This window comes from Rattus norvegicus, chromosome 15 (assembly GCF_021556685.1).
Source record: "Rattus norvegicus strain SHRSP/BbbUtx chromosome 15, alternate assembly SHRSP_T2T, whole genome shotgun sequence".
NCBI classification, from domain to species: Eukaryota; Metazoa; Chordata; class Mammalia; order Rodentia; family Muridae; genus Rattus; species Rattus norvegicus.
In genome coordinates, this window is record NC_141548.1 from 21930399 (window position 1) to 22074577 (window position 144179).

General features: G+C 43.9%; 5 protein-coding genes and 3 pseudogenes across 6 annotated transcripts; 3 read left to right on the top strand and 5 right to left on the bottom strand.

The window, feature by feature from the left end:
* The first annotated feature begins 9181 nt into the window (after positions 1–9181).
* LOC148000891 (polypeptide N-acetylgalactosaminyltransferase 12 pseudogene) lies at positions 9182–10782 on the top strand (annotated as a pseudogene).
* A 26938-nt stretch (positions 10783–37720) lies between these two features.
* On the bottom strand, positions 37721–54231 carry LOC148000892 (uncharacterized). The gene is made up of 6 exons (XM_087586746.1): positions 53959–54231; positions 44690–44768; positions 43432–43594; positions 42164–42295; positions 41531–41707; positions 37721–38596 (listed from the first exon to the last, which is right to left on the bottom strand). The coding sequence occupies exons 1-6, from the start codon at positions 54229–54231 to the stop codon at positions 38572–38574; spliced, it is 849 nt and encodes a 282-aa protein (XP_087442872.1). The 3' UTR covers positions 37721–38571.
* A 335-nt stretch (positions 54232–54566) lies between these two features.
* On the top strand, positions 54567–56164 carry LOC148000893 (polypeptide N-acetylgalactosaminyltransferase 12 pseudogene; annotated as a pseudogene).
* Positions 56165–60188: 4024 nt separating this feature from the next.
* On the bottom strand, positions 60189–67666 carry LOC148000894 (uncharacterized). Its single transcript, XM_087587199.1, has 5 exons — positions 67463–67666; positions 66563–66725; positions 65268–65399; positions 64436–64612; positions 60189–60778 (listed from the first exon to the last, which is right to left on the bottom strand). Exons 1-5 carry the CDS (start codon positions 67611–67613, stop codon positions 60694–60696), a joined length of 708 nt encoding a protein of 235 aa, XP_087443325.1. The 5' UTR covers positions 67614–67666; the 3' UTR covers positions 60189–60693.
* A 17718-nt stretch (positions 67667–85384) lies between these two features.
* Positions 85385–95600, bottom strand: Dlgap5l2 (DLG associated protein 5 like 2). Of its 2 annotated transcripts, none has more exons than XM_087586839.1 (7): positions 95242–95600; positions 92710–92815; positions 92357–92584; positions 91452–91614; positions 90163–90294; positions 89529–89705; positions 85385–85977 (listed from the first exon to the last, which is right to left on the bottom strand). In XM_087586839.1, exons 3-7 carry the CDS (start codon positions 92505–92507, stop codon positions 85893–85895), a joined length of 708 nt encoding a protein of 235 aa, XP_087442965.1. In that variant the 5' UTR covers positions 92508–92584; positions 92710–92815; positions 95242–95600; the 3' UTR covers positions 85385–85892. The 2 variants fall into 2 exon arrangements, with proteins under 2 accessions (XP_087442965.1, XP_087442964.1); XM_087586838.1 differs by having other exon boundaries at positions 92710–92788; positions 95242–95580.
* A 7009-nt stretch (positions 95601–102609) lies between these two features.
* On the top strand, positions 102610–104206 carry LOC148000895 (polypeptide N-acetylgalactosaminyltransferase 12 pseudogene; annotated as a pseudogene).
* A 6313-nt stretch (positions 104207–110519) lies between these two features.
* LOC148000896 (uncharacterized) lies at positions 110520–119018 on the bottom strand. The gene is made up of 7 exons (XM_087586843.1): positions 118944–119018; positions 117881–117959; positions 117528–117755; positions 116624–116786; positions 115347–115478; positions 114712–114888; positions 110520–111117 (listed from the first exon to the last, which is right to left on the bottom strand). Exons 3-7 carry the CDS (start codon positions 117676–117678, stop codon positions 111033–111035), a joined length of 708 nt encoding a protein of 235 aa, XP_087442969.1. The 5' UTR covers positions 117679–117755; positions 117881–117959; positions 118944–119018; the 3' UTR covers positions 110520–111032.
* An 11387-nt stretch (positions 119019–130405) lies between these two features.
* Ptgdrl1 (prostaglandin D2 receptor-like 1) lies at positions 130406–137953 on the bottom strand (the record flags this gene model as incomplete). Its single annotated transcript, NM_001135164.2, is given in 2 exon segments — positions 130406–131307; positions 136994–137953. A coding segment is annotated over 1 exon segment (843 nt), but the record flags the coding sequence as incomplete, so codon positions are not given.
* Between the last annotated feature and the right edge of the window lie 6226 nt (positions 137954–144179).

Below are 144179 nucleotides of genomic sequence, written 5' to 3' on the forward strand. Positions count from 1 at the left end.
ATCCAAAGAACAATTCACCAAAATAAGTAAAAACGAATACATTTTTCTTTCAAAAAGACATACAAAAGTATGGGCAAGTCAAACAAAACCCAAGGAAACACAAGAAATGAAATATTTCACAACAACCCAAGAGTGCAAGAAACAGCATAAAAACAATCTCTTAAACCTATAATAATTCTATACGTATTTCTTGAAATAGCAGTTGCAGTAAGCAACCAGGCTGCAATGCTCTTATAAGTTCCATAGCCTCATCAACCCTTCGTAACAATCTCCACCTATTTGATTCTTCCTTAATTACAAATATGTGTGAGTTAGAATCCTGCATCTCTCTGTGATCGAACTGTAAACTGTAGCCAATGTAACACTGGCAATCATTAACCACAATCTTTAAGTTTCCCTTATAACACCTGAGCACAGCCATAACTTTGGAAAGCAAAACTCACCCTCCACCAAACTATCTATCCTCCAAAATCCAGTCTCTCCAAAACAACAAGTCCATTCCTCATGCTATAAAGTATGACGGCCAAGCCTTGCATATGAACGAACGATGCTGCAGGCTCTAATACCCCAACAAAGAGACATTGCCCTAAATTCTTTTATAAGTCCGGTTTCCATGATAAGAGTTATATTCAAATAGTATCCCAATCTAGACCTGTTCCCCTGGGTTGGCTCATGCCACGTGTTGTCTAGAATGACTCCAGTTTTAAGCCAACTTTCTGTTACCAATGTTACAAATTTTTAACCATACCCAATAACTTAAAAGCCAGTAACCTATAGCCAAGACATGTAGAGCGTATTATACATTTAAAACCAAACAGAAAAAAATGAAGTGATTACACATATCTTTAGTATTTAGATCAAACACCATTCTTACTTTTTGTAGCTGTCATTTTTAAAAGAAGTACCTTATTACCTGTTGAATCCAGTAATCACAATCTAAGATTTTTCTAAGAGAAACAGACATCAGCTCCATTACCATAGAAGCTTTGAAGCTGCTGGCACCTTGAAGGCCAGCTAGTGTAGACATTTAGCCAGCCCCCTGGGGAGCTTCCCCAGTGGACAGACCTATGCTCCTAGCTACATTCCTCCATTGAGGCCGGATTCAGTCACAGACACGCATGACAGTTAACACCAGAGATAAACAGTTATCTAGGATGCAGGGCTCCAAACGTCAATTGAAACTGTTTTTATTTATTTGTTTCTTTCTTGAAAGGACTTAAAACTAAATCAAGGGGGGAATCAACCAGCATTTAAAGTTTTCACCATTTTTTCTCTTAAACATGAAACACAGAACATTCAAGCAACGAGAAGCAAAAACCCAGACATAAATTGACATCCGTGGACAGCTTGGTACACCAAGGACAGACAATAGACATAGAGGGAAGGAGCTAGATGGTGTCCCACCAAAAGGTCCCAGATATCGTACTTAAAGGACCCAGAACCAGAGATAAGCACTTCTCCAATAGGAGCCAGCAAGCAGCCAGGACGTCTGCCGCCCTCCTTCTGTCCCCAGGAGAGCTCCAAAAAAGCTTAAGCTCATTTTCCTTCTTTCACCAAAGCATCTGTGGAGAGTCCAGAAGGACTGTTTTTCTCTTAAACCCATTTTCTCTCTTGTCTAGGGTATAACCGGTCTCTAGTCAGGGTCCAAAGACTAAAAGAATGTATGAGCATTGACATCACTTCTTTAGGTTTTAGCATAACTCTAAAAGAACACATACACAAAAAACATCTTATCATCATTACCTTGTCGCTTTTTACAAGGTTTACTCACCACTAGCCCAAATCTTTATTTTTCGTTGCACGTGATTTCAATTCTGGTGGTCCTTCTGGATCTTGATTACTGGAGGCCTTTTGTGGCCCATTTTCCCCACTATATCCCTCCTTTTTCACCGGCCGGATTCCTGGCATGATCTCATTGAGTTGTCCTCTCCAATCCCAGTGGAACCTCCATTTGGGACTCCTGCATCATTACCACACTAGAACCGGTCGTGGGCCTGCGAGAAAGCCGTCCAGGCTTTACTGAGATTTCCTTATATACAAGAGGCAAAAGCAGTGGAAAAGTACTAGACACGTCTCAAAGTAGCAGTTGGAAGACCCCAACCAGGAACCAGGAAATAACATCCTGGAAAGTCACCACCCCAAAACAGGGGCAAGAGCAGCTGCCAAGGTCATCAACAACCTCTGGCCACAGCAGGCTGAAAGGCTCAGCCAGGGGGAAGGGAAACACCCCAAGGTAGGGCCCAACACTTGTGTTTATAGCAAGATAAAAAGAGAGTTTTTTACAGAAAACATCAACCGCAAATCGTATTCAGTAAGTTAGGGTTAGTATTTGGTTTATTTTAGTAGTGGGACACTGTGTGTCATTATTTTCTCATATGTTCACTGAAGTGTCACACCTTACACGGTAAATGTTTTAATGCTGAAAGAAAGGTAGGTTCACAGAGTGCTACACCAATCACAGTACACTAGGCAGACCATGTTCCCTTTTGTCTTTTATTGGATATTTTTTATGTGCATTTCAAATGTTATTCCCTTTCCTGGATCCCCAAACAGAAGTCCCCTATCGAATCCCCCTTCCATTCTTCTCTAAGGGTTTTCCCTACCCGTCTGCCCACCTTCCTCCCCCCATATTCCCCTACACTGGAAGGTCCAGCCTTGGCAGGACCAAGGGCTTCTCCTTCCATCGGTGCCCAACAAGGCCATCCTCTGCTACATATGCAGCTGGAGCCATGGGTCAGTCCATGTACAGTCTTTGGATAGTGGTTTAATCCCTGAAAGCTCTTGGTTGGCATTGTTGTTCTTATGGGGTTGCAAGCCCTTTCAGCTCTTTGAATCTTTTCTCTAATTCCCCAACGGGGATCCTGCTTTCAGCTCAGTGGTTTGCTGCTAGCGTTGGCCTCTGTATTTGACATGCTCTGGCTGTGCCTCTCAGGAGACAGCTACATCTGACTCCTGTCAGCATGTACTTCTTAGCTTTATCAATCTTATCTAGTTTTGGTGGTCATATATATGGGCTGTATACCAATGTGAGGCAGTCTCTGCTCCAAACTTTGCTTCCATACCCCCTCCTATGAATGCTTTTGTTCCCCCATTTAAGAAAGAGTGAAGCATGTGCACTTTGGTTGTTCTTCTTGAGATTCATTTTGTCTGTGGATTGTAGCTTGTATAATTTAAGCTTTTGGGCTAATATCCACTTATCAGTGAGTGAATACCATGTTTGTTTTCCTGGGATTGGGCTACCTCACTCAGGATGATATTTTCTAGTTCAATCCATTTGCCTATGAGTTTCATGATGTCATCGTTTTTGATAGCTGAGTAGTAGTCCATTGTGTAGATGTACCACATTTCCCTTACCTATTCCTCTGTTGAAGGGGATCTGGGTTCTTTCCAGCTTCTGGCTATTATAAATAAGGCTGCTGTGAACATAGTGGAGCACGTGTCCTTCTTGCATGTTGGAGCATCTTTTGGGAATATGCCCAGGAGTGATATAGCTGGGTCCTCAGGCACTGCAATGTCCAATTTTCTGAGGAACCTCCAAACTGATTTTCAGAATGCTTGTACCAGTTTGGAATCCCACCAACAATGGAGGGGTGGTCCTCTTTCTCCACATCCTCACCAGCATCTGTTGCCATCTGAGTTTTTGGTCTTAGCCATTCTGACTGGTGTGAGGTGGAACTCAGGGTTGTTTTGATTTGCATTTCCCTGATGACTAAAGATGTTGAGCATTTCTTTAGGTGCTTCTCAGGAATTCGATATTCCTCAGCTGGGAATTCTTTGTTTAGCTTTGTACCCCATTTTTAATAGGGTTCTTTGGCTCTCTGCAGTCTAACTAGTTGAGTTCTTTATAGATTTTGGATATGAGCCCTATATCAAATAAAGGATTGGTAAAGAATCTTTTCCTAATCTGTTGGTTGCTGTTTTGTCCTAATGACAGTGTCCTTTACCTTACAGAAGCTTTGCAGTTTTATGAGATCCCGTTTGTTGATTCTTGATCTTAGAGCATAAGTCATTGGTGTTTTGTTCAGGAAATTTTCCGCAGCGCCTATGTGATTGAGACTCTTCTTCATGGATTCTTCTAAATAGTAAGCAGAACTTACACTATGACTTCTGCAGTTGATGGTTTCTATACAAAACATTGTGTTTTTTGCTCTATAGAAATGGCCTCAGTCTGAGATATGTAAAGTTACCTGAATAGGGGAATCAGATGAGGAACGCTGTCCCGGGTACCGGCACAGAGAGGACCACACAGGCTTGCTCAGTTCATTGTATATTCTCTAGCATCTATGTTACATTAATTTGAGCAATAACAAATTATACTGCACTCTCTGAAATGTAGTAGTGATGATATGGTAAAATAATGATGTAGGGTGTAACCCTAACATCGCTCATCAAACCCTGTTGTTCTCTGGGAGGAAGTTTGTGGAGTTTGCCAAGGGGCCAAGGTGGGTGCCTGGGAGGAGAGATAAACCTCTATGAGTGTCCTGGTGGGGAGTGGGAGCTCCAGTTGATGTCTCCCTAAACTCCCCTGGGCTGGTCTTCCTCTGCTGGTTCACACCCCTCACCCCCTCACTGGTAAAGCTGCTCTGGCCCTCCCCTCCCCCTCCATCTCTCATGCTGCATGGGCTGAGCTCCCAGTGTTGGCCTCCTTTTCATCCTGCTGATGCTGGCTGCAGTCCTGTGTCCTGTTCCCCATTGGTACACTCTCTCCTGCCTGCTGCAGGAGACGAAACATTTGTTAAAGGCTCAGAAAATTTCTCTTCTTTTTAGTATTGTTTTCATTGGTGTGTGTGTGTGTGTGTGTGTGTGTGTGTGTGTGTGTGTGTGTGTGTGTGCATGCACACAGGTGCACTCGTGTGCAGGAGAGAGGACAACCTTGAGTGTCACGTTAGGGATGCCATCTACATGGTCTCCTGCTGGCTTAGAATTTACTTGCCACATAGTCTAGACTGCTGGCCAGAAAGTCCTCGGGAACTCACTGCCTCTCTTGGTTTTGTCTTTTTGTTTTTGATTTTGTTTTTTGTTGTTTTCAACATGAGTTCTGCGAATCCACCTCCGGTCCTAATGCTAGCAAAGCACATTCTTTATTGGTTGACCCATCTCCTCAGTCCTATAGATTATGTATGTATGTATGTATGTATGTATTTATTTATTTTTGAGGCAGGGTCTCAGTGGGTAGCCCTAGCTTTCTTGGAATCTGCAGTGTAGACTGGGCTATCCTCAGACCCACAGAGATCCACCTGCTTTTGTCTCCTGAGTGCCAGGATTAAAGTTGCTTAACACCTGGCCTGTCCACTTACAAGACTTTTTTCTTTTTTTTATCATATCCAGATTATTTTCAAATTCTGTCTGCACATATAAGTTCTAGCCTTTTATCCTTTGCTTAACTCTGTGTCATAACTCACAGAGCCAGCAGTGAGCCTGCAATGCAGCAGATGTGTGAGCCTCCTTTCTCTGAGGTGACTTGTGGGCCAGCCGGATGCTGCAGGGTTCATTAGCTTGGAAAGGGATTGCATGACTACGGTGAGTGGTTACACACACTTTGCAGTAACATTTCTTTCATGATCCTATGGATGAAAATGTTTGGAGACATATAGAAGTTCTATGATTGGAACCAAATCATCTGTCTGTAAAGCCTCAAAAATGTTTTGTACACTCTCCCTCCAGATTAGAGACTTAGAGGCCTCCTATGGGCAGGGCTACTTTGTTGGGAGGGTTAAAAGGACGACAGTTTATGTTATGGAACTGGTTACATAGATTAACTGAACTTGACTTAACTTTGTACATGGTATCTGTGTATAATTTCACATTTTTTCTAGATTTCCCAGTTCTGGTGAGTCATGATTTTTTAATTTCCTCATTTTCTGTTGGTATTTTTCCCCTTTCATTACAGATTGTGTTACTTTGGATACAATCGCTGTGACTTTGAATTAGTTTGTCTAAAGGTTTCTCTATCTTACTGAGGTTTTCAAAGAACCGGTTCTTGGTTTTCTTGATTCTTTGTATCTTTCTCTGTGTTTCTATTTCTTTTTCTTAATCTTTAGTACTGCATAACATTTTCTTTTAAAATACAGTCTCTTCTGAGGCAGACAGACCATAACTACAGAGCATCATCAGACAGGAGATAAACAGGATGTACAAGATACGGCAAAATGAGGTAGAAATGTGTTACAACTGAGAGAGGATCCCAAACCAATGTTAGCAGAGGGAATGGAGGGCCAGTGTGCCCTCCCCTGTGCTCTATCCCTGGATTCTTTGCTATGACCCCAACATTGCTAGGGCTCAACCTGCCCTGCCATTCTGCCCTGCCATCCTGCCCCATGCTCGTGGGGTAGGTGCTGCCGCTGGGGACTATCTTCTTGTGAAAAGCTTCCAAACCTGGAAACAGAAAGAGCCCAGCAAAGCAAGTGTGGGGACCTTAGGTACTGGTCCATTATCTCTTACCTAGCCCCTTGTGATGCTGCTGCTTGAAAGGACAGCTGGGTTCCCAACCTCACTTCCCTGCCCTGGTATCCCCACCCCCACCCCGAGATCTTAGAGATTCCCCTACTCTGTGCCCCATGGAGGGTCATCTGCAGCATCACTCAAGGCTACTTTGAGGTATCCAGTCCTGCACTTGGTTGGCTGGCTCCAAGGAGCGGCTTGCAGAGAACAAACATGAAGGGGACACAGCAACTCCCCTGTTCACCCTCCTCTGCTCACATCTGCCCTCAGCACTCTGCCCCTGCCATGTCTCTCATGGCAGCCTCAGCATCCAGATAGTGACAGATAGGAGCTGTAGGGGCAAAGCAAGGAGGTTAAGGTGGGACAAAGATGGGGGGAGGGGGTCCTTTCTTGCACCAAAGATTGTGAAATGGCCTGAGGGTCCAAGGAGGTGAAGCCTTGTCAAGAGAAGGAGCAGGAGGGATGTGGTTTGCAGTGAAGGGCTCTGGACCAGAATCATAGGAAAACACCCAGTTCCCTCCAGGCCCTCCAGGTCTAGCCAGAACCAGCACTCCACAGGGACAAGTAGACATCCCCACACAGAGACACAGAAACCTTTCCAGGGCACTGCTCTGCCTTGTCACAGGTGGCCTGGGTCCTAGTAATCAATAGTTTGCCCAGCCAGACTTGTGGCCAGACCACATTCATGCCTGAGGAAATCCTCTTAGCTTTTTATTGAGCATCTCTGACAGAACCTACTTTCAGTCACATAGCCTGAGAATCTTCTGCCTGGGTCATCTCTAAGGCAGGAAATGGACAAGAGTACCCCAACTCTCTGGAAGGTTTGCAGACCACTGGAAGCTGAGGACTGGGGCCCAAGGTGGAGAATGGCAAGAAAGCAGCAAGCCCCTTCCTCTGGGGCCTCTAACCCATCCTCACCTCTTGCTTGCAAGCTAGTCCTGGGGAGGAAGCTCTTAGATACATTGTTTCTATCACTGGAACAGCAGTATGGGGCTCATGTCTGGTCTTCCTCATTAGCCCAAACCTCTCTGGTCTGGGAGAATCTACTCCCCAGGGACGGGGCTTGTGGTAATAGGAGAGCAGCCAAACTCAAACACTCTTTCTGAGGTCAGTTTCTTCCTGAATTGTCAAAATAAAACAAAACACATCAAATACAAAATAAATATTACAAAAATAAGAGACCTAAATTATTAAGCAACCTGCATTTCTGGGACTTCCCCTCAAAAAAAAAATGAACAAACCAAAGAGCAAAACAAAGCCTTCTTTGGGTAGTTTTTATCCTTGTCCCACCCCTAAGACCCCAAGATATCAGGTGGGTAGGGTACAGAGGAGGCCTGGGGCACCTGGTCCACCTTTCTCAGCCTCCAGGCCAAAAGAACTTCTGCCAAGAGTCTCTGCAGTGTTAATCAGAACAATGAGGGAGGGTGGGTTAAAGCACAGCGTCAGGGAGACACAGGGTGAGGCAGAGACAGAAGCAGAGGGTGATAGATGGGGGTGGGAAGGAGGAGCTGAAAAGGAAGGGGTAAGTGACAAAACCCTGAGGAGGAAACTAGGCCAGTACTGAGAAAGTAGAATGGGAAAGGAGGGTGTGGCCCAGAGGACAAGAGACAGAGGTTAAGGAGAGAGAGTAAGAGTTCCTTAGGCCCCGATGCCAACTCACGTCAGGTGTGTCTGGTCTGCCCAGCAGAGATGGCGAACCTCCCGTCCACAATAAATAGGAAAAACTTGAGTCCACCGGCGCTTACGGCATCAATCTGCAGGCAATTTCCTTCCCATTTAAAAAAAAAATCCGTCCCCAGCTCCGAAAAAAAAAAAAAAAAAAAAGAAAAAAGAAAAAAAAAATCCACCAGGAGAGCCTTTCTTCTCCCACCCCACATTCATCACTCCTTTGGCCAAAGACATCTCCACCTCAGTCCCCCCACGCCCCAGGCAGAGTTGACTTCCTCTGCCACCCTCAGTGTCAGGACCCATACAGTTTGTCCCACTCAAATAATGAATACAGCTCCTTGGGAGGAGCCCGAGGGCCCACCTTGGCTAGAGCAGCCTCCATGTCTTTGTAGGAGAGGGACCTGTGCACTCTGGAGAGGCTGGCCTGGGCTGCTGCCTGCTGACACAACTGCCCCAGCTCACCCCAAAGAAGCCCTGGGTGCCCTGCACTAAGAGGCCAGCTCCAGCTCCCTCAGAGCACAGCAAAGGCTGCCTGCAGGAGGTGCACACCCTTGACAGGGCAGGAGGCCGCCAGGCCTTTTCCCATAGGCTCAGCAGCGTGGCACCAAGCTGGGTGGCAAGGCAGTGCCCCAGCAGCGCCTTGCATCAGCCACGGGACCTGAAGAACAGCACCACCCGCGGAGGGCGCCCTGACCCGCCATGTCTAACCAATGCACCAGGCGCCCACAGTCCACCATCCCGCCACTCACCAGCTCCAGCGCCCTGGGTCCACTCCTTTGGCAGGCTCCCCTGACAGCTCCGGGAAGCCTCTGTGCCTGGCAGGAACATGCTCTGCAAACTTGTCACAGGGCTCCAGCTGCGGGTTGTAGGCAGGGGAGCCAGGGACCTTGAGAGCACCCCTGCTGCCATCCTCTGTCGCCCCGGGTGGCTTAGCTTTCTCCCAACACTGGACATCTTCTGAGGTGGGCTACTACCCTTACTTGCGGTAGCGGGTCTCCGCGCCCTCGTCCACCCCCTTGTGCTTCAGCAAAACTCCATGGGCTGGAAGCCGTAGGGCGTGGACTGGGGTGTCATGGGCAGAGGCAGGGGCCTGGGCCTTGCCCAGAGGGTAAGTAGGGTGTGAGCAGCAAGGCAGGTGGTGCGAGTGCGCATCTTAGCTGGGCTAAGCAGCATAGCCGGCCACCAGGTAGTTAGTTGTAGAGTGGCGCTGAGGGCCCATAGCTGGTTGGCGCCACTGGAGGTAGGAGTGCAGCCCTGAGCCCTGTGCTTGTCTGAGCACCTTACCAGGACGCCAGGTTCCCGCTTCCGTGGCCTGCGGGTATGATTATGATAACCTGCCCAAGACATCCGTTGTCATAGCATTTTATAATGAAGCCTGGTCCACACTCCTTCAGACAGTTTACAGTGTTCTCGAGACTTCCCCTGATATCCTGCTGGAGGAGGTCATTCTGGTAGATGACTACAGTGACAGAGATCACCTGAAGGAGCCCCTGGCCAAGAGCTGTCACAGCTGCCCTAGGTGCACCTGATCCCTGCTAGCAAGAGAGGGCCTAGTGCAAGCCGGCTACTGGGAGCCTTTGCGGCCAGGGACGAAGTGCTGAGGTTTCTGGACTGTCACTGTGACTGTCATGAGGGGTGGCTGGAGTCCCTGCTGCAGAGGATCCACGAGAAGGAGTCGGCCGTGGTGTGCCCGGTTATCGATGTCATTGACTGGAACACCTCTGAGTACCTGGGCAACTCCAGAGAGCCCCAGATTGGTGGCTTTGACTGGCGCCTAGTATTCACGTGGCACGTGGTCCCTTGGCGGGAGCGGAAGTTGATGCGGACTCCTATTGACATTATCAGGTCTCCAACTATGGCTGGGGGACTGTTTGTTGTGAGTAAGAGATATTTTGAATACCTGGGGTCTTATGATACCGGAATGGAAGTCTGGGGAGGAGAAAACCTTGAATTCTCCTTTAGGATCTGGCAGTGTGGTGACTCAGGAAACACACCCTTACTCCCACGTGGGCCATTTCTTCCCTAAGCAAGCTCCCTATTCACGCAGCAAGGCTCTAGCCAACAGTGTCCGAGCTGCAGAAGTGTGGACGGATGAACTTAAAGAACTCTACCACCCCCGAAATCCCCACCCCGCCTGGAACCCTCTGGGGAGCTGACAGAGAGAAAGAAGCTTCAGCCCAAGCTCCAGTGTGAAGACTTAAAGCGGTTCCTGGCTACAATGTACCCAGAACTGCATGTGCCAGAGGACAGGCCTGGTTTCTTCGGGAAGCTTGAGAACAGAGGACTACGGGGGTACTGCCTGGACTATAATCCTCCCAGTGAAAACAATGTGGAAGGCCACCAGGTCCTTTTGTACCTCTGCCACGGGATGGGTCAGAACCAGTTTTTCGAGTGTACATCCCGGCAAGAAATACGGTATAACACCCGCCAGCCCCAGGTCTGCATAGCAGTGGAGGAAGGGAAGGATCCTTATCACGGGTCTGTGGAAAGATACCATTCCAGAGAATCAAGAGTTCATCCTACAGGAGGACGGACCGCACATTAGTCTACAAGCAGAGCGGGAAATGTGTGGAGGCCACAGAGGAGGAGTTCAACTCTGCCTTTGCTCCGAACTTGCGAGACTGTAGCAACTCAGACAGCCAGAGGTGGTTCTGCCAGGAGCTCATGTCATAGTGCAGGGCCTTGTCAGGGAAGCAGCCCACCGCGGCCGGGGGCTGTGTGCCCAGTGAGAGGGACAAAGTACGTGGTTGTCATCTGTGAATGTGTTGGACTCCACAACAATGTGAATTATATTTGTACAGATTTGGAAAACTTTAAAAATGTCTTCCAGTATCCCGTTTTCTAAGGGCCGTCCTAAGATGCTGCCTTTGGTATTTGGGAAGCTTAATGCACGATGTGCATTTTACCCATGATGCCTTTTATTCTCTTTAGCAGAAAGGGTAAATATTTTACTTTGTTACTTACGAAGCTTCCCGGGTGTTTAGTATACATGACACAAACTGATAATACCTCAAATGTGGACTGGTAATACCTCAATGTCATCAAGTTAGAGTTCTCTCAGGGGGATGAGATGGACACTAGAAATACTGTCTTGATTTCGTTTGGTGTGAGTGGGTGGGACAGTCTAGATTTATACAAGAAAGAATGCTTTTTGCTTATGTGCTGATGCCACAGTCAAACCTCCATCATAACGCTCAGACTGACCCAAAAAGGCTCACCATCTCTGAAAGCTCAAAGAAAGAATATGGTTTGCCAAGGTCCTACAAACTTGCGAGTGTACATTTCCAGCAATGTCTATGGGAGGATGTCTAGTGACTTAGGAGGACTTAACGACTGTGACTGGAAAAAGCATTCATATCACTTCTAGTTTTTAATCAAAGGACAGTTCCAGGGAGAAACGTAATGTTCTACATGAAACTCAACTTTAAAGTTTTTCCCTAAATACTATTTGATTGTTTAATATATTATCTATAATAGTATTTGGTAATAGATATAATTATTAAAATAGTATCTGATTATTGAGAGTTTGTCATGAGGCAGCTGCTGTGGCCATGATGGATAATCCTGATGTCTCAGTGGCTCTAGATCAGCTACAGTGACCTGAGGATGTGGGTCCCTGGCTAGAGTGCCTGCCTACCACGTATGGAGCCCTGGGTTAAGTTCCCAGAACCCCATTTACAGAAATCACCTTGTCTGCACACCCCTAATCCCTGCACTTGGGAAGTGGAGGCAGGAGAATCAGAAGGTTAGGGTTATCACTGGCCACACAGAGAGTTTGAGGTGAGGCTGCGCTACATGAGACCCTGTCTCAGGAAAACATCAGTCAGAAGGTAGATTGTGGACCTTATTTTTGTCCCGGTCAATTGCGAAAACACAAGTGAGATTGATTAAAAGCATCACTGCATTTCTCCAAAAAAAAAAAAAATCTTGGCATAACTCGAACCGAAGAAGTGAAAAACCATATGGCAAGAAATAGAAGTCTCTTAGGAATGAAGTGAAAGAGGACCTCAGAGGATGGGAGGTTTCCTGTGTTCATGGATCATCGTGAAGGAGCATGGTTAAAAAAAGGTCAAATAAAAAAGAGCAATCTCCAGATTAAAAAATCTCCATCAAAATGCAACTCAATTCTTCACAAAAAAAAAAAGAAAAAGAAAGAAAGAATGGCCCAAACAATTCTCAATAATATAAGAACTTCGGCGCGAATCTCCATTCCGGCATGAAGATGTACTGCAGAGAAACAGTGAGGAAAAAGCTTAGTGGTGATGGTAACACAGACAGGTGGAGGAGTGAACTAGAATTGAAGACCCTTAAATAAACACACACCTATGATCACTTGATCTTTGACGATGATTCCAAAACAATGAATGGAAAACAGAAAGCATTTTAAGAAATGACGCTACCTTCAGTGGTGGTCTGCATGTAGCAGAGTGCAAATTGATCCATTTCCATTTCTTTCTACAAATTTCAAGTCCAAGTGGATCAAGGACATTAACATAAACCCAGATATGCAGAAGCTAATAGAAGGGAAACTGTTGGACAGTGCCTAGAACACATTTGCACATTTATAATATATTTATGTTTTCAACAGAGATTTTGACATATGTCTCCATAAGGACCGGATCTACATTATCTGTTACATAGATTAACTGAAGATTAAACTCCATAATTTTTGTGACTGATTTTATTGAAATTTCACATAGATGAACCCAATCGATATTTTATCTTCTGTCCTTGCACCCATAATAAATCTTTAGTTACCTCGATAAAAATTTTGAAAAAATAATTTGTATTTTTACTCCATTAGGCTTCAATTCAATGCCTCAAATGACCCTCAGTATCAGCTGTCCCTCTCTATGTTCCCTCCATTGCCACCCTCTCCCTGTCTCTTCACATTCAACATTCCTGTCCTGACACTGTCCCTCAGCATCCATGAGTGAACTTGTACTTCCCTAAATGGGGACAGTCTGGCCCACGTCCCTAGACCCTCACACAAAACTGATCACACAGTTACACAGGTGGAAGAGTTAACATTCAGATTAAAGTGAATACGGATCCCATTTGTCCTCATTGATCTGGATCACGACATCCAGGATGATTTTACAAGATCCATTCATTGTGCTGAAAATTACATGCTTTCCTTTTTCCTTTTGTAGTTATGGATCAGCGATCCAGTCTGGACATGCACCATGCTTTCTTTATGCACTCATCTCGTAAGGGACCACTTGAATATTTCCAAATTCTGAATATTATAAGAGAGCGTCACTGAACATGGTGGAGAAAGGGTGTCTATACTAGGATGAGTCAACATTAGGATATAGGCCTTGGTGTTGTATCTTGAGGTTTACCCATTACCACCTTCCTGAAGAAACTGCATTCTGATTCCAAAGTTGCTACAGAAATTTGCATTGCAAATCTACAGGAGACTCTCAATGTTCCCCTTGCTCCATACCCAGTAGGAGGGAATTCTCTTATGTGTTACTGAACTAAGTTATGAAAGGTATGAAAATATATCTCAGAATAATTTTGATTGGCATTTCTGTAGTGTCCAAGGATGATAAATATTTAATATGAGTTTCTAGGTCATTTAAGTTTCTTCATCTGTGAGTATTATGCTTATATATATAGCCCATTTGAATTATGTTTTTTTAAATATAGTGTTTTAGTTTTTCAAATATGTTTTATATAAGCCCATTAGTGAATGTGCACAGGGAAATAATGTTTAGCATTTCTGTAAATGGTCATTTAAAAAGTCATTAATGACAAATTAGAAAATCCTCTCTCAATGAACTCACAGAATTGGCAGACAAGTTGTAAATAATAGAATTCATTGCAAAAGTCCAGGACAGGGACTGGAGACATGGCCAATCTGTTTGAGAATTTGAATCCCAGAGGACCTAAGGGGCAATTAACAATTCTCTGTCACATCACATCCCAGTGAAATCCACTGCCCTCTGCTGGCCGCTGGCAGAATTGCATACAAAGGAATATGGGGAGGTGGAGGCAGAGGACAGGCAGGTGGGGTAGCACCCACATGGAGGTGGGCGTTCTGGGGAGAGAATAGGGGTTTTCTGGGATGAAACTGGAAAGGGGAATAATGTTTGAAATATAGATAAAATATCCACTACAAATTGCAAAAAAGAAATAATTCAAAACTGTAAGACCTCCGCCCAAAAGAAGCTATGATATATATCAAAATGAACTCAGCAAAGCATCATTATCAATAACAACAAACAAACCAACAACAAAAATAGTAAAAATGTTCATTCCTCTACAATTGGTGGAATTCATGAAATGTGCAGTCATAGCTGATGCTATATTTCAAGGAATCCACAGGCATCAAACTCTGTGTGCCCTGAACACTTTATATTCCCATAATCAATGTTTGTATGTCCTCTAATGTATTAGATAAATACTTCTGTGTGTCTCCTTTGTTTGTCATTATGAAGGAAGCTAAATTTGTGAGCACAAGGATAAAGCAAGGATATATTTCATCATGAAGGGGGTTCCACAGACATGACACACTGTCTACATCAAGAGCACAGTTTCCTGTGCAGCTCTGGCTGGCTGTGAACTGATGATGAAGCCTACGCTGCATGAGACTTGCAGAAAACCACTGTTGCCTTATACTTGTGCTGTTACAGGAGGAGGAACCACACACGACTCAGGACGGTCTTGTGAGTGAAGGGTTAAAGGTCACATTTTTATTTATAGACAAACATTAATTTATTCAAGAACATTTTAAATTGGGGAGTCAATGAGTTCAATGTATACAGCCTTAGGAATATGGCATATTAATTAAAAAAACTAAAGTTAAAAAATGAAAAACAAAACGTCAAACTTAAACAAATAAAAGCAAATGCATAAAACAACCAAACTTCAAACTAATAATCAAATATAACAAGTAAATTAGTCAGCATCCAATTCCTGCTGATTTTTTAACATGTAACTCCAGCCTGTTGCTGGCCTTGCAAACACAGCAGAACGGCGGGTAAGATGGTAAAATCTCTTCAAGAGGAATGTAGACGCCTCATTTGGGGTGGTTGGTTGTTGATGGACAAGTCGTCAAAAGGTTAAACGTGAGGCATGTTCCATGCCACATCTCAAGGTCTTTCAAATTCAGCCCAAGATTGGAACGGTGACAAGGACTGAGATTTGGGAGGTGGTGTCAATCTTTGCACCCTCAGTGCTCCTGGTGGACAGGTCTGTCTCTGAGAGCTGTAGTCCTGGCATGGGCCCTGGGCAAGCGTCTGCTGGAGTGTTCAGACCTAGGGGTGGAAAAGGCCTGGTGAGGACCTGCCATGTCAATTATCCCATACACAGCGCACAATTCAGCAGGATAATCCAGGACGATATTTCATCTGAGGTCATTTTCTCATGCCCAAGAGAGAAGAGTAAGGGATCCCACAGGCCTGCATATTTTCCCAGCTTTTAAAACTGCTAAAAATTGAACACTGAACAGCAGTTAATTCCAATCATCCATATATATTATAATGAATAACAATGGTTAAGAGCGCCACAACCCAACACAGGGTGAGTGCTGTGGACTATTCCGAGCCTAAGTTTCTGTCTGAGGCAAAGATGTGATTCCACCTCAGCATAACTCCTGGACATCTTCTGCCTGCAGATTCAACTCTAAGCAAATTAATCTTTAAATTAACAAATTGCAGAGCAAACTCCAAAGCCAAGGTATATTCAACCAAGTTTAGGCGATTCTGGAGAGAACGTGGTGGCAGGTAACGATTAGCATAACCAGGATGTTGAGAAGACACAACAAGCACGTGACCTTCCAGTGTTACTATACACCGAGAGCAAAGGAGGCAGAAGAGCCCTGAGTCAGCAGTTTCCACACTCAGGTACATGGATTTCACACAGCAGCCTCTCCTCACATCCCTGTACCCCATTCCTGAGATTTCTCCAAGTAATGTCAATGTTGATGAATAGTTTTCCCACTGTAATAATTTCAATAGTAATCAAAACCCCATTAAGAACAGTTTAAAACTATTTGGAAAAGTTGTGTTTCCTCTTCTCTCTCTCTCTCTCTCTCTCTCTCTCTTCATATATATGTATATATATATGTACTTTTACATGTTTCTATATGTGTACATATAGACTAATACAATATATATAAATATATGTGTCTGTGTTCAGAAACTTGATGAGTTCACACACACACAGACACACACACACACACACACACACACATAGGCATGAACAAACATATACACACTTCTATATGTAAGCACCCATACCGCAAACACTTAAAACAAGCAACTCCCAACGTAAAATATACACCTTAGACATAACCATGTTCACACATCGGTGCCCACAGACAAACACACACACACACACACACACACACACACACACACAGACACACACACACAGAGTCAGAGAGAAATGGAGAGGGGGAGGGAGGGAAGGAGGGAGGGGGAGAGAGAGAGAGAGAGAGAGAGAGAGTGAGAGAGAGAGAGAGAGAGAGAGAAGAGAGAGGACAGAAATCACAAGTGAGAAGCAGAAAAGAATGAGGAGGCCATCCTTCTGGAAGCACAGTTGTTGAATACAGATTAGGCAAAGGAAATGTGTCAAGTGAGAGCGTAGACACTGCTATCCATCCCTTATAGAGTAAACCTGTGTGGGGAATGTACTTCTTGGGCACACGAGGTTGAGAGAGTTGGAGAAAAATTTCCCTCTAACCCTCACATATCTCACACAAACCCTCACCCTGAGAGAAGCCTTTCTTACATCCCTGTTCATCCAGTCAGCTCCAGGACAGAAGCCCCAGGAAAGAACACTAAAACACTGACATAGAACAGGACTGACACACTGCTTCTCAACCTCCGTCACTATGAACCACAATTTGAACAGGCAGTAGGGACCATTTTCAATGTACGGGGAAAAGGAGAGAAAGTCCACAAGCCCCATCATAATTGACAGTGAGAGCCATTCTTTTAGCAACTGAACTGGACTCTAATCAGTTCTGTGCACTACAAAGACGGCTACCACATGGCATCCCTCTAGCATAATGGCATGTAAGTGTGCAATGTGTGATCAACAGATCCCCCTTAAGGAAATGCATTTTCTAGTTGAGCAGCAGGATTTGGTTGTCAATCCTCCAGTTTCTTCCGTGAAGCTAACATCACAGAAAGTTTTGTAAATGGTAAAAGAAATGAACAAATGGATGAGTCCTAGGAGAGTGTCTGGATAAGTTGGAGAAGGTTAAATTGGTTTGACTTGGTTTATGCTTAGATATCAGGAAAACCTGCCCTTGATGCTTCATTCATCCTACCTGAGGCTGCTTGGTACACGGATTTTCATACTGGCTTCCCCACAGAACCTTGTTGTTTCCTTAATGGACTCTTCCAGTGCAATCTGATCCCATAGAAGCTCCCTGTTCTCATTCCTTGCTCTCTGGGCATTGTTCTTCAGCTCAAAAAACTCAGGAGGGTGCAGAAGCTGTGGCTGAGACACAAAGAAAAAATGATAAATCCCAGCCAGTCTCCAACTTCCTCCCACTTCTCCAAGTCCATTCCTGCTTCTAGGGTCCTGATTAGAAGAGAGTCCCAGATTATAGTCCAAGTCCACAGTAGCCATGGAGCATAACCTAGAGACAGGTCAAATGGAGAAAAGAGCAACATTCCAGAAGACTCAGGGCATTTCTCAAAAACCTGACACCATCGATTCAAGTTTTTCCCAGAAGAGGACTTAATCGTTATGTGTGCTTATATGTCCATTTTATTAGAATGTCCCTTGGAGGCCAATCTTTCTGTGTCCTGTATGTCCTAGAGCCTTCCTTAGAGACAGGCTTCCTGGTATGCTTCAAACACTATAAAGCCTGATCCTCACTTTACTTCAAAGATAAGAATGAGCTGACACATGCTGTGCCTAGTGCTGGGGTCACAACCTTGTAAGTTACTCACCAGTACCAGTCATTTTCCAGTGTAAGGTTTTTACATTTGACCAAAGCATAATTGATCTGCTCGCTCATTTTCTTCATGTCGGTCATCACTTCCTCGTGCTGCTTCATGAGCATCTCGGACTCAAAGTTGTTCCTGTAGTAGGGCATGGTCCAAGGATCAAATAACATTATGAATGAAGGATTCAAGAATTACATGAATTCAGACTGAATCCTGAACTACCCCAGCCTAGGACATGCCACGCCCTTGCTCCTTGGTACTGGGTCCATTTGGTATTTATTAAGTTTATTATTATGGACACGGACCAGCAGTGCCAGGAAACAAAAGGAAGGAGCTGATTTGCTTGAGCTCCCTGACAGGGTTTGAAGGAATGGACTAGCTTGAAAAGAACATTCGAGGACCCTCTGCCATGATCCAGGCTCCAACTTTAACCCATGAAGACTATTCTCCTCTTCTTAGGTAACAATTCTCAATCATAGAATCTATTGCTACATGAAAACCCAAAGGAACATGAACAGTATTTACAGGGAAAAGAGTTTATAACACACACCAGTAGATTCCCATGTGCGTCCTCCTGAGCAGATGTGAAATGTTCTACTGCTCAAAGTGAGGCTCTCAGCCACATCATTATCATGCCATGGAAATTGACACAGAATAATTCTCAGGCCAAATCAGAAGAGAGAATACCCAGATCTTTAGTGATACACACAAAAACATTCACACATGCATACACACACACACAAACTCACACAAAACTCTCTCTCTCTCTTTCTCTCTCTCTCTCTCTCTCTCTCTCTCTCTCTCTCTCTCAAATACAATTAGAATGCGAAATAAATAAAAGGATGTGCCATTATCTGAAAATACAATGAATAAAATCAGAGAACACCAATGATCCCCTGTTGTCAGTCCAGTCACACACTGTGAGGCAGCAAGAGGGATTAGGCCCCTGCAACTCTTCACAGGACCTATTGAACCCAAAGCACCTCCATGTCCATTACAACAATGATTGGTCATAATCAGAGCACCTAGAAATTCCCACAACCCAACATCTGTCCAGGCTACTTCAACCACACAATGAGAGCTCACACACTACTACCCTCATTCCCAGACTGTGGTTCAGGCCACAGGCTATGATTTACGTTTGTAGGAATCAAAATAGCCTGTGCCACCATCTCATTCCCATCTTAACTTCACATTCTGATACAATCAGGAAATTGATTTTGACCATGAGGACACCCTGGAGTTGTAGCCTACTGTGATGTGAGGAAATGTGGATTTAACAGAACTTGCATTGTGACTACCTGTCATTTAAATTCTTTCCCGGGTAATCAGCCAGGATTCTCCTGAGTTCATCTCTCTCCTTTTGCATCTTGTGGAGATCAGTTTTGAGGTTCTCCAAACGCTTCATTCTCTCCTCCTCAACAGGTGTCCTGGAGCGTTGGGATGATGCCTTCTATTCAAACTCTGTAGGTGGATAAACACCAGTGAACAGGCATATATGTGGACATAGTGTCAAGAAAAACTATGCTTACTCTAAAACAGAAGTCTGAGGATGAACAGTTCTACAGATACAGTGAATCCCTGACAGAGCAAGAAAGCTATCTTTAAGCTGAACTCAGCTAGGTCCCTGTTCCCCACCATCATAGCCATAGGATGACATATGCCATCATACATATAGACCACACCTCCTACAGCCATTCCTCTGCCACTGAAATTCTAAAGCTGGCCTAAACAAGAAGAATTGGAGGACCTTCTCGAGGACCTTCTCAGCTAATGTCTGATGTGAGGCAGGTAAGTCCTTGAGTCCCAAATGCTTAACATCTTGAATCCCTAATCACGTGTGTCCAAGTACAAAGTGACTGAGACCTTGATATATGACCAGGAGAGTATCCCTCTTGGCATCAATGACCCATATAATCTACAGGACACTGCTGAGAGGAAATGCTTCCACAGCCTATCCTGAGAGAGACACTTTGTTATTCTTACAGACACTCATCCTGGTATTCTTTGACACTGCCCATGACTCTAAAGAGATCCAAGGAAAACCCTTGACATATAACAGTTCTTGGTTCTCTGTCAAACTAATGATGAGAAATTGTTGAGTCTGGGTAGCCATTTAGGAAGACTAAGGCTCTAAATCATACGTCCTACTCCTGGAAGGACCAGCTCAAGCCAACCTCCTCCAGGAAGCTCCCCTTTCCCTGCCCAGTACTCACTTGACCTCCTCAAGGACCTTTCCATTCGTCTTGTTCTCCAACGTGATAGAAGGCTGGCCTCCCTCTGCCTTGGTCTGGTCTCTGCATGGATATGATTGTCCCTCCGAAAGTGTCCCTCCGAAAGAGACTGAGGATCCTGGAGAACATGCCTCCTCGGGAACCCATTAGGAAATGAAGGGAAATCGCTCAGGCAGTTGATGTCACCACAACACTGCTGACATCACAGAACATTCTAGTGTTTCCTGGATACAAGAGAATTTCCAGGGAAGACACCACCGGTGATGTCACTGAGAAATGCCATAGCTTACTTGCTAACTACCTCCACCCAGACTGACCAGGTTATGCAGTGGCTTTTCCAGAGACTCACTTTTGAGCGAGGGAACACCCATTCGCACACTCTCCTTCCAGAGCTTCAGAGTTCTCACTGCTTCATTACAACTCAGTTGCTGAGGAGAGGGAGAGTTGGTTAAAGCCTTGATATGGATAGAACATCTTTGTTAACAGCCGAAAATCTAAAGACTCTTGGTGAGGGAGACTCTTCTCTCTGAAATGTATAAATCCAGGGTCTATGCATGTGACATATAGTCTAATCCCACAGTTTTTACTCTTCCCCTGAGGCCCATACTTTTTTTCCTACACCTTTAAATGTATGCAAGTTGGAGTCCATTGTTTCACGGAGTGTGCCTTGGGAGGGGGCATGGTTTCAATATATTCACCCATGTTTTTTCCTGAAATCTCTGTCTTACAATCCCATTTTGTGCAATGAAAACTCCCTTTTCCGTGGAACATAGGTGCTCAGGTATAGGGCAAACATCAAATTGTAAACTTTCTGTCCATTCTTAAAAGTTAACATCCCCAAAAGTGAGGGAAGTGAGAGCCATGGAGGGGCAGAATGCAGAGGTGCTGCTGGCCAAGGAAGAGCAGGAGGAAGCAGAGAAACTGTAGCACATCATGGTGCACAGGAGCTAGACCTGGAGTTCGACCTGGGCAACCTGCTGGCTTCTGACAGCAACCCCTCGGTGGTGCTGTGCCAGGCCAGGGCCTTGCTGGAGGCCGAGCTGCGTGCCCTGGAGTGGGAAAACCCAGAACATCTCAACAACCAGCTGTGGAAGCTACTGACCAAGGCATGGAGGAGGCGGTGGTAGTGTGCTTGCAGGAGCCTGTCACAGGCCTTCCCCGCAGGAAGCCACTGCCTGGCCAAGGGCTCTCACTTGCTGGTAGCAGTTGTGAGCAGAGCTTTAAGGGCATCCATCCCAAGAAGAGGAACAACCTCATGTGGGACGAGGTGAATGGCCAGTAGTGATCCCCTTGTGGCTACAAGCCCTGGATGACACTGACTCTGGTTTGCCTGAAGCCTCAGAGATAGTATTAACTTAACGTTTGTATGTATGTATGTATGTATGTATGTATGTATGTATGTATGTATGCATGTATGCATGTATGTATGTATGTTTGAATGTATGTATGTATGTATGTATGTATGTATGTATGTATGTACGTAAATATGGCAAAACTCAAAAAGCCAAACTAGGAATGAAGGAAAAATAAATTGAGAGTATGACACAGTTGAAAAAAGTTCTTGGTTTTGGTTTAACTTGTGTCTCTATGTTTAATGTAAAGACGAATCTTTCTTCTTGTCTGAGTAGGTGTACCTTTTGTGTCCTACTGTCAGAAGGTGTGCTATGGTATTTGCTAGAGAATTTAATAAAGTGCCAGATGAATCCATAAATGTAATTTTGTAAGGTTTTCAAAGAATGATGTTTTTTATGTAAAAGAAAAGCATCTGATATTATTTCTATGAGCAAATAATTGGCATCAATATTTCAATCTCTAGCTATGCAAGTGTAGATTTTCCAAAGTAGGTCTTAATATTACCTAAACAAAATTCCCTAGGCTTATCCAAGAGCTTAGAGTTCCTGTTTGTTTTACATGAAATGCTGACAAACTGCTCTGATGATAGTCATGTCCAGTTACAGCCCACTGGGCAGGGATCCTCACTGGTTGATCAGTAAAGTATTAAATCCCTGTCACAGACCTCATGAACAGCAGTTGGCTGGGTGAACATTGCTCCTTGTCCACTAGACTCAATGGTTGTAATGCAAATGGAGATTCTCAGTAGCAATGGGCTCCTGCAGTGCTAAGATGTCCCCAACAGAGCAAACCTGTCTGAAGAACTTCTCAGGGAGCAGGTGTTTCCTTAAAGCACTGAGAATGGCTACACAGGACAACTGAAAACTGACAGGACATTCAAAGACAGTGCACAGAAGAAGGAACACAGACCATGGAGAAATGTAGAAAACCATGCAGCCTAATCACAGAAATACAGACGCTGAATTAAAAGATGGACGGCCAAGCAAAACTCTGTGAGTTACAGGGAGGTTATTGAGATGTAAATATTCATGATCCTCTAGGAAGTTTGTCAATTTCTACATCCTTCCTTGATAACAGCCTTGCTACAGATACACTAAGAGCCTAAGAAGTCCTAGGGTGCCAGCATCTCCAACCTGAAATTCCATCCCAAAAGAAGAACTAGAGATGTTGTCAAAATTACATTTTAAAAAATTGTAGCCCTATGTTAAATAGAAGAGAAGAAAGAAATGAAAGATACTACCAGAATAAGGACTAAACAAACAAATTCAAACACACATTTATATACAAACTACTTACAGATGGGAATAATAAATATGTCTACAGAGATAATGTCTTGCAAAAAGAAATCAAAAGCATGAATCACAGTTGCTCTTGTCCATAATTCTTTATGTTTTCCAAGGTTTGAGAGAATAAGTATTCCTTTTACATGAAAGTTCATTTGAAAAAGTGTCTAGAACTAAACTGAGAAAATAGGAGGAAAAGGTAACCAGGGTGAGCTTTGGGTCTGAGGCATCAGAATGTGCAGAGGCAGGCAGGCATGAAGGAGGGCAGCAGGCTTAGGAGCTTCATCATCCCAAGTGTGGATTCATGACCCAAACCTCACAGAGAAGGCAATGCAAGAGTGGCAGTTTTCACACTGGGGAGTAATGGGTGGGTCAGCAGTAGGAGCTAGAGTACTGGCAGGCCCTGCCTTTTTATAACTGGGGGCTTTGAAATGAGGGCGGTTTGATAGATGGAGTTGGGGGCTCACCCTAGGATGTGGACTCTGACCAGGGAGGGCAGGGGAAACAGGGAGCATGAGAGCATGTGTCACACCTGATACAGTGCTGCAGTCTTTGTACTGGACAAGGTAAGGAAGTAATGAATCTGTAAAGAGCCTGGCCCTGGTTTTTCATGCCTTGAAACCAACCGAATCAGAGGGAGGGGTATTTTATGATTTATGTACTTGCAAGGGGACATAGAGACTCTATGTGCAGGGGCAGAGAGGCCTAGTTGAAAGACTCCCCTCAAAGATAAAAAGGAGTCAAAGGCTTTGTCCTCTGAATGTGAACAAAAACTAGTGTTAGGCACAGCAGAATTCAAATCACTAAGGTTAATGATTGAATTCAACTATGTGGCTATAGGATAGCAGAGGAGTAAATCCATCACAGCTGGTGGTTTTTGAGCAAGCACCATGGCCATCAGAATACAAAGGGAAAGGCACAGAATCATGGGAAATCAAAGTGGTAATACCATGACACATGGCAGAAAGATTCAGGCAAGATGGAGCTGGATTCAGGCAGCAGGGAAAAAGGAGATAAGTACACAGTGGCTTAGGAAGCAGAGCTAATGGGATCTACCATGTGACTCATGGGAACCACCATGTGACTCATGGGATCTACCATGTGACTCATGGGATCTACCATGTGACTCATGGGATCCACCATGTCATTGGGGTCTGTTTCCTTTCAGTTCCATTGCAGTTGACCACTTTCTGTCTCTTCAGTGTCTGTATTCCCATAAAATGCTTGTGAATGGAGAAGCACTGTGAAAGAGTGTGTCTTCCTCCTAAATTTCCAGTTTTCCTGGAAAATAGGTTATGACTCCTGGCTGAGATTCCTGTGGATTTTCAGGAGCTTAAGTGACAGTTGATTGGCTTTGTCACTTCTCTGTTGCTGGGATTAAATATGTGTACAATAGCAACAGCTAAGGGAGAGAAGTTTACTTTGTTTTATACTTGCAAGATGCACCACAGTGGAAAGTCAAGCCAGCAGGAGCCTGAGAGCTGTTGTACTGACTGCAGGCAGAGAGCAGAGGAAGATGCTGGTCTTCAGATCACTTCATCCCTCTTATCCAGTCCACTGTCCCAGTCAACCACAGAGGGTGTGTCTTCATACTTCAATCAGTCTAATCAGAAGAGTTCTGCACAGCATGTCCCGAGGCTAACCTACATCTAGTAATGCCTTATATAATAGAGCTAATAATCAAATGAGCTTCCACTTGGGTGCCTAGAGCTGTGTCTCCAGGGAGATTCCAAGTGCTGTCAAGTTCACGATCAACAAACACTAAACACCATTCAAACTATGAAGACGAGTTCTTCATTTAGACTCAAGCCTTCTTGCCATGTACTCCTAGAAGTTCAGGAAAGTAGAAATTCCATAAATATCAAAACCTGAACAACCTCCTCACGTACCAGTCAGGCATGCTAGACCAACACTTCTGAAACTGTGACCTGGACAAGCACCAGTAGCTTCATTACCTGGGAATTATCAGAAATGCAAATTTTAAGTCTACTCAACCTATTCTCTGGATGAAGCCAATCACCTCCTCTCATTGGACGGCCTGGAATGGATGCTTTCTTTTCCCAGAATGGCCTCCAGGTGCAGCAAAGCTAAGTTCACAGCTAATTGCACTTGGGTGTTTGGGGCTTCCTTTTCCTGCCCTTCACAATTACCTGACTTAGTAAAAAGAATCAGCCGGCCCCATCTGTTATTGACAAGGTGACCAACCCAGTCTTGAGAAAAGCAAGATTTAGAAATCACTTTAGTCTTGAAAATCAGTACTATGCAGGTAGCTAGGTCTTACCATGCCCTGCAAAGAATCTACAAAATTCAGAAAGCTTGGTTTTTGTTGTTATTCCTATTACCAGAATGCTAAAACTGAGAAGGACTCAACAGGTGACCCAGGTGACATATAGAACAACATATTTAAATGGGGACTTTCAATTTCAGAGTTTTAGAGCAAGAAGATGTGGGATGAACAGCTGAGAGTTCCAGTGTTGATGAAGAAGTAGAAGAAACAAATGCTACCTGGGAATGGTGGGGGCCTTTGACGCCTCAAAATCCACTCCCACTAACTCACCTCCATCTTGCCTCCAGACCTTAAAGCTCTGGTGGTCTGGGAGTCCCCTGGAGCTGGAAAGGATGTAAAGGTCAAGAACTCCGATTGTTGTACAACCTGAGACGTTCCAGAGACTCATGAATTCCCTTTGATGGTTTGCTGCCCAACACTTCTGAAGAATCTGACACCTCCACTCCACAAAAGGAACAAAATTGAAAGTTGCCTGGTTTGTCACTCTAGAGTTAAGTCTGGTGAAGGCACCTTCTGTTTAGGGGACCAATGTGATGCAGGAGGTGAGGATGTATGACTGAGGTCCTTATGGTCTCTTCAGGTGCATGAATGTATGTTGGGACCCTGATAATCTTCTCTATGTATTTATCTCTCTGTATATTTCTGTCACTTCTACTGATTCGAGTCAAAGATCTAAAAAAGAAGGGAAGTGAGCCCTCCTGGGACAACAGCTACTGGTGCCCCTGGGATGATACACAACTTCCCATAGGCTCACTGATCATGCTGGCCCATTCATGCTGTACCCCTCTTCTGGCATCAACTGTGGCTGCAGGTCGGTGCTACTGTTGCTATGGTGATGCAGGCTGTAAGGACTCCTGAGTAGTATTGTGGGTGATGGACACAGGCCCAGAAGGAGTTTTGTGCAGTAGGATGGCTATGATGGAGTCTCCGGCACTGTGACCCTGGAGGAGGCTAGTGGCCTCTCTACCCAAAAGACTTGATCCTGTTAGGCCTCCTTTTTTGTGAGCAGTTGGGGCTACAACCACAATAATAAACACATTGACTTTGTGCCAGGAACTGTTATTAACTTACATCTCCATCATTGTAATGGACCTCCTGAGGGGAACTGCAGTAAGTGGATGCATAACATTGAAATAACCCATTATGAGGCAGGTCTTCTGGGCCAGACCTATATCTGACTTAATAAAATGATAGCCGTCAGCCCAGCCAGCCCACTACCAGATGATAACCCAAAGGAGCCACTCCAAGACAGCAGCCAAATTCAGGTCATCAGACTCCCCCGAACAGAGGAGGGACATAGCCGTGGATGTGGATAGGACCCTACCAACCCTCTTAAGGGGAAATGTACTCCAGGAACTGCCCAGGCTCTGGCTCCTCCAGTTCTGATCAACAGGAGCTCAAAGCTCAGATCCTGCAGGCAGGGTCTGGCAATACAGAAACACCCACAGCTGTGGTAGAAGGTGGATGTGAGCAGCTTCATCTCCAGTCTTAAGCAGGAACCCAGCCCTGATTGCTGCTACCTCTGCAGTTGTGGCTGCTGCATCCTGCCCTGCTCTGGGGCTGGCTGGAAGCCTCTGGCTTCCACTCTGGGCTCCACTGCAGCTGCACTCTGCCCTTCCTAAAAGTGACTGATGCAGTCCAATGTCACACATGGAGAGGTTTATATGGAGCAGTTTTCTTCAACATGGAATCAGGTACACTAGGTTGCAGTGGTCACCTACCCAGGATGGTACAGGCCCAGTCCCTCAGCCAATGGACTTCAGCACAAAGGGCTGACCTTCTGGCCTCATCCCATTCATTTTACTGGGAGAAGGGCAAAGACATGCACACTATGAACAGTTGACATGCATTTGCCAATGCCAGTGTCCTTGGGCCCTCTTTAGAGAGAGGGGACCACTCACCTTCAAAGAAGAACACAGGAAGAAATGAAGTGACAAAAAGAAACAGGAGGCAAATGGATGGCAGTTCTTGTTGAACAAAAGACCCATACTCTGCTGTTCTCAGAAGACAAACAATTCTGTATATGGGTTGCCTCTACCTCTGAATTTTGAAAACGCCCTCACCTTCATGACCAAAGTTTCCCCTAAATCTGGCAAAGGCCCTAAATGTTCATCTAAAATTACGTTGTGCATAGAGGCTGCAAAACTCATGAACGGTAAAATAAATGTGTCCATGAGACCAATGAAAATTAGGCTAACCTCCTACCTTTTGCCCTCCTAAGGGTCAGATGCCCCCCATATTGAGATGTTCACTATGTAAAAGTTACTAGCCGTTCCCCCATCACATTCTTGGAGACCCTGCAACAGACCCAGAGGACTATTCACAAGGCTGAACCCTTGCTCATGTCTGAGCTTGACCAAATGTTCCAGACTGGAAACCTTATGTGGACAGAGAGGATCCTGACACAGAGCTTGGAACCAACAGTGAAAGCCCATATATTGCAGTCCTCAGCACCCACTGTCACCACACCCAGCTAAACGGGGCTACAGAATATAGGTCACCCCCAGAGTCTCTAACACACTAAAGACAAAACAGACACAGTTCTTATAATGATAGTTTTCTTATTTTCTTTAGATTTATCTGTTTCACTAATCATTTAATTAATCCATACATGCTTGAACACATAAAACATTTTAAAATAATATTTGTACGATTATAAAACTTTCCAAGCTTAAAACTATAAAATCGTATGTTAAGTTACCAAATATTTTCTATTTCTTCATCTCTCTTGTCTTGATCACTCAGCAAACTTGGTTTAGCACAAATTACCACATGAATGCTAGAGCCCAGTTTTATATGCCATTCACAGAATGGTGCCTTGGCAATGATGCCAGCCAGAGTGGGCTTCCAACCTCAATAAACTGTCATTTTCTTATGTTGTCTTTGTTTGTAGGAAAGACATGAAACCCTGATAATCCAAAAGATCAGAAGCAGGGAGCTCATAGCCAATCTAAGCTCTACCTCCAATTCTATCAGCTAGAAATGGGACCAATCTAAGGTCACCCTGGGGAATCTCCAGGGAAAGGGTACATGTTTAATGTCACCAAGATACTGGCTAGTAGTTCCTGGGTGCAGATGCTTTTAGCCATGCACAGCAGATTAAGTCCAAGAATGACAGTCAAATGTTTTTCTAGGCCCAGAGACTGCATAGCCTGCTCACTCTAACAACTTAACCAAGGGTTAAGGAGCCAAATCTGGACCATTAGTAGCTGGTTTCCTCAAGAATTGGAGGACTGAGGGGGATCCACAGCACTTATGGCTGCGGACTCACCCTGCGGACTCAACCTGCAGCCAGTGTGGCTCTGCTTCCTGCATCTTGAAATGCAGGATTTGGGTCTGAGAAGGCAGATCCTGTAAGACAGTGTACACAGGCCTGTGACTTCAGGATCACAGAGGATGGGCACACCTAGTTTTATTGGCATAAAAATGTTTTCCAACTTACACCACATCCCAGGATTTTGGGTGCTTCCTATCAGTCTGCATCCTCAGTAACACTTCTATTATTGGACGTTTCTGTTTATCTATTCTGGACTTGCTATCTCACTTAAAAAAACCTCTTTTTAGACAAACTCTAAGCTGGCTTTGAACTGACTATGTATCCTGGCTGACCCAAACTCACAGGGATCCTCCTGCTTCATATTCCCATGTGCCGGATTACACACATGTGCCAACATGCCTAGAATGTCTCTCCTTGAAATTTGGGTGTGTTTTACTTGTTAATGTTGGTGTTGTATATACAGTATGCTTAAGGTCTGCAATTTGGAGATTTTCTTGTTTATGAAGCTTCCTCTGGACCCTTTCCCTACTTTTAACATGCTTGCCTTTTCACACTGATTTTTACATGTCCTACCACATGAGTTCCTTCTCCATTACTAAAACACATGCCGGAGAATCAACTTAATGAAGGGGTGTATGATGGCCAACAATTGAGGCCACAGTCCACCACGACAGGTTGAGCAGCTGTCTCTATTGTATCCACCCTGAGAACACAGAGAGCAATGAATGCTTATGCTCCACACCCTTTCTCTTTGTATTCAGTCAAGGCCTATGGATTGATCAGTGCTGTTCACTCTTTTTTTTTTTTTTTTTTTCGGAGCTGGGGACCGAACCCAGGGCCTTGCGCTCACTAGGCAAGCGCTCTACCGCTGAGCTAAGATTTATTGTGCAACAAGCCTGACCGTAGTAATCCCTCAGGGTATCCAGAAGGTTATATAATCAAGGTGTGGTCCATTTCCTCAGGCTCTTTTGTTTTTTTTTTTTTTAGTTGTGTGTGTGTGTGTGTGTGTGTGTGTGTGTGTGTGTGTGTGTGTGTATGTGTGTGTTTGTTTTGAGACAGGGTCTCACTGTGGGATGAAGGTGGTCTTCACCATGACAGATTCTCTGTCTCCAGGGTGTTAGAATTACAGGGTCTAACCACCACATTTGTCTGGAAATCTCCACAGACCTAAATCTATTTGTTTCTTGGGATCAAAAAGAGACTCTGACAATGGTCAGGTTAGGCCAATGTCTTTGCTCCCTTCCTGCTGCCTGCTGATTAAAATGTAGAAGTCTCAGCTGTCTCTCTAGTACCATGACTTCCTGTGTGCCCCTCATCATGACAATAATAGACTGGACCCCTGAAAATGTTAAGCCAGTCCCAATTTAAAGTTTTCCTTCATAAGAGTTGTCATGGTCATGGTGTCTCTTCATAGCAATAGAACATTGACTACGACACTGGTACTATGTCTGATCTTAAACAACTGTAACTCAACCAGGCATGATGTTAGTAGAACATCCAGGTGAGATGATGTTGGGGCTAGAAGCTCACAGAGAACCCCAACCAACAGGTACCTGTAAGGTTCATGGGCAGGGCTCTGTTTTCTTTAGTGTCCTCTTTCTGTCTATCTTACTGATTTTTATTCTCCCCATGAAGAGGGTGTAAAAATACTTTACTTCTAAGTCATCCTTAGCCTTCCCTTTAAGGCCTGAGTTTATGGGACAAGGTTTCTTACTAGAACCTTCACCTTTGGTACATTTCTAATCTCTGGACTCTTGGGCCCTGAAGAACAAAATAAGAAACAGGTTCTCAGAAACTCTCAAAGAGAAGAAATGAAGTCCATGAACTCAGTGAAAAATTTTACTAACCCAAAGTCAAACTGGTTGGAATCAACCCTAGTCCAGTAAATTATCAGAGCATCCTCAAGAGAGAAGCTCCCAGTACTAGGGAGAAATGTTGAAATTTGAGCTTTGAATCTCATTTCAGATGAAAGCGATGTGGACTGGGAGGCAGAGGCAGGAGGGCTCTAGGTTGTGTTAAGCCTGGGCTGTGCATTGAGAGCCTTTCTCAAGAGAACAGCCACAAGGAAGGGACATGGAAACAAGCTGTCATCTCAGGGGATGTCACTTTATATGATTTGGTGATTTAATCCTGTGAAAAGAAACTCAGATGTGGGGTGACAGTCTAATGGCAGAAGCTTGTCTAGCACAGACAAATAGAAGGACAGGAAGGAGGGAGGAAGAAGGGCCAAAGGTGAGCAATGCTGCAGGCATTCAAAGGTTAAGAATGCTCTCCCTAAGGACTGGAGGAAAGCTAGGTGTCCCACACTGGAGCAAGGCTCACAGCTGACTGCAGTTCAGAAACTGGAGATGATTGTCCCTGTGTTGCTGTACAGAAAGGACTAGAAGAGTAGCAAGGACACTGGCTGTGCCCATTTCATGGGTGCTTTAGAGCATGACACCTTCCGGAGAGGTTTCCAACTAAAAATGTTCAAATGTTACCTCTCAGCTTTAAAATTTTATAGCTTAGTTAAAATCAGATTTTAATTGTTATTTCCAAATGAAGTTTTGAAGGTTATCAAGTCGTTCCTCTAGAGGGAGCACCAGGACTTGAATATTCTGACAGTGAACCTCCCCAGGCATCTCCCCAGGGGTCAAGGTTTAATATGGGAACAGTTAGTGATTTTTACACAACTCCTTTTGTTTGGGTGAGTGAGCTGTCCCTTGTGGACAACAGCTCTTTGTTTTCCTCAATGAGGAGTGTTGCTCATTTGTGAGCCATCATTAACTCAAAGTGAAATGGTTAAAAATATTTATCCTGTTAGAATAGGCTGCATCTTTTAAAAAGCTCACTAAAAAACAGCAAAGAAAACAAAACTCTGGCTTTTGAGAAGACTTATATTATGTCACATTTTTTTACCTAGCTGTAGTGCTATATGAACACTATTTCAAAGGAAAAATAAACTTAGTTTACATTGAAAAAAAAAAAGGTTTCAGAGCTGCAGAGGAACAGCCTTGAAGGATGCTACTGACATGGAGACTCCAGGCTCAGCCTCAGCCCATGAAGAAGAGAACAGAACACAGAAATCTTCCTGTTCCTGCTAGCGCTGTGGCAGCCCACACCTGCCCTCCTGATGCTTGGGGAACTGAGACAGCAGAGCCTGGAGTCTGAGGCTACAAAGGGAGGCCCTGTCCTTCCTCATTACCAAGCCTAGTACAGCACAACACAGCACAACTGTGAAATCGGTCTCTCCTGCTCTTGCAGTTGCAAAGGGAAATGGGATGCAGCTTTGCACAGTTCTCAAGTTCCACCTGAGTCTCCCCTCTCCAGCTCTGAGCCCAGTCTCGCCAGTTTGTTGGATGTGAATTCTAGGATCCCAAATTCATGTGCAAAATCTTTTTCCTATAATCCAGCTTTTCCCTAAAGACACCAAGAACCAGAAGCTAAACAAAAAGCCACAGCTTCTCAAGAACTTTTTACTTCTTTCATTTTCAAGGGCCCAGGCCAACATCAAGGAGACTAAAGCTGGGGTGGGAAGAGCATGAGAAAGTCTCAGAGGTATTGGGCCTGTACTGGGAAGATCTTTTCAGATCACCCTGGAATGCTCTGAACTCACAGATGGGATTTAGAGGTGGGACTCTTTATCCTGGTATCTAGATGTGGAAATGACACTTCAACTCCTATTTGGGGATGGCTTACCCAGGGAGCTTGACTCAGTGGTTGAGAGCATTGGACTTTTTTTCAGAGAATCCAAGTTCTATTCTAGCAAGAACCTGTCAACTCAAAACTGACAGGATCTGATGCCCTCTTTGGCTTTCTAGAGCATCAGGCATGTGAAGAGCAATGGGGCAGGGGAAGAAAAGGGGAATGGGTCAGGGAAAGCAAAGGGGTTAGAGTCAGGGAACATGAGAGGCTAAAGAGTCTCTTTTATAGCAAGCCAGGCCTACTTGGCTGTTGCTAGGTAACTGCTGGGTGGAGTGTAGAATGAATGCCAACATTAACAATAATTCTGGTACAAATGCAAATGTCTGCATCGAGTTCTCAAAAAATCCTTTGATGGTCCATTTGTTCGGACACAGCCTGGTTCCCAACCGTTTTTGCCTCAGGACCCACCTTCTTAGAAACTTGCTTGCTTGCTGAAGACTTGGCCTACTGCTCCTGCTGAATGTGGCCTGCTTCTCCCTTCTGTTCTGCAACACTGATTGGATGCTAAGATTCATTCTAAGGCATTGTGACGTTCGAACCTTTACAAAATATATTATTTTTATTCTCCTCTCTCTCTCTCTCTCTCTCTCTCTCTCTCTCTGTGTGTGTGTGTGTGTGTGTGTGTGTGTGTGCACTTGTGTACATGATTGCCACTGTGTACTATGTAGCAAAGTGTAACTTTTGGGAGGAGTTCTCTCCTTTGGACCTGATTCCAGGGATCACACTCAAGTCACCAGGCTTGGTGGCAATCTCCTTTCCTGATGAGCTTGTTGGTCCAGTCTGAGCTTTCACTGATCCCTTAGCCCCTCCCTCACCACCAACCACAAGAAAGCAATCTCTGCAGTGTTACTTTTGGTCCTATGTGACTTTCTTATGTCCCAACAACTAAACATTTTAATTAGAATTCAACATAGTAACTAAATTGCTGAATTTAATAGGAATTACAGAATGTGGGCTTTTCTGATTCTGTCTTGCTTTCCATATTCTTAATTAACAGTCTTCTATACATAGAACAGTCATCATTTGGACCTTTTTGGTTTCCTTAAGATACATTTTTAAAAAGCTTCGATGTTTAATTTGCTCCTCAAATACCAATTTTCAAACTAGGAAGTGAGTGTTCTATGAACTTCAAATGAGAACCCACTCAATAGATTTTTTAAAAACGCTTTGGAGTCATTCAAAAGCTGTTTCTACCTCCTTCTTTGCAGGCCTCAGAATTCCTGGGAGGCCTTTTGTTTATTAATGAGAAAGCAGACTATGGTGGAGCAGTGGATGCACTGACACTGTCTCTCCTCTTGCTGTGCCATCCATGCAGATGCCTGAAGCCTTGGAGGAGCTGAATGGTAGAGTTTCCTGTGTCTTCCAGAGGAGAAGGAAACACCATCCAGAATCCAGCTTGCATGTGTGGGGGCCGGAGGACAACCTTGGTTGTTACTCTACAGGTGCCGTCCACCATTTTTATAAACCGGGAGTTTTCATTGCCTCGGAATAGGACAGGTCAGCTGGGCTGGCTGGCTAGGGAGGACATGGAGTCTCTGTCTCCCCAGCAAAGGTGTGTGCCACCAAACCAGGTTTCTTTATTGTTGTTGTTTTAATTGGCTTCTTTTGTTTGGACTGAAGTTTATCGTCTGGGTTTCTGGCTCCATGGTTTCCATGTGAGCAGGAGAGGCCATAAAATGTCTGACTGACTGTGTGTTGTGTATGATTGTCCTTGAGTCTGGTATAAAAGTGAACCAGAATGTTGCTTTCTGGCTTAGTCTTCCTTGGTCACACTCAAGGCTTAAGAGGAACTTCTTGAAGGTTTAGTCACACAACAAACGTTGTATAATTCTCTAAGTCCCTGACTCTGACATCTGAGATGACTAAGAATTTACTTCCTTTCATTTTCCCCGATTTAGGTACAGTCTGGATTAGGTAGATGAAATGTGGAATAAATTACTAATACTAAAATGATTGTGTCCTTAAATTTATTAGGGCCAAACTATTGGAAAAGGCTGGATCTGGTGCAAATATTGAGACTTTTCCTTGCCTGTGATAGCCCAAAATTAGGCAGCCAATCCACAGAGGGCAGCATTTCTCCGGCTATTGAGGGCCACAGGTCCCTCTGTCTGCTGAGCCATTCTCTAGGGATTAGGGGTGACACTATTTTACTGTACTGTAGAGAAATGCCGTGAGGCAACTGTTCCTAGTTTTCCAGAGGCAGGGCACCCTAGGATGGTTCGCTCACTCTCACCACACTGAGATACAGAGGAGGTGAACGTCCTCAAGCAGAGGATCCTGGTGCTCTGTCTGCCAAGGAAGCTGCAAACCTGAGGACGTGGACTTCATGGTCATTTTCTCACGAGAAAGTAACTTTCTTTATAGCTTAATTAGACAGAAGCACCTCTAACACGTCTAAGAGTTGGATAGCTGACATGTTTCTCATTCTGCAAGGTGGTTTGGGTCACTAAGATCCAAGATATGCTATGGCTAGGGAAACAGCTTCTGGAGAGACTAGAAACAGTGGGAAACTTTTATCCTGCTTTGTCTTTAACAGAAATGAAACTGAATAAACTGTGCCTTGGCTGACTGGGCGGTGTACCCCGTGTCCAGGTTAATATGACCCTCACCTGGTACCTCAATGTACCAGACTGTAGCAGTGAATTAATTAAACAGCTTTGGCTCCTTAGTGCAGTCATGGCACCTGCCCAAGAGTTCTCTGATTTTGAGAATGAAACACACACACACACAGGCACACACACAATCAATGTCTGGACATTTCTAATCCTCCTGACAGCTACCATACACCTCCCTTCCACCCAGCATCCCAGGATTAATACCTTTTATATCTATGTTTTATCTTTGCTGCCTGTTACCTTCTGGGAAACACCCCACTCCCCCAATAGGGTCCTATTCCCTTCCACCTACATTGTAGGCTGCTTTCTCTTCTGTAGCTCTTAAATCTGACCCTTCTAACTCTGGATCATGGTGATTCTCTTCATCCTCCACTCCCTCCCAATCCCTTGCCCTGTCCTTATGTCTTTCTGTCCAAACATTGGCAATGGCAACTTGAAGCCCTCAGGGACCCTCAGGTCTGGAAGTACAACTTTTTGGGAGCCAAAATAAGACAATATGAACACTGGATATTGATACCTTACACATACATTCTTGATATTGTATAAATCAACTATCTTTAAGAATATGGAAATTTGATCCTCCATACTACGGAGGGTAAACATCATGAAGACAATGGCAGACATTTTGCCCATGGACTCCGTTCATATGTTTCTGGACAAAACTTAGTCACATGCAAACTCTTGGTTTGAGAGGCACCTAGGAAATATAATTCATAGTTGTCAACTCTGTGCTCTATTGAAGATGTAGGAAATGGGAAGGGAAGCTAGAAAATAACAGTACAGACTCTCTCAAAATTCTATGAGGCCTGTGGGTTTGTATTTCCAGGGACCCTGGAGGCCTGCTGAAACCAGAGACCCAGGAGGCACACCCTAAACAGAGATAGTACTACCTGACTCCCAGGAGATCAGCTGTTGCCCAGCTCATAGAGCTCTACATTCCTCCAATGAGGCTGGATCCAGTCAGAGACACTCATGACAGTTAACATCAGAGATAACCATTTGGGGAGAGGCAAACCATAAACAACAGAACCCAATGCAAAATCTGCTGCTCACTCAGAGGACCTATAGGGCTCTTAACAATCATCTATAACAGGATATCTCGTGCCATCCTCTAGCCACTGAGAGAACTGCATGCAGAGGGACCACAGACAAAAGTCAGCCAAAGAACAATTCACCAATATAAATAAAAATGAATACATTTCTCTTTCAGAAAGGCATACGACCGTATGATCAAGGCAAACAACACCGAAAATGGGGACAGTGTGGCCCACGTCCCTTGACCCTTACACTAAACTGATCATACAGTTATACAGGTCGAACAATTAACATTCAGATTACAGTGAATATGTATCCCATTTGTCCTCATTGATCTGGATCACCCCATCCAGGATGATTTTACAAGTTCCATTCATTGTCCTGAAAATTGCATGCTTTCCTTTTTCCTTTTGTAGTTATTGATCAGCAATCCAGTCTGGAAATGCACCATGCTTTCTTTATGCACTCATCTCGTAAGGGACCACTTGAATATTTCCAAATTCTGAATATTATAAGAGAGCTGCACTGAACATGGTGGAGAAAGGGTGTCTATACTAGGATGAGTCAACATTAGGATATGTGCCTTGGTGTTGTGTCTTGAGGTTTACCCATTACCACCTTCCTGAAGAAACTGCATTCTGATTTCCAAAGTTGCTACAGAAATTTGCATTGCAAATCTACAGGAGAATCTCAATGTTCCCCTTGCTCCATACCCAGTAGGAGGGAATTCTCTTATGTGTTACTAAACTAAGTTATGAAAGGTATGAAAAAATATCTCAGAATAATTTTGATTGGCATTTCTGTAGTGTCCAAGTAGGATAAATATTTAATATGAGTTTCTAAGTCATTTAAGTTTCTTCATCTGTGAGTATTATGCTTATATATATAGCCCATTTGATTTACGTTTTTTTAAATATAGTGTTTTAGTTTTTAAAATATGTTTTATATAATCCCATTAGTGAATGTGCACAAGGAAATAATGTTTACCATTTCTGTAAATGGTCATTTAAAAAATTATTAATGACAAATTAGATAATGCTCTCTCAATGAACCCCAGAATTGGCAGACAAGTTGTAAATAATAGAATTCATTACAAAAGTCCAGGACAGGGACTGGAGACATGGCTCATCTGTTTGAGAATTTGAATCCCAGAGGACCTAAGGGGCAATTAACAATTCTCTTGTCACATCGGGTCTGAGTGACATCCACTGCCCTCTGCTGGCTGCTGTCAGAATTGCATGCAAACGAATATGGGGAGGTGGAGGGAGAGGACAGGCACTTGGGGTAGCACCCACATGGAGGTGGGCGTTCTGGGGAGAGAATAGGGGTTTTCTGGGATGAAACTGGAAAGGGGATAATATTTGAAATATAGATAAAAATATCACTACAAATTACAAAAAGAAATAATTCAAAACTGTAAGATCTCCGCCCAAAAGAGGCTATGATATATATCAAAATGAACTCAGCAAAATATCATTATCAATAACAACAAACAAACCAACAACAAAAATAGTAAAAATGTTCATTCCTCTAAAATTGGTGGAATTCATTAAATGTGCAGTCATAGCTGATGCTGTATTTCAAGGAATCCACAGGCATCAAACTCTGTGTGTCCTGAACATTTTATATTCCCATAATGAATGTTTGTATGTCCTCTAATGTATTAGAGAAATACTTCTGTGTTTGTCATTATAAAGGAAGCTAAATTTTCTGTGACCACAGGGATAAAGCAAGGATATTTTTCATCATGAAGGGGGTTCCACAGAGCATGACACACTGTCTACATCGAGAGCACAGTTTCCTGTGCAGCTCTGGCTGGCTGTGAACTGATGGTGAAGCCTACGCTTCATGAGACTTGCAGAAAACCACTGTTGCCTTACACTTGTGCTGTTACAGGAGGAAGAACCACACACGACTCAGGACCGCCTTGTGAGTGAAGGGTTAAAGGTCACATTTTTATTTATAGACAAACATTAATTTATTCAAGAACATTTTAAATTGGGGAGTCAATGAGTTCAATGTATATAGCCTTAGGAATATTAATTAATTAATATTAATTACATACACTAAAGTTAACAAATGAATAACAAAACTTCAAAAAAAAACAAATAAAACCAAATGCATAAAACAACCAAACTTCAAACTAAAAACCAAATATAACAAGTAAATTAGTCAGCATTCAATTAATGCTGATTTTTCAACATGTAACTCCAGCCTGTTGCTGGCCTTGCAAACACAGCAGAACGGCAGGGAAGATGGTAAAAATCTCTTCAAGAGGAATGTCGACCTGCCTCATACGGGGTGGTTGGTTGTTGATGGACAAGTCGTCAAAAGGTTAAACGTGAGGCGTGTTCCATGCCACATCTCAAGGTCTTTCAAATTCAGCCCAAGATTGGAACGGTTACAAGGACTGAGATGCGGGAGGAGTTGTCAATCTTTGCACCCTCAGTGCTCCTGGTGGACAGGTCTGTCTCTGAGAGCTGTAGGCCTGGTCTGGGCCACGGGAAAGCGTCTGCTGGAGTGTTTCATACCTAGGGGTGGAAAAGGCCTGGTGAGGACCTGCCATGTCACTTCTCCCATACACAGCGCACAATTCAGCAGGATAATCCAGGATGATCTTTCATCTGAGGTCATTTTCTCATGCCCAAGACAGAAGGGTAAGAGATCCCACAGGCCTGCATATTTTCCCAGCTTTTAAAACTGCTAAAAATTGAACACTGAACAGCAGATAACTCCAACCGTCCACATACATTTTAATATCATGTAGCAATGTCTCAATGTCAGATGAGGAGAGATGTGAACAACCTAGAAAACAATAGGAAGGCCTTGGGGGCCTGGCCATCACTGAAATGAAGACTATCATTATTCCTCCAGTGCAGGAATATGCCTGGGGTCCACCTGACAACCTTAATATCTGCAAAGACCCAGAGAAACAATATCTCAAGAAGTACATGCACACTGAAGTGATATTATATATGGGAAGAATATACTGCATGGAAATCTTGCCAAGAGAAGGCATTGAACTCTAAAGGAGATACTCATGCAGAAAATAAACTATACCACTCTTTTGTTTATGGGTATCATAAACTATTTGTGGGGAGACTTTAAGGCACTGGGCTCAGATAATACAAGAGAGCTCAGACTGGAGGGATCAGTACACAATAGCCAGAATCTCTATGGATCACATACACTTCATGGATGGAATTTCTTTTAAAATGGACAGGAATAATATTCTGAGCTGCTCCTAGCTGACAGATGCTGAGAACTATGTAGAAAGTCACACATGCAATAAGACAGTTTATAAGTACAGGGAATCTACTTGGGTCCTCTCATCCTGTGCTTTCAAATCATCTCAGTGACACCGAAATGATGCTGCATCTTCTCAGCCACTAAAGTGTATTCCCCTGAAAATCAGGAATTAGAAATGTGACATCTAGGCCTGTTACCCAAGCCTGCTTAGCAAGTTCACAAGGCTGTGCACAGGAGGCAGATTTCAGGCAACAGAGCACTGGGTGGGGGCAGGTGAGCCTCTTCTGTCCTCTGCTCACTGTTTCCCAGTGCATGCAAAGTGAGCTGCATTTTTCAATATGAGGTCCCTTTAGGATACAGTACCTGACAGGGCAGCCAAACTACCAGTACAAAGAGCTAGGAAATCTCCACAACCACAATCCAAGGTAAAACGTGTAATGGGATGCTATCAGATATAATTCGAGTGAGATAAGGCTGACTGATTCAAAGTCAAATGCTGGCAGGTATAATCAAACTCAGCCACAGTCCATGGAAATGCTGGACAACATTGTACCTTTTCACTTTCTGACTGGTGGACTTCTGGATAGTTTTGCTTCATGGCTGCTCTGAGGTGAACCACTACAACACTAATGTGCCACAGTTTCTCTGCTGACACCTACTTCTTGTTCTGGAATCGCTGTGTCAAAGGTTGAACTTTCACAAGAGTTGTGCATGGCTTCTCACAGGGCTACCCATTTGACACCTCCAGCAATGTCTGAGGGTCATCACTTTCTAAACCCTCCTTACAGATGGTTTTCACTCAGATCAAATGATTTTGAATAACAATGGTTAAGAGTGCCACAACCCAACACAGGGTGAGTGCTGTGGACTATTTTGAGCCTAAGTTTCTGTCTGAAGCAAAATGTGATTACACCTCAGCATATCTCCTGGACATCTTCTGCTTGCAGATTCAACTCTAAGCAAATTAATCTTTCAATTAACAAATTGCAGAGCAAACTCCAAAGCCAAGGTATATTCAACCAAGTTTAGGCCAATCTGGGAAGAAAGTGGTGGCAGGTAAAGATTAACATAACCAGGATGTTGAGAAGACACAACAAGCACATGACCTTCCAGTGTTACTGCACACCAAGAGCAAAGAAGGCAGAAGAGCCCTGAGTCAGCAGTTTCCACACTCAGGTACATGGATTTCACACAGCAGCCTCTCCTCACATCCCTGTACCCTATTCCTGAGATTTCTCCAAGTAATGTCAATGTTGATGAATAGTTTTCCCACTGTAATAATTTCAATAGTAATCAAAACCCCATTAAGAACAGTTTAAAACTAATTGGAAACATTGCGTTTCCTCTTCTTCTCTCTTTTACATTTCTATATGTGTACATATAGACTAATACAATATATATAAATATGTCTGTGTTCAGAAACTTGTTGTGTTCACACACACACACATATGCACAAACACACATATACACACACTTCTATATGTAAGCACCCATACCGCAAACACTTAAAACAAGCAACTCCCAATGTAACATATGTACCATAGCCATAACCATGTTCACACATCTGTGCCCAACGACACAAACACACACACACACATACACACACACACAGAGTCAGAGAGAAATGGAGAGGGGGAGGGAGGGAAGGAGGGAGAGAGAGAGAGAGAGAGAGAGAGAGAGAGAGAGAGAGAGAGAACAGAAATCATAAGTGAGAAGCAGAAAATAATGAGGAGGCCATCCTTCTGGAAGCACAGTTGTTGAATACAGATTAGGCAAAGGAAATGTGTCAAGTGAGAGCGTAGACACTGCTGTCCATCCCTTATAGAGTAAACCTGTATGGGGAATGCACTTATTGGGCACACTAGGTTGAGAGAGCTGGAGAAAAATTTCCCTCTAATCCTCACGTATCTCACACAAACCCTCACCCTGAGAGAAGCCTTTCTTACATCCCTGTTCATCCAGTCAGCTCCAGGACATAAGCCACAGGAAAGAACACTAAACCACTGACATAGAACAGGACTGACACACTACTTCTCAAGCTCTGTCACTATGAACCACCATTTGGAAAGGCAGAAGGGACCATTTTCAATGTACAGGGAAAAGAAGAGAAAGTCCACAAGCCCATCATAATTGACAATGAGAGCCATTCTTTTGGCAATTGAACTGAACTCTAATCAGTTCTGTGCACTACAAAGACGGCTACCACATGGCATCCCTCTAGCATAATGGCATGTAAGTGTGCAATGTGTGATCAACAGATCCTCCTTAAGGAAATGCATTTTCTAGTTGAGCAGGAGGATTTGGTTGTCAATCCTCCAGTTTCTTGCATGAAGCTAGAATCACAGAAAGTTTTGTAAATGGGCAAAGAAATGAACAACTGGATGAGACATAGGAGAGTGTCTGGATAAGTTAGAGAATGGTTAAATTGGTTTGACTTGGTTTATGCTGAGATATCAGGAAAACCTGCCCTTGATGTTTCATTCATCCTACCTGAGGCTGCTTGTTACATGGATTTTCATACTGGCTTCCCCACAGAACCTTGTTGTTTCCTTAATGGATTCTTCCAGTGCAATCTGATCCCTTAGAAGCCCTTTGTACTCATTCCATGCTCTCTGGGCCTTGTTCTTCAGCTCAAAACACTCAGTTAGGAGGGGGCAGAAGCTGCGGCTGAGACACAAAGAAAAAATGGTGAATCCCAGCCAGTCTCCAACTTCCTCCCACTTCTCCAAGTCCATTCCTCATCTAGGATCCTGATCAGAAGAGAGCCCCAGATTATAGTCCACATCCACAGTAGCCATGGAGCATAACATAGAGACAGGTCAAATGGAGAAAAGAGCAACATTCCAGAAGACTCAGGGCACTTCTCAAAAACCTGACACCATTGATTCAAGTTTTTCCCAGAAGAGGACTTAATCGTTATGTGTGCTTATATGTCCTTTTTATTAGAATGTCCCTTGGAGGCCAATATTTCTGTGTCCTGTGTGTCCTAGAGCCTTCCTTAGAGACAAGCTTCCTGGTCTGCTTCAAACACTATAAAGCCTGATCCTCACTTTATTTCAAAGATAAGAATGGGCTGACATATGCTTGCCTAGTGCTGGGGTCACAACCTTGTAAGTTACTCACCAGTACCAATCATTTTCCAGTGTAAGGTTTTTACATTTGACCAAAGCGGTATTGATCTGCTCGCTCATTTTCTTCATGTCGTTCATCACTTCCTCGTGCTGCATCATGAGCATCTCGGACTCAAACTTGTTCCTGTGGCAGGGCGTGGTCCAAGGATCAAATAACATTATGAATGAAGGATACAAGAATTACATGAATTTAGACTGAATCCTGAACTACCCCAGCCTAGGACATGCCACACCCTTGCTCCTTGGTACTGGGTCCATTTGGTATTTATTAAGTTTATTATTATGGCCTCGGGGACAGCAGTGCCAGGAAACAAAAGCAGGGAGCTGATTTGATTGAGCTCCCTGACAGGGTTTGAAGGAATAGACTAGCTTGCCAAGAACATTCGAGGGTCCTGTGCCACCATCCAGGCTCCAACTTAAACCCATGAAGCCTATTCTCCTGTTCTTAAGTAACAATTCTCAATCATAGAATCTATTGCTACATGAAAACCCAAAGGAACATGGACAGTATTTACAGGGAAAAGAATTTATAACACACACCAGGAGATTCCCATGTGTGTCCACCTGAGCAGATGTGAAATGTTGTACTGTTCAAAGTGAGGCTCCCAGCCACATCATTATCATGTCCTGGAAATTGACACAGGATAATTCTCAGGCCAAATCAGAACACAGAATACCCAGATCTTAAGTTATACACACAAACGCACTCACACATGCATACACACACACAAACTCACACAAAACTCTCTCTCTCTCTCTCTCTCTCTCTCTCATACAATTAGAATGCCAAATAAATACAAGAATGTGGCATTATCTCAAAATACAATCAATAAAATCTGAGAAAAGCAATCATCCCCTGTTGACAGTGCAGTCAGACATGTGAGGCAGCAAGAGGGATTAGGTCCCTCCAGCTCTTCACAGGACCTATTGAACCCAAAGCACCTCCACGTCAATTACAACAATGACTGCTCATAACCAGAGCACCTAGAAATTCCCACAACCCAACAACTGTCCAGGCTACTTAAACCACACACTGAGAGCTCACACACTACTACCCTCATTCCCAGTATGTAATTGAGGCCACAGGCTATGATTTACGTTTGTAGGAATCAAAATAGCCTGTGCCACCCTCTCATTCCCATCTGATCTTCACATTCTGATGCAATCAGGAAAGTGATTTTGACCATGAGGACACCCTGGAGTTGTAGCCTACTGTGATGTGAGGAAATGTGGATTTAACAGAACTTGCACTGTGACTACCTGTCATTTAAATTCTTTCCTGGGTAATCCGCCAGGATTCTCCTGAGTTCATCTCTCTCCTTTTGCATCTTGTGGAGGGCAATTTTGAGGTTCTCCAAACGCTTCATTCTCTCCTCCTCAACAGGTGTCGTGGAGGGTTGGGATGATGCCTTCTGATCAGACTCTGTAGGTAGATAAACACCAGTAAACAGGCATATATGTGGACATAGTGTTAAGAAAAACTATGCTTACTCTAAAACAGAAGTCTGAGGATGAACAGTTCTACAGATAGAGTGAATCCCTGATGGAGCAAGAAAGCTATCTTTAAGCTGAACTCAGCTCAGTCCCTGTTCCCCACCATCATAGCCATATGGTGACATATGCCATCATAGATATAGACCACACCTACTATAGCCATTCTTCTGCACTGAAATTCTAAAGCTGGCCTAAAGAAGAAGAATTCGAGGACCTTCTAAGCTAATGTATGATGTGAGGCAGGTAAGTCCTTGAGTCCAAACTGTTTAACATCTTGAATCCCTAGTCACGTGTGTTCAAGTACAAAGTAACTGAGACCATGATATATGACCAGGAGAGTATCCCTCTTGGCATCAATTACCCACGTAGTCTACAGGACACAGCTGAGAATGAAGTGCTTCAACAGCCTATCCTGAGAGAGACACTTTGTTATTCTTACAGACACTCATCCTGGTATTCTTTGACACTGCCCATGACACTAAAGAGATCCAAGGAAAGCCCCTTGACATATAACAGTTCTTGGTTCTCTGTCAAACTAATGATCAGAAATTGTTGTGTCTGGGTCTGCCATTTAGGAAAACTGAGGCTCAAAATCATACATCCTACTCCTGGAAGGACCAGCTCAAGCCAACCTCCTCCAGGAAGCTCCCCTTGCCCTGCCCAGTACTCACGTGACCTCCTCAAGGACCTTTCCATTCGTCTTGTTCTCCAACGTGATAGAAGGCTGGCCTCCCTCTGCCTTGGTCTGGTCTCTGCATGGATATGATTGTCCCTCCAAAAGAGACTGAGGATCCTGGAGAACATGCCTCCTTGGGAACCCATTAGGAAATGAAGGGAAATCGCTCAGGCAGTTGGTGTCACCACAACACTGCTGACATCACAGAAGATTCTAGTGTCTCCTGGATACAAGAGAATTTCCAGGGAAGACACTAGCGGTGATGTTACTGGGAAATGCCATAGCTTACTTGCTAACTACCTCTACCCAGACTGACCAGTTTCTGCAGTGGCTTTTCCAGAGACTCACTTTTGAGCGAGGGAACACCCATTCGCACACTCTCCTTCCAGAGCTTCAGAGTTCTCACTGCTTCATTACAGCTCTGTTGCTGAGGAGAGGGAGAGTTGTATCAGGCCTTGAAATGATAGAACATATTTGTTAATAGCCAAAGATCTAAAGACCTTGGATGATGAATATTCTTCTTCCTGAAATGTATAAACCCAGGGTCCAGGGTCCATGTGTGTGACATATAATCCAATTCCCACAGTTTATACTGTTCCCTAGAGGCCAATATTTCTTTTCCTATACCTTTAAATGTATGCAAGTTGGAGAATGTTGTTTCATGGAGTGTGCCTTGGGAGGAGGAATGGTTTCAATATATTCACCCATGTTTTTTCCTGAAATCTCTGTCTTACAATCCCATTTTGTGCAATGGAACCTCACTTTTCCTGGCAACATAGGTGCTCATATCTAGGGCAAACATCAAATTGTAAACTTTCTCTCCATTCTTAAAAGTTAAAATCCCCAAAAGTGAGGGATCTGAGACCCAAGCGAGAGCCATGGAGGGGCAGAATGCAGAGGTGCTGCTGGCCAAGGAAGAGCAGGAGGAAGCAGAGAAGCTGTAGCACATCATGGTGCACAGGAGCTAGAACTGGAGTTTGACCTGGGCAACCTGCTGGCTTCACTCAGAGGACCTACAGGGTGCTTAACCATCATTTATAACTTGGTATCTGGTGCCCTCATCTGGCCCCCTAGGGAACTGCATTCAGAGGAACCACAGACAAAAGTCATCCAAAGAACAATTCACCAAAATAAATAAAAACGAATACATTTTTCTTTCAAAAAGACATACAAATGTATGGGCAAGTCAAACAAAACCCAAGGAAACACAAGAAATGAAATATTTCACAACAACCCAAGAGTGCAAGAAACAGCATAAAAACAATCTCTTAAACCTATAATAATTCTATATGTATTTCTTGAAATAGCAGTTGCAGTAAGCAACCAGGCTGCAATGCTCTTATAAGTTCCATAGCCTCATCAACCCTTCGTAACAATCTCCACCTATTTGATTCTTCCTTAATTACAAATATGTGTGAGTTAGAATCCTGCATCTCTCTGTGATCGAACTGTAAACTGTAGCCAATGTAACACTGGCAATCATTAACCACAATCTTTAAGTTTCCCTTATAACACCTGAGCACAGCCATAACTTTGGAAAGCAAAACTCACCCTCCACCAAACTATCTATCCTCCAAAATCCAGTCTCTCCAAAACAACAAGTCCATTCCTCATGCTATAAAGTATGACGGCCAAGCCTTGCATATGAACGAACGATGCTGCAGGCTCTAATACCCCAACAAAGAGACATTGCCCTAAATTCTTTTATAAGTCCGGTTTCCATGATAAGAGTTATATTCAAATAGTATCCCAATCTAGACCTGTTCCCCTGGGTTGGCTCATGGCACTTGTTGTCTAGAATGACTCCAGTTTTAAGCCAACTTTCTGTTACCAATGTTACAAATTTTTAACCATACCCAATAACTTAAAAGCCAGTAACCTATAGCCAAGACATGTAGAGCGTATTATACATTTAAAACCAAACAGAAAAAAATGAAGTGATTACACATATCTTTAGTATTTAGATCAAACACCATTCTTACTTTTTGTTGCTTTCATTTTTAAAAGAAGTACCTTATTACCTGTTGAATCCAGTAATCACAATCTAAGATTTTTCTAAGAGAAACAGACATCAGATCCATTACCATAGAAGCTTTGAAGCTGCTGGCACCTTGAAGGCCAGCTAGTGTAGACATTTAGCCAGCCCCCTGGGGAGCTTCCCCAGTGGACAGACCTATGCTCCTAGCTACATTCCTCCATTGAGGCCGGATTCAGTCACAGACACGCATGACAGTTAACACCAGAGATAAACAGTTATCTAGGATGCAGGGCTCCAAAGGTCAATTGAAACTGTTTTTATTTATTTGTTTCTTTCTTGAAAGGACTTAAAACTAAATCAAGGGGGGAATCAACCAGCCTTTAAAGTTTTCACCATTTTTTTCTCTTAAACATGAAACACAAAACATTCAAGCAACGAGAAGCAAAAACCCAGACATAAATTGACATCCGTGGACAGCTTGGTGCACCAAGGACAGACAATAGACATAGAGGGAAGGAGCTAGATGGTGTCCCACCAAAAGATCCCAGATATCGTACTTAAAGGACCCAGAACCAGAGATAAGCACTTCTCCAATAGGAGCCAGCAAGGAGCCAGGACGTCTGCCTCCCTCCTTCTGTCCCCAGGAGAGCTCCAAAAAAGCTTAAGCTCATTTTCCTTCTTTCACCAAAGCATCTGTGGAGAGTCCAGAAGGACTGTTTTTCTCTTAAACCCATTTTCTCTCTTGTCTAGGGTATAAACGGTCTCTAGTCAGGGTCAAAAGGCTAAAAGCATCTATGAGAATTGACATCACTTCTTTAGGTTTTAGCATAACTCTAAAAGAACACATACACAAAAAATATCTTATCATCATTACCTTGTCGCTTTTTACAAGGTTTACTCACCACTAGCCCAAATCTTTATTTTTCGTTGCACGTGATTTCAATTCTGGTGGTCCTTCTGGATCTTGATTACTGAGGCCTTTTGTGGCCCATTTTCCCCACTATATCCCTCCTTTTTCACCGGCCGGATTCCTGGGATGATCTCATTGAGTTGTCCTCTCCAATCCCAGTGGAACCTCCATTTGGGACTCCTGCATCATTACCACACTAGAACCGGTCGTGGGCCTGCGAGAAAGCCGTCCAGGCTTTACCGAGATTTCCTTATATACAAGAGGCAAAAGCAGTGGAAAAGTACTAGACACGTCTCAAAGTAGCAGTTGGAAGACCCCAACCAGGAACCAGGTAATAACATCCTGGAAAGTCCCCACCCCAAAACAGGGGCAAGAGCAGCTGCCAAGGTCATCAACAACCTCTGGCCACAGCAGGCTGAAAGGCTCAGCCAGGGGGAAGGGAAACACCCCAAGGTAGGGCCCAACACTTGTGTTTATAGCAAGATAAAAAGAGAGTTTTTTACAGAAAACATCAACCGCAAATCGTATTCAGTAAGTTAGGGTTAGTATTTGGTTTATTTTAGTAGTGGGACACTGTGTGTCATTATTTTCTCATATGTTCACTGAAGTGTCACACCTTACACGGTAAATGTGTTAATGCTGAAAGAAAGGTAGGTTCACAGAGTGCTACACCAATCACAGTACACTAGGCAGGCCATGTTCCCTTTTGTCTTTTATTGGATATTTTTTATGTGCATTTCAAATGTTATTCCCTTTCCTGGATCCCCAAACAGAAGTCCCCTATCGAATCCCCCTTCCATTCTTCTCTAAGGGTTTTCCCTACCCGTCTGCCCACCTTCCTCCCCCCATATTCCCCTACACTGGAAGGTCCAGCCTTGGCAGGACCAAGGGCTTCTCCTTCCATCGGTGCCCAACAAGGCCATCCTCTGCTACATATGCAGCTGGAGCCCTGGGTCAGTCCATGTACAGTCTTTGGGTAGTGGTTTAATCCCTGAAAGCTCTTGGTTGGCATTGTTGTTCTTATGGGGTTGCAAGCCCTTTCAGCTCTTTGAATCTTTTCTCTAATTCCCCAACGGGGATCCTGCTTTCAGCTCAGTGGTTTGCTGCTAGCGTTGGCCTCTGTATTTGACATGCTCTGGCTGTGCCTCTCAGGAGACAGCTACATCTGACTCCTGTCAGCATGTACTTCTTAGCTTTATCAATCTTATCTAGTTTTGGTGGTCATATATATGGGCTGTATACCAATGTGAGGCAGTCTCTGCTCCAAACTTTGCTTCCATACCCCCTCCTATGAATGCTTTTGTTCCCCCGTTTAAGAAAGAGTGAAGCACGTGCACTTTGGTTGTCCTTTTTGAGACTCATGTTGTCTGTGGATTGTAGCTTGTATGATTTAAGCTTTTGGGCTAATATCCACTTATCAGTGAGTGAATACCATGTTTGTTTTCCTGTGATTGGGTTACCTCACTCAGGATGATATTTTCTAGTTCAATCCATTTGCCTATGAGTTTCATGAAATCATCGTTTTTGATAGCTGAGTAGTAGTCCATTGTGTAGATGTACCACATTTCCCTTATCTATTCCTCTGTTGAAGGGGATCTGGGTTCTTTCCAGCTTCTGGCTATTATAAATAAGGCTGCTGTGAACATAGTGGAGCATGTGTCCTTCTTGCATGTTGGAGCAACTTTTGGGAATGTGCCCAGGAGTGATATAGCTGGGTCCTCAGGTACTGCAATGTCCAATTTTCTGAGGAACCTCCAAACTGATTTTCAGAATGGTTGTACCAGTTTGGAATCCCACCAACAATGGAGGGGTGGTCCTCTTTCTCCACATCCTCACCAGCATCTGTTGCCATCTGAGTTTTTGGTCTTAGCCATTCTGACTGGTGTGAGGTGGAACTCAGGGTTGTTTTGATTTGCATTTCCCTGATGACTAAAGATGTTGAGCATTTCTTTAGGTGCTTCTCAGGAATTCGATATTCCTCAGCTGGGAATTCTTTGTTTAGCTTTGTACCCCATTTTTAATAGGGTTCTTTGGCTCTCTGCAGTCTAACTTGTTGAGTTCTTTATAGATTTTGGATACGAGCCCTGTATCAAATAAATTGGTAAAGAATCTTTTCCTAATGTGTTGGTTGCCATTTTGTCCTAATCACAGTGTCCTTTGCCTTACAGAAACTCTGCAGTTTTATGAGATCCCGTTTGTTGATTCTTGATCGTAGAGCATAATCCATTGGTGTTTCGTTCAGGAAATTATACCTATTGCCCATGTGATCGAAATTCTTCTTCTCGGTTTCTTCTAAATAGTAAGCAGAACTTACACTATGACTTCTGCAGTTGATGGTTTCTGCACAAAACATTGTGTTTTTTCCTATATAGAAATGGCCTCAGTCTGAGATATGTAAAGTTACCTGAAAAGGGGAATAAGATGAGGAACGCTCTCCTGGTTACTGGCACAGAGAGGGCCACACAGGCTTGCTCAGTTCATTGTATTTTCTCTAGCATCTATGATACATTAATTTGAGCAATAACAAATTATACTGCACTCTCTGAAATGTAGTAGTGATGATATGGTAAAATAATGATGTAGGGTTTAACCCTAACATCGCTCATCAAACCCTGTTGTTCTCTGGGAGGAAGTTTGTGGAGTCTGCCAAGGAGCCAAGGTGGGTGCCTGGGAGGAGAGATAAACCTCTATGAGTGTCCTGGTGGGGAGTGGGAGCTCCAGTTGATGTCTCCCTATACTCCCCTGGGTTGGTCTTCTTCTGCTGGTTCACACCCCTCACCCCCTCACTGGTAAAGCTGCTCTGGCCCTCCCCTCCCCCTCCATCTCTCATGGTGAATGGGCTGAGCTCCCAGTGTTGGCCTCCTTTTCATCCTGCTGATGCTGGCTGCAGTCCTGTGTCCTGTTCCCCATTGATACACTCTCTCCTGCCTGCTGCAGGAGACGAAACATTTTGTTAAAGGCTCAGAAAATTTCTCTTCTTTTTAGTATTGTTTTCATTGGTGTGTGTGTCTGTGTGTGTGTGTGTGTGTGTGTGTGCATGCACACAGGTGCACTCGTGTGCAGGAGAGAGGACAACCTTGAGTGTCACGTTAGGGATGCCATCTACATGGTCTCCTGCTGGCTTAGAATTTACTTGCCACATAGTCTAGACTGCTGGCCAGAAAGTCCTAGGGAACTCACTGCCTCTCTTGGTTTTGTCTTTTTGTTTTTGATTTTGTTTTTTGTTGTTTTCAACATGAGTTCTGCGAATCCACCTCCGGTCCTAATGCTAGCAAAGCACGTTCTTTACCGGTTGACCCCTTTCCTCAGTTCTATAGATTATTTATTTATTTATTTACTTATTTATTTATCTGTTTTTGAGGCAGGGTCTCAATGTGTAGCCCTAGCTTTCTTGGAATCTGCAGTGTAGACTGGGCTATCCTCAGATCCACAGAGATCCACCTGCTTTTGTCTCCTGAGTGCCGGGATTAAAGTTGTGTACCACCTGGCATGTCCACTTACAAGCCGTTTTTCTTTTTTTATCATATCCAGATTATTTTTAAATTATGTCTGCGCATATAAGTTCTAGCCTTTTATCCTTTGCTTAACTCTGTGTCATAACTCACAGAGCCAGCAGTGAGCCTGCAATGCAGCAGATGTGTGAGCCTCCTTTCTCTGAGGTGACTTGTGGGCCAGCCGGATGCTGCAGGGTTCATTAACTTGGACAGGGATTGCATGAATACAGTGAGTGGTTACACACACTTTGCAGTAACATTTCTTTCATGATCCTATGGATGAAAATGTTTGGAGACATATAGAAGTTCTATGATTGGAACCAAATCATCTGTCTGTAAAGCCTCAAAAATGTTTTGTACACTCTCCCTCCAGATTAGAGACTTAGAGGCCTCCTATGGGCAGGGCTACTTTGTTGGGAGGGTTAAAAGGACGACAGTTTATGTTATGGAACTGGTTACATAGTTTAACTGAACTTGACTTAACTTTGTACATGGTATCTGTGTATAATTTCACATTTTTTCTAGATTTCCCAGTTCTGGTGAGTCATGATTTTTTAATTTCCTCATTTTCTGTTGGTATTTTTCCCCTTTCATTACAGATTGTGTTACTTTGGATACAATCGCTGTGACTTTGAATTAGTTTGTCTAAAGGTTTCTCTATCTTACTGAGGTTTTCAAAGAACCGGTTCTTGGTTTTCTTGATTCTTTGTATCTTTCTCTGTGTTTCTATTTCTTTTTCTTAATCTTTAGTACTGCATAACATTTTCTTTTAAAATACAGTCTCTTCTGAGGCAGACAGACCATAACTACAGAGCATCATCAGACAGGAGATAAACAGGATGTACAAGATACAGCAAAATGAGGTAGAAATGTGTCACAACTGAGAGAGGATCCCAAACCAATGTTAGCAGAGGGAATGGAGGGCCAGTGTGCCCTCCCCTGTGCTCTATCCCTGGATTCTTTGCTATGACCCCAACATTGCTAGGGCTCAACCTGCCCTGCCATTCTGCCCTGCCATCCTGCCCCATGCTCGTGGGGTAGGTGCTGCCGCTGGGGACTAACTATCTTCTTGTGAAAAGCTTCCAAACCTGGAAACAGAAAGAGCCCAGCAAAGGAAGTGTGGGGACCTTAGGTACTGGTCCATTATCTCTTACCTAGCCCCTTGTGGTGCTGCTGCCTGAAAGGACAGCTGGGTTCCCAACCTCACTTCCCTGCCCTGGTATCCCCACCCCCACCCTGAGATCTTAGAGATTCCCCTATTCTGTGCCCCATGGAGGGTCATCTGCAGCATCACTCGAGGCTACTTTGAGGTATCCAGTCCTGCACTTGGTTGGCTGGCTCCAAGGAGCGGCTTGCAGAGAACAAACATGAAGGGGACACAGCAACTCCCCTGTTCACCCTCCTCTGCTCACATCTGCCCTCAGCACTCGGCCCCTGCCATGTCTCTCATGGCAGCCTCAGCATCCAGAAAATGAAGGGACCTAGGAGCTGTAGGGGCAAAGCAGGGAGGTTAAGGTGGGACAAAGATGGGGGGAGGGGTCCTTTCTTGCACCAAAGATTGTGAAATGGCCTGAGGGGCCAAGGAGGTGAAGCCTTGTCAAGAGAAGGAGCAGGAGGGATGTGGTTTGCAGAGAAGGGCTCTGGACCAGAATCATAGGAAAACACCCAGTTCCCTTCAGGCCCTCCAGGTCTAGCCAGACCCAGCACTCCACGGGGACAAGTAGACATTCCCCACACAGAGACACAGAAACCTTTCCAGGGCACTGCTCTGCCTTGTCACAGGTGGCCTGGGTCCTAGTATTCAATAGTTTGCCCAGCCAGACTTGTGGCCAGACCACATTCATGCCTGAGGAAATCCTCTTAGCTTTTTATTGAGCATCTCTGACAGAACCTACTTTCAGTCACATAGCCTGAGAACCTTCTGCCTGGGTCACCTCTAAGGCAGAAAATGGACAAGAGTACCCCAACTCTCTGGAAGGTTTGCAGACCACTGGAAGCTGAGGACTGGGGCCCAAGGTGGAGAATGGCAAGAAAGCAGCAAGCCCCTTCCTCTGGGGCCTCTGACCCATCCTCACCTCTTGCTTGCAAGCTAGTCCTGGGGAGGAAGCTCTTAGATACATTGTTTCTATCCCTGGAACAGCAGTATGGGGCTCATGTCTGGTCTTCCTCATTAGCCAAAACCTCTCTTGTCTGGGAGAATCTACTCCCCAGGGACAGGACTTGGGGTAATAGGAGAGCAGTCAAACTCAAACACTCTTTCTGAGGTCAGTTTCTTCCTGAATTGTCAAAATAAAACAAAACACATCAAATACAAAATACATATTACAAAAATAAGAGACCTAAATTATTAAGCAACCTGCATTTCTGGGACTTCCCCTCAAAAAAAAAAAATGAACAAACCAAAGAGCAAAACAAAAGCCTTCTTTGGGTAGTTTTTATCCTTGTCCCACCCCTAAGACCCCAAGATTTCAGGTGGGTAGGGTACAGAGGAGGCCTGGGGCTACCTGGTCCACCTTTCTCAGCCTCCAGGCCAAAAGAACTTCTGTCAAGAGTCTCTGCAGTGTTAGTCATAACAATGAGGGAGGGTGGGTTAAAGCACAGCATCAGGGAGACACAGGGTGAGGCAGAGACAGAAGCAGAGGGTGATAGATGGGGGTGGGAAGGAGGAGCTGAAAAGGAAGGGGTAAGTGACAACACCCTGAGGAGGAAACTAGGCCAGTACTGAGAAAGTAGAATGGGAAAGGAGGGTGTGGTCCAGAGGACAAGAGACAGAGGTTAAGGAGAGAGAGCAGGAGTTCCTTAGGCCCCGATGCCAACTCACGTCAGGTGTGTCTGGTCTGCTGAGCAGAGATGGCGAACCTCCGGTCCACAATAAATAGGAAAAACTTGAGTCCACCGACGCTTACGGCATCAATCTGCAGGCATTTTCCTTCCCATTAAAAACAAATCCACCAGGAGAGCATTTCTTCTCCCACCCCACATTCATCACTCCTTTGGCCAAAGACATCTCCACCTCAGTCCCCCCACACCCCAGGCAGACTTGACTTCCTCTGCCACCCTCAGTGTCAGGACCCATACAGTTTGTCCCACTCAAATAACGAATACAGCTCCTTGGGAGGAGCCCGAGGGCCCACCTTGGCTAGAGCAGCCTCCATGTCTTTGTAGGAGAGGGACCTGTGCACTCTGGAGAGGCTGGCCTGGGCTGCTGCCTGCTGACACAACTGCCCCAGCTCACCCCAAAGAAGCCCTGGGAGCCCTTCACTAAGAGGCCAGCTCCAGCTCCCTCGAGCACAGCAAAGGCTGCCTGCAGGAGGTGCACACCCTGACAGGGCAGGAGGCTGCCAGGCCCTTTCCCATAGGCGCAGCAGCGTGGCACCAAGCTGGGTGGCAAGGCAGTGCCCCAGCAGCGCCTTGCATCAGCCGCGGGGCCTGAAGAACAGCACCATCCGCGGAGGGCGCCCTGACCCGCCATGTCTAACCAATGCACCAGGCGCCCACAGTCCACCATCCTGCCACTCTCCAGCTCCAGCGCCCCGGGTCCACTCCTTTGGCGGGCTCCCCTGACAGCTCCAGGAAGCCTCTGTGCCTGGCAGGAACATGCTCTGCAAACTTGTCACAGGGCTCCAGCTGCGGGTTGTAGGCGGGGGAGCCCGGAACCTTGAGAGCACCCCTGCTGCCATCCTCTGTCGCCCCGGGTGGCTTAGCTTTCTCCCAACACTGGACATCTTCTGAGGTGGACTAGTACCCGTACTTGCAGAAGCGGGTCTCCGCGCCCTCGTCCACCCCCTTGTGCTTCAGCAACACTCCATGGGCTGGAAGCCGTAGGGCGTGGACTGGGGTGGCATGGGCACAGGCAGGGACGTGGGCCTTGCCCAGAGGGTAAGTAGGGCGTGAGCAGCAAGGCGGGTGGTGCGAGTGCGCGTCTTAGCTGGGCTAAGCAGCATAGCTGGCCAACAGGTAGTTAGTTGTAGAGTGGCGCTGAGGGCCCATAGCTGGTTGGCACCACTGGAGGTAGGAGTGCAGCCCGGAGCCCTGTGCTTGTCTGAGCACCTTTCCAGGATGCCAGGTTCCCGCTTCCGTGGCATGCGGGTATGATTATGATAACCTGCCCAAGACATCCGTTGTCATAGCATTTTATAATGAAGCCTGGTCCACACTCCTTCGGACAGTTTACAGTATTCTCGAGACTTCCCCTGACATCCTGCTGGAGGAGGTCATTCTGGTAGATGACTACAGCAACAGAGATCACCTGAAGGAGCCCCTGGCAAGAGCTGTCACAGCTGCCCAAGGTGTGCCTGATCCATGCTAGCAAGAGAGGGCCTAGTGCAAGCCGGCTACTGGGAGCCTCTGCGGCCAGGGGGGAAGTACTGAGGTTTCTGGACTGTCACTGTGACTGTCATGAGGGGTGGCTGGAGTCCCTGCTGCAGAGGATCCACGAGAAGGAGTCGGCCGTGGTGTGCCCCGTTATCGATGTCATTGACTGGAACACCTCTGAGTACCTGGGCAACTCCGGAGAGCCCCAGATTGGAGGCTTTGACTGGCGCCTAGTATTCACGTGGCACGTGGTCCCTTGGCGGGAGCGGAAGTTGATGCGGACTCCTATTGACATTATCAGGTCTCCAACTATGGCTGGGGGACCGTTTGTTGTGAGTAAGAGATATTTTGAATACCTGGGGTCTTATGATACCGGAATGGAAGTCTGGGGAGGAGAAAACCTTGAATTCTCCTTTAGGATCTGGTAATGTGGTGACTCTCTGGAAACACACCCTTACTCCCACGTGGGCCACGTCTTCCCTAAGCAAGCTCCCTATTCACGCAGCAAGGCTCTAGCCAACAGTGTCCGAGCTGCAGAAGTGTGGACGGATGAACTTAAAGAACTCTACCACCCCCGAAATCCCCAGCCCGCCTGGAACCCTCTGGGGAGCTGACAGAGAGAAAGAAGCTTCAGCCCAAGCTCCAGTGTGAAGACTTAAAGCGGTTCCTGGCTACACTGTACCCAGAACTGCATGTGCCAGAGGACAGGCCTGGTTTCTTCGGGAAGCTTGAGAACAGAGGACTACGGGGGTACTGCCTGGACTATAATCCTCCCAGTGAAAACAATGTGGAAGGCCACCAGGTCCTTTTGTACCTCTGCCACGGGATGGGTCAGAACCAGTTTTTCGAGTGTACATCCCGGCAAGAAATACGGTATAACACCCGCCAGCCCCAGGTCTGCATAGCAGTGGAGGAAGGGAAGGATCCTTATCCCGGATCTCTGGAAAGATACCGTTCCAGAGAATCAAGAGTTCATCCTACAGGAGGACGGCACGTTAGTCTACAGGCAGAGCGGGAAATGTGTGGAGGCCACAGAGGAGGAGTTCAACTCTGCCTTTGCTCCGAACTTGCGAGACTGTAGCAACTCAGACAGCCAGAGGTGGTTCTTCAAGGAGCGCATGTCATAGTGCACGGCCTTGTCAGGGAAGGAGCCCACCGCGGCCGGGGGCTGTGTGCCCAGTGAGAGGGACAAAGTACGTGGTTGTCATCTGTGAATGTGTTGGACTCCACAACAATGTGAATTATATTTGTACAGATTTGGAAAACTTTAAAAATGTCTTCCAGTATCCCGTTTTCTAAGGGCCGTCCTAAGATGCTGCCTTTGGTATTTGGGAAGCTTAATGCACGATGTGCATTTTACCCATGGTGCCTTTTATTCTCATTAGCAGAAAGGGGAAATATTTTACTTTGTTACTTACGAAGCTTCCCGGGTGTTTAGTATACTTGACACAAACTGGTAATACCTCAAATGTCGACTGGTAATACCTCAATGTCATCAAGTTAGAGTTCTCTCAGGGGGATGAGATGGACACTAGAAATACTGTCTTGATTTCGTTTGGTGTGAGTGGGTGGGACAGTCTAGATTTATACAAGAAAGAATGCTTTTTGCTTATGTGCTGATGCCACAGTCAAACCTCCATCATAACGCTCAGACTGACCCAAACAGGCTCACCATCTCTGAAAGCTCAAAGAAAGAATATGGTTTGCCAAGGTCCTACAAACTTGCGAGTGTACATTTCCAGCAATGTCTATGGGAGGATGTCTAGTGACTTAGGAGGACTTAACTACTGTGACTGGAAAAAGCATTTATATCATTTCTAGTTTTTAATCAACAAATGACAGTTCCAGGGAGAAACGTAATGTTCTACATGAAACTCAACTTTAAAGTTTTTCCCTAAATACTATTTGATTGTTTAATATATTATCTATAATAGTATTTGGTAATAGATATAATTATTAAAATAGTATCTGATTATTGAGAGTTTGTCATGAGGCAGCTGCTGTGGCCATGCTGGACAATCCTGATGTCTCAGTGGCTCTAGATCAGCTACAGTGACCTGAGGGTGTGGGTCTCTGGCTAGAGTGCCTGCCTACCACGTATGAAGCCCTGGGTTAAGTTCCCAGAACCCCATTTACAGAAATCAGCTTGTCTGCACACCCCTAATCCCTGCACTTGGGAAGTGGAGGCATGGGAATCAGAAGTTTAGGGTTATCACTGTCCACACAGAGAGTTTGAGGTGAGGCTGCGCTACATGAGACCCTGTCTCAGGACAACATCAGTCAGAAGGTAGACTGCGGACCTTATTTTTGTCCCGGTCAATTGCGAAAACACAAGTGTGATTGATTAAAAGTGTCACTGCATTTCTCAAAAAAAAAAAAAATCTTGGCATAACTCGAACCGAGCAAGTGAAAAACCATATGGCAAGAAATAGAAGTCTCTTAGGAATGCAATGAAAGAGGACCTCAGAGGATGGGAGGTTTCCTGTGTTCAGGGATCATCGTGAAGGAACATGGTTAAAAAAAGGTCATCTAAAAAAAAACAGTCTCCAGATTAAAAAATCTCCATCAAAATGCAACTCAATTCTTCACAAAAAAAAAAGAAAAAGAAAAAGAAAGAAAGAACAGCCCAAACAATTCTCAACAATATAAGAACTTCGGCGCAAATCGCCATTCCGGCAGGAAGATGTACTGCAGAGAAACAGTGAGAAAAAGCTTAGTGGTGATGGTAACACAGACAGGTGGAGGAGTGAACTAGAATTGAAGACCCTTAAATAAACCCACACACCTATGATCACTTGATCTTTGACGATGATTCCAAAACAACTGAATGGAAAACAGAAAGCATTTTAAGAATGACGCTACCTTCAGTGGTGGTCTGCATGTAGCAGAGTGCAAATTGATCCATTTCTATTTCTTTCTACAAATTTCAAGTCCAAGTGGATCAAGGACATTAACATAAACCCAGATCTGCAGAAGCTAATAGAAGGGAAAGTGTTGGACAGTGCCTAGAACACATTTGCACATTGATAATATATTTATGTTTTCAACAGAGATTTTGACATATGTCTCCATAAGGACCAGATATACATTGTCTGTTACTTAGATTAACTGAAGATTGAACTCCATAAGTTTTGTGACTCATTTTTATTGAAATTTCACATAGATGAACCCAATCGATATTTTATCTTCTGTCCTTGCACCCATAATAAATCTTTAGTTACCTCGATAAAAATTTTGAAAAAATAATTTGTATTTCTACTCCATTAGGCTTCAGTTCACTGCCTCAAATGACTCTCAATATCAGCTGTCCCTCTCTATGTTCCCTCCACTGCCACCCTCGCCCTGTCTCTTCACATTCAACATTCCTGTCCTGACACTGTCCCTCAGCATCCATGAGTGAATTTGTACTTCCCTAAATGGGGACAGTCTGGCCAACATCCCTAGACCCTCACACTCAACTGATCACACAGTCACACAGATTGAAGAATTAACATTCAGATTAAAGTGAATACGAATCCCATTTGTCCTCATTGATCTGGATTACCACATCCAGGATGATTTTACAATATCCATTCATTGTCCTGAAAATTACATGCTTTCCTTTTTCCTTTTTGTAGTTATTGATCAGCAATCTAGTCTGGAAATGCACCATTCTTTCTTTATGCACTCATCTCGTAAGGGACCACTTGAATATTTCCAAATTCTGAATATTATAAGAGAGCTTCACTGAACATGGTGGAGAAAGGGTGTGTATACTAGGATGAGTCAACATTAGGATATATGCCTTGGTGTTGTGTCTTGAGGTTTACCCATTACCACCTTCCTGAAGAAACTGCATTCTGATTTCCAAAGTTGCTACAGAAATTTGCATTGCAAATCTACAGGAGACTCTCAATGTTCCCCTTGCTCCATACCCAGTAGGAGGGAATTCTCTTATGTGTTACTAAACTAAGTTATGAAAGGTATGAAACAATATCTCAGAATAATTTTGATTGGCATTTCTGTAGTGTCCAAGGATAATAAATATTTAATATGAGTTTCTAAGTCATTTAAGTTTCTTCAACTGTATTATGCTTATGTATATAGCCCATTTGAATTACGTTTTTTTAAATATAGTGTTTTAGTTTTTCAAATCTGTTTCAAATATAAGCCCATTAGTGAATGTGCACAGGGAAATAATGTTTAACAATTTCTGTAAATGGTCATTAAAAAAAATCATTAATGACAAATTAGAAAATGCTCTCTCAATGAACTCACAGAATTGGCAGACAAGTTGTAAATAATAGAATTCATTACAAAAGTCCAGGACAGGGACTGGAGACATGGCTCATCTGTTTCAGAATTTGAATCCCAGAGGACCTAAGGGGCAATTAACAATTCTCTGTCACATCACATCCCAGTGAAATCCACTGCCCTCTGCTTGCCGCTGGCAGAATTGCATGAAAACGAATATGGGGAGGTGGGAGGGAGACAACAGGCATGTGGGGTAGCACCCACATAGAGGTAGGCATTCTGGGGAGAGAATAGGGATTTTATGGGATGAAACTGGAAAGGGACAGAATATTTGAAATATAGATAAAAATATCCACTACAAATTGCCTAAAAGAAATATTTCCAAACTGTAAGACCTCCGCCCAAAAGAAGCTATGATATATATCAAAATGAACTCAGCAAAACATCATTATCAATAACAACAAACAAGCCAACAACAAAAATATTAAAAATGTTCATTCTTCTACAATTGGTGGAATTCATTAAATGTGCAGTCATAGTTGATGCTATATTTCAAGGAATCCACAGGCATCAAACTCTGTGTGTCCTGAACATTTTACATTCCCATACTGAATTGTTCTATTTCCTCTAATGTATTAGAGAAATACTTCTGTGTTTCTCCTTTGTTTGTCATTATAAAGGAAGCTAAATTTGTGAGCACAAGGATAAAGCAAGGATATATTTCATCATGAAGGGGGGTTCCACAGAGCATGACACACTGTCTACATCAAGAGCACAGTTTCCTGTGCAGCTCTGGCTGGCTGTGAACTGATGATGAAGCCTACGCTGCATGAGACTTGCAGAAAACCACTGTTGCCTTACACTTGGGCTGTTACAGGAGGAAGAACAACACACGACTCAGGACGGTCTTGTGAGTGAAGGGTTAAAGGTCACATTTTTATTTATAGACAAACATTAATTTATTCAAGAACATTTTAAATTGGGGAGTCAATGAGTTCAATGTATATAGCCTTAGGAATATTAATTAATTAATATTAATTAAGTACACTAAAGTTAACAAATGAATAACAAAACTTCAAACTTAAACAAATAAAACCAAATGCATAAAACAACCAAACTTCAAACTAAAAACCAAATAGAACAAGTAAATTAGTCAGCATTCAATTCCTGCTGATTTTTCAACATATAACTCCAGCCTGTTGCTGGCCTTGCAAACACAGCAGAACGGCAGGTAAGATGGTAAAATCTCTTCAAGAGGAATGTAGACGCCTCATTCAGGGTGGTTGGTTGTTGATGGACAAGTCGTCAAAGGGTTAAACGTGAGGCGTGTTCCATGCCACATCTCAAGGTCTTTCAAATTCAGCCCAAGATTGGAACGGTTACAAGGACTGAGATGCGGGAGGTGTTATCAATCTTTGCACCCTCAGTGCTCCTGGTGGACAGGTCTGTCTCTGAGAGCTGTAGTCCTGCTCTGGGCCATGGACAAGCGTCTGCTGCAGTGTTCAGACCTAGGGGTGGAAAAGGCCTGGTGAGGACCTGCCATGTCACTTCTCCCATACATAGCGCACAATTCAGCAGGATAATCCAGGATGATCTTTGATCTGAGGTCATTTTCTCATGCCCAAGAGAGAAGGGTAAGAGACCCCACAGGCCTGCATATTTTCCCAGCTTTTAAAACTGCTAAAAATTGAACAGTGAACAGCAGATAATTCCAATCGTCCATATATATTATATTTTAAAATCATGTAGCAGCGTCTCAATGTCAGATGAGGAGACATGTGAACAACCTAGAAAACAATAGGAAGGCCTTGGAGGCCTGGCCATCACTGAAATGAAGACTATCATTATTCCTCCAGTGCAGGAATATGCCTGGGGTCCACTCACAACCTCAATATCTGCAAAGACCCACAGAAACAATATCTCAAGAAGTACATGCACCCTGAAGTGATATTATATTTGGCAAGAATATGCTGCATGGAAATCTTGCCAAGGGTAGGCATTGAACTCTAACGGAAATACTCATACAGAAAATAAACTATACCACTCCTTTGTTTATGGTTATCAAAAAACTCTTTGTGGGGAGACTTAAAGGCACTGGGCTCAGATAATACAAGAGAGCTCAGACTGGAGGGATCAGTACACCATAGCCAGAATCTCTATGGATCACATACACTTCATGGATGGAATTTCTTTTAAAATGGACAGGAATAATATTCTGAGCTGCTCCTAGCTGACAGATGCTGATAACTATGATGAAAGTCACACACCCAATAAGACAGTTCATAAGTACAGGGAATCTACTTGGGTCCTCTCATCCTGTGCTTTCAAATCATCTCAGTGACACCGAAATGATGCCGCATCTTCTCAGCCAAGGCCTTTTGCTCAGTGAACAGTTTGTTCTGATTCAGGGCGTCCTACAGACTTTCCTACATTCTCTCCTCATCCTGGTCATTAGAAGATTATATTGTCCATGGATACAGGCATGTATACAGAGACAGACAGACAGACAGACATACACACCTTTGAACTCACCCAAATATATTTGTTCACACATACAAGCAGAGTATTTTGCAGAATGTGCTTAGTTTCCCAGTTAATGGTAATAGAAGAGATCACCCAGTCTACTATTGTGGCATAAAAAAAAAAAACCTGGAATGGGGTAAGTACACAGTGAGCATAGGCTAAAGACAGCTCAGCCAATAAAGTGTATTCCCCTGAAAATCAGAAATTAGAAATGTGACATCTAGGCCTGTTAGCCAAGACTGCTTAGCAAGGGCACAAGGCTGTGCACAGGAGGCTGATTTCAGGCAACAGAGCACTGGGTGGGGGCAGGTGAGCCTCTTCTGTCCTCTGCTCACTGTTTCCCAGTGCATGCAAAGTGAGCTGCATTTTTCAATATGAGGTCCCTTTAGGATACAGTACCTGACAGGGGAAACAAACTACCAGCACAAACAGCTAGGAAATCTCCACAACCACAATCCAAGGTAAAACTTGTAATGGGATGCTATCAGATATAATTCGAGTGAGATAAGGCTGACTGATTCAAAGTCAAATGCTGGCAGGTATAATCAAACTCAGCCACAGTCCATGGAAGGGCTGGACAACATTGTACCTTTTCACTTTCTGACTGATGGACATCTGGATAGTTTTGCTTCATGGCTGCTCTGAGGTGAACCACTACAACACTAATGTGCCACAGTTTCTCTGCTGACACCTACTTCTTGTTCTGGAATCGCTGTGTCAAAGGTTGAACTTTCACAAGAGTTGTACATGGCTTCTCACAGGGCTACCCATTTGACACCTCCAGCAATGTCTGAGGGTCATCACTTTTCTAAACCCTCCTTACAGATGATTTTCACTCAGAACAAATGATTTTGAATAACAATAGTTAAGAGTGCTACAGACCCAACACAGGGTGAGTGCTGTGGACTATTTTGAGCCTAAGGTTCTGTCTGAGGCAAAGATGTGATTCCACCTCAGCATAACTCCTGGACATCTTCTGCTTGCAGATTCAACTCTAAGCAAATTAATCTTTCAATTAACAATTTCCAGAGCAAACTCCAAAGCCAATGTATATTCAATCAAGTTTAGGCCGATCTAGAAAGAAAGTGGTGGCAGGTAACGATTAACATAACCAGGATGTTGAGAAGACACAACAAGCACGTGACCTTCCAGTGTTACTGCACACCGAGAGCAAAGGAGGCAGAAGAGCCCTGAGTCAGCACTTTCCACACTCAGGTACATGGATTTCACACAGCAGCCTCTCCTCAAATCCCTGTACCCTATTCCTGAGATTTCTCCAAGTAATGTCAATGTTGATGAATAGTTTTCCCACTGTAATAATTTCAATAGTAATCAAAACCCCATTAAGAACAGTTTAAAAAAACTAATTGGAAAAATTGTGTTTCCTCTTCCTCTCTCTCTCTCTCTCTCTCTCTCTCTCTCTCTCTCTCCCTTTCTCTCTCTTTCTCTCTCTCTCTTTATATATATATATGTATATATATGTATATATATATATACTTTTACATGCTTCTATATGTGTACATATAGACTAATACAATATATATAAATATGTGTCTGTGTTCAGAAACTTGATGAGTTCACACACACACACACATATGCACGAACACACATATACACACACTTCTATATGTAAGCACCCATAGCGCAAACACTTAAAACAAGCAACTCCCAATGTAACATGTGTACCATAGCCATAACCATGTTCACACATCTGTGCCCAACGACACAAACACACACACACACATACACACACACACAGAGTCAGAGAGAAATGGAGAGGGGGAGGTAGGGAAGGAGGGAGGGGAGAGAGAGAGAAAGACAGAGAGAGAGAGAGAGAGAGAGAGAGAGAGAGAGAGAGAGAAATCACAAGTGAGAAGCAGAAAAGAATGAGGAGGCCATCCTTCTGGAAGCACAGTTGTTGCATACAGATTAGGCAAAGGAAATGTGTCAGTGAGAGCGTAGACACTGCTCTCCATCCCTTATAGAGTAAACCTGTGTGGGGAATGCACTTCTTGGGCACACGAGGTTGAGAGAGTTGGAGAAAAATTTCCCTCTAACCCTCACATATCTCACACAAACCCTCAACCTGAGAGAAGTCTTTCTTACATCCCTGTTCATCCAGTCAGCTCCAGGACATAAGCCACAGGAAAGAACACTAAAACACTGACATAGAACAGGACTGACACACTGCTTCTCAAGCTCTGTCACTATGAACCACCATTTGGAAAGGCAGAAGGGACCATTTTCAATGTACAGGGAAAAGGAGAGAAAGACCACAAGCCCCATCATAATTGACAATGATAACCATTCTTTTAGCAAGTGAACTGAACTCTAATCAGTTCTGGGCACTACAAAGACGGCTACCACATGGCATCCCTCTAGCATGTAAGTGTGCAATGTGTGATCAACAGATCCCACTTAAGGAAATGCATTTTCTAGTTGAGCAGGAGGATTTGGTTGTCAATCCTCCAGTTTCTTGCATGAAGCTAGAATCACAGAAAGTTTTGTAAATGGGCAAAAAAATGAACAACTGGATGAGACCTAGGAGAGTGTCTGGATAAGTTGGAGAAGGTTAAATTGGTTTGACTTGGTTTCTGCTTAGATATCAGGAAAACCTGCCCTTGATGCTTCATTCATCCTACCTGAGGCTGCTTGTTACACGGATTTTCATACTGGCTTCCCCACAGAACCTTGTTGTTTCCTTAATGGATTCTTCCAGTGCAATCTGATCCCTTAGAAGCCCTTTGTACTCATTCCATGCTCTCTGGGCATTGTTCTTCAGCTCAAAACACTCAGTTAGGAGGGGGCAGAAGCTGCGGCTGAGACACAAAGAAAAAATGGTGAATCCCAGCCAGGCTCCAACTTCCTCCACTTCTCCAAGTCCATTCCTCCTTCTAGGGTCCTGATCAAAAGAGAGCCCCAGATTATAGTCCAAGTCCACAGTAGCCATGGAGCATAACCTAGAGACAGGTCAAATGGAGAAAAGAGCAACATTCCAGAAGACTCAGGGCACTTCTCAAAAACCTGACACCATTGATTCAAGTTTTTCCTAGAAGTGGACTTAATCGTTATGTGTGCTTATATGTCCATTTTATTAGAATGTCCCTTGGAGGCCAATCTTTCTATGTGTCGTGTGTGTGTGTGTGTGTGTGTGTGTGTGTGTGTGTGTGTGTGTGTGTGTGTCCTGTCAGAGCCCCAGAGCATCAGGATTGATTGATGACTCCATCATTGTGCACACATTTTCTATGTACAGGATCCCTATTTGGGAAGGACAATGACTGATGAATCTCACAGTCTCTTTCCATTTGTTCAAACTATCTACAAGCGGTAAAAATCCTAGAGCCTTCCTTAGAGACAGGCTTCCTGGTCTGCTTCAAACACTATAAAGCCTGATCCTCACTTTACTTCAAAGATAAGAATGGGCTGACACATGCTGTGCCTAGTGCTGGGGTCACAACCTTGTAAGTTACTCACCAGTACCAGTCATTTTCCAGTGTAAGGTTTTTACATTTGACCAAAGCGGTATTGATCTGCTCGCTCATTTTCTTCATGTCGGTCATCACTTCCTCGTGCTGCATCATGAGCATCTCGGACTCAAACTTGTTCCTGTGACAGGGCGTGGTCCAAGGATCAAATAACATTATGAATGAAGGATTCAAGAATTACATGAATTCAGACTGAATCCTGAACTAATCCAGCCTAGGACATGCCACGCCCTTACTCCTTGGTACTGGGTGCATTTGGTATTTATTCAGTTTATTATTATGAACACAGGGACAGCAGTGCCAGGAAACAAAAGCAGGGAGCTGATTTGCTTGAGCTCCCTGAGACGGTTTGAAGGAATAGACTAGCTTGCCAAGAACTTTCGAGCGTCCTGTGCCACCATCCAGGCTCCAACTTAAACCCATGAAGACTATTCTCCTGTTCTTAGGTAACAATTCTCAATCATAGAATCTATTGCTACATGAAAACCCAAAGGAACATGAACAGTATTTACAGGGAAAAGAATTTATAGCACACACCAGGAGATTCCCATGTGTGTCCACCTGAGCAGATGTGAAATGTTGTACTGTTCAAAGTGAGGCTCTCACCCACATCATTATCATGCCATGGAAATTGACACAGGATAATTCTCAGGCCAAATCAGAACACAGAATACCCAGATCTTAAGTTATACACACAAACGCACTCACACATGCATACACACACACAAACTCACACAAAACACTCTCTCTCTCTTTCTCTCTCTCTCTCTCTCTCTCTCTCTCTCTCTCTCTTTCATACAATTAGAATGCCAAATAAATACAAGAATGTGGCATTATCTCAAAATACAATGAATAAAATCAGAGAACAACAATGATACCCTGTTGACAGTCCAGTCACACACTGTGAGGCAGCAAGAGGGATTAGGCCCCTCCAGCTCTTCACAGGACCTATTGAACCCAAAGCTCCTCCACATCAATTGCAACAATGATTGCTCATAATCAGAGCACCTAGAAATTCCCACAACCCAACACCTGTCCAGGCTACCTAAACCACACAATGAGAGCTCACACACTACTACCCTCAATCCCAGACTGTAATTCAGGCCACAGGCTATGATTTACGTTTGTAGCAATCAAAATAGCCTGTGCCACCATCTCATTCCCATCTGATCTTCACATTCTGATGCAATCAGGAAAGTGATTTTGACCATGAGGACACCCTGGAGTTGTAGCCTACTGTGATGTGAGGAAATGTGGATTTAACAGAACTTGCACTGTGACTACCTGTCATTTAAATTCTTTCCAGGGTAATCGGCCAGGATTCTCCTGAGTTCATCTCTCTCCTTCTGCACCTTGTGGAGAGCAAATTTGAGGTTCTCCAAACGCTTCATTCTCTCCTCCTCAACAGGTGTCGTGGAGGGTTGGGATGATGCTTTCTGATCAGACTCTGTAGGTAGATAAACACCAGTAAACAGGCATATATGTGGACATAGTGTCAAGAAAAACTATGCTTACTCTAAAACAGAAGTCTGAGGATGAACAGTCTACAGATACAGTGACTCCCTGTCAGAGCAAGAAAGCTATCTTTAAACTGAACTCAGCTCAGTCCCTGTTCCCCACCATCATAGACATATGGTGACATATGCCATCATAGATATAGACCACACCTCCTACAGCCATTCTTCTGCACTCAAATTCTAAAGCTGGCCTAAACAAGAAGAATTGGAGGACCTTCTCAGCTAATGTCTGATGTGAGGCAGGTAAGTCCTTGAGTCCAAACTGCTTAACATCTTGAATCCCTAGTCACGTGTGTTCAAGGACAAAGTAACTGAGACCTTGATATATGACCAGGAGAGTATCCCTCTTGGCATCAATGACCCACATAATCTACAGGACACTGCTGAGAGGAAGTGCTTCCACAGCCTATCCTGAGAGACACTTTGTTATTCTTACAGAGGCTCATCCTGGTATTCTTTGACACTGCCTATGACACTAAAGAGATCCAAGGAAAGCCCTTGACATATAACAGGTCTTGGTTCTCTGTCAAACTAATGATCAGAAATTGTTGAGTCTGGGTCAGCCATTTAGGAAGACTGAGGCTCTAAATCATATGTCCTACTCCTGGAAGGACCAGCTCAAGCAAACCTCCTCCAGGAAGCTCCCCTTGCCCTGCCCAGTACTCACTTGACCTCCTCAAGGACCTTTCCATTCGTCTTGTTCTCCAACGTGATAGAAGGCTGGCCTCCCTCTGCCTTGGTCTTGTCTCTGCATAGATATGATTGTCCCTCCGAAAGAGACTGAGGATCCTGGAGAACATGCCTCCTCGGGAACCCATTAGGAAATGAAGGGAAATCGCTCAGGCAGTTGGTGTCACCACAACACTGGTGACATCACAGAACATTCTAGTGTCTCCTGGATACAAGAGAATTTCGAGGGAAGACACCACCGGTGATATCACTGGGAAATGCCATAGCTTACTTGCTAACTACCTCTACCCAGACTGACCAGGTTCTGCAGTGGCTTTTCCAAGGACTCACTTTTGAGCTAGGGAACACCCATTCGCACACTCTCCTTCCACAACTTCAAAGTTCTCACTGCTTCATTACAGCTCAGTTCTGAGGACAGGGAGAGTTGGTTAAAGCCTTGATTTGGATAGAACATCTTTGTTAACAGCCAAAAATCTAAAGACCCTGGGTGAGGGAGATTCTTCTCCCTGAAATGTATACCCCAGGGTCCATGGATGTCACATATAGTCCAATTTCCACAGTTTTTACTGTTCCCAGGAGGCCAATATTTTTTCCTACACCTTCAATGTATGCAAGTTGGAGTACATTGTTTCATGGACTGTGCCTTGGGAGGGGGCATGGTTTCAATGTATTCACCCATGTTTTTTCCTGAAATCCCTGTCTTACAATCCCATTTTGTGCAATGAAAACTCCTGTTTCCTGAAAACATAGGTGCTCAGGTATAGGGCAAACATCAAACTGTAAACTTTCTGTCCATTCTTAAAAGTTAAAATCCCCAAAAATGAGGGAACTGAAACGCAAGCGAGAGCCATGGAGGGGCAGAATGCAGAGGTGCTGCTGGCCAAGAAAGAGCAGGAAGAAGCAGAGAAGCTCTAGCACATCATGGTGTACAGGGAGCTAGAACTGGAGTTCCACCTGGGCAACCTGCTGGCTTCTGACAGCAACCCCTCGATGGTGCTGTGCCAGACCAGGGCCTTGCTGGAGGCCGAGCTGTGTGCCCTGGAGTGGGAAAACCCAGAACATCTCATCAACCAGCTGTGGAAGCTGCTGACCAAGGCATGGAGGAGGCGGTGGTAGTGTGCTTGCAGGAGCCTGTCACAGGCCTTCCCCGCAGGAAGCCACTGCCTGGCCAAGAGCTCTCCCTTGCTGGTAGCAGTAGTGAGCAGAGCTTTAAGGGCATCCATCCCAAAAAGAGGACCAACCTCATTTGGGATCAGGTAATGGTCAGTAGTGATCCCTTGTGGCTACAAGCCCTCCCTGGATGACACTGACTCTGGTTTGCCTGAAGCCTCAGAGATAGTATTAACTTAACGTATGTATGTATGTATGTATGTATGTATGTATGTATGTATGTATGTATGTGGGTGTGTGTATGTATTCATGTATGTGTGTATGTATGTATGTATGTATGTATGTATGTATGTACGTAAATATGGCAAAACTCAAAAAGCCAAACTAGGAATGAAGGAAAAATAAATTGAGAGTATGACACAGTTGAAAAAAGTTCTTGGTTTTGGTTTAACTTGTGTTTCTATGTTTAATGTAAAGAAGAATCTTTCTTCTTGTCTGAGTAGGTGTACCTTTTGTGTCCTACTGTCAGAAGGTGTGCTATGGTATTTGCTAGAGAATTTAATAAAGCGCCAGATGAATCCATAAATGTAATTTTATAAGGTTTTCAAAGAATGATGTTTTTTATGTAAAAGAAAAGCATCTGATATTGTTTCTATGAGCAAATAATTGGCATCAATATTTCAATCTCTAGCTATGCGAGTGTAGATTTTCCAATGTAGGTCTTAATATTACCTAAACAAAATTTCCTAGGCTTATCCAAGAGCTTAGAGTTCCTGTTTGTTTTACATGAAATGCTGATAAACTGCTCTGACGATAGCCATGTCCAGTTACAGTCCACTGGGCAGGGATCCTCACTGGTTGATCAGTAAAGTATTAAATCCCTGTCACAGACCTCATGCACAGCAGTTGGCTGGGTGCACTTTGCTCCTTGTCCACTAGAGGGAGACAAGCCTGAATGGTTTAATGTAAATGGAGACTCTCAGTAGCAATGGGCTCCTGCAGTGCTAAGATGTCCCCAGCAGAGCAAACCTGTCTGAAGAACTTCTCAGGGAGCAAGTGTTTCCTTAAAGCACTGAAAGGGGGTGCACAGGACACCTGAAAACTGACAGCACGTTCAAAGACAGTGCACAGAAGAAGGAACACATATCCTTGAGAAATGTAGAAAACCATGCAGCCTAATCACAGAAATACAGACGCTGAATTAAATGATGGACGGCCAAGCAAAACTCTGTGACTTACAGGGAGGTTATTGAGATGTAAATATTCACGATCCTCTGGGAAGTTTGTCAATTTCTACATCCTTCCTGGATAGTAGCCTTGCTACAGATACACTAAGAGCCTAAAAAGTCCTAGGGTGCCAGCATTTCCAACCTGAAATTCCATCCCAAAAGAAGAACTAGAGATGTTGTCAAAATTACATTTTAAATAATGGTAGCCTTACATTAAGTAGAAGAAAAGTAAGAAATGAAAGATAGTACCAGGATAAGGACTAAACAAACAAATTCAAACACACATTTATATACAAACTACTTACAGATGGGAATAATAAATATGTCTACAAAGATAATGTCTTGCAAAAATAAATCAAAAGCATGAATCACAGTTGCTCTTGTCCATAATTCTTTATGTTTTCCAAGATTTGAGAGAATAAGTATTCCTTTTACAAGAAAGTTCATTTGAAAAAGTGTCTAGAAGTAAACTGAGAAAATAGGAGGAAAAGGCAACCAGGGTGAGCTTTGGGTCTGAGGCATCAGAATGTGCAGAGGCAGGCAGACATGAATGAGGACAGCAGGCTTAGGAGCTTCATCTTGTCCCAAGTGTGGATTCATGACCCAAACCTCACAGAGAAGGTGCTGCAAGAGTGGCAGTTTTCACACTGGGGAGTAATGGGTGGGTCAGCAATAGGAGCTAGAGTACTGGCAGGCCCTGCCTTTTTATAACTGGGGGCTTTTAAATGAGGGCGGTTTGATAGATGGAGTTGGGGGCTCACACTGGGATGTGGACTCTGACCAGGGAGGGCAGGGGCAACAGGGTGCATGAGAGCATGTGTTACACCTGATACAGTGCTGCAGTCTTTGTACTGGACAAGGTCAGGAAGTATTGAATCTGTAAACAGCCTGGCCCTGGTTTTTCATGCCTTGAAACCAACCGAATCGGAGGGAGGGTTATTTTATGATTTATGTACTTGCAAGGGGACATAGAGACTCTATGTGCAGGGGCAGAGAAGCTTAGTTGAAAGACTCCCCTCAAAGATAAAAAGGAGTCAAAGGCTCTGTCCTCTAAATGTGAACAAAAACTAGTGTTAGGCTCAGCAGAATTCAAACCACTAAGGGTAATGATTGAATTCAACTATGTGGCTATAGGATAGTACCAGGAGTAAATCCATCACAGCTGGTGGTTTTTGAACAAGCACCATGGCCATCAGAATACAAAGGGAAGAGCACAGAATCATGGGAAATCAAAGTGGTAATACCATGACACATGGCAGAAAGATTCAGGCAAGATAGAGCTGGATTCAGGTAGCAGGGGAAAAGGAGATAAGTACACAGTGGCTTAGGAAACAGAGCTAATGGGATCTACCATCTGACTCATGGGAACCACCATGTGACTCATGGGATCTACCATGTGACTCATGGCATCTACCACGTGACTCATGGGATCCACCATGTCATTGGGGTCTGTGAACTTTAAGTTCCATTGCATTTGACCACTTTTTGTCTCTGAGTGTCTGTGTTCCCATAAAATTCTTATGAATGGAGAAGCATGGTGAAAGAGTGTCTCTTCCCCTAAATTTCCAGTTTTCCTGGACAATAGCTTATGACTCCTGGCTGAGATTCCTGTGGATGTTCAGGAGCTTAAGTGACAGTTGATTGGCTTTGTCACTTCTCTGTTGCTGTGATTAAATATGTGTACAAAAGCAAAAGTTAAGGGAGAGAAGTTTACTTTGTTTTATAGTTGCAAGATGCACCACAGTGGAAAGTCAGGACAGCAGGAGCCTGAGAGCTGTTGTACTGACTGCAGGCAGAGAGCAGAGGAAGATGCTGGTATTCAGGTCACTTCATCCCTCTTATCCAGTCCACTGTCCCAGTCAACCACAGAGGGTGGGTCTTCCCACTTCAATCAGTCTAATCAGAAGAGTTCTGCACAGGCATGTCCAGAGGCTAACCTACATCTAGTAATGCCTTATATAATAGAGCTAATAATCAAATGATCTTCCACTTGGGTGCCTAGAGCTGTGTCTCCAGGGAGATTCCAGGTGTTGTCAAGTTGACGATCAACAAACACTAACCACCATGCAAACTATGAAGACGAGTTCTTCATTTAGACTCAAGCTACTTGCCATGTATTCCTAGAAGTTTGGGAGAGTAGAATTTCCATAAATATCAAAACCTGAACAACCTCCTCACTTACCAGTCAGGCATGCTAGACCAAAACTTCTGAAACTGTGACCTGGACAAGCACCAGTAGCTTCATTACCTGGAAATTATCAGAAATGCACATTTTAGCTCTACTGAGTCTATTCTCTGGATGAGGCCAATCACCTCCTCTCATTGGACGACCTGGAATGGATGCTTTCTCTTCCCAGAATGGCCTCCAGGTGCAGCAAAGCTAAGTTCACAGCTAATTGCACTTGTGTGTTTGGGGCTTCCTTTTCCTGCCCTTCACAATTACCTGACTTAGTAAAAAGAATCAGCGGGCCCCATCTGTTATTGACAAGGTGACCAATCCAGTCTTGAGAAAAGCAAGATTTAGAAATCACTTTAGTCTTGAAAATCAGTACTATGCAGGTAGCTAGGTCTTACCATGCCCTGGCAAAGAATCTACAAAATTCAGAAAGCTTGGTTTCTGTTGTTATTCCTATTAACAGAATGCTAAAACTGAGAAGGACTAAACAGGTGACCCAGGTGACATATAGAACAACATATTTAAATGGGGACTTTCAATTTCAGAGTTTTAGAGCAAGAAGATGTGGGATGAACAGCTGAGAGTTCCAGTGTTGATGAAGAAGTAGAAGAAACAAATGCTACCTGGGAATGGTGGGCGCCTTTGACGCCTCAAAATCCACTCCCACTAACACACCTCCATCTTGCCTCCAGACCTTAAAGCTCTGGTGGTCTGGGAGTCCCCTGGAGCTGGAAAGGATGTAAAGGTCAAGACCTCTGATTGTTGTACAACCTGAGACGTTCCAGAGCCTCATGAATTCCTTTGATGGTTTGCTGCCCATGCTTCTGAAGAATCTGACACCTCCACTCCACAAAAGGAACAAAATTGAAAGTTGCCTGGTTTGTCACCTCTAGAGTTAAGTCTGGTGAAGGCACCTTCTGTTTAGGGGGCCAATGTGATGCAGGAGGTGAGGATGTATGACTGAGGTCCTTATGGTCTCTTCAGGTGCATGAATGTATGTTGGGACCCTGATAATCTTCTCTATGTATGTATCTCTCTGTATATTTCTGTCACTTCTACTGATTCGAGTCAAAGATCTAAAAAAGAAGGGAAGTGAGCCCTCCTGGGACAACAGCTACTGCTGCCCCTGGGATGATTCACAACTTCCCATAGGCTCACTGATCATGCTGGCCCATTCATGCTGTTCCCCTCTTCTGGCATCAACTGTGGCTGCAGGTCGGTGCTACTGTTGCTATGGTGATGCAGGCAGTAAGGACTCCTGAGTAGTATTGTGGGTGATGGACACAGGCCCAGAAGGAGTTTTGTGGAGTAGGATGGCTATGATGGATGTCTCCGGCACTGTGACCCTGGAGGAGGCTAGTGGCCTCTCTACCCAAAAGTCTTGATTGTGTTAGGCCTGCTTTTTTGTGAGCAGTAGGGGCTACAACCACACTAATAAATACATTGACTTTGTGACAGGAACTGTTTTTAACTTACATCTCCATCATTGTAATGGACCTCCTGAGGGGAACTGCAGTAAGTGGATGCATAACATTGAAATAACCCACTATGAGGCAGGTCTTCTGGGCCAGACCTATATCTGACTTAATAAAATGATAGCCGTCAGCCCAGCCAGCCCACTACCAGATGATAACCCAAAGGAGCCACTCCAAGACAGCAGCCAAGTTCAGGTCATCAGACTGCCCCGAACAGAGGAGGGACATAGCCGTGGATGTGGATAGGACCCTACCAACCCTCATAAGGTCAAATGTACTCCAGGAACTGCCCTGGCTCTGGCTCCTCCAGTTCTGATCAACAGGAGGTCAAAGCTCAGATCCTGCAGGCAGGGTCTGACAATACAGAAACACCCACAGCTGTGGTAGAAGGTGGATGTGAGCAGCTTCAACTCCCGTCTTAAGCAGGAACCCAGCCCTGATTGCTGCTACCTCTGCAATTGTGGCTGCTACATCCTGCTCTGCTCTGGGGCTGGCTGGAGGCTCTGGCTCCACTCTGGGCTCCACTGTAGCTGCACTCTGCCCTTCCTAAAGGTGATTGATGCAGTCCAATGTCACACATGGAGAGGTTTATATGGAGCAGTTTTCTTCAACATGGAATCAGGTACACTAGGTTGCAGGGGTCACCGACCCAGGATGGTATAGGCCCAGTCCCTCAGCCAATGGACTTAGCACAAAGGGCTGACCTTCTGGCTTCATCCCATTCATTTTACTGGGAGAAGGGCAAAGACATGCACACTATGAACAGTTGACATGCATTTGCCAATGCCAGTGTCCATGGGCCCTCTTTAGAGAGAGGGGACCCCTCACCTTCACAGAAGAACACAGGAAGAAATGAAGTGACAAAAAGAAACAGGAGGCAAATGGATCGCAGTTCTTGTTGAACAAGAGACCCATACTCTGCTGTTATCAGAAGACAAAAAATTCTGTATATGGGTTGCCTCTACCTCTGAGATTTGAAAAAGCCCTCACCTTCATGACCAAAGTTTCCCCTAAATCTGGCAAAGGCCCTAAATGTTCATCTAAAATTACGTTGTGCATAGAGGCTGCAAAACTCAGGAACGGTAAAATAAATGTGTCCATGAAACCAATGAAAATTAGGCTAACCTCCTACCTTTTGCCCTCCTAAGGGTCAGATGCTCCCCATATTGAGATGTTTACTAGGTAAACGTCACTAGCCGTTCCCCCATCACATTCTTGGAGACCCTGCAACAGACCCAGAGGACTATTCACAAGGCTGAACCCTTGCTCATGTCTGAGCTTGACCAAATGTTCCAGACTGGAAACCTTATGTGGACAGAGAGGATCCTGACACAGAGCTTGGAACCAACAGTGAAAGCCCATACATTGTGGTCCTCAGCACCCACTGTCACCACACCCAGCTAAACGGGGCTACAGAATATAGGTCACCCCCAGAGTCTCTAACCCACTGAAGACAAAACAGACACAGTTCTTATAATGAAAGTTTTCTTATTTTATTTAGATTTATGTTTCACTAATTGTTTCATTAATCCATACGTGTTTGAACACATAAAACATTTTAAAATAATATTTGTATGATTATATCAACTTTCCAAGCATAAAACTATAAAATCGTATGTTAAGTTACCAAATATTTTCTATTTCTTCATCTCGCTTGTCTTGATCACTCAGCAAACTTGTTTTGGCACAAATTACCACATGAATGCTAGAGCCCAGTTTTATATGCCATTCACAGAATGGTGCCATGGCAATGATGCCAGCCAGAGTGGGCTTCCAACCTCAATAAACTGTAGTTTTCTTATGTTGTCTTTTTTTGTAGGAAACTCATCAAACCCTGATAATCCAAAAGATCAGAAGCAGGGAGCCCATAGCCAATCTAAGCTCTACCTCCAATTCTATCAGCTAGAAATGGGACCAATCTAAGGTCAACCTGGGGAATCTCCAGGCAAAGGGTACATGTTTAATGTCACCAAGATACCGGCTAGTAGTTCCTGGGTGCAGATGCTTTTAGCCATGCACAGCAGATTAAGTCCAAGAATGAAAGTCAAATGTTTTCCAAGCCCCAGAGACTACATAGCCTGCTCGCACTAAGAACTTAACTAAGGGTTAAGGAGCCAAATCTGGACCATTAGTAGCTGATTCCCTCAAGAATTGCAGGACTGAGGGGGATCCACAGCACTTATGGCTGCGGACTCACCCTGCAGGCTCACCCTGCAGGCAGTGTGGCTGTGTTTCCTGCATCTTAAAATGCAGGTTTTGGGTCTGAGAAGGCAGATCCTCTAATGCAGTGTACACAGGCCTGTGACTTCAGGATCACAAGGAATGGGCACACCTAGTTTTATTGGTATAAAAATGTTTTCCAACTTACACCACATCCCAGGATTTTGGGTGCTTCCTGTCAGTCTGCATCCTCAGTAACACTCCTATTGTTGTAGGTTTCTGTTTATCTATTCTGGACTTGTTATCTCACTGAAAAACAACTTCTTTTTGGACAAACTCTAGGGTGGCTTTGAACTGACTATGTAGTCCTTGCTGACCCAATCTCACAGAGATCCTCCTGCCTCATCTTCCCAAGTGCTGGGATTACACACATGTGCCACCACGACTAGAATATCTCTCCTTGAAATTTGGATGTGTTTTACTTGTTAATGTTGGTGTTGTACATACAGTATACTTAAGGACTGCAATTTGGAAATTTTCTTGTTTATGAAGCTTCCTCTGGAGCCTTTCCCTACTTTTTTTTTTCCGGAGCTGAGGACCGAACCCAGGGCCTTGTGCTTGCTAGGCAAGTGCTCTACCACTGAGCTAAATCCTCAACCCCCCTTTTCCTACTTTTAACATGCCTGCCTTTTCACACTGATTTGTACATGTCTTACCACATGAGTTTCTTCTCCATTACTAAAACACATGCCGGAGAATCAACTTAATGAAGGGGTGTATGTTGGCCAACAATTGGAGGCCACAGTCCACCATGACAGGTTGAGCAGCTGTCTATATGGTATCCACCCTGAGAACTCAGAGAGCAATGAATGCTTATGCTCCACCCCTTTTCTCTTTATATTCAGTCAAGGCCTATTGATTGATCAGTGCTGTTCACTGTTAAGATTTATTGTGCAACTAGCCTGACCCCAGTAATCCCTCAGGGTATCCAGAAGGTTATATAATCAAGGTGTGATCCATTTCCTCAGGCTCTTGTTTTTTTGTTTTTCGTGTGTGTGTGTGTGTGTGTGTGTGTGTGTGTGTGTGTGTGTGTGTTTCTTTGAGACAGGGTCTCACTATGGGCTGAAGTTGGTCTTCACCATGACTGATCCTCTGTCTTCAGGGTGTTAGAATGATAGGGCCTAACCACCACATTTGCCTGAAACAGGAAAACTCCACAGATCTAAATCTATTTGTTTCTTGATGATCAAAAAGAGAAAATGACAATGGTCAAGCTAGGCCCAATGTCTTTGCTCCTTTCCTGCTGCCTGCTGACTGGACTGTAGAATTCTCAGCTGTCTCTCCAGTACCATGGCTTCCTGCGTGCCCCACCCCCCGCTCCCCATGACAATAAAAGACTGGACCCCTGAAAATGTTAAGCCAGTCCCAATTTAAAGTTTTCCTTCGTAAGAGTTGTCATGGTCATGGTGTCTCTTCATAGCAATAGAACATTGACTACGACACTGGTACTATGTCTGATAAACAACTGTAACTCAACCAGGCATGATGTTAGTAGAACATCCAGGTGAGATGATGTTGGTGCTAGAAGCTCACAGAGAACCCTAACCAACAGGTACCTGTAAGGTCTCCTGGGCAGGTCTCTGTTTTCTTTAGTGTCTTCTTTCCGTCTATCTTACTGATTTTTATTCTCCCCATGAACAGAGTGTAAAAATACGTTGTCTTTACTCCTAATTCCTTAGCCTTTCCTTTAAGCCTGAGTTTATGGGACAAGGTTTCTTTTTTTAAAGATATATTTATTTATTTTATAAATACATAAATCTTTATATATTTTTACAGTGTATATGAGTACACTGTAAATTCAGACACACCAGAAGAGGGTATCAGATCCCATTACAGATGGTTGTGAGCCACCATGTGGTTGCTGGGAATTGAACTCAGGACCTCTAGAAGAGCATTCAGTGCTCTTAACTGCTGAGCCATCTGTCCAGCCCGGGGGCAAGGTTTCTTACTAGAATCTTCACCTTTGCAATATTTCTAATCTCTGGACTCTTGGGCCCTGAAGAACAAAATAAGAACCAGGTTCTCAGAGACTCTCAAAGAGAAGAAATGAAGTCCATGAAGTCAGTGAAAATTTTTACCAACCCAAAGCCAAACTGATTCAAGTCAATGCTGGCCCACTAAATTATCAGACCGTCTTCAAGAGAGAAAGTTTCCAGTACTAGGGAGATATGTTGAAATTTGAGCTTTGAATCTCATTTAAGAAGAAAGCGATGTGGACTGGGAGCAGAGGCAGGAGGGTCTCTTGGTTGTGTTAAGCCTGGGCTGTGCATTGAGAGCCTTTCTCAAGAGAACAGTCACAAGGAAGTGACAAGGAAACAAGCTGTCATCTCAGGGGATGTCACTTTATATGATTTGGTGGTTTAATCCTGTGAAAAACTCAGATGTGGGGTGACAGTCTAATGGCAGAACCTTGTCTAGCACAGACAAATAGAAGGACAGGAAGGAGGGAGGAAGAAGGGCCAAAGGTGAGAGATGCTGCAGGCATTCAAATGTGAATAATGCTATCCCTAAGGAGTGGAGGAAAGCTAGCTGTCCCACACTGGAGCAATGCTCACAGCTGACTGCACTTCAGAAACTGGAGATGATTGTCCCTGTGTTGCTGTGCAGAAAGGACTGTAAGAGCAGCAAAGACAGTGGCTGCGCCCATTTCATGGATGCTTTAGAGCAAGACACCTTCTGGAGAGGTTTCCAACTAAAAATGTTCAAATGCTACCTCTGAGCTTTAAAATTTTATAGCTTAGGTAAAATCAGATTTTTCTTGTTATTTCCAAATGAAGTTTTGAAGGTTTTCAAGTTGTTCCTCTAGAGGGAGCCCCAGGACTTGAATATTCTGACAGTGAACCTCCCCAGGCATCTCCCCAGGGGTCAAGGTTTAATATGGGAACAGTTAGTGATTTTTACACAGCTCTTTTTGTTTGGGTGAGTGAGCTGTCCCTTGTGGACAACAGCTTTTTGTTTTCCTCAATGAGGAGTGTTGCTCATTTGTGAGCCATCATTAACTCAAAGTGAAATGGTTAAAAATATTTATCCTGTTACAATAGGCTGCATCTTTTAAAAAGCTCACTAAAAAACAGCAAAGAAAACAAAACTCTGTCTTTTGAGAAGACTTATACTATGTCACATTGTTTACCTAGCTGTAGTGCTATATGAACACTATTTCAAAGGAAAAATAAACTTGGTTTACGTTGAAAATAAAAAAAAAAAAGGTTTCAGAGCTGCAGAGGAACAGCCTTGAAGGATGCTACTGACATGGAGACTCCAGGCTCAGCCTCAGCCCATGAAGAAGAGAACAGAACACAGAAATCTTCCTGTTCCTGCTAGCACTGTGGCAGCCCACACCTGCCCTCCTGATGCTTGGGGAACTGAGACAGCAGAGGCTGGAGTCTGAGGCTACAAAGGGAGGCCCTGTGCTTTCTCATTACCAAGCCTAGTACAGCACAACTCAGCACAACTGTGAAATGGGTCTCTCCCGCTCTTGCAGTGGCAAAGGGTAATGGGATGCAGCTTTGCACAGTTCTCAAGTTCCACCTGAGTCTCCCCTCTCCAGCTCTGAGCCCAGTCTCGCCAGTTTGTTGGATGTGAATTCTAGGATCCCAAATTCATGTGCAAAATCTTTTTCCTATAATCCAGCTTTTCCTCAAAGCCACCAAGAACCAGAAGCTAAACAAAAAGCCACAGCTTCTCAAGAACTTTTTACTTCTTTCGTTTTCAAGGGCCCAGGCCAACATCAAGGAGACTAAAGCTGGGGTGGGAAGAGCATGAGAAAGTCTCAGAGGTGTTGGACCTGTACTGGGAAGATCTTTTCAGATACCCCTGGAATGCTCTGAACTCACAGATGGGATTTAGAGGTGGGACTCTTTATCCTGGTATCTAGATGTGGAAATGACACTTCAACTCCTATTTGAGGATGGCTTACCCAGGGAGCTTGACTCAGTGGTTGAGAGCATTGGACTTTTTTCAGAGAATCCAAGTTCAATTCTAGCAAGAACCTGTCAACTCACAACTGACAGGATCTGATGCCCTCTTTGGCTTTCTAGAGCATCAGGCATGTGAAGAGCAATGGAGCAGGGGAAGAAAAGGGGAAAGGGGTCAGGGAAAGCAAAGGGGTTAGAGAGTCAGGGAACATGAGAGGCTAAAGAGTCTCTTTTATAGCAAGCCAGGCCTACCTGGCTGTTGCTAGGTAACTGTTGGGTGGAGTGTAGAATGAATGTCAACATTAACAATAATTCTGGTCCAAATGCAAATGTCTGCATCGAGTTCTCAAAAAATCCTTTGATGGTCCATTTGTTGGGACACAGCCTGGTTCCCAATCGTTTTTGCCTCAGGACCCACCTTCTTAGAAACATGCTCGCTTGCTGAAGACTTGGCCTACTGCTCCTGCTGAATGGCCTGCTTCTCTCTTCTGTTCTGCAACACTGATTGGATGCTAAGATTCGTTCTTAGGCATTGTGACGTTCGAACCTTTACAAAATATATTATGTTTATTCACCTCTCTCTCTCTCTCTCTCTCTCTCTCTCTCTCTCTCTCTCTCTGTGTGTGTGTGTGTGTGTGCAATTGTGTACATGATTGCCACTGTGTACTATGTAGTAAAGTGTAACTTTTGGGAGGAGTTCTCTCCTTTGGACCTGATTCCAGGGATCACACTCAAGTCAGCAGGCTTGGTGGCAATCTCCTTTACCTGATGAGCTTGTTGGTCCAGTCTGAGCTGTCACTGATCCCTTAGCCCCTCTCTCACCACCAACCACAAGAAAGCAATCTCTGCAGTGTTACTTTTGGTCCTATGTGACTTTCTTATGTCCCAACAACTGAACATTTTAATTAGAATTCAACATAGTAACTAAATTGCTGAATTTAATAGGAATTACAGAATGTGGGCTTTTCTGATTCTGTCTTGCTTTCCATATTCTTAATTAACAGTCTTCTATACAGTAGAACAGTCATCATTTGGACCTTTTTGGTTTCCTTAAGATACATTTTTAAAAAGCTTCGATGTTTAATTTGCTCCTCAAATAACAATTTTCAAACTAGGAAGTGAGTGTTCTATGAACTTCAAATGAGAACCCACTCAATAGATTTTTTAAAAACGCTTTTGAGTCATTCGAAAGCTGTTTCTACCTCCTTCTTTGCAGGCCTCAGAATTCCTGAGAGACCTTTTGTTTACTAATGAGAAAGCAGACTATGGTGGAGCAGTGGATGCACTGACACTGTCTCTCCTCTTGCTGTGCCTTCCATGCAGATGCCTGAAGCCTTGGAGGAGCTGAATGGTAGAGTTTCCTGTGTCTTCCAGAGGAGAAGGAAACACCATCCAGAATCCAGCTTGCATGTGTGGGGGCCGGAGGACAACCTTGGGTGTTACACTTCAGGTGCCGTCCACCATTTTTATAAAACGGGAGTTTTCATTGCCTCGGAATAGGACAGGTCAGCTGGGCTGGCTGGCTAGGGAGGACATAGAGTCTCTGTCTCCCCAGCAAAGGTGTGTGCCACCACACCAGGGTTCTTTATTGTGGTTGATATTGTAATTGGCTTCTTGTGTTTGCACTGAAGTTTATCATCTCAGTTTCTGGCTCCATGGCTTCCCATGTGAGCAGGAGAGGACATAAAATGTCTGACTGACTGTGTGTTGTGTATGATTGTCCTTGAGTCTGGTATAAAAGTGAACCAGAATGTTGCTTTCTGGCTTAGTCTTGCTTGGTCACACTCAAGTCTTAAGAGGAACTTCTTGAAGGTTTAGTCACACAACAAAGGTTGTATAATTCTCTAAGTCCCTGACTCTGACATCTGAGATGACTAAGAATTTACTTCCTTTCATTTTCCCCGATTTAGGTACAGTCTGGATTAGGTAGATGAAATGTGGAATAAATTACTAATACTAAAAGTATTGTGTTCTAAAATTACTTAGGGCCAAACTATTGGAAAAGGCTGGATCTGATGCAAATATTGAGACTTTTCCCTTGCCTGTGATAGCCCAAAATTAGGCAGCCAATCCACAGAGGGCAGCATTTCTCCGGCTATTGAGGGCCACAGGTCCCTCTGTCTGCTGAGCCATTCTCTAGGGATTAGGGGTGACACTATTTTACTGTACTGTAGAGAAATGCCGTGAGGCGACTGTTCCTAGTTTTCCAGAGGCAGGGCACCCTGGGATGGTTCGGTCACTCTCACCACACTGAGATACAGAGGAGGTGAACGTCCTCAAGCAGAGGATCCTGGTGCTCTGTCTGCCAAGGAAGCTGCAAACCTGAGGACGTGGACTTCATGGTCATTTTCTCACGAGAAAGTAACTTTCTTTATAGCTTAATTAGACAGCAGCACCTCTAACACGTCTAAGAGTTGGACGGCTGACATGTTTCTCAGTCTGCAAGGAGGTTTGGGTCACTAAGATCCAAGATATGCTATGGCTAGGGAAACAGCTTCTGGAGAGAACTAGAAACAGTGGGAACTTTTATCCTGTTTTGTCTTTAACAGAAATGAAACTCAATAAACTGTGCATTGGCTGACTGGGCTGTATACCCCGAGTCCAGTTTAATATGACCCTCACCTGGTACCTCAATGTACCAGACTGTAGCAGTGAATTAATTAAACAGCTTTGGCTCCTTAGTGCAGTCATGGCATCTGCCCAAGAGTTCTCTGATTTTGAGAATGAAACACACACACACAGGCACACACACGGTCAATGTCTGGACATTTCTAATCCTCCTGACAGCTACCATACACCTCCCTTCCACCCAGCATCCCAGGATTAACACCTTTTAAATCTATGTTTTATCTTTGCTGCCTGTTACCTTCTGGGAAACATCCCACTCCCCCAATAGGGTCCTATTCCCTTCCACCTACATTGTAGGCTGCTTTCTCTCCTGTAGCTCTTACTCTGACCCTTCTAAGTCTGGATCATGGTGATTCCCTTCATCCTCCACTCCCTCCCAATCCCTTGCCCTGTCCTTCTGTCTTTCTGTCCAAACATTGGCAATGGCAACTCGGAGCCCTCAGGGACCCTCAGGTCTGGAAGTACAGCTTTTTGGGAGTCAAAATAAGACAATTATGAACACCGGATATTGATACTTTACACATACATTCTTTTTTTTTAAAGGAAAATTTGTTTGTATTGTTTATTTACATTTTGTATTTTTATACACAGTGTTAGGGGTCAGCATTTATTTTATCAGAGCTGGGGACCGAACCCAGGGCCTTGCGCTCGCTAGGCAAGCGCTCTACCGCTGAGCTAAATCCCCAACCCCACATACATTCTTGATATTGAATAAATCAACTATCTTTAAGAATATGGGAATTTGATCCTCAGTACTACGGAGGGTAAACATCATGAAGAAAATGGCAGACATTTTGCCTATGGACTCTGTTCATATGTTTCTCAACAAAACTTAGTCACATGCAAACTCTTGGTTTGAGAGGCACCTAGGAAATATAATTCATAGTTGTCAACTCTGTGCTCTATTGAAGATGTAGGAAATGGGAAGGGAAGCTAGAAAATAACAGTACAGACTCTCTCAAAATTCTATGAGGCCTGTGGGTTTGTACTTCCAGGGACCCTGGAGGCCTGCTCAAACCAGAGACCCAGGAGGCACACCCTAAACAGAGATAGTACTACCTGACTCCCAGGAGATCAGCTGTTGCCCAGCTCACAGAGCTCTATATTCCTCCAATGAGGCTGGATCCACTCAGAGACACTCATGACAGTTAACATCAGAGATAACCAGTTGGGGAGAGGCAAACCGTAAACAACAGAACCCAATGCAAAATCTGCTGCTCACTCAGAGGACCTATAGGGTGCTTAGCAATCATCTATAACAGGATATCTCCTGCCCTCTTCTGGCCACTGAGAGATGCATGCAGAGAGACCTCAGACAAAAGTCAGCCAAAGAACAATTAACCAATATAAATAAAAATGAATACATTTCTCTTTCAGAAAGGCATACAAATGTATGATCAAGGCAAACAGCACCGAAAATGGGGACAGTCTGGCCCACGTCCCTTGACCCTTACACTAAACTGATCATACAGTTACACAGGTCGAACAATTAACATTCAGATTACAGTGAATATGTATCCCATTTGTCCTCATTGATCTGGATCACCTCATGCAGGATGATTTTACAAGACCCATTCATTGTCCTGAAAATTACATGCTTTCCCTTGTCCTTTTGTAGTTATTGATCAGCAATCCTGTCTGGAAATGCACCATGCTTTCTTTATGCACTCATCTCGTAAGGGACCACTTGGATATTTCCAAATTCTGAATATTATAAGACAGCTTCACTGAACATGGTGGAGAAAGGGTGTCTATACTAGGATGAGTCAACATTAGGATATATGCCTTGGTGTTGTATCTTGAGGTTTACCCATTACCACCTTCCTGAAGAAACAGCATACTGGTTTCCAAAGTTGCTACAGAAATTTGCATTGCCACCAGGAGAATCTCAATGTTCCCCTTGCTCCATAAGCCAGTAGGAGTGAATTCTCTTATGTGTTACTAAACTAAGTTATGAAAGGTATGAAAAAATATCTCAGAATAATTTTGATTGGCATTTCTGTAGTGTTCAAGGATAATAAATATTTAATATGAGTTTCTAAGTCATTTAAGTTTCTTCAACTGTATTATGCTTATGTATATAGCCCATTTGAATTACGTTTTTTTAAATATAGTGTTTTAGTTTTTCAAATCTGTTTCAAATATAAGCCCATTAATGAATGTGCACAAGGAAATAATGTTTAACAATTTCTGTAAATGGCCATTTAAAAAAAAATCATTAATGACAAATTAGAAAATGCTCTCTCAATGAACTCACAGAATTGGCAGACAAGTTGTAAATAATAGAATTCATTACAAAAGTCCAGGACAGGGACTGGAGACATGGCTCATCTGTTTCAGAATTTGAATCCCAGAGGACCTAAGGGGCAATTAACAATTCTCTGTCACATCACATCCCAGTGAAATCCACTGCCCTCTGCTGGCCGCTGGCAGAATTGCATGAAAACGAATATGGGGAGGTGGGAGGGAGATGACAGGCATGTGGGGTAGCACCCACATAGAGGTAGGCATTCTGGGGAGAGAATAGGGATTGTATGGGATGAAACTGGAAAGGGACAGAATATTTGAAATATAGATAAAAATATCCCCTACAAATTGCAAAAAAAGAAATAATTCAAAACTGTAAGACCTCTGCCCAAAAGAAGCTATGATATATATCAAAATGAACTCAGCAAAACATCATTATCAATAATAGAAACAAACCAACAACAAAAACAGTAAAAATGTTCATTCCTCTACAATTGGTGGAATTCATTAAATGTTCAGTCATAGTTGATGCTATATTTCAAGGAATCCACAGGCATCAAACTCTGTGTGCCCTGAACATTTTATATTCCCGTACTGAATGTTTGTATGTCCTCTAATGTATTAGAGAAATACTTCTGTGTTTCCTCTTTGTTTGTCATTATGAAGGAAGCTAAATTTGTGAGCACAAGGATAAAGCAAGGATATTTTTCATCATGAAGGGGGTTCCACAGAGTATGACACACTGTCTACATCAAGAGCACAGTTTCCTGTGCAGCTCTGGCTGGCTGTGAACTGATGATGAACCCTACGCTGCATGAGACTTGCAGAAAACCACTGTTGCCTTACACTTGGGCTGTTACAGGAGGAAGAACCACACACGACTAAGGACGGTCTTGTGAGTGAAGGGTTAAAGGTCACATTTTTATTTATAGACAAACATTAATTTATTCAAGAACATTTTAAATTGGGGAGTCAATGAGTTCAATGTATGTAGCCTTAGGAATATTGATTAATTAATATTAATTAAATACACTAAAGTTAACAAATGAATAACAAAACTTCAAACTTAAACAAATAAAACCAAATGCATAAAACAACCAAACTTCAAACCAAAAACCAAATATAACAAGTAAATTAGTCAGCATTCAATTCCTGCTGATTTTTCAACATATAACTCCAGCCTGGTGCTGGCCTTGGAAACACAGCAGAACGGCAGGTAAGATGGTAAAATCTCTTCAAGAGGAATGTAGACGCCTCATTTGGGGTGGTTGGTTGTTGATGGACAAGTCATCAAAGGGTTAAACGTGAGGCATGTTCCATGCCACATCTCAAGGTCTTTCAAATGCAGCCCAAGATTGGAACGGTTACAAGGACTGAGATGCGGGAGGAGTTGTCAATCTTTGCTCCCTCAGTGCTCCTGGTGGACAGGTCTGTCTCTGAGAGCTGTAGTCCTGGTCTGGGCCATGGGCAAGCGTCTGCTGGAGTGTTCAGACCTAGGGGTGGAAAAGGCCTGGTGAGGACCTGCCATGTCACTTCTCCCATACACAGCGCACAATTCAGCAGGATAATCCAGGATGATCTTTCATCTGAGGTCATTTTCACATGCCCAAGACAGAAGGGTAAGAGATCCCACAGGCCTGCATATTTTCCCAGCTTTTAAAACTGCTAAAAATTGAACAGTAACAGCAGATAATTCCAAACGTCTATACATATTATATTTTAAAATCATTTAGCAATGTCTCAACGTCAGATGAGGAGAGATGTGACCAACCTAGAAAACAATAGGAAGGCCTTGGAGGCCTGTCCATCACTGAAATGAAGACTATCATTATTCCTCCAGTGCAGGAATATGCCTGGGGTCCAGTTAAAACCTCAATATCTGCAAAGACCCAGAGAAACAACATCTCAAGAAGTACATGCACACTGAAGTGATATTATATTTGGCAAGAATATGCTGCATGGAAATCTTGCCAAGGGTAGGCATTGAACTCTAAAGGAAATACTCATGCAGAAAATAAACCACTCCTTTGTTTATGGGTATCGTAAAACTATTTGTGGGGAGACTTAAAGTCACTGGGCTCAGATAATACAAGAGAGCTCAGACTGGAGGGATCAGTACACAATAGCCAGAGTCTCTATGGATCACATACACTTCATGGATGAAATTTCTTTTAAAATCGACAGGAATAATATTCTGAGCTGCTCCTAGCTGACAGATGCTGAGAACTATGGAGAAAGTCACACACCCAATAAGACAGTTTATAAGCACAGGGAATCTACTTGGGTCCTCTCATCCTGTGCTTTCAATCATCTCAGTGACACCAAAATGATGCTGCATCTTCTCAGACAAGGCCTTTTGCTCAGTGACCAGTTTGTTCTGATTCAGGGCGTCCTGCAGACTTTCCTCCATTCTCTCCTCATCCTGGTCATTAGATTATATTGTCCATGGAGACATGCATGTATACAGACACAGACAGACAGACACCCAGACATACACACTTTTGAACTCACCCAAATATATTTGTTCACACAGACAAGCAGAGTATTTTGAAGAATGTGGTTAGTTTCCCAGTTAATGATAATAGAAGAGATCACCCGGTCTACTATTGTGCATAAGAAAAAAAAAAAAAACCTGGAATGGGGTAAGTACACAGTGAGCATAGGCTAAAGACAGCTCAGCCAATAAAGTGTATTCCCCTGAAAATCAGAAATTAGAAATGTGACATCTAGTCCTGGTAGCCAAGCCTGCTTAGCAAGGTCACAAGGCCGAGCACAGGAGGCTGATTCAGGCAACAGAGCACTGGGTGGGGGCAGGTGAGCCTCTTCAGTCCTCTGCTCACTGTTTCCCAGTGCATGCAAAGTGAGCTGCATTTTTCAATATGAGGTCCATTTAGGATACAGTACCTGACAGGGGAGCCAAACTACCAGCACAAACAGCTAGGAAATCTCCATAACCACAATCCAAGGTAAAACTTCTAATGGGATGCTATCAGATATAATTCGAGTGAGATAAGGCTGACTGATTCAAAGTCAAATGCTGGCAGGTATAATCAAACTCAGACACAGTCCATTGAAGGGCTGGACAACATTGTACCTTTTCACTTTCTGACTGGTGGACTTCTGGATAATTTTGCTTCATGGCTGCTCTGAGGTGAACCACTACCACACTAATGTGCCACAGTTTCTCTGCTGACACCTACTTCTTGTTCTGGAATCGCTGTGTCAAAGGTTGAACTTGCACAAAAGTTGTGCATGGCTTCTCACAGGGCTACCCATTTGACACCTCCAGCAATGTCTGAGGGTCATCACTTTCTAAACCCTCCTTATAGGTGATTTTCACTCAGTCAAATGATTTTGAATAACAATAGTTAAGAGCGCCACAACCCAGCACAGGGTGAGTGCTGTGGACTATTCTGAGCCTAAGTTTCTGTCTGAGGCAAAATGTGATTACACCTCAGCATAACTCCTGGACATCTTCTGCTTGCAGATTCAACTCTAAGCAAATTAATCTTTAAATTAACAAATTCCAGACCAAACTCCAAGCCAAGGTGTATTCAACCAAGTTTAGGCGATTCTGGACAGAACGTGGTGGCAGGTAACGATTAACATAACCAGGATGTTGAGAAGACACAACAAGCACATGACCTTCCAGTGTTACTGCACACCGAGAGCAAAGGAGGCAGAAGAGCCCTGAGTCAGCAGTTTCCACACTCAGGTACATGGACATCACACAGCAGCCTCTCCTCACATCCCTGTACCCCATTCCTGAGATTTCTCCAAGTAATGTCAATGTTGATGAATAGTTTTCCCACTGTAATAATTTCAATAGTAATCAAAACCCCATTAAGAACAGTTTAAACCTAATTGGAAACATTGTGTTTCCTCTTCTTCTCTCTTTTACATTTCTATATGTGTACATATAGACTAATACAATATATATAAATATGTGTCTGTGTTCAGAAACTTGTTGTGTTCACACACACACACACACATATGCACAAACACACATATACACACACTTCTATATGTAAGCACCCATACCTCAAACACTTAAAACAAGCAACTCCCAATGTAACATATGTACCATAGCCATAACCATGTTCACACATCTGTGCCCAATGACACAAACACAACAAACACATACACACACACACAGAGTCAGAGAGAAATGGAGAGGGGGAGGGAGGGAAGGAGGGAGGGCGGGAGGGAGGGAGAGAGAGAGAGAGAGAGAGAGAGAGAGAGAGAGAGAGGACAGAAATCATAAGTAAGAAGCAGAAAAGAATGAGGAGGCCATCCTTCTGGAAGCACAGTTGTTGAATACAGATTAGGCAAAGGAAATGTGTCAAGTGAGAGCGTAGACACTGCTGTCCATCCCTTATAGAGTAAACCTGTATGGGGAATGCACTTCTTGGGCACACGAGGTTGAGAGAGTTGGAGAAAAATTTCCCTCTAACCCTCACATATCTCACACAAACCCTCACCCTGAGAGAAGTCTTTCTTACATCCCTGTTCATCCAGTCAGCTCCAGGACATGAGACACAGGAAAGAACACTAAAACACTGACATAGAACAGGACTGACACACTGCTTCTCAAGCTCTGTCACTGTAAACCATGATTTGGACAGGCAGAAGGGACCATTTTCAATGTACAGGGAAAAGGAGAGAAAGTCCACAAGCCCCATCATAATTGAAAGTGAGAGCCATTCTTTTGGCAATTGAACTGAACTCTAATCAGTTCTGTGCACTACAAAGATGGCTACCACATGGCATCCCTCTAGCATAATGGCATGTAAGTGTGCAATGTGTGATCAAGAGATCCCCCTTAAGGAAATGCATTTTCTAGTTGAGCAGGAGGATTTGGTTGTCAATCCAGTTTCTTGCATGAAGCTAGGATCACAAAAAGTTTTGTAAATGGGCAAAGAAATGAACAACTGGATGAGACCTAGGAGAGTGTCTGGATAAGTTAGAGAAAGGTTAAATTGGTTTGACTTGCTTTATGCTGAGATATCAGGAAAACCTGCCCTTGATGTTTCATTCATCCTACCTGAGGCTGCTTGTTACATGGATTTTCATACTGGCTTCCCCACAGAACCTTGTTGTTTCCTTAATGGATTCTTCCAGTGCAATCTGATCCCTTAGAAGCCCTTTGTACTCATTCCATGCTCTCTGGGCATTGTTCTTCAGCTCAAAACACTCAGTTAGGAGGGGGCAGAAGCTGCGGCTGAGACACAAAGAAAAAATGGTGAATCCCAGCCAGGCTCCAACTTCCTCCCACTTCTCCAAGTCCATTCCTCCTTCTAGGATCCTGATCCGAAGAGAGCCCCAGATTATAGTCCACGTCCACAGTAGCCATGGAGCATAACCTAGAGACAGGTCAAATGGAGAAAAGAGCAACATTCCAGAAGACTCAGGGCACTTCTCAAAAACCTGACACCATTGATTCAAGTTTTTCCCAGAAGAGGACTTAATCATTATGTGTGCTTATATGTCCTTTTTATTAGAATGTCCCTTGGAGGCCAATATTTCTGTGTCCTGTATGTCTTAGAGCCTTCCTTAGAGACAGGCTTCCTGGTCTGCTTCAAACACTATAAAGCCTGATCCTCACTTTATTTCAAAGATAAGAATGGGCTGACATATGCTTGCCTAGTGCTGGGGTCACAACCTTGTAAGTTACTCACCAGTACCAGTCATTTTCCAGTGTAAGGTTTTTACATTTGACCAAAGCGGTATTGATCTGCTCGCTCATTTTCTTCATGTTGGTCATCACTTCCTCGTGCTGCATCATGAGCATCTCGGACTCAAACTTGTTCCTGTGGCAGGGCGTGGTCCAAGGATCAAATAACATTATGAATGAAGGATACAAGAATTATATGAATTTAGACTGAATCCTGAACTACCCCAGCCTAGGACATGCCACACCCTTGCTCCTTGGTACTGGGTCCATTTGGTATTTATTAAATTTATTATTATGGCCGCGGGGACAACAGTGCCAGGAAACAAAAGCAGGGAGCTGATTTGATTGAGCTCCCTGACAGGGTTTGAAGGAATAGACTAGCTTGCCAAGAACATTCGAGGGTCCTGTGCCACCATCCAGGCTCCAACTTAAACCCATGAAGCCTATTCTCCTGTTCTTAGGTAACAATTCTCAATCATAGAATCTATTGCTACATGAAAACCCAAAGGAACATGGACAGTATTTACAGGGAAAAGAATTTATAACACACACCAGGAGATTCCCAGGTGCGTCCACCTGACCAGATGTGAAATGTTGTACTGTTCAAAGTGAGGCTCTCAGCCACATCATTATCATGCCATGGAAATTGACATAGGATAATTCTCAGGCCAAATCAGAACACAGAATACCCAGATCTTAAGTTATACACACAAACGCACTCACACATGCATACACACACACAAACTCACACAAAACTCTCTCTCTCTCTCTCTCTCTCTCTCTCTCTCTCTCTCTCTCCTCTCTCATACAATTAGAATGCCAAATAAATACAAGAATGTGGCATTATCTCAAAATACAATCAATAAAATCAGAGAAAAGCAACGATCCCCTGTTGACAGTGCAGTCAGACATGTGAGGCAGCAAGAGGGATTAGGCCCCTCCAGCTCTTCACAGGACCTATTGAACCCAAAGCACCTCCACGTCAATTACAACAATGATTGCTCATAACCAGAGCACCTAGAAATTCCCACAACCCAACAACTGTCCAGGCTACTTAAACCACACACTGAGAGCTCACACACTACTACCCTCATTCCCAGTATGTAATTGAGGCCACAGGCTATGATTTACGTTTGTAGGAATTAAAATAGCCTGTGCCACCATCTCATTCCCATCTGATCTTCACATTCTGATGCAATCAGGAAAGTGATTTTGACCATGAGCCCATCCTGGAGTTGTAGCCTACTGTGATGTGAGGAAATGTGGATTTAACAGAACTTGCACTGTGACTACCTGTCATTTAAATTCTTTCCTGGGTAATCCGCCAGGATTCTCCTGAGTTCATCTCTCTCCTTTTGCATCTTGTGGAGGGCAATTTTGAGGTTCTCCAAACGCTTCATTCTCTCCTCCTCAACAGGTGTCGTGGAGGGTTGGGATGATGCCTTCTGATCAGACTCTGTAGGTAGATAAACACCAGTAAACAGGCATATATGTGGACATAGTGTCAAGAAAAACTATGCTTAGTCTAAAACAGAAGTCTGAGGATGAACATTTCTACAGATAGAGTGAATCCCTGATGGAGCAAGAAAGCTATCTTTAAGCTGAACTCAGCTCAGTCCCTGTTCCCCACCATCATAGCCATATGGTGACATATGCCGTCATAGATATAGACCACACCTCCTACAGCCATTCTTCTGCACTGAAATTCTAAAGCTGGCCTAAAGAAGAAGAATTCGAGGACCTTCTAAGCTAATGTATGATGTGAGGCAGGTAAGTCCTTGAGTCCAAACTGTTTAACATCTTGAATCCCTAGTCACGTGTGTTCAAGTACAAAGTAACTGAGACCATGATATATGACCAGGAGAGTATCCCTCTTGGCATCAATTACCCACGTAGTCTACAGGACACAGCTGAGAATGAAGTGCTTCAACAGCCTATCCTGAGAGAGACACTTTGTTATTCTTACAGACACTCATCCTGGTATTCTTTGACACTGCCCATGACACTAAAGAGATCCAAGGAAAGCCCCTTGACATATAACAGTTCTTGGTTCTCTGTAAAACTAATGATCAGAAATTGTTGTGTCTGGGTCTGCCATTTAGGAAAACTGAGGCTCAAAATCATACATCCTACTCCTGGAAGGACCAGCTCAAGTCAACCTCCTCCAGGAAGCTCCCCTTGCCCTGCCCAGTACTCACGTGACCTCCTCAAGGACCTTTCCATTCGTCTTGTTCTCCAACGTGATAGAAGGCTGGCCTCCCTCTGCCTTGGTCTGGTCTCTGCATGGATATGATTGTCCCTCCAAAAGAGACTGAGGATCCTGGAGAACATGCCTCCTCGGGAACCCATTAGGAAATGAAGGGAAATGGCTCAGGCAGTTGGTGTCACCACAACACTGCTGACATCACAGAAGATTCTAGTGTCTCCTGGATACAAGAGAATTTCCAGAGAAGACACTACCGGTGATGTTACTGGGAAATGCCATAGGTTACTAGCTAACTACCTCCACCCAGACTGACCAGGTTCTGCAGTGACTTTCCCAGAGACTCACTTTTGAGCGAGGGAACATCCATTCGCACACTCTCCTTCCAGAGCTTCAGAGTTCTCACTGCTTCATTACAACTCAGTTGCTGAGGAGAGGGAGAGTTGTATCAGGCCTTGAAACGGATAGAACATATTTGTTAATAGCTAAAGATCTAAAGACCTTGGATGATGAATATTCTTCTTCCTGAAATGTATAAACCCAGGGTCCAGGGTCCATGTGTGTGACATATAATCCAATTCCCACAGTTTACACTGTTCCCTAGAGGCCAATATTTCTTTTCCTACACCTTTAAATGTATGCAAGTTGGAGAATGTTGTTTCATGGAGTGTGCCTTGGGAGGAGGAATGGTTTCAATATATTCACCCATGTTTTTTCCTGAAATCTCTGTCTTACAATCCCATTTTGTGCAATGGAACCTCACTTTTCCTGGCAACATAGGTGCTCACATCTAGGGCAAACATCAAATTGTAAACTTTCTCTCCATTCTTAAAAGTTAAAATCCCCAAAAGTGAGGGACCTGAGACCCAAGCGAGAGCCATGGAGGGGCAGAATGCAGAGGTGCTGCTGGCCAAGGAAGAGCAGGAGGAAGCAGAGAAGCTGTAGCACATCATGGTGCACAGGAGCTAGAACTGGAGTTTGACCTGGGCAACCTGCTGGCTTCACTCAGAGGACCTACCAGGTGCTTAACCATCATTTATAACTTGGTATCTGGTGCCCTCATCTGGCCACCGAGGGAACTGCATTCAGAGGAACCACAGACAAAAGTCATCCAAAGAACAATTCACCAAAATAAATAAAAATGAATACATTTTTCTTTCAAAAAGACATACAAATGTATGGGCAAGTCAAACAAAACCCAAGGAAACACAAGAAATGAAATATTTCACAACAACCCAAGAGTGCAAGAAACAGCATAAAATCAATCTCTTAAACCTATAATAATTCTATATGTATTTCTTGAAATAGCAGTTGCAGTAAGCAACCAGGCTGCAATGCTCTTATAAGTTCCATAGCCTCATCAACCCTTCGTAACAATCTCCACCTATTTGATTTTTCCTTAATTACAAATATGTGTGAGTTAGAATCCTGCATCTCTCTGTGATCGAACTGTAAACTGTAGCCAATGTAACACTGGCAATCATTAACCACAATCTTTAAGTTTCCCTTATAACACCTGAGCACAGCCATAACTTTGGAAAGCAAAACTCACCCTCCACCAAACCATCTATCCTCCAAAATCCAGTCTCTCCAAAACACCAAGTCCATTCCTCATGCTATAAAGTATGACGGCCAAGCCTTGCATATGAACGAACGATGCTGCAGGCTCTAATACCCCAACAAAGAGACATTGCCCTAAATTCTTTTATAAGTCCGGTTTCCATGATAAGAGTTATATTCAAATAGTATCCCAATCTAGACCTGTTCCCCTGGGTTGGCTCATGCCACGTGTTGTCTAGAATGACTCCAGTTTTAAGCCAACTTTCTGTTACCAATGTTACAAATTTTTAACCATACCCAATAACTTAAAAGCCAGTAACCTATAGCCAAGACATGTAGAGCGTATTATATATTTAAAACCAAACAGAAAAAAATGAAGTGATTACACATATCTTTAGTATTTAGATCAAACACCATTCTTACTTTTTGTAGCTGTCATTTTTAAAAGAAGCACCTTATTACCTGTTGAATCCAGTAATCACAATCTAAGATTTTTCTAAGAGAAATAGACATCAGCTCCATTACCATAGAAGCTTTGAAGCTGCTGGCACCTTGAAGGCCAGCTAGTGTAGACATTTAGCCAGCCCCCTGGGGAGCTTCCCCAGTGGACAGACCTATGCTCCTAGCTACATTCCTCCATTGAGGCCGGATTCAGTCACAGACACGCATGACAGTTAACACCAGAGATAAACAGTTATCTAGGATGCAGGGCTCCAAAGGTCAATTGAAACTGTTTTTATTTATTTGTTTCTTTCTTGAAAGGACTTAAAACTAAATCAAGGGGGGAATCAACCAGCATTTAAAGTTTTCACCATTTTTTCTCTTAAACATGAAACACAGAACATTCGAGCAATGAGAAGCAAAAACCCAGACATAAATTGACATCCGTGGACAGCTTGGTGCACCAAGGACAGACAATAGACATAGAGGGAAGGAGCTAGATGGTGTCCCACCAAAAGTTCCCAGATATCGTACTTAAAGGACCCAGAACCAGAGATAAGCACTTCTCCAATAGGAGCCAGCAAGGAGCCAGGATGTCTGCCTCCCTCCTTCTGTTCCCAGGAGAGCTCCAAAAAAGCTTAAGCTCATTTTCCTTCTTTCACCAAAGCATCTGTGGAGAGTCCAGAAGGACTGTTTTTCTCTTAAACCCATTTTCTCTCTTGTCTAGGGTATAAACGGTCTCTAGTCAGGGTCAAAAGGCTAAAAGCATCTATGAGAATTGACATCACTTCTTTAGGTTTTAGCATAACTCTAAAAGAACACATACACAAAAAACATCTTATCATCATTACCTTGTCGCTTTTTACAAGGTTTACTCACCACTAGCCCAAATCTTTATTTTTCGTTGCACGTGATTTCAATTCTGGTGGTCCTTCTGGATCTTGATTACTGAGGCCTTTTGTGGCCCATTTTCCCCACTATATCCCTCCTTTTTCACCGGCCGGATTCCTGGGATGATCTCATTGAGTTGTCCTCTCCAATCCCAGTGGAACCTCCATTTGGGACTCCTGCATCATTACCACACTAGAACCGGTCGTGGGCCTGCGAGAAAGCCGTCCAGGCTTTACCGAGATTTCCTTATATACAAGAGGCAAAAGCAATGGAAAAGTACTAGACACGTCTCAAAGTAGCAGTTGGAAGACCCCAACCAGGAACCAGGAAATAACATCCTGGAAAGTCCCCACCCCAAAACAGGGGCAAGAGCAGCTGCCAAGGTCATCAACAACCTCTGGCCACAGCAGGCTGAAAGGCTCAGCCAGGGGGAAGGGAAACACCCCAAGGTAGGGCCCAACACTTGTGTTTATAGCAAGATAAAAAGAGAGTTTTTTACAGAAAACATCAACCGCAAATCGTATTCAGTAAGTTAGGGTTAGTATTTGGTTTATTTTAGTAGTGGGACACTGTGTGTCATTATTTTCTCATATGTTCACTGAAGTGTCACACCTTACACGGTAAATGTTTTAATGCTGAAAGAAAGGTAGGTTCACAGAGTGCTACACCAATCACAGTACACTAGGCAGGCCATGTTCCCTTTTGTCTTTTATTGGATATTTTTTATGTGCATTTCAAATGTTATTCCCTTTCCTGGATCCCCAAACAGAAGTCCCCTATCGAATCCCCCTTCCATTCTTCTCTAAGGGTTTTCCCTACCCGTCTGCCCACCTTCCTCCCCCCATATTCCCCTACACTGGAAGGTCCAGCCTTGGCAGGACCAAGGGCTTCTCCTTCCATCGGTGCCCAACAAGGCCATCCTCTGCTACATATGCAGCTGGAGCCCTGGGTCAGTCCATGTACAGTCTTTGGGTAGTGGTTTAATCCCTGAAAGCTCTTGGTTGGCATTGTTGTTCTTATGGGGTTGCAAGCCCTTTCAGCTCTTTGAATCTTTTCTCTAATTCCCCAACGGGGATCCTGCTTTCAGCTCAGTGGTTTGCTGCTAGCGTTGGCCTCTGTATTTGACATGCTCTGGCTGTGCCTCTCAGGAGACAGCTACATCTGACTCCTGTCAGCATGTACTTCTTAGCTTTATCAATCTTATCTAGTTTTGGTGGTCATATATATGGGCTGTATACCAATGTGAGGCAGTCTCTGCTCCAAACTTTGCTTCCATACCCCCTCCTATGAATGCTTTTGTTCCCCCGTTTAAGAAAGAGTGAAGCACGTGCACTTTGGTTGTCCTTTTTGAGACTCATGTTGTCTGTGGATTGTAGCTTGTATGATTTAAGCTTTTGGGCTAATATCCACTTATCAGTGAGTGAATACCATGTTTGTTTTCCTGTGATTGGGTTACCTCACTCAGGATGATATTTTCTAGTTCAATCCATTTGCCTATGAGTTTCATGAAATCATCGTTTTTGATAGCTGAGTAGTAGTCCATTGTGTAGATGTACCACATTTCCCTTATCTATTCCTCTGTTGAAGGGGATCTGGGTTCTTTCCAGCTTCTGGCTATTATAAATAAGGCTGCTGTGAACATAGTGGAGCATGTGTCCTTCTTGCATGTTGGAGCAACTTTTGGGAATGTGCCCAGGAGTGATATAGCTGGGTCCTCAGGTACTGCAATGTCCAATTTTCTGAGGAACCTCCAAACTGATTTTCAGAATGGTTGTACCAGTTTGGAATCCCACCAACAATGGAGGGGTGGTCCTCTTTCTCCACATCCTCACCAGCATCTGTTGCCATCTGAGTTTTTGGTCTTAGCCATTCTGACTGGTGTGAGGTGGAACTCAGGGTTGTTTTGATTTGCATTTCCCTGATGACTAAAGATGTTGAGCATTTCTTTAGGTGCTTCTCAGGAATTCGATATTCCTCAGCTGGGAATTCTTTGTTTAGCTTTGTACCCCATTTTTAATAGGGTTCTTTGGCTCTCTGCAGTCTAACTTGTTGAGTTCTTTATAGATTTTGGATACGAGCCCTGTATCAAATAAATTGGTAAAGAATCTTTTCCTAATGTGTTGGTTGCCATTTTGTCCTAATCACAGTGTCCTTTGCCTTACAGAAACTCTGCAGTTTTATGAGATCCCGTTTGTTGATTCTTGATCGTAGAGCATAATCCATTGGTGTTTCGTTCAGGAAATTATACCTATTGCCCATGTGATCGAAATTCTTCTTCTCGGTTTCTTCTAAATAGTAAGCAGAACTTACACTATGACTTCTGCAGTTGATGGTTTCTGCACAAAACATTGTGTTTTTTCCTATATAGAAATGGCCTCAGTCTGAGATATGTAAAGTTACCTGAAAAGGGGAATAAGATGAGGAACGCTCTCCTGGTTACTGGCACAGAGAGGGCCACACAGGCTTGCTCAGTTCATTGTATTTTCTCTAGCATCTATGATACATTAATTTGAGCAATAACAAATTATACTGCACTCTCTGAAATGTAGTAGTGATGATATGGTAAAATAATGATGTAGGGTTTAACCCTAACATCGCTCATCAAACCCTGTTGTTCTCTGGGAGGAAGTTTGTGGAGTCTGCCAAGGAGCCAAGGTGGGTGCCTGGGAGGAGAGATAAACCTCTATGAGTGTCCTGGTGGGGAGTGGGAGCTCCAGTTGATGTCTCCCTATACTCCCCTGGGTTGGTCTTCTTCTGCTGGTTCACACCCCTCACCCCCTCACTGGTAAAGCTGCTCTGGCCCTCCCCTCCCCCTCCATCTCTCATGGTGAATGGGCTGAGCTCCCAGTGTTGGCCTCCTTTTCATCCTGCTGATGCTGGCTGCAGTCCTGTGTCCTGTTCCCCATTGATACACTCTCTCCTGCCTGCTGCAGGAGACGAAACATTTTGTTAAAGGCTCAGAAAATTTCTCTTCTTTTTAGTATTGTTTTCATTACTCTGTGTGTGTGTGTGTGTGTGTGTGTGTGTGTGTGTGTGTGTGTGTGTGTGTGTGTGTGTGCATGCACACAGGTGCACTCGTGTGCAGGAGAGAGGACAACCTTGAGTGTCACGTTAGGGATGCCATCTACATGGTCTCCTGCTGGCTTAGAATTTACTTGCCACATAGTCTAGACTGCTGGCCAGAAAGTCCTAGGGAACTCACTGCCTCTCTTGGTTTTGTCTTTTTGTTTTTGATTTTGTTTTTTGTTGTTTTCAACATGAGTTCTGCGAATCCACCTCCGGTCCTAATGCTAGCAAAGCACGTTCTTTACCGGTTGACCCCTTTCCTCAGTTCTATAGATTATTTATTTATTTATTTACTTATTTATTTATCTGTTTTTGAGGCAGGGTCTCAATGTGTAGCCCTAGCTTTCTTGGAATCTGCAGTGTAGACTGGGCTATCCTCAGATCCACAGAGATCCACCTGCTTTTGTCTCCTGAGTGCCGGGATTAAAGTTGTGTACCACCTGGCATGTCCACTTACAAGCCGTTTTTCTTTTTTTATCATATCCAGATTATTTTTAAATTATGTCTGCGCATATAAGTTCTAGCCTTTTATCCTTTGCTTAACTCTGTGTCATAACTCACAGAGCCAGCAGTGAGCCTGCAATGCAGCAGATGTGTGAGCCTCCTTTCTCTGAGGTGACTTGTGGGCCAGCCGGATGCTGCAGGGTTCATTAACTTGGACAGGGATTGCATGAATACAGTGAGTGGTTACACACACTTTGCAGTAACATTTCTTTCATGATCCTATGGATGAAAATGTTTGGAGACATATAGAAGTTCTATGATTGGAACCAAATCATCTGTCTGTAAAGCCTCAAAAATGTTTTGTACACTCTCCCTCCAGATTAGAGACTTAGAGGCCTCCTATGGGCAGGGCTACTTTGTTGGGAGGGTTAAAAGGACGACAGTTTATGTTATGGAACTGGTTACATAGTTTAACTGAACTTGACTTAACTTTGTACATGGTATCTGTGTATAATTTCACATTTTTTTCTAGATTTCCCAGTTCTGGTGAGTCATGATTTTTTAATTTCCTCATTTTCTGTTGGTATTTTTCCCCTTTCATTACAGATTGTGTTACTTTGGATACAATCGCTGTGACTTTGAATTAGTTTGTCTAAAGGTTTCTCTATCTTACTGAGGTTTTCAAAGAACCGGTTCTTGGTTTTCTTGATTCTTTGTATCTTTCTCTGTGTTTCTATTTCTTTTTCTTAATCTTTAGTACTGCATAACATTTTCTTTTAAAATACAGTCTCTTCTGAGGCAGACAGACCATAACTACAGAGCATCATCAGACAGGAGATAAACAGGATGTACAAGATACAGCAAAATGAGGTAGAAATGTGTCACAACTGAGAGAGGATCCCAAACCAATGTTAGCAGAGGGAATGGAGGGCCAGTGTGCCCTCCCCTGTGCTCTATCCCTGGATTCTTTGCTATGACCCCAACATTGCTAGGGCTCAACCTGCCCTGCCATTCTGCCCTGCCATCCTGCCCCATGCTCGTGGGGTAGGTGCTGCCGCTGGGGACTATCTTCTTGTGAAAAGCTTCCAAACCTGGAAACAGAAAGAGCCCAGCAAAGGAAGTGTGGGGACCTTAGGTACTGGTCCATTATCTCTTACCTAGCCCCTTGTGGTGCTGCTGCCTGAAAGGACAGCTGGGTTCCCAACCTCACTTCCCTGCCCTGGTATCCCCACCCCCACCCTGAGATCTTAGAGATTCCCCTATTCTGTGCCCCATGGAGGGTCATCTGCAGCATCACTCGAGGCTACTTTGAGGTATCCAGTCCTGCACTTGGTTGGCTGGCTCCAAGGAGCGGCTTGCAGAGAACAAACATGAAGGGGACACAGCAACTCCCCTGTTCACCCTCCTCTGCTCACATCTGCCCTCAGCACTCGGCCCCTGCCATGTCTCTCATGGCAGCCTCAGCATCCAGAAAATGAAGGGACCTAGGAGCTGTAGGGGCAAAGCAGGGAGGTTAAGGTGGGACAAAGATGGGGGGAGGGGTCCTTTCTTGCACCAAAGATTGTGAAATGGCCTGAGGGGCCAAGGAGGTGAAGCCTTGTCAAGAGAAGGAGCAGGAGGGATGTGGTTTGCAGAGAAGGGCTCTGGACCAGAATCATAGGAAAACACCCAGTTCCCTTCAGGCCCTCCAGGTCTAGCCAGACCCAGCACTCCACGGGGACAAGTAGACATTCCCCACACAGAGACACAGAAACCTTTCCAGGGCACTGCTCTGCCTTGTCACAGGTGGCCTGGGTCCTAGTATTCAATAGTTTGCCCAGCCAGACTTGTGGCCAGACCACATTCATGCCTGAGGAAATCCTCTTAGCTTTTTATTGAGCATCTCTGACAGAACCTACTTTCAGTCACATAGCCTGAGAACCTTCTGCCTGGGTCACCTCTAAGGCAGAAAATGGACAAGAGTACCCCAACTCTCTGGAAGGTTTGCAGACCACTGGAAGCTGAGGACTGGGGCCCAAGGTGGAGAATGGCAAGAAAGCAGCAAGCCCCTTCCTCTGGGGCCTCTGACCCATCCTCACCTCTTGCTTGCAAGCTAGTCCTGGGGAGGAAGCTCTTAGATACATTGTTTCTATCCCTGGAACAGCAGTATGGGGCTCATGTCTGGTCTTCCTCATTAGCCAAAACCTCTCTTGTCTGGGAGAATCTACTCCCCAGGGACAGGACTTGGGGTAATAGGAGAGCAGTCAAACTCAAACACTCTTTCTGAGGTCAGTTTCTTCCTGAATTGTCAAAATAAAACAAAACACATCAAATACAAAATACATATTACAAAAATAAGAGACCTAAATTATTAAGCAACCTGCATTTCTGGGACTTCCCCTCAAAAAAAAAAAATGAACAAACCAAAGAGCAAAACAAAAGCCTTCTTTGGGTAGTTTTTATCCTTGTCCCACCCCTAAGACCCCAAGATTTCAGGTGGGTAGGGTACAGAGGAGGCCTGGGGCTACCTGGTCCACCTTTCTCAGCCTCCAGGCCAAAAGAACTTCTGTCAAGAGTCTCTGCAGTGTTAGTCATAACAATGAGGGAGGGTGGGTTAAAGCACAGCATCAGGGAGACACAGGGTGAGGCAGAGACAGAAGCAGAGGGTGATAGATGGGGGTGGGAAGGAGGAGCTGAAAAGGAAGGGGTAAGTGACAACACCCTGAGGAGGAAACTAGGCCAGTACTGAGAAAGTAGAATGGGAAAGGAGGGTGTGGTCCAGAGGACAAGAGACAGAGGTTAAGGAGAGAGAGCAGGAGTTCCTTAGGCCCCGATGCCAACTCACGTCAGGTGTGTCTGGTCTGCTGAGCAGAGATGGCGAACCTCCGGTCCACAATAAATAGGAAAAACTTGAGTCCACCGACGCTTACGGCATCAATCTGCAGGCATTTTCCTTCCCATTAAAAACAAATCCACCAGGAGAGCATTTCTTCTCCCACCCCACATTCATCACTCCTTTGGCCAAAGACATCTCCACCTCAGTCCCCCCACACCCCAGGCAGACTTGACTTCCTCTGCCACCCTCAGTGTCAGGACCCATACAGTTTGTCCCACTCAAATAATGAATACAGCTCCTTGGGAGGAGCCCGAGGGCCCACCTTGGCTAGAGCAGCCTCCATGTCTTTGTAGGAGAGGGACCTGTGCACTCTGGAGAGGCTGGCCTGGGCTGCTGCCTGCTGACACAACTGCCCCAGCTCACCCCAAAGAAGCCCTGGGAGCCCTTCACTAAGAGGCCAGCTCCAGCTCCCTCGAGCACAGCAAAGGCTGCCTGCAGGAGGTGCACACCCTGACAGGGCAGGAGGCTGCCAGGCCCTTTCCCATAGGCGCAGCAGCGTGGCACCAAGCTGGGTGGCAAGGCAGTGCCCCAGCAGCGCCTTGCATCAGCCGCGGGGCCTGAAGAACAGCACCATCCGCGGAGGGCGCCCTGACCCGCCATGTCTAACCAATGCACCAGGCGCCCACAGTCCACCATCCTGCCACTCTCCAGCTCCAGCGCCCCGGGTCCACTCCTTTGGCGGGCTCCCCTGACAGCTCCAGGAAGCCTCTGTGCCTGGCAGGAACATGCTCTGCAAACTTGTCACAGGGCTCCAGCTGCGGGTTGTAGGCAGGGGAGCCGGGGACCTTGAGAGCACCCCTGCTGCCATCCTCTGTCGCCCCGGGTGGCTTAGCTTTCTCCCAACACTGGACATCTTCTGAGGTGGACTAGTACCCGTACTTGCAGAAGCGGGTCTCCGCGCCCTCGTCCACCCCCTTGTGCTTCAGCAACACTCCATGGGCTGGAAGCCGTAGGGCGTGGACTGGGGTGGCATGGGCACAGGCAGGGACGTGGGCCTTGCCCAGAGGGTAAGTAGGGCGTGAGCAGCAAGGCGGGTGGTGCGAGTGCGCGTCTTAGCTGGGCTAAGCAGCATAGCTGGCCACCAGGTAGTTAGTTGTAGAGTGGCGCTGAGGGCCCATAGCTGGTTGGCGCCACTGGAGGTAGGAGTGCAGCCCGGAGCCCTGTGCTTGTCTGAGCACCTTTCCAGGATGCCAGGTTCCCGCTTCCGTGGCATGCGGGTATGATTATGATAACCTGCCCAAGACATCCGTTGTCATAGCATTTTATAATGAAGCCTGGTCCACACTCCTTCGGACAGTTTACAGTATTCTCGAGACTTCCCCTGACATCCTGCTGGAGGAGGTCATTCTGGTAGATGACTACAGCAACAGAGATCACCTGAAGGAGCCCCTGGCAAGAGCTGTCACAGCTGCCCAAGGTGTGCCTGATCCATGCTAGCAAGAGAGGGCCTAGTGCAAGCCGGCTACTGGGAGCCTCTGCGGCCAGGGGGGAAGTGCTGAGGTTTCTGGACTGTCACTGTGACTGTCATGAGGTGTGGCTGGAGTCCCTGCTGCAGAGGATCCACGAGAAGGAGTCGGCCGTGGTGTGCCCCGTTATCGATGTCATTGACTGGAACACCTCTGAGTACCTGGGCAACTCCGGAGAGCCCCAGATTGGAGGCTTTGACTGGCGCCTAGTATTCACGTGGCACGTGGTCCCTTGGCGGGAGCGGAAGTTGATGCGGACTCCTATTGACATTATCAAGTCTCCAACTATGGCTGGGGGACCGTTTGTTGTGAGTAAGAGATATTTTGAATACCTGGGGTCTTATGATACCGGAATGGAAGTCTGGGGAGGAGAAAACCTTGAATTCTCCTTTAGGATCTGGTAATGTGGTGACTCTCTGGAAACACACCCTTACTCCCACGTGGGCCACTTCTTCCCTAAGCAAGCTCCCTATTCACGCAGCAAGGCTCTAGCCAACAGTGTCCGAGCTGCAGAAGTGTGGACGGATGAACTTAAAGAACTCTACCACCCCCGAAATCCCCAGCCTGCCTGGAACCCTCTGGGGAGCTGACAGAGAGAAAGAAGCTTCCGGCCAAGCTCCAGTGTAAAGACTTCAAGCGGTTCCTGGCTACAATGTACCCAGAACTGCATGTGTGAGAGGACAGGCCTGGTTTCTTCCGGAAGCTTGAGAACAGAGGACTACGGGGGTACTGCCTGGACTATAATCCTCCCAGTGAAAACAATGTGGAAGGCCACCAGGTCCTTTTGTACCTCTGCCACGGGATGGGTCAGAACCAGTTTTTCGAGTGCACATCCCGGCAAGAAATACGATATAACACCCGCCAGCCCCAGGTCTGCATAGCAGTGGAGGAAGGGAAGGATCCTTATCACGGGTCTCTGGAAAGATACCATTCCAGAGAATCAAGAGTTATCCTACAGGAGGACCGCACCTTAGTCTACAAGCAGAGCGGGAAATGTGTGGAGGCCACAGAGGAGCAGTTCAACTCTGCCTTTGCTCCGAACTTGCGAGACTGTAGCAACTCAGACAGCCAGAGGTGGTTCTTCAAGGAGCGCATGTCATAGTGCTCGGCCTTGTCAGGGAAGGAGCCCACTGCGGCCGGGGGCTGTGTGCCCAGTGAGAGGGACAAAGTACGTGGTTGTCATCTGTGAATGTGTTGGACTTCACAACAATGTGAATTATATTTGTACGAATGTGGGAAACTTTAAAAATGTCTTCCAGTATCCCGTTTTCTAAGGGCCGTCCTAAGATGCTGCCTTTGGTATTTGGGAAGCTTAATGCACGATGTGCATTTTACCCATGGTGCCTTTTATTCTCGTTAGCAGAAAGGGTAAATATTTTACTTAGTTACTTACGAAGCTTCCCGGGTGTTCAGTATACTTGACACAAACTGGTAATACCTCAAATGTCGACTGGTAATACCTCAATGTCATCAAGTTAGAGTTCTCTCAGGGGGATGAGATGGACACTAGAAATACTGTCTTAATTTCGTTTGGTGTGAGTGGGTGGGACAGTCTAGATTTATACAAGAAAGAATGCTTTTTGCTTATGTGCTGATGCCACAGTCAAACCTCCATCATAACGCTCAGACTGACCCAAACAGGCTCACCATCTCTGAAAGCTCAAAGAAAGAATATGGTTTGCCAAGGTCCTACAAACTTGCGAGTGTACATTTCCAGCAATGTCTAGTGGGAGGATGTCTAGTGACTTAGGAGGACTTAACTACTGTGACTGTAAAAAGCATTGATATCACTTCTAGTTTTTAATCAAAGGACAGTTCCAGGGAGAAACGTAATGTTCTACACGAAACTCAACTTTAAAGTTTTTCCTTAAATACTATTTGATTATTTAATAATATTATTTATAATAGTATTTGGTTATAGATATAATTATTAAAATAGTATCTGATTATTGAGAGTTTGTCATGAAGCAGCTACTGTGGCCATGATGGATAATCCTGATGTCTCAGTGGCTCTAGATCAGCTACAGTGACCTGAGGGTGTGGGTCCCTGGCTAGAGTGCCTGCCTACCACGTATGGAGCCCTGAGTTAAGTTCCCAGAACCCCATTTACAAAAATCAGCTTGTCAGCACACCCCTAATCCCTGCACTTGGGAAGTGGAGGCAGGAGAATCAGAAGTTTAGGGTTATCACTGGCCACACAGAGAGTTTGAGGTGAGGCTGCGCTACATGAGACCCTGTCTCAGGACAACATCAGTCAGAAGGTAGACTGCGGACCTTATTTTTGTCCCGGTCAATTGCAAAACACAAGTGTGATTGATTAAAAGCATCACTGCATTTCTCCAAAAAAAAAAAAAAATCTTGGCATAACTCGAACCGAACAAGTGAAAAACCATATGGCAAGAAATAGAAGTCTCTTAGGAATGAAGTGAAAGAGGACCTCAGAGGATGGGAGGGTTTCCTGTGTTCATGGATCATCGTGAAGGAGCATGGTTAAAAAAAGGTCAAATAAAAAAGAGCAATCTCCAGATTAAAAAATCTCCATCAAAATGCAACTCAATTCTTCACAAAAAAAAAAAAAAAGAAAAAGAAAGAAAGAATGGCCCAAACAATTCTCAATAATATAAGAACTTCGGCGCGAATCGCCATTCCGGCATGAAGATGTACTGCAGAGAAACAGTGAGAAAAAGCTTAATGGTGATGGTAACACGGACAGGTGGAGGAGTGAACTAGAATTGAAGACCCTTAAATAAACCCACACACCTATGATCACTTGTACTTTGACGAAGATTCCAAAACAACTGAATGGAAAACAGAAAGCATTTTAAGAAATGACGCTACCTTCAGTGGTGGTCTGCATGTAGCAGAGTGCAAATTGGTGCATTTCTATTTCTTTCTACAAATTTCAAATCCAAATGGATCAAGGACATTAACATAAACCCAGATATGCAGAATCTAATAGAAGGGAAAGTGTTGGACAGTGCCTAGAACACATTTCCACATTGATAATATATTTATGTTTTCAACAGAGATTTTGACATATGTCTCCATAAGGACCAGATATACATTATCTGTTACATAGATTAACTGAAGATTAAACTCCATAATTTTTGTGACTTATTTTATTGAAATTTCACATAGATGAACCCAATCTATATTTTATCTTCTGTCCTTGCACCCATAATAAATGTTTAGTTACCTCGATAAAAATTTTGAAAAAATAATTTGTATTTTTACTCCATTAGGCTTCAATTGAATGCCTCAAATGACCCTCAATATCAGCTGTCCCTCTCTATGTTCCCTCCATTGCCGCCCTCTCCCTGTCTCTTCAAATTCACATTCCTGTTCCTGACACTGTCCCTCAGCAATCCATAAGTGAACTTGTACTTCCCTAAATGGGGACAGTCTGGCCCACGTCCCTAGACCCTCACACTAAACTGATCACACAGTTACACAGGTGGAAGAGTTAACATTCAGATTAAAGTGAATATGTATCCCATTTGTCCTCATTGATCTGGATCACCACATCCAGGATGATTTTACAATATCCATTCATTGTCCTGAAAATCACATGCTTTCCTTTTTCCTTTGTAGTTATGGATCAGCGATCGAGACTGGAAATGCACCATGCTTTCTTTATGCACTCATCTCCTAAGGGACCACTTGAATATTTCCAAATTCTGAATATTGTAAGAGAGCGTCACTGAACATGGTGGCGAAAGGGTGTCTATACTAGGATGAGTCAACATTAGGATATATGCCTTGGTGTTGTATCTTGAGGTTTACCCATTACCACCTTCCTGAAGAAACTGCATTCTGATTTCCAAAGTTGCTACAGAAATTTGCATTGCCACCAGTTCAATGTTCCCCTTGTTCCATAATCCAGTAAAAGTAAATTCTCTTATGTGTTACTAAACTAAGTTATCCTGAAAGGTATGAAAAAATATCTCAGAATAATTTTGATTTGACACTATTTTACTGTACTGTAGAGAAATGTCATGAGGCGACTGCTCCTAGCTTGCCAGCGGCAGGGAACCCTAGGATGGTTCTCTCACTCTCACCACACTGAGATACAGAGGAGGCAACTTCCTCAAGCAGAGGATCCTGGTGCTCTGTCTGCCAAGGAAGCTGCAAACCTGAGGACGTGGACTTCATGGTCATTTTCTCACGAGAAAGTAACTTCCTTTATAGCTTAATTAGACAGCAGCACCTCTAACACGTCTAAGAGTTGGACTGCTGACATGTTTCTCAGTCTGCAAGGAGGTTTGGGTCACTAAGATCCAAGATATGCGATGGCTAGGGAAACAGCTTCTGGACAGAACTAGAAACAGTGGGAAACTTTTATCCTGCTTTGTCTTTAAAAAGAAGTTGAAACTGAATAAACTGTGCATTGGCTGACTGGGCTGTGTACCCCGTGTCCAGGTTAATATGTCCCTCACCTGGTTCCTTAATATACCAGACTGTAGCACTGAATTAATTAAACAGCTTTGGCTCCTTAGTGAAGTCATGGCACCTGCCAAAGAGTTCTCTGATTTTGAGAATGAAACACACACACACAGGCACACACACAATCAATGTCTGGACATTTCTAATCCTCCTGACAGCTACCATACACCTCCCTTCCACCCAGCAGCCCAGGTTTAACACCTTTTAAATCTATGTTTTATCTTTGCTGCCTGTTACCTTCTGGGAAACAACCCACTCCCCCAACAGGGTCCTATTCCCTTCCACCTACATTGTAGGCTGCTTTCTCTCCTGTAGCTCTAAACTCTGATCCTTCTAACTCTGGATCATGGTGATTCCCTTCATCCTCCACTCCCTCCCAATCCCTTGCCCTGTCCTTCTGTCTTTCTGTCCAAACATTGGCAATGGCAACTCGAAGCCCTCAGGGACCCTCAGGTCTGGAAGTGCAGCTTTTTGGGAGCCAAAATAAGACAATTATGAACACTGGATATTGATACCTTACACATACATTCTTCATATTGAATAAAGCAACTATCTATAAGAATATGGGAATTTGAGCCTCAGTACTACGGAGGGTAAACATCATGAAGAAAATGGCAGACATTTTGCCTATGGACTCTGTTCATATGTTTCTGAACAAAACTTAGTCACATGCAAACTCTTGGCTTGAGAGGCTCCTAGGAAATATAATTCACAGTTGTCAACTCTGTGCTCTATTGAAGATGTAGGAAATGGGAAGGGAAGCTAGGAAATAACAGTACAGACTCTCTCAAAGTTCTCTGAGGCCTGTGGGTTTGTACTTCCAGGGACCCTGGAGGCCTGATCTAACCAGAGACCCAGGAGGCCCACCCTAAACAGAGACAGTACTACCTGACTCCCAGGAGACCAGCTGTTGCCCAGCTCATAGAGCTCTATATTCCTCCAATGAGGCTGGATCCAGTCAGAGACACTCATGACAGTTAACATCAGAGATAACCAGTTGGGGAGAGGCAAACCATAAACAACAGAACCCAATGCAAAATCTGCTGCTCACTCAGAGGACCTATAGGGCTCTTAACAATCATCTATAACAGGATATCTCGTGCCCTCTTCTGGCCACTGAGAGAACTCCATGCAGAGGGACCACAGACAAAAGTCAGCCAAAGAACAATTCACCAATATAAATAAAAATGAATACATTTCTCTTTCAGAAAGGCATACAAATGTATGATCAAGGCAAACAACACCCAAAATGGGGACAGTCTGGCCCACGTCCCTTGACCCTTACACTAAACTGATCATACAATTACACAGGTCCAACAATTAACATTCAGATTACAGTGAATATGTATCCCATTTGTCCTCATTGATCTGGATCACCTCATCCAGGATGATTTTACAAGATCCATTCATTGTCCTGAAAATTACATGCTTTCCTTTTTCCTTTTGTAGTTATTGATCAGCAATCCTGTCTGGAAATGCACCATGCTTTCTTTATGCACTCATCTCGTAAGGGACCACTTGAATATTTCCAAATTCTGAATATTATAAGAGAGCTTCGCTGAACATGGTGGAGAAAGGGTGTCTATACTAGGATGAGTCAACATAAGGATATATGCCTTGGTGTTGTATCTTGAGGTTTACCCATTACCACCTTCCTGAAGACACAGCATTCTGATTTCCAAAGTTGCTACAGAAATTTGCATTGCCACCAGGAGAATCTCAATGTTCCCCTTGCTCCATAACCCAGTAGGAGGGAATTCTCTTATGTGTTACTAAACTAAGTTATGAAAGGTATGAAAAAATATCTCAGAATAATTTTGATTGGCATTTCTGTAGTGTCCAAGGATAATAAATATTTAATATGAGTTTCTAAGTCATTTAAGTTTCTTCAACTGTATTATGCTTATGAATATAGCCCATTTGAATTACGTTTTTTTAAATATAGTGTTTTAGTTTTTCAAATCTGTTTCAAATATAAGCCCATTAGTGAATGTGCACAGGGAAATAATGTTTAACAATTTCTGTAAATGGTCATTTAAAAAATCATTAATGACAAATTAGAAAATGCTCTCTCAATGAACTCACAGAATTGGCAGACAAGTTGTAAATAATAGAATTCATTACAAAAGTCCAGGACAGGGACTGGAGAAATGGCTCATCTGTTTGAGAATTTGAATCCCAGAGGACCTAAGGGGCAATTAACAATTCTCTGTCACATCACATCCCAGTGAAATCCACTGCCCTCTGCTGGCCCCTGGCAGAATTGCATGAAAACGAATATGGGGAGGTGGGAGGGAGACAACAGGCATGTGGGATAGCACCCACATAGAGGTAGGCATTCTGGGGAGAGAATAGGGATTTTATGGGATGAAACTGGAAAGGGACAGAATATTTGAAATATAGATAAAAATATTCACTACAAATTGCAAAAAAAGAAATAATTCAAAACTGTAAGACCTCCGCCCAAAAGAAGCTATGATATATATCAAAATGAATTCAGCAAAACATCATTATCAGTAACAACAAACAAACCAACAACAAAAATAGTAAAAATGTTCATTCCTCTACAATTGGTGGAATTCATTAAATGTGCAGTCATAGTTGATGCTATATTTCAAGGAATCCACAGGCATCAAACTCTGTGTGTCCTGAACATTTTACATTCCCATACTGAATTGTTTTATTTCCTCTAATGTATTAGAGAAATACTTCTGTGTTTCTCCTTTGTTTGTCATTATAAAGGAATCTAAATTTGTGAGCACAAGGATAAAGCAAGGATCTATTTCATCATGAAGGGGGGTTCCACAGAGCATGACACACTGTCTACATCAAGAGCACAGTTTCCTGCACAGCTCTGGCTGGTTGTGAACTGATGATGAAGACTACGCTGCATGAGACTTGCAGAAAACCACTGTTGCCTTACACTTGTGCTGTTACAGGAGGAAGAACCACACACGACTCAGGACGGTCTTGTGAGTGAAGGGTTAAAGGTCACATTTTTATTTATAGACAAACATTAATTTATTCAAGAACATTTTAAATTGGGGAGTCAATGAGTTCAATGTATATAGCCTTAGGAATATTAATTAATTAATATTAATTACATACACTAAAGTTAACAAATGAAACAAAACTTCAAACTTAAACAAATAAAACCAAATGCATAAAACAACCAAACTTCAAACTAAAAACCAAATATAACAAGTAAATTAGTCAGCATTCAATTCATGCTGATTTTTCAACAAGTAACTCCACCCTGTTGCTGGCCTTGCAAACACAGCAGAACGGCAGGTAAGATGGTAAAATCTCTTCAAGAGGAATGTAGACCTGCCTCATACAGGGTGGTTGGTTGTTGATGGACAAGTCGTCAAAGGGTTAAACGTGAGGCGTGTTCCATGCCACATCTCAAGGTCTTTCAAATTCAGTCCAAGATTGGAACGGTGACAAGGACTGAAATGCGGGAGGTGTTGTCAATCTTTGCACCCTCAGTGCTCCTGCTGGACAGGTCTGTCTCTGAGAGCTGTAGTCCTGGTCTGGGCCATGGGCAAGCGTCTGCTGGAGTGTTCAGACCTAGGGGTGGAAAAGGCCTGGTGAGGACCTGCCATGTCACTTATCCCATACACAGCAGTACAAGTCAGCAGGATAATCCAGGATGATCTTTCATCTGAGGTCATTTTCTCATGCCCAAGACAGAAGGGTAAGAGATCCCACAGGCCTGCATATTTTCCCAGCTTTTAAAACTGCTAAAAATTGAACAGTGAACAGCAGATAATTCCAATCGTCCATATATATTATATTTTAAAATCATGTAGCAATGTCTCAACGTCAGTTGAGGAGAGATGTGAACAACCTAGAAAACAATAGGAAGGCCTTGGAGGCCTGTCCATCACTGAAATGAAGACTATCATTATTCCTCCAGTGCAGGAATATGCCTGGGGTCCACTTACAACCTGAATATCTGCAAAGACCCAGAGAAACAACATCTCAAGAAGTACATGCACACTGAAGTGATATTATATTTGGCAAGAATATACTGCATGGAAATTTTGCCAAGGGTAGGCATTGAACTCTAAAGGAGATACTCATGCAGAAAATAAACTATAGCACTCCTTTGTTTATGGTTATCATAAAACTATTTGTGGGGAGACTTAAAGGCACTGGGCTCAGATAATACAAGAGAGCTCAGACTGAAGGGAGCAGTACACAATAGCCAGAATTTCTATGGATCACATACACTTCATGGATGGAATTTCTTTTAAAATGGACAGGAATAATATTCTGAGCTGCTCCTAGCTGACAGATGCTGATAACTATGATGAAAGTCACACACCCAATAAGACAGTTTATAAGTACAGGTAATCTACTTGGGTCCTCTCATCCTGTGCTTTCAAATCATCTCAGTGACACCGAAATGATGCCGCATCTTCTCAGCCAAGGCCTTTTGCTCAGTGAACAGTTTGTTCTGATTCAGGGCATCCTACAGACTTTCCTACATTCTCTCCTCATCCTGGTCATTAGAAGATTATATTGTCCATGGAGACAGGCATGTATACAGAGACAGACAGACAGACAGACAGACAGACAGACAGACAGACAGACAGACCTTTGAACTCACCCAAATATATTTGTTCACACACACATGCAGAGTATTTTGCAGAATGTGGTTAGTTTCCCAGTTAATGATAATAGAAGAGATCACCCAGTCTACTATTGTGGCATAAGAAAAAAAACCTGGAATGGGGTAAGTACACAGTGAGCATAGGCTAAAGACAGCTCAGCCAATAAAGTGTATTCCCCTTAAAATCAGAAATTAGAAATGTGACATCTAGGCCTGTTAGCCAAGACTGCTTGGCAAGGTCACAAGGCTGTGCACAGGAGGCTGATTTCAGGCAACAGAGCACTGGGTGGGGGCAGGTGAGCCTCTTCTGTCCTCTGCTCACTGTTTCCCAGTGCATGCAAAGTGAGCTGCATTTTTCAATATGAGGTCCCTTTAGGATACAGTACCTGACAGGGGAAACAAACTACCAGCACAAACAGCTAGGAAATCTCCATAACCACAATCCAAGGTAAAACTTGGACTGGGATGCTATCAGATATAATTCCAGTGAGATAAGGCTGACTGATTCAAAGTCAAATGCTGGCAGGTATAATCAAACTCAGCCACAGTCCATGGAAGGGCTGGACAACATTGTACCTTTTCACTTTCTGACTGGTGGACTTCTGGGTAATTTTGCTTCATGGCTGCTCTGAGGTGAACCACTACAACACTAATGTGCCACAGTTTCTCTGCTGACACCTACTTCTTGTTCTGGAATCGCTGTGTCAAAGGTTGAACTTTCACAAGAGTTGTACATGGCTTCTCACAGGGTTACCCATTTGACACCTCTAGCAATGTCTGAGGGTCATCACTGTTCTAAACCCTCCTTACAGATGAATTTCACTCAGAACAAATGATTTTGAATAACAATGGTTAAGAGTGCCACAGACCCAACACAGGGTGAGTGCTGTGGACTATTTTGAGCCTAAGGTTCTGTCTGAGGCAAAGATGTGATTCCACCTCAGCATAACTCCTGGACATCTTCTGCCTGCAGATTCAACTCTAAGCAAATTAATCTTTCAATTAGCAAATTCCAGAGCAAACTCCAAAGCCAAGGTATATTCAACCAAGTTAAGGCGATTCTGGAAAGAAAGTGGTGGCAGGTAATGATTAACATAACCAGGATGTTGAGAAGACACAACAAGCACATGACCTTCCAGTGTTACTGCACACCAAGAGCAAAGAAGGCAGAAGAGCCCTGAGTCAGCAGTTTCCACACTCAGGTACATGGATTTCACACAGCAGCCTCTCCTCACATCCCTGTACCCCATTCCTGAGATTTCTCCAAGTAATGTCAATGTTGATGAATAGTTTTCCCACTGTAATAATTTCAATAGTAATCAAAACCCCATTGAGAACAGTTTAAAACTAATTGGAAACATTGTGTTTCCTCTTCTCTCTTTTACATTTCTATATGTGTACATATACACTAATACAATATATATATAAATATGTGTCTGTGTTCAGAAACTTGTTGTGTTCACACACACACACATATGCACAAACACACATATACACACACTCCTATATGTAAGCACCCATACCTCAAACACTTAAAACAAGCAACTCCCAATGTAACATATGTACCATAGCCATAACCATGTTCGCACATCTGTGCCCAACGACACAAACACACACACACACACACACACACACACACATACACACACACACAGAGTCAGAGAGAAATGGAGAGGGGGAGGGAGGGAAGGAGGGAGGAAGAGAGAGAGAGAGAGAGAGAGAGAGAGAGAGAGAGAGAGAGAGAGAGAGAGGACAGAAATCACAAGTGAGAAGCAGAAAAGAATGAGGAGGCCATCCTTCTGGAAGCACAGTTGTTGAATACAGATTAGGCAAAGGAAATGTGTCAAGTGAGAGCGTAGACACTGCTATCCATCCCTCATAGAGTAAACCTGTATGGGGAATGCACTTCTTGGGCACACGAGGTTGAGAGAGTTGGAGAAAATTTCCCTCTAACCCTCACATATCTCACACAAACCCTCACCCTGAGAGAAGCCTTTCTTACATCCCTGTTCATCCAGTCAGCTCCAGGACAGAAGCCCCAGGAAAGAACACTAAAACACTGACATAGAACAGGACTGACACACTGCTTCTCAAGCTCCGTCACTATGAACCACCATTTGGAAAGGCAGAAGGGACCATTTTTAATGTACGGGGAAAAGGAGAGAAAGTCCACAAGCCCCATCATAATTGACAGTGAGAGCCATTCTTTTAGCAATTGAACTGAACTCTACTCAGTTCTGTGCACTACAAAGACGGCTACCACATGGCATCCCTCTAGCATAATGGCATGTAAGTGTGCAATGTGTGATCAACAGATCCCCCTAAGGAAATGCATTTTCTAGTTGAGCAGGAGGATTTGGTTGTCAATCCTCCAGACTCTTGCATGAAGCTAGAATCACAGAAAGTTTTGTAAATGGGCAAAGAAATGAACAACTGGATGAGACCTAGGAGAGTGTCTGGATAATTTGGAGAAACGTTAAATTGGTTTGACTTGGTTTATGCTGAGATATCAGGAAAACCTGCCCTTGATGTTTCATTCATCCTACCTTAGGCTGCTTGTTACATGGATTTTCATACTGGCTTCCCCACAGAACCTTGTTGTTTCCTTAATGGATTCTTCCAGTGCAATCTGATCCCTTAGAAGCCCTTTGTACTCATTCCATGCTCTCTGGGCATTGTTCTTCAGCTCAAAACACTCAGTTAGGAGGGGGCAGAAGCTGCGGCTGAGACACAAAGAAAAAATGGTGAATCCCAGCCAGTCTCCAACTTCCTCCCACTTCTCCAAGTCCATTCCTCCTTCTAGGGTCCTGATCAGAAGAGAGTCCCAGATTATAGTCCAAGTCCACAGTAGCCATGGAGCATAACCTAGAGACAGGTCAAATGGAGAAAAGAGCAACATTCCAGAAGACTCAGGGCACTTCTCAAAAACCTGACACCATTGATTCAAGTTTTTCCCAGAAGAGGACTTAATCATTATGTGTGCTTATATGTCCTTTTTATTAGAATGTCCCTTGGAGGCCAATATTTCTGTGTCCTGTGTGTCCTAGAGCCTTCCTTAGAGACAGGCTTCCTGGTCGGCTTCAAACACTATAAAGCCTGATCCTCACTTTATTTCAAAGATAAGAATGGGCTGACACATGCTGTGCCTAGTGCTGGGGTCACAACCTTGTAAGTTACTCACCAGTACCAGTCATTTTCCAGTGTAAGGTTTTTACATTTGACCAAAGCGGTATTGATCTGCTCGCTCATTTTCTTCATGTCGGTCATCACTTCCTCGTGCTGCATCATGAGCATCTCGGACTCAAATTTGTTCCTGTGGCAGGGCGTGGTCCAAGGATCAAATAATATTATGAATGAAGGATACAAGAATTACATGAATTTAGACTGAATCCTGAACTACCCCAGCATAGGACATGCCACACCCTTGCTCCTTGGTACTGGGTCCATTTGGTATTTATTAAGTTTATTATTATGGCCTCGGGGACAGCAGTGCCAGGAAACAAAAGCAGGGAGCTGATTTGATTGAGCTCCCTGACAGGGTTTGAAGGAATAGACTAGCTTGCCAAGAACATTCGAGGGTCCTGTGCCACCATCCAGGCTCCAACTTAAACCCATGAAGCCTATTCTCCTGTTCTTAAGTAACAATTCTCAATCATAGAATCTATTGCTACATGAAAACCCAAAGGAACATGGACAGTATTTACAGGGAAAAGAATTTATAACACACACCAGGAGATTCCCATGTGTGTCCACCTGACCAGATGTGAAATGTTGTACTGTTCAAAGTGAGGCTCCCAGCCACATCATTATCATGCCATGGAAATTGACACAGGATAATTCTCAGGCCAAATCAGAACACAGAATACCCAGATCTTAAGTTATACACACAAACGCACTCACACATGCATACACACACACAAACTCACACAAAACTCTCTCTCTCTCTCTCTCTCTCTCTCTCTCTCTCTCATACAATTAGAATGCCAAATAAATACAAGAATGTGGCATTATCTCAAAATACAATCAATAAAATCAGAGAACACCAATGATACCCTGTTGACAGTCCAGTCACACACTGTGAGGCAGCAAGAGGGATTAGGCCCCTCCAGCTCTTCACAGGACCTATTGAACCCAAAGCACCTCCACGTCAATTACAACAATGATTGCTCATAATCAGAGCACCTAGAAATTCCCACAACCCAACAACTGTCCAGGCTACTTAAACCACACAATGAGAGCTCACACACTACTACCCTTATTCCCAGACTGTAATTCAGGCCACAGGCTATGATTTACGTTTGTAGGAATTAAAACAGCCTGTGCCACCATCTCATTCCCATCTGAACTTCACATTCTGATGCAATCAGGAAAGTGATTTTGACCATGAGGACACCCTGGAGTTGTAGCCTACTGTGATGTGAGGAAATGTGGATTTAACAGAACTTGCATTGTGACTACCTGTCATTTAAATTCTTTCCAGGGTAATCCGCCAGGATTCTCCTGAGTTCATCTCTCTCCTTTTGCATCTTGTGGAGAGCAGTTTTGAGGTTCTCCAAACGCTTCATTCTCTCCTCCTCAACAGGTGTCGTGGAGGGTTGGGATGATGCCTTCTGATCAGACTCTGTAGGTAGATAAACACCAGTGAGCAGGCATATAAGTGGACATAGTGTCAAGAGAAATTATGCTTAGTCTAAAACAGAAGTCTGAGAATGAACAGTTCTACAGATACAGTGACTCCCTGACAGAGCAAGAAAGCTATCTTTAAGCTGAACTCAGCTCAGTCCCTGTTCCCCACCATCATAGACATATGGTGACATATGCCATCATAGATACAGACCATACCTCCTATAGCCATTCTTCTGCACTGAAATTCTAAAGCTGGCATAACAAGAAGAATTGGAGGACCTTCTCAGCTAATGTATGATGTGAGGCAGGTAAGTCCTTGAGTCCAAACTGTTTACCATCTTGAATCCCTAGTCACGTGTGTTCAAGTACAAAGTAACTGAGACCATGATATATGACCAGGAGAGTATCCCTCTTGGCATCAATTACCCACGTAGTCTACAGGACACAGCTGAGAATGAAGTGCTTCAACAGCCTATCCTGAGAGAGACACTTTGTTATTCTTACACAGGCACATCCTGGTATTCTTTGACACTGCCCATGACATTAAAGAGATCCTAGGAAAGCCCCTTGACATATAACAGTTCTTGGTTCTCTGTCAAACTAATGATCAGAAATTGTTGTGTCTGGGTCAGACAATTAGGAAGTCTGAGGCTCTAAATCAAAAGTCCTACTCCTGGAAGGACCAGCTCAAGCCAACCTCCTCCAGGAAGCTCCCCTTGCCCTGCCCAGTACTCACGTGACCTCCTCAAGGACCTTTCCATTCGTCTTGTTCTCCAACGTGATAGAAGGCTGGCCTCCCTCTGCCTTGGTCTGGTCTCTGCATGGATATGACTGTCCCTCCGAAAGAGACTGAGGATCCTGGAGAACATGCCTCCTCGGGAACCCATTAGGAAATGAAGGGAAATGGCTCAGGCAGTTGGTGTCACCACAACACTGCTGACATCACAGAAGATTCTAGTGTCTCCTGGATACAAGAGAATTTCCAGGGAAGACACTACCGGTGATGTCACTGGGAAATGCCATAGCTTACTTGCTAACTACCTCCAACCAGAGTGACCAGGTTCTGCAGTGACTTTTCCAGAGACTCACTTTTGAGCGAGGGAACACCCATTCGCACACTCTCCTTCCAGAGCTTCAGAGTTCTCACTGCTTCATTACAACTCAGTTGCTGAGGAGAGGGAGAGTTGGTTAAAGCCTTGATATGGACAGAACATCTTTGTTAACAGGCAAAAATCTAAAGACCCTCGGTGAGGGAGATTCTTCTTCCTGAAATGTATAAACCCAGGGTCCAGGGTCCATGTGTGTGACATATAATCCAATTCCCACAGTTTATACTGTTCCCAGGAGGCCAATATTTCTTTTCCTACACCTTTAAATGTATGCAAGTCGGAGTACATTGTTTCATGGAGTGTGCCTTGGAGGAGGAATGGTTTCAATATATTCACCCATGTTTTTTCCTGAAATCCCTGTCTTACAATCCCATTTTGTGCAATGAAATCTCCTGTTTCCTGGCAACAAATGCTCTTTTTATATTCAGAGTATTATTAATTACATGCATATATATGAGTGTGCATGAACTTACAGGCACACACACACACACACACACACACACACAGACATGTACAAATGATTTGAAAATGCACATGTAGAAAGGAGAGAACAAACTCCCATGAGTTAACTTCTGATTTCCACATGTGTACAGTGATGCCTCTAACCCTAAACATATAAAATAAATAAATATATTTTTAATTTAAAAGTATACTGTTTCTTTTAGTTATACAAGAACCATTCCTTTATCAACCATTGTAACATGGTTGGAATTTTGGTTGGAATTACATTTCACCACACCTCTCTCTGAGGACAAAACCAAGAAATATATACCACATCTGTGAAATGTTTGGTTCTAAATCAATTTAAGGTTGTGGTCTGAGTCCTATCCATTCAGTAGACATCAGACCTCATCCTACCTACCTCATCCAGCACACTGTAGCTGAGTGAGATACACAATGAGAAAAACATCCTATGCATCCGCACAGACTGTAAGGGAGAAGAATGATTAAGGCTAATGGAGAGCTTGGCAGATTAAAGGGGCACCTCCTGCTGAGCAAATGATACACAAGTTAATTATCAAGTGTTTATAATATCCCAGAACCTGTTCTTGAAGCCATCTTCACTCCATCGCATTCAGGCTTGAGAATCATGGGAAGCAGGAGCAGTGACTTTCCATAAAACTAGGAAAACTGGATGAAGATGTCTCCATCTTCCCTGAAAGCCACGACTCTGAAGAGAGGATTCTAACCTGGATGCTGAGACCTTTAGGCACCATCTCAAAGAGACTCCTAGAAAGGGTGATATTTAAGCTGACTTGAAGGACAGTGCTGTTTGGCTGTTTAACCCATTTCTAGGTTTGTCAAATGAAGACAATGACTGAGTCTTTTGTAAGAAGAACATGAAAACCTTAAAAGCCACAGGACTGTGCCAGGGAAGTGAAGGGTCTAAGTGGTCACGGTCACCACTATTACTGTTGGCATCGTGAAGCAGGAATGAGAGAGACGGTGTCCACACAGCAGTGACAGGTGAGAGGTGAGTCTAATGGAAGTCAAGTTCCTCATGCTCTGGACTGAAATAACCAAGACACTGACTGCTGTAGAGATTGGAGGCAGAGGCTAAGGAGATTCCTTCTAGGAATGTGCGTCTTTTCTGAGAGATGTTCCTGGGTGGCCTTCAGTGCTCTTAACCACAGTTACTCCTACTGATAATGAATTCTGAAGTTTGTGTCCCATTAGGGTCAATTTGTTTCATTGTGGAGTTAGAATCTAGTAGGCATGGGAGGGCTAAGCCCGTAAGAAAAAGTATCTAGTCTCAGAATGGTGGTCTGGGGTTGTTCTGATCTAGGTAGCAATGTGACCTGAAAGGCAGCAGAGAGAGTCATGATTTGAGGCACCTCACAGAGCTCTGAGGAAATTACAGGGACACAAGTGACATGAGGGCATAGATGGAGGCTGGACAGAGGAAAGTAGGGGTCTATCTTTAGGGTACCTCCTACTCCCACCTTATATAGAGTCTACCTTAAGCAAAAGACTAATTCACATGAGATGGCCAGGTTTTTCATCTGATCACCTCCTAAATTTTAATAATCATGCTTCCTATCTTTTTACTTCTACTCAAAATCCCAATTCACTGGTGTGTCCATGTGTCTGCTAGTTACTTTTAAGCAAACATATAATAGTGGATAGAAGCTAAACAGGACTGAATAAAGTATGCATATGAGGACACTAGCTAAAGATTTTGTGTGGGTTTGAGGGGCCAAGGTAGGAGAATGCTAGAGCGTGAGGCAGAAGAATGTGGGGGGGGGAGCATCCTCCTCAAAGCAGGGGCATGGGGCTAAAGGGTGGGATGTAGGTTTGTGGAGGGGAAACCAGGATAAGAGATTACATTAGAAATGTAAATAAAGTAACTAATACAAAAGTAAAAATATAAAATCAAAAGATGTGTGTGGGGAAGCCTGGGATCTTTGATCTGAGAATGCAGGCCTTGAGGGAGTCAGTAAGCTGCGTCTCCCTGATGCTCCTTAGGCTTCTCTTTACAGGCTCCTTGTCCATATCCATCAGCCACAGGCTGAAAATTTCAGGATAAGACAAACAAAATAATGGAAATCCTTCCTTCTGAAAGCCATTATCTTTATCTGTGGGATGATTTTTCTCCCCAACATTACCATGCTTACTATGACACCTTTAAACTTGTGGACAGAGCTGAAGAAGACTTCCAAGTAGGTGTAATTTTTTGTGTTCTACTGTTAGAAGGTGTGCTATGGTATTTGCTAGAGAATTTAATAAAGCGCCAGATGAATCCATAAATGTAATTTTATAAGGTTTTCAAAGAATGATGTTTTTATGTAAAAGAAAAGCATCTGATATTTTTTCTATGAGCAAATATTTGGCATCAATATTTCAATCTCTAGCTATGCAAGTGTGGATTTTCCAAAGTAGGTCTTAATATTACCTAAACAAAATTCCCTAGGCTTATCCAAGAGCTTAGTGTTCCTGTTTGTTTTACATGAAATGCTGACAAACTGCTCTGATGACAGGCATGTCCAGTTACAGCCCACTGGGCAGGGATCCTCACTGGGTTGATCAGTAAAGTATTAAATCCCTGACACAGACCTCATGCACAGCAGTTGGCTGGGTGCACTTTGCTCCTTGTCCACTAGAGGGAGACAAGACTGAACGGTTGAATGTAAATGGAGATTCTCAGTAGCAATGGGTTCCTGCGGTGCTAAGATGTCCCCAGCAGAGCAAACCTGTCTGAAGAACTTCTCAGGGAGCAGGTGTTTCCTTAAAGCACTGAGAATGGCTACACAGGACAACTGAAAACTGACAGCACGTTCAAAGACAGTTCACAGAAGAAGGAACACATATCCTTGAGAAATGAGGGTGAGCTTTGGGTCTGAAGCATCAGAATGTGCAGAGGCAGGCAGGCATGAAGGAGGGCAGCAGGCTTAGGAGCTTCATCTTGTCCCAAGTGTGAATTCATGACCCAAACCTCACACAGAAGACGCTGCAAGAGTGGCAGTTTTCACACTGGGGAGTAATGGGTGGGTCAGCAGTAGGAGCTAGAGTTCTGGCAGTTTATAACTGGGGGCTTTGAAATGAGGGCAGTCTGATAGATGGACTTGGGGGCTCACCCTAGGATGTGGACTATGACTGGGGAGGGCAGGGGCACCAGGGTGCATGATAGCATGTGTCACACCTGATACAGTGCTGCAGTCTTTGTACTGGACAAGGTAAGGAAGTAATGAATCTGTAAAGAGCCTGGCCCTGGTTTTTCATGCTATGAAACCAACCGAATTGGAGGGAGGGTTATTTTTAATTAATGTACTTGAAAGGGGACATAGATACTGTATGTGCAGGGGCAGAGAGGCCTAGTTGAAAGACTCCCCTCAAAGATAAAAAGGAGTCAAAGGCTTTGTCCTCTGAATGTGAACAAAAACTAGTGTTAGGCACAGCAGAATTCAAATCACTAAGGTTAATGATTGAATTCAACTATGTGGCTATAGGATAGCACCAGGAGGAAATCCATCATAGCTGGTGGTTTTTGAACAAGCACCATGTCCATCAGAATACAAAGGGTAAAGCACAGAATCATGGGAAATCAAAGTGGTAATACCATGACACATGGCAGAAAGATTCAGGCAAGATAGAGCTGGATTCAGGTAGCAGAGGAAAAGGAGATAAGTACACAGTGGCTTAGGAAGCAGAGCTAATGGGATCTACCATCTGACTCATGGAAACCATCATGTGATTCATGAGATCTATCATGTGACTCATGGGATCCACCATGTCATTGGGGTCTATGTAATTTAAGTTCCATTGGAGTTGACCACTTTTTGTCTCTGAGTGTCTGTGTTCCCATAAAAGGCTTGTGAATGGAGAAGCATGGTGAAAGAGTGTCTCTTCCCCCTAAATTTCCAGTTTTCCTGGACAAAATGTTATGACTCCTGGCTGAGATTCCTGTGGATTTTCAGAAGCTTAAGTGACAGTTGATTGGCTTTGTCACTTCTCTGTTGCTCTGATTAAATATGTGTACAAAAGCAACAGTTAAGGGAGAGAAGTTTACTTTGTTTTATAGTTGCAAGATGCACCACACTGGAAAGTCAAGCCAGCAGGAGCCTGAGAGCTGTTGTACTGACTGCAGGCAGAGAGCAGAGGAAGATGCTGGTCTTCAGATCACTTCATCCCTCTTATCCAGTCCACTGTCCCAGTCAACCACAGAGGGTGGATCTTCCCACTTCAATCAGTCTAATCAGAATAGTTCTGCACAGCATGTCCCGAGGCTAACCTACTTCTAGTAATGCCTTATATAATAGAGCTAATAATCAAATGAGCTTCCACTTGGGTGCCTAGAGCTGTGTCTCCAGGGAGATTCCAGGTGCTGTCAAGTTGATGATCAACAAACACTAACCACCATGCAAACTATGAGGACGAGTTCTTCATTTAGACTCAAGCCTTCTTGCCATGTACTCCTAGAAGTTCGGGAAAGTAGAAATTCCATAAATATCATAACCTGAACAACCTCTTCACTTACCAGTCAGGCATGCTAGACCAACACTTCTGAAACTGTGACCTGGACAAGTACTAGTAGCTTCATTACCTGGGAATTATCAGAAATGCAAATTTTAACTCTACTCAACCTATTCTCAGGATGAAACCAATCACCTCCTCTCATTGGACGGCCTGGAATGGATGCTTTCTCTTCCCAGAATGGCCTCCAGGTGCAGCAATGCCAAGTTCACAGCTAATTGCACTTGGGTGTTTGGGGCTTCCTTTTCCTGCCCTTCACAATTACCTGACTTAGTAAAAAGAATCAGCGGGCCCCATCTGTTATTGACAAGGTGACCAATCCAGTCTTGAGAAAAGCAAGATTTAGAAATCACTTTAGTCTAGAAAATCATCACATAGAAGGTAGCATGTCTTACCATGCCCTGACAAAGAATCTACAAAATTCAGAAAGCTTGGTTTCTGTTGTTATTCCTATTAACAGAATGCTAAAACTGAGAAGGACTAAACAGGTGACCCAGGTGACATATAGAAGAACATATTTAATTGGGGACTTTCAATTTCATAGTTTTAGAGCAAGAAGATGTGGGATGAACAGCTGAGAGTTCCAGTGTTGATGAAGAAGTAGAAGAAACAAATGCTACCTGGGAATGGTGGGGGCCTTTGACGCCTCAAAATCCACTCCCACTAACACACCTCCATCTTGCCTCCAGACCTTAAAGCTCTGGTGGTCTGGGAGTCCCCTGGAGCTGGAAAGGATGTAAAGGTCAAGAACTCCGATTGTCGTACAACCTGAGACGTTCCAGAGCCTCATGAATTCCCTTTGATGGTTTGCTGCCCAACACTTCTGAAGAATCTGACACCTCCACTCCACAAAAGGAACAAAGAAGGGCCAAAGGTGAGCTATGCTACAGGCATTCAAATGTTAAGAATGCTCTCCCTAAGGACTGGAGGAGAGCTAGCTGTCCCACACTGGAGCAATGCTCACAGCTGACTGCAGTTCAGAAACTGGAGAGGATTGTCCCTGTGTTGCTGTATAGAAAGGACTGGAACAGTAGCAAAGACAGTGGCTGCGCCCATTTCATGGGTGCTTTAGAGCAAGACACCTTCTGGAGAGGTTTACAACTGAAAAAGTTCAAATGCTACCTCTGAGCCTTAAAATTTTATAGCTTAGGTAAAGTCAGATTTTTCTTGTTATTTTCAAATGAAGTTTTGAAGGTTTTCAAGTTGTTCCTCTAGAGGGAGCCCCAGGACTTGAATATTCTGACAGTGAACCTCCCCAGGCATCTCCCCAGGGGTCAAGGTTTAATATGGGAACAGTTAGTGATTTTTACACAGCTCTTTTTGTTTGGGTGAGTGAGCTGTCCCTTGTCTACAACAGTTTTTTGTTTTCCTCAATGAGGAGAGTTGCTCATTTGTGAGCCTTCATTAACTCAAAGTGAAATGGTTAAAAATATTTATCCTGTTAGAATAGGATGCATCTTTTTAACGACTCATTAAAAAATTAAAACAACGAAAACAAAACTCTGGCTTTCGAGATGAGTTATACTAATTCACATTGTTTACCTAGCTATAGTGCTACATAAACACTACATAAAAGGAAAAATAAACTTGGTTTACATAAAAAAACAAAAACAAAAACAAAAAAAGGTTTCAGAGCTGCAGAGGAACAGCCTTGAAGGATGCTACTGACATGGAGACTCCAGGCTCAGCCTCAGCCCATGAAGAAGAGAACAGAACACAGAAATCCTCCTGTTCCTGCTAGCGCTGTGGCAGCCCACACCTGCCCTCCTGATGCTTGGGGAACTGAGACAGCAGAGCCTGGAGTTTAAGGCTACAAATGGAGGCACTGTGCTTTCTCATTACCAAGCCTAGTACAGCACAACTCAGCACAACTGTGAAATGGGTCTCTCCCGCTCTTGCAGTGGCAAAGGGAAATGGGATGCAGCTTTGGACAGTTCTCAGTTCCACCTGAGTCTCCCCTCTCCAGCTCTGAGCCCAGTCTCCCCAGTTTGTTGGATGTGAATTCTATAACCCCAAATTCATGTGCAAAATCTTTTTCCTATAATCCAGCTTTTCATCAAAGACACTAAGACCCAGAAGCTAAACAAAAAGCCACAGCTTCTCAAGAACTTTTTACTTCTTTCATTTTCAAGGGCCCAGGGCACCATCAAGGAGACTAAAGCTGGGGCGGGAAGAGCATGAGAAAGTCTCAGAGGTATTGGGCCTGTACTGGGAAGATCTTTTCAGATCCCCCTGGAATGCTCTGAACTCACAGATGGGATTTAGAGGTGGGACTCTTTATCCTGGTATCTAGATGTGGAAATGACACTTCCAACTCCTATTTGGGGATGGCTTACCCAGGGAGCTTGACTCAGTGGTTGAGAGCAATTGGCCTTTTTTTTCAGAGAACCCAAGTTCAATTCTATCAAGAACCTGTCAACTCACAACTGACAGGATCTGATGCCCTCTTTGGCTTTCTAGAGCATCAGGCATTCATGTGGACACCATATACATGCAGACAAAATACCCATACACATTACATAAATAATAACTGATAGTCAAATAAATATCATGTGTGCATCCTGAAAAAAACCATGGTTGTTTAAAATAAAGAGAAATCCAATGATATAACATCTCCCTACCATTGAGAAATTACTGCTATAGACACTTTAGCTCAGCTCCTCCTCAGTACTGAAGGGTGAGGTGTCACTGAAGTGTGACAATGTCTTGTTACCTGCTTGCTTCACTCAAGCTTCTTTAACTTTCCACACAGCACCCTTCTACCTGTTAGAATTGACGTGTTTTATAAAAAGTGTAGAGAGACTTTGGGGGCTACTTGCTTCTAGACATTTGGCAGGAATCTGACATTATCAGGGCAAAAGACTTCAGCTCAAGGTGGAAATCTGACTTTGGGCCAGTACTCAGGATATGGGCCCTGATTAAGAACATTTACTTTTGAGTTAATGCAAAGCTCAGAGCAGGCTCAGCTGAAGCATGTGTGGCATCCTTTGGTCTTGGTCATCCAGATTAAGCCCCAGAAAGGTGGTTACAGGATCTTGTTTATCACCTTGCTTGTTCCTCAGAAAGGATCTGACCATTCTGCATGTAATTAAAGTGATATAAAAGCAGACAGAGAAAAATAAAGCTGCTTCAGCCTCAGCACTGGCTGCAGTTATGTTAAATGTTGTCTAATTGTCTTTTTTTCTTTTTTTAATCCTCACTCCCGCTCTGGATAACCTGTTGAATGACAGAACTGGCTTGGTCAAAAACGGTAAGAATACATTTTATAGAGTGTGGGGGGAAGGGTACTTCAGCGGGCCCATGCTGAGCCATCCTCCCTGCATGGGGACTAGAATAGAATAAAGTTTATTCAGGGGCCTGGGGAGGGGAGTTGAGAAGGGAGTAGAGGCAGAGAAAAGGAGGAGACAGAGAGAGAGGGAGAGGAGAGAAAGATGGAAAGAGGGAGAAAGAGAGAAAGAAAGAGAGGAGAGGAGAAGAAGCTGGATGGGAACATGTGAAGAGAGATGGGGCAGGGGAAGGAAAAGGGAAAGGGGTCAGGGAAAGCAAAGGGTTTAGAGTCAGAGAACATAAGAGAGGCCAAAGAGTCCCTTTTATAGCAAGCCAGGCCTACCTGGCTGTTGCTAGGTAACTGCTGGGTGGAGTGTAGAATGAATGCCAACATTAACAATAATTCTGGTCCAAATGCAAATGTCTGCATCGAGTTCTCAAAAAATCCTTTGATGGTCCATTTGTTCAGACACAACCTGGTTCCCGACCTTTTTTGCCTCAGGACTCACATTCTTAGAAACTTGCTAGCTTGCTGAAGACTTGGCCTCTGCTCCTGCTGAATGGCCTGCTTCTGCCTTCTAAGGATTTTAAGGCTTCAAAGGTCCCCACTGTTCCCAGTCAGCTCTTTGTCTTCTACTTCCAGATCAAGATGGGAGTTTTCAGCTGTTCCTACCCAATGTTCTTGCTCTGAAACTCTGAAACTGTAAGTCCCCAATTAAATATGTTGTTGTATAAGCTGCCTTGGTCACCTGCCTTATCACAGCAATAGAAAAGTGACAAAAACAGCTTAAAATAGCAGTAGTTGGTAACAGGTGTACTGGTTTATGCAACTTTTAACTTTGTCTCCTCTTTCCAGTTACCTTCCTGATGCATCCTAAGTATAAAACCATCACCATACTTCACAAGCTTGACTGAAGAGATAGTTCTTGATTTTCTTAATGGTGCTTGATCGTCCTTCTTAGTTTTAGCATTCTGGTAATCGAAATAACAACAAAAATTAAGCTTAATGATTTTTTTTTAAAATTCTTTGCCAGGGCATGGTAAGTTCTAGCTACCTTCATTGTGATGACTCTTGAGACTAGCCTAATGTCTGAAGCCTTGCTTTTCCCAAGACTGGAATGTTCCCCTTGTCAATAACAGATGGGACCTGTAGATTCCTTACATCAAGTCAGGCAATTGTGAAAGGCAGGAAGAGGAGCCCCAAACACCCAACTGCAATTAGCTGTGAGTTTTGCTTTGCTCCACCTGGAGGCCATTCTGGGAAGAGAAAGCATCCATTCCAGGCAGTCCAATGAGAGGAGGTGATTGGCCTCATCCAGAGAATAGACTCAGTAGAGCTAAAATGTGCATTTCTGATAATTTCCAGGTAATGAAGCTACTGGTGCTTGTCCAGGTCACAGTTTCAGAAGTGTTGGTCTAGCATGCCTGACTGGTAAGTGAGGAGGTTGTTCAGGTTTTGATATTTATGGAATTTCTACTTTCCTGAACTTCTAGGAGTACATGGCAAGTAGGCTTGAGTCTAAATGAAGAACTTGTCTTCATAGTTTGCATGGTGTTTAGCGTTTGTTGATAGACGACTTGATAGCATCTGGAATTGCCCTGGAGACACACCTCTAGGCACACATGTGGAAGATTATTAGACTATTAGCTCTATTATATAAGGTATTACTAGATTAGGTTGGCCTCTGGGTATGCCTATGAGGGACTATTTTGATTTGACTGATTGAAGTGTGAAGACCCACCCACCATGGTTGACTGGGATAGTGGACTGGATAAGAGGGATGAAGTGACCTGAATACCAGCATCTTCCTCTGCTCTCTGTCTGCACTCAGTACAACAGCTCTCAGGCTCCTGCTGTCTTGACTTTCCAACTGTAAAACAAAGTAAATCCTGTCCCCAAATGTTGCTTTCACAAGGTTATTTAATCACAGCAAAAGAGAAGTGAGAAAGACAGATTAGTTTTTACTTAACCTTCTTCAAATCCACAGGAATCTTAGCCATGAGGTGTAAGTTATTGTCCAGGAAAACTGGGAATGTAGGGAGAAGAGACAAACACTTTTTTCCCAGTGCTTCTCCTTTCACAAGCATTTTATGGGAACACAGAATCTCAGTGACAGAAAGTGGTCAACTGCAATGGAACTGAAAGGACACAGACTCTAGTCACATGGTGGACACAATGAGTCACATGATGGATCCCATGAGCTCTGCTTCCAAAGCCCCTCTGCACTTGTTTCCTTTTTTCCTGCTACCTGAATCCAGTTCCATCGTGCCTGCATCTTCCTGCCATGTGTGACAGTATTAACACTATGATTTCCTATGAGTCTCTGCTTCCCCCTTTGTATTCTGCTGGCCATGGTGCTTGCTCAAAAAACATCACGCTGTGATGTATTTACTCCTTGGCCTATCCTGTAGCCACATAGTGAATTTCAACCATTAAAACTTAATGGTTTGAATTCTGCTGTGCCTAACATTAGCTTTTGTTTACATTTAAAGGGCAGAGCCTTTGACTCACTTTTATCTTTGAGGGGAGTTTTGCAACTCAGCTTCTCTGCCCCTGCACATAGAGTCTCTGTGTCCCCTCTCAAGTGCATGAATCATAAAATACCCCTCCCTCTGATCCAGTAGACTCCATAGCAGGAAAATCCAGGGTCAGACCCTTTACAGATTCCTTAGGTCCTTACCTTGTCCAGTACAAAGACTGCAGCACTGTATCAGGTGTGACACATGCTCTCATGCTCCCTGGTGCCCCTGCCCTCCCCAGTCACAGTCCACATCCCAGTGTGAGCCCCCAAGTCCATCTATCAGACTGCCCTCATTTCAAAGCCCCCAGTTATAAAAAGGCAGGGCCTGCCAGAACTCTAGCTCCTACTGCTGACCCACCCATTACTCCCCAGTGTGGAAACTGCCACTCTTGCAGCGCCTTCTCTGTGAGGTTTGGGTCATGAATCCACACTTGGGACAAGATGAAGCTACTAAGCCTGCTGCCCTCCTTCAGGCCTGCCTGCCTGCCTCTGCACATTCTGATGCCTCAGACCCAAAGCTCACCCTGGGTGCCTTTTCCTTCTATTTTCTCAGTTCAGTTCTAGACACATTTTCAAATACACTTTCCTGTAAAAGGAATACTTATCATCTCAAATCTTGGAAAACATAAAGAATTGTGGACAAGAGCAACTGTGATTCATGCTTTCTTTGATTTATTTTTGCAAGGTTTTTTGTGTGTGTCCATATTTATTAGTCACACCTGTAAGTAATTTGCATCCTGTTTGTATCATGAGAAGTCTTGCTTCTTTAGTCCTTATCTCTTTTTCCAAAAAATGTAATTCTAATAATGGCACCTTAGATCATTTTAGGCTCTTAGTATATCTGCAGCAAGGCTGCTATCAAGGAAGGATGTAGAAATTGACAAACTTCCCAGAGGATCATGAAAATTTACATCTCAATAACCTCCATGTAGGCCACAGTGTTTTGTTTGACCCACTGTCATTTAATTCATCCTTTGCATTTCTGTGATTAGGCTGCATGGTTTTCTACATTTCTTAAGGATATGTGTTCCTTCTTCTGTGCACTGTCTTTGAATGTCCTGTCAGTTTTCAGTTGTCCTGTGTAGCCATTCTCAGTGCTTTAAGGAAACACCTGCTTCCTGAGAAGTTCTTCAGACAGCTTTGCTCTGCTGGGGACATCTTAGCACTGCAGGAGCCCATTGCTTCTGAGAATCTCCATTTGCATTAAACCATTCGGGCTTGTCTCCCTCTAGTGGACAAGGAGCAAAGTGCACCCAGCCAACTGCTGTGCATGAGGTCTGGGCCAGGGATTTAATACTTTACTGATCAACCAGTGAGGATCCCTCCCCAGTGGATGGTACATGGCCATCATCAGAGCAGTTTATCAGCATTTCATGTAAAAAAGTGCACTAAGTTCTTGGATAAGTCTAGGAAATTTTGTTTAAGGTAATAGTAAGACCTACTTTGGAAAAACCACACTTGCATGACTAGATATTAAAATATTGCTGGCAATTATTTGCTCATGGAAACAAAATCACTTGCTTTTCTTTTATATTAAAAAGCATCTTTCTTTGAAAAATCTTAAAAAATTTCATTTATGGATTCATCTGGTGCTTTATCAAATTCTCTAGACAATTACCATAGCATACTTTCTAATAGTAGGACACAAAAAGATTCACCTTTCAGACCAAAAGAAAAAGATTCATCATTCACATTAAACATAGAAACACAAGTTAAACCAAAGCCAAGAACATTTTTCAATTGTGTCCTACTCTCAAGTTATCTTTCCTTTATTCCTAATTTGGCTTTTTCAGTTTTGGTATACATACATGCATACATACATATATTAATACATTAAGTTAATACTATCTCGAGGTTTCAGAGTTGAGGAAATTGGTTTTCTGCTGAACTGGAAGAGGGAGCTCCTCCTGTCTTTGGAAGAGATTGCAGGCTGCAGACCTTAAGACCGGTTCAGCATCTGAGTGACAGGATGCTCAGGGACTCAAAAACTCTATCTTATCCCCACCTCTTGATTTAGAAATGCTGAAAGCTCTTGCTGTGATCTCTAGCTAGAACCTTCTCTCCCAGTGCAGGGGCAGCCCATGCTCCACTTTCTCCTTGGACCACACATAGAGCTGCTGACCCTTGAGATCTCATAAGTGAGCAATCACAGTGCCCTCCGTGTCCTTCGGAGCCACGCTGTGCTCTGGTTCTGCTAGCAGAGCTCATAGGAGCCCCAGGTACCATTTTATTCCCTCCTCTAACAGCAGACCAGAGCTGTACTATGCAGCTGTGAGGACCATTGCCATGACCCTCCACACAGGTTACATCCTGAGTGGGCCTCTCACTGTGCTAAGTGCCCTATGAGTTCACACGGCTGAAATTGGTAAATAATCCAGCTCTTTGGTGAGTCACACACCAGTGTTCTCCCAAGAAACATAAATCCTCTTCTTCAAAGAATCCATCAATGTGAAAATGGTTTCCTGAATTGAAAATTTTAGTCTCATCATGAAAGTTTTTGACCACCCCCCCCACCCGACACCCCTGCCTCCAGACCAGACTTCAAAAGATCAGTTTCCTTTTTTCCACTTTGAGTTGTTGGTCCTACTCACATCCTGCCTCATTTAACTACATGGAGTTGTAGCCTTCCTACTTGGTGCCTTGAACCCACACAAAATCTTTAGCTAGTGTCCTCATATGCATACTTTATTCAGTCCTGTCTAGAGTCTATCCACTATTATTAGTTTGCTTATAAGTAATTAGCAGACACATGGACACATCAATAAAATGGAGTTTTGAGTAGAAGTCGAAAGACAGGAAATATGATCATTAAAAGGTAAGAGGTGATCAGATAAAAGTCCTGGCCATCTCAAGTGAATTAGTCTTTTGCTTAAGGTAGATTCTATATAAGGTGGGAGTAGTAGGTACCCTAAAGATAGACCGTGCTTACCTGTGTCCAGCCTCCCTCTATGCCTTAATGCAACCTGGGTCCCTGTAGTTTCCTCAGAGCTCTGTGTTGTGCCTCAAATCATGACTCTCTCTGCTGCCTTTCAGGTCACACTGCTACCTAGATCAGAACAACCCCAGACCACCATTCTGAGACTAGGTACTTTTTCTTACAGCATTAGACCTCCCATGCCTACTGGATTCTAAATCCACAATGAAACACATTGACCCTAATGGGACACAAACTTCAGAAATCATTATCAGTAGGAGTAACTGTGGTTAAGAGCACTGAAGGCCACCCAGGAACATCTCTCAGGAAAGACACACATTCCTAGAAGGAATCTCCTTAGCCTCTGCCTCCAGTCTCCACAGCAGTCAGTGTCTTGGTTATTTCAGTCCAGAGCATGAGGAACTTGACTTCCATTAGACTCATCTCTCACCTGTCACTGCCGTATGGACACCGTCTCTCCTCATTCCTGTTTCACGATGCCAGCAGTAACAGTGGTGACCAGGGACCACTTAGACCCTTCACTTCCCTGGCACAGTCCTGTGGCTTTTAACGTTTTCATGTTCTTCTTACAAAAGACTTGTGGGTAAACAGTCATTGTCTTCATTTTACAAACCTAGAAATGCGTTAAACAGCCAAACAGCACTGTCCTTCAAGTCAGCTTAAATATCACCCTTTTTAGGAGTCTCTTTGAGATGGTGCCTAAAGGTCTAAGCGTCCAGGTTAGAATCCTCTCTTCAGAGTCGTGGCTTTCAGGGAAGATGGAGACATCTACATCTAGTTTTCCTAGTTTTATGGAAAGTCACTGCACCTGCTTTCCATGATTCTCAAGCCAGAATGAGATGGAGTGAAGATAGCTTCAAGAACAGGTTCTGGGATATTATAAACACTTCATAATTAACTCGTGTATCATTTGCTCAGCAGGAGGTGCCCCTTTCATCTGCCAAGCTCTCCATTAGCCTTAATCATTCTTCTCCCTTACAGTCTGTGCAGATGCATAGGATGTTTTTCTCATTGTGTATCTCACTCAGCTACAGTGTGCTGGATGAGGTAGGTAGGATGAGGTCCCATATCTACCAAATGGCTATGACTCACACCACAACCTTAAATTGATTTAGAACCAAACATTTCACAGATGTGCTATATATTAGTTAATTTTGTCCTCAGAGAGGAGTGTGGTGAAATGTAATTCCAACCAAACTTCTAACCATGCAAGAATGCTTGATAAAGGAATGTGTCTTTAATAATTAAAAGAAACATTATACTTTAAAAATAAAATTATATTATTTATTTATAAGTTTAGGGTTAGAGGCATCAAGCACACATGTGGAAGTCAGAAGTTAACTCATGGGAGTTTGTTTACTCCGTCCTTCTTGTGCATTCAAATCATGTGTGTACTCGTCTGTGTATATATATGTGTGTGTGTATGTGTGCGCACACTCATACATATGCATGTAATTAAAAATATTCTGAATATAAGAAGAGCATTCATTTGAGAGAGTGCCCCAAGGTGGGTTCAGCAGTCATTGAGAAAATGTTTCTGTTGCCAACTTGATGTTACAAGGATGTTGGGGATTCAAACTCTCGTCCTCATATTTGCATGGCAAGCATTTCGCTAACTCAGCCATCTCCCCAACACCTTACAACTACATTTTATAAGCTTCTTAGGTTTACTATATGATATGATAGATATAGATTCAGATACTATCCATTTCGATACAAGTTGTTTAGGGCCTTAGTAAATTTTGAGAGTATTAAGCGGTCCTTAGATGCCTGGCAGTGTTGGCTCATCTTTTTATCCCAGCACTCGGGAGGCAGAGGCAAATGGATCTCTGAGTTTAAGGCCAGTCTCATCTATGATCTTGTCTTCAAATGCAAAAGCAAAACAAATAAAAGAAGGAAAGAAAGAAAGGAAGGAAGAAAGGAAGAAAGAAAGAAAGGAAAAAGAAGAAACAACTAAAGAAAAAAGAGGTCCTTAGAACACAGGTTTGCAGACTGCTGCCTTGTACTAACATGAAGTCTCCTGAGGAGATCAGACTCCTGATAATTTGCTACAGTCACGAGGCACTAACAATAAGTGAAAGCCACTGTTAGTAACAATACTGATGTTAATTTGTGAGGCTAAGCACTGGGTTCTGTGTTATACACATACACATGCCCACACACATGCACACACGCTCACACCCTCACAGGTGCTCGAATATACACTTACTCCAAATTGTTTGGAACTAGAAAACCTTTTGTTTTCCCCCAGAATGTGGAATATGTGCATACCCATGATATATCGTAAAACTCTCCAAGTATTTCAGTCACAATTTTCATGAGATGTTTGTTTGATACATCTGTGGTCTGAAGGTTTCATTTTATACATTTTGAAACAGACACACTATTTTGGATTCCAGCATGAATTAATGCTGAATCAATTAAGCATGAATTTAATGCTCAAATGTTTTAGATTGTGCAGCATTTTGGATTTTCTGCTCAAAATCACTCAAGTGGGCTGGGGAAATGGCTCCATGTGGGAAAGTCCTATGAAAGCTTGGGGACCTGAGGTCAACTCTCCAGAGCTCACAGAAACCTAATGGTGAGGGACTTCTGTAACCCACGTATTCCTGTAGTGTCCGTTTGCATTTGTGGTAGACTCAAAAAGTTAGAATGTGGTTTTCAACCTTCCGAATGCTACAACCCTTTAATTATTTCATCATAACTTCATAACCATTATTTTGTTACTGTTATGAATCATAATCTAAATATCTGATATACAGGTTATCTAATGTGTGACCTCTAAAGAGGTCATGACCCACAGTTTGAGAATCACTGAGGTAGAGTTACCTGAGAAGACAGAAATTCAGTTTTTCAAACTGCTGTAGGCAAATCTGTGGAACATTACTTAGTGATTGATAGGGAAGGTCCCAGACCATTGTGGGTGCCACCACCTTGGGCAAGTGATCCTGAGCTGCATAAGAAAGTAGGTTGAGGGCTGGAGAGATGGCTCAGCGGTTAAGAGCACTGACTGCTCTTCCAGAGGTCCTGAGTTCAATTCCCAGCAACCACATGGTGGCTCACAACCATCTGTAAAAAGATCCGATGCCCTCTTCTGGTGTATCTGAAGACAGCTACAGTGTACTTATATGTAATAAATAAATAAATCTTTTTTGTTAAAAAAAAAAAAAAGAAAGTAGGTTGAACAAACTGCAGGGTACAAGTCAGTGAGCAGTGATCCTCCATGATCTCTGCTTCAGTGTATGTCTACAGGCTCCTGCCTTGACTTCCTGCCCCGACTTCCTTCAATAGATTGTGATATGAAGCTGTGAGCTAAATTCTTTCCTTCCTGAGTTGTTTTTGGTCACATTGTTTTATCCCAGCAACAGAAATATGGCAAGAGAGGAGGCTCCTGTCCAGCTGATCTACACACCAGCAAACCAAAAGATCGTGTGTCAACCAAGATGGCTGCTGAGTATCAACAACTGAGGTTGCTCTCTGGCCTCCTCATGTGCACCATGCAATGCACATGTCTGTACTCATATGGGTGCACACACACATATACATACATATACTTCATAACAGAGCAAAGAAATTTCAGTTTGTGTGTGTGTTTGTGTGTGTGTGTGTGTGTGTGTGTGTGTGTGTGTGTGTTAATCCTACAGAACAAGTGTGGTTATCCCACAACAGGTCAGGTCACCCAGTAACTAATCCACTATCACAGCTAGTTAGGGCTGAACCTTGACCCAGACCAACAGCCAGTGCTGTTCCTCTGCCTAGGGAATGATGGCTCCTGAGAGGAAAGCTACCTGGGGGACAGTTATCCAGAGCTTTACAAACTGTTTCACAAAATGGTTTTCAAATAAGTTAGTTCCTTTAATTCTCACAGTTACCCTAAGGCAATCCAGATCCCGTAGAGATATTCGGAAGGCCTGGGTTCTTTCATTATTTACACTGTTTGAGTTATTCCCACTGAAGCAGCCAAAGCTACTGGACACTACTGCTTGCTTTGCTCACAGCACAGGTACACTCCAGCTACTCTGGAGGTGTTTTGTGAGGTTATTCAGAGAATAAAGGCTTCAGGTCTATAGGCCAATGGGCTAAATAGCAGGTGTTCTGTTGAAACTAATAGAACCAGAGATAAACACATCCTCGCAACTATTATTTTTTCATTTATATCTAAAGGTGTTTTGTTTGTATGTATGGATGTATACCATATGTCTGCCTAGTCCTTGTGAAGCCAGCAGCAGGCATCTGACACCCAGAACTGGAGTTTATAGATGGTGGTGAGCTGTCATGTATGTGCTGGGGATTGGTCCCTAATGACAGCTTCTGACCCATGTCTCCAGCTCCTCCTACAGTTTCTACATTTGACATAAAAGATGCAATAACAACAATGGGTATACCTCTTAAAGTGTATATCGAATAAAATAATTGAATTATTTTTAATAATTCAAATAGAGCTTAACTTAATTGGGCTCAAAGTCTTTGGTGTTTTTCATCAAACTAGTTACAGATATTCATTTGTAAAAAGAAAAACTACTCTGAATTTCAGGCTGTGTCAAGAACAGCAAGGAGGGCAGAGGTGGCTGTGGGGTAGCATTTGGGAGCTGTTGGTCTAGGGTGGTTGTTCAAATGTGATCCCTACAGCAGCAGTTTCTCTGCCAACCCTCTCTACAGTCATTTCCTTGTAAGTTGGAACCCCACGGGAGTAGGATTCCTTGCCATCTCATTGGCCAGGACATAAGAAAAGAAACCATCAGGACACGTGAGGAAACAACTTGCCACCTGAAACCTCTCCTCCTCTGCTGCTCTTGTTTTGCTGCTGCCAACCACCTACCCCCATCCCGGTGGCAGCTTCCACAACACAAGAGGTTTTCAGAACTAAATCTGTGTTTATCACTCACCTCTCTAATCCTCTTGGGATAAACTCAATCACTCCCTATCTTTCTTCTCTCTCCAGGCCAAACCACTGAGAGGAACTCCCTGATTAGTCTGTTTCCAACACCAGTAAATTAAAGGGCAGATCCAATGAAATAAAATATTACATAGCATGTGCAGGGGTGGATGGGGAGGAAATAGAGGACTAAGGTCTTGGGCACACAGATGACTGGGGACCTCCTGGAAGCAAAGCACAAAGGAGGAGGTGTCTGCTAACTGGAAAAGGTTTTGCTGAGTTCAGGAGACACCACGTGATTCATCTTTCTAATCTTTGTCTGACATTCCCTCTTCTCCTTTTTCACATGGAGTCATACCTTATGACTGTGGATGGAATCACACTCCTGAGGAGTTAAGCTCCAGTTCAAACCCTCCAGGCACTGGATGCAACTCCTAGCCCTCCCCCTCTCCCCCACAACTTCCCACAGGGCTCTTGCCTGAGGTGGCCCAGTTTCTCAAACTTTATTGCCCAGCAACTCACAATTAAAGGCAGGGAACACATGGTGAAGAGCACTGTCGTGAGAGCCAGCAGAACAAAGTGGTCCAGCTCCTCCAAAGGATTCGGGGACCCATGCCTGTAGTCTGAGCCTGACTGGGCGCGGTCCCTGGAGCAGCGGCGGGGATGGTGCCTCTGGCGCCTGTGCATGGCATAGAGGTTGGACATGGCACCCAGGTTGCACACCACAGTTGCGAGGACCAGCAGCGCCATGAGGCTGGAGTAGAGCACAGAGAAGCCTATTACCGAGAATGAGCGCTTCTTGTGGATCATCTGGATGAAGCACCAGGTACCCGGACAGTACTGGACGAACTTCCCAAAGCCAGCAAAGGGGAGCGCACAGAAAGCCAAAGAGAAGGCGCCCGCGACTGGTGCCACCAGCACTCCCCGGCGGGCGGTGATGTGCCTTTGGTAGAAGAAAGGGTGTCCCAGAGACAGCCAGCACTCTAGTGCCATAGCCAGTAGCTGTAAGGTCGAGGCTAACCCAAAGAAGGACATCAGGAAGGCGAAGGCTTCACATAACTGGTTGCCTGAGGCAGGCAGCAGTTCCTTTAGGCTCCGATTTTGCGCGTAGGCAGCCAGGACCATCGGGCTGATCAGACACTTGCCCAGCAAGTCGGTGACCGTCAAGCCGCACACTAGCACGTAAAAGACCGAGGGCGGCGGATGCAGTGGCCCTGGCCGGCAGGACCCCAGCCCGGATCGCGCCAGCAGCACCAGCGCCAGGAGGTTGCCCAGCAGTCCTGCACTGAAGAGCACACCACCCATTGTCGCTGAGGAGCCCCGTTCCACCCAGGTGGCTGCCTGACAGCGATAGGACTCATTCATAGCTAGTCCTTGCCACGTCTGCCTGGAGGGAAGGCTGCAGCCAGGACAGCTGTGAAGGAGCCCCAGGCTGCTCCGGGTGCAGTCAGGGCACAGAGGTTGTGAAGCAGAGAAAGCTCCTCGAGCTTGGGTGTTGTTCACAGTCAACCCTCCCATCTATGCTCCTAGTCACACCCTTGAGGAGGGGAGGACTCTCCGCCCCTGTGAGTGTGTGAGTGTTCTGTGCTACAGACCTAGAAGCAGCACTGCTAAGAACTCAGCCTGTTGCACAGGGTCCTAAGAAGAGACAGAATCTGTACTCAGACCCCTAAAAGGAAAGGGGAAAGTATCCAGAGTGTCCAAGGCTGGTCCTCCAGAGGAGAGAGAGAACTGCAAAAATGGAGAGGGGAACCAAGTAGGAGCTAATGAGGGGAAGGAACACCAGGTGCTGGTGGTGGCCATGAACTCTGCAGATTAACCAAGCAGGGAGACCAAGAAAGGGCTATGATTTCCACCACTCTTGAGGCTTGACTCCAAATCTCTCTTACATCGCTGCAATGTGGAGATTAATGATGAGGTAAGGAAGCAAGGGCCTTGAAAAGTTAGGGGATCTGCTTGGGGTGACAACTTAGGAAGTGGCAGAGTCAAATAGGAATCAGGTGCTTCTTTGGTAACCCTGTCTGTTTCCATGGTTGCTGCTCCAAGAGGCAGCCCAAATTTCAGGGGCAGCTTTCTCTGCACATGGAAACCAAGAGGTGATATTGAATAGGGTGTCAGACAGTGCACTGAGTAGCACACAGCACCATGTGGCTGGATGCCTGCTGCCTTTGGAGAATGGAGGCAAGACAGACTGTGCCTGGGAAGTTCTGCTTGGTTGCCACAATTTTCTTTGAGGAAAAGTCTTTGTGTGTGTGTGTGTGTGTGTGTGTGTGTGTGTGTGTGTGTGCGCGCGTGCGTGCGTGCGTGCGTGTGTGTGTGTGTGTGTGTGTGTTTTCTTTGCCTTAATTTTTGATTTTTTGTTTTGTTTTTTAGCTGATAGGTAGCTGCACTTTTCAATGCTGATTTGAAACCAGAACATATAAGCCTTGTCTTAGGGCCTTCCCTGTTCTTGTCTCTGACTACTGGAGAATATTCCATATTTCTGGCAGTGATTTCTTGTATCAAAGGGGTGGGGCAGAGTTAACCCGAATTTCTATATTTAACACTCCATATCCTTGGACAAAAGCTGGCTTCCAGCTTGGAATTTTGGAGTGACAATTCGGTTCAAATTATGCAAGCAATATATTATTCCTCGCATACAGAGCTTCATTTGGGTGCTGTCTGTTTATTCTGATGGACAGAGCCAGGGAGAAGGCAGGGCCCTTAGCTTCATGTATGGAATCCTACAAAGTGGACAGACAAGCTGCCCCCAGATGAAAGTCTGGCCAGCAATTCAGGCCGCAGGGCAGGAAGAGTTCAAGCTTTGGAATTAGAGGGGACCTTGGGATTCTGGCTTAGTGATCCAACTTTAGTTGTTGAGAGGGGTTTAGTGTCCTTCTCTGTAGGGCATGGGACTGCTTTGACCTCACAATTGCTGTGAGGCTGAGAAAAATAAATAATGTGCTTGACACAGAATAATGGCAGTAAAAACTAACACTGGGGACCTTGTCTCTACTGGGCAACATCTAAGCCTTTCAGGGTGCACTGACTATGAAGGTTCTATGTAGGGTTAGCTCTGTGTCTTGTGTCTTCTTTCTCACCCCATCTCCTAGAAAATAATTTTAATTTAGACTAGTCCCATGTGCCCATGATAGAGTGGAAGGGGAAGGAAGTTCTATGACCAATGGCAGTGGAATCTGAGGGCGGGGTCTCTTCTCAAGACAAACTCATAGTTTATTTCAGTATCAGTAATTCAGCATTCCCTGAGGTCCTGTTGTGCTATCCGCAGATGATCCAGTAAACTCAGTTGAGGAATTCTGTTAGGGCATTGCTTGGCCTGATCCTGAAGGACACTCACTTGATTCTTGGTGCCTTTCTCTACTTCTCCGTAGTTGTCTGTGTGCCAAAAGTGCAGGGCAGAGGGAGTAGGGAGCCTAAACAGTTGAATCACTTTTTAAAATCAAACAATTTCAAAGTGAGCTGTGGGACCCTGATGGAGGTTACACAAGTTGTGTTTCAAAGAATGAAGATTTGAATGGATGCAATTAAAGAAACCACAGGCTTCCTCCTGGTTAATTCAGCTGGCCTGGACCACGTGCTTTCCTGGAACATTTCCTGCCTGCTTTGCTGCTCTCCACCCAATCCTCAATACAACATCAAGTCATTTGTCCCTGATCCTAGGAACCCTACCAAATAACATCACTGTAGAACTAGGACATTACCATTTGTTCAAGCATCTGGTACCCTCTTGAGCTCCTCCTCCTGTGAGGCTGAGGAGAGTGCTGTTGGTTTCATATGCACTTACAACTAGAAAGGGAAGGCAAAATGTCATGTGACCTTTACAATCTTATGTTTTTCTGTCAGCTTTCAGAGTAAGCAGGCCTAGCTTCTGTTTTTCTTAGAAACTTTTAATGAGAATATCTCACGCTAGAGACCACCTCCATGTCATCTCATGCAGCTCGTGAGAGGTATACAGTGTCATTGTTGTGGAAGGTCTTGGGAGGTTTCCTGTGAGGACTGAGTCTCGTCTTTCCTAGCCACGAAGCCTGCCATCTCTTGATCTCAGTTTTTTAAAGTGAAGGTTCACTTGTCTTGAGCATGCTTTAGAAACACTTGCAAAGATGGCTCACTGAGTAAAGGTGCTTGCCATGCAAGTCTGGCAAGATGGGCTTACTGTGTGGAACGCACATAAAGGTGGGAGGAGAGAAGTGACTGGACACACTTGTGCTCTGACCTCCACACACTCACATGGTGTGCTCTCCACACAGTAATAATATTATTTACTTAATTACAAATACATAGAGTGGTAGGGAGAGGTGACATGTGCCTTTAATTCAAGGGCTTAGAACATTTTTGTTTGTTTTGTTTGTTGTTGTTTTTTTAATTCCCCAGGCTAATTGCTGTGCACCTAGAATGTGAATCCCATGCTCTGTAAGGCCCTATAAGATGTCAGTCATTTATCCTTATGATAAATCATGACACTGAAGCCCCCATTATTCACATTCAAATAAAGAAAAAGAGACATACAGAAATCAAGCTCTTTGTATTCACATAACAAACCCATCATGAGTGTAGGGTGGCTTCCAAATCTTTGGATTTCCTAAGCTTCTACTTTGGAGAGGACATTAAGAAGTGATCGTAAAAGTAAGGAACCTGCGGTTTCCATGATACACTTAGAAGCTGGAGCCACAGCCCTGTGTATAAATCACAAAGTGTCATCCCGTGTGTATCTGTGCCCAGTCAATAGATTGTGCTCTGGTCTGCCCCAATATCATTTTGGCATGTTTAGCTAAATTTATTTGCATTTTAATTGTTTCTTTGTCTTCTCTATTCCAGCCCTGCTACAACCAGTTAATCCTGTATTGTGGCAAGAATCCAGATATGCACTAGTGAGCGCACAGACAGACAGACAGACAGACAGACAGACAGACACAGACAGACACACATACACACACACACACACACACAGAGAGAGAGAGAGAGACAGAGACAGAGACAGAGACAGAAACACAGAGACACAGAGAAAGACACGTGGAGATAGACAGTTTTGTTTTTAAATTGGGAAATTAAATTTTCCAGTGATTCTAGGTCTTAGCCATTCTTCCTAGCTTTGTGTATCCTTGTGTGAGTCAACATAGGTTTCTCCATGTGCTAGGGACTATACTTGAAAAAGAAACCTCAATTTCAATTTTCTTGTAGAAGTAGCTTAAGCCCTAGGGGTCAGGATGAATTCTGAACTTGTCTTTGGGTGATGGCACTGAGGCATACATTTTCCCCTCTTCAGGCTGTGGAGCCCCACTGATTCCTGACCCTTGTCAGCAGTTTGGCCCTGGCTGTCAAGAAGCTGTTGGAGGTGCAGTTGGTTGGGTCCAGGCAGAGCAGACACGGAGCTGGAGAGTAGGATAGGATGTGTGGGATGTTTGCCTTGAACGGAACCTGGAGAAGGAAAGCTGGACTGACAGGGAAACAGGAATTTGATCCTTCTCACAAAAGTCCTTCACTGAACACCTGAAAATGTCTCCTGGTGGCTACATTACTGCCTTTGATTTATCTGCCTATAGCCTGATCTCAGAGAGTTAGTTCATCCCTCTGATGACTAAACAGTCTTGAGATTCTTCTAGGAAGTTCTTTGGTCCAAACCTAAGTTACTGTCTCTCAGCCTCTGTCAAAATCCCAGTGTTTACTGTAAGGTGTGTTTGTTTGTATATAAGGTGATGTCTCTTAAGGGCTGTGTCTAGGTCTCCTCTGTCTTCCTGTATCCCAGTTATGCACACCATAGGGCCTTAATAAGTGTTTACTGAATGAATGAAGACTGCATGATGCCTTCTACTATTTTTCCATACCCTGAAGGAAAGACTGCAGGGAGTCATCCCAGTCTGAAATGGTTACAACCCAGACACATAATAGGATGTAGCCTTAAAGACTGATACTCTCTGGTCTTGTAGCTCTCCAACTGTACTGAATACTCACTGATGGCTTCTGTAGACTTAACAGTCTCTTGCTTATTCTGTGGCTGAAAACCTCTGTCCTCTTTTCTCTTTAACTCTCTGTGGCTTCTTTTTCTCTTTATAAATCTCTGTGTTTTACGAAATGCTGTATCTTTATTTTACAACTCTCTGTTACTGTTCTGTGCTTCATTAAGTGCTTCAGAAACTTGACTCTTTATTACTGTTCTCTGCTAAAAACTTAACACTTTCTCACTTGTGCTAAATAAGCCTTAATATCTGGTGACTAACACATGTAGGGATTCAGTAAAGGCTTTATTGCTAGTGCTCCTTTCTCTGACCAGCCTGGGTAGTTAACTCCTTGTTAACCAGAGAGAAAGGAAAGGAAAAGAATCAAACTGCTAGATATAGGCAAATATGCACAGAAACCTATGCATTCCTACATTCACACTCTGGCCAGAATGATCCTCTATCACAATCAACTCCACAAGTATTCATGCATGTTTACATATATACACATATACCTGCACATGTATGCACAAACAAAAAGACATAAACATTTGGATGGATGGATGGATGGATGGATGGATGGATGGATGGATGGATAGGGCAGAGCTCCACAAGCCAAAAATTCAACCAACAACTTTATTTCTTTTCTCTGGCCTTTTTATACATTCTTAGACAATAAGTTCCTTAGGAAATTACCCCATAGATGAAATGTTAACAAACTGGGAGTTACATACGGATTTTTGATATTAAGTTCAAAGCAGTGTCTCATTCTATAAGCTCATTATAAGTTCAAAACAACAGTTTTCACATGACCTTGCCTTATCATAGTGCACACCTGTCACTTAATTCTTAGCCTAAATGTTTTTCCTTGAACACAGATTTGTCCCAAGTCTATTTCCCTTTATAGTGTAATTATGAATGCTCATTGTATTTCTTATTGCAACCTCTACTTACTGTTATGAACAGTGGGCATATTCTACCCTTGATTCTAATTTTTTTGCATCTTTCTAGCAACTAAGGCCATCTCTAGAAACATTCTTCCTAAAATAATTTGAGTCAATTTAGGAAATTCTATAGAATAATTATCTATGTGAAGGTCTGCAGAAATCTACCAAAAAAGGTGGATCAACCTAGTTATTGGTATACATTTAATAATAACAGGAAAAGCATATTAATACCAGAAATTGTTCTTCAAATAAAATTGTCTCAGCCTTTTATAATGGAGTAAATGTGTCATGACTTTCCAGTCCATGGCGGAACCATCTCAGAAAGATCATTGCTAGGTTTTAGCTTCTCCTAGATGGCTCCTGATAAAAGACTATTTAAAGTCTTAAACAAATTGAAGCTCTTATTCTAAAAAGCAAAGATCTATGCAGCTATTAGGCACAGTCCATGTGAATAAATACAAGTTGTATGAAGATGCAAATCTTGGATCCAACAGTATTTTAGATACCTGAAGGGAGCCCTAGAAGAAGAGTCAAATAACTGATCGCTTTCTGTATCTGTGGTATGAACTGATGTTAGTTTATGAAGTTTTTAAATTACATGCTTTATTTTCCTCAGGATAAATTCAGGAATAAACAATCGGAAGTTGTAAACACCTAATTCTCAGAATGAATGGTTATCACAAGGGAGAGGAGGGGAAAAGAGGAGGGAGGAGAAATTACCAGTTTCTGTGATAATCTTGAACACAAACACATACTGTATTGATTGGACACTATTTCCCAATTGTTCAACAACAAACAGTACACCCTAGCCAAGTTGATAAACATGGG

What these genes read in the sequence shown, in the direction of transcription:
- LOC148000896 (XM_087586843.1), bottom strand. Translation starts at nt 117,678, where the DNA reads ATGGGTTCCCGAGGAGGCATGTTCTCCAGGATCCTCAGTCTCTTTCGG. An exon ending in GGAAAGAATTTAAATGACAG is followed by an intron (nt 115,479 to 116,623) that starts GTAGTCACAATG and finishes GCCCTGCCACAG; the next exon opens with GAACAAATTTGAGTCCGAGA. An exon ending in CTGGAAAATGACTGGTACTG is followed by an intron (nt 114,889 to 115,346) that starts GTGAGTAACTTA and finishes TTTGTGTCTCAG; the next exon opens with CCGCAGCTTCTGCCCCCTCC.
- Dlgap5l2 (XM_087586839.1), bottom strand. Translation starts at nt 92,507, where the DNA reads ATGGGTTCCCGAGGAGGCATGTTCTCCAGGATCCTCAGTCTCTTTTGG. An exon ending in AAGGTCCTTGAGGAGGTCAC is followed by an intron (nt 91,615 to 92,356) that starts GTGAGTACTGGG and finishes ATCTACCTACAG; the next exon opens with AGTCTGATCAGAAGGCATCA. An exon ending in GGAAAGAATTTAAATGACAG is followed by an intron (nt 90,295 to 91,451) that starts GTAGTCACAGTG and finishes GCCCTGCCACAG; the next exon opens with GAACAAGTTTGAGTCCGAGA.
- LOC148000894 (XM_087587199.1), bottom strand. Translation starts at nt 67,613, where the DNA reads ATGGGTTCCCGAGGAGGCATGTTCTCCAGGATCCTCAGTCTCTTTCGG. An exon ending in GGAAAGAATTTAAATGACAG is followed by an intron (nt 65,400 to 66,562) that starts GTAGTCACAGTG and finishes GCCCTGTCACAG; the next exon opens with GAACAAGTTTGAGTCCGAGA. An exon ending in CGTGTAACAAGCAGCCTCAG is followed by an intron (nt 60,779 to 64,435) that starts GTAGGATGAATG and finishes TTCCACCCCTAG; the next exon opens with GTCTGAACACTGCAGCAGAC.
- LOC148000892 (XM_087586746.1), bottom strand. Translation starts at nt 54,231, where the DNA reads ATGGTGGACTGTGGGCGCCTGGTGCATTGGTTAGACATGGCGGGTCAG. An exon ending in GGGTGTTCCCTCGCTCAAAA is followed by an intron (nt 43,595 to 44,689) that starts GTGAGTCTCTGG and finishes ATCTACCTACAG; the next exon opens with AGTCTGATCAGAAGGCATCA. An exon ending in CTGGAAAATGATTGGTACTG is followed by an intron (nt 41,708 to 42,163) that starts GTGAGTAACTTA and finishes TTTGTGTCTCAG; the next exon opens with CCGCAGCTTCTGCCCCCTCC.